We start from the raw sequence: 144,179 nt of genomic DNA, 5'->3' as shown, positions 1-144,179 counted from the left end.
GTTTGAGAAAACCTTAGTTCTCAGCTTTGGCAAATCTCTTCTACCAAGGTCAAGTCCTTGTTTGGGAAGAAGTGAAGCTTGGAATCAAGACATCTATAAGGAGTAATTCAGCTTGAAACACAGTCTTTTCTAAAGCCCTTGGCCCTGTGGAAGTGACACATTTCACCTTCTCCAATAACTGGAAGAAAATGCCTTGAAACTTATTTTGCAGGTAAGTCACAACCCACTTTTACTTTCCATCATGGCTAGCAGGTTATTAATTAAGGTCAAGTGAACATATATCCTCAAGGGGTAAATTTGATTTTGCCATGGAAGAAGGACTGTATTTCACTTAAGTTGGAAAACAGAGAAAGTACAGCCAGCGGGAGCTTCAAGTGGACACATGAGATTAACTCCTCAGGGAGCTGAGCTTGACATAGTTCTGTAGCATAAAGTGAACAGGGAATTCATTAGTATGCTATTAGAAAATAATAACCAAGCACAAATCACAAGCAACAATACTTTACTAGTAAATGTCCCTTTAAAGTGGAAAACTGAAAGGGCGGCATGAAATAGAGAAAATAGAAATGTTATCACAGAAAATAGTTAAAGGAGCAAAATGATTCTTTAAAATGTGATTATAAATAAACAATAAAAAAAGTCACCTGAAGCTCATGTTCTACAAGGAAACACCAAATATTACATTATCAATCAGTAAGGGACTTCTTAATGAACAGAATCCCACTGAGAAATTTAATGGAAGCTGCTCTTCTGCAAGCTAAGGTTGGTAGCAGAAATTTGGCATACTGATCACAATTACAGTGGGGACAAAAACATACTAATAAGAAAGAAACAATCCACTTAGAGTCAAATATCTAGAAGGACCATTATGAGCATTGTGGTAACACCGACAGCTGAAAGAGTCCATCCCAATGCAAGCTGAGGGTTCTTACTAGGGTGGGATGCACTCTTCCACACAGAATATTGTTATTTAACCAGCTAGGGTGCTTCTAAAGTGAAATAAATTAAACATATCTTAACCTGAAGTTTAGGGCATTCTCCAATAAGAAGCCATGAGTGCAGGTCCAGGACCCAGAACAGAGGCAATATTTAGAATTCAAGTACAAAAGCATCTCCACAGAGTTCCTGCTGGCAAGATCCTTGACCCCCAAATCCGGGCCTCTGTTAAGAGAGGCCTCAGCAGGAGAGTTCCAGTTTCCAATGAGATCCGACTATCCTGCAAAACCTTCCCAAGTTTCAGCTCAGCCTTTGTCCTCTTCCACCAGCTAATGGCCAGAAGTGAGTCTGGGCCCAATCGGGGCTGCCTCTCCCCTAAAACCTCTCCCCCCCCCCCCCCGCAAACTCCCTAGTTTGGCCCCTGATCCTGCTGCTCCTGTGTCCTGTCCCCATGGAAAGCACCCTTGGAGCTCTGATAAGCCCCTACCCATCCCCACCGTGAGCCTGCCCCCCTTACCCTGTGCCCTACCCTGCCCACTGTCCTGCCACTCTGGTTGAGCACTGGGAGAGAGGGTGGAGCCAACAGTCCACCCTACTTCAGAGACTCCTCGGAGCAACTCTGACCAAAGGAGACATACCTACCCACACAGGACCAGCAGTAATTTCACCTGCTTGGTCTCTGACCCCACCTCCAGTCCTCTGCTGGAGTTCCGGGCCCCTCCTAGAGATCTGCCTATCTCTGCGGGTCCACTCTAAGTTCCTGCCTGCAAGATCCTTGACCCCCAAATCAGGGCCTCTGCTAAAGAAAGAGGCCTCAGCTGGAGAGTCACAGTTTCCAGTGAGATCCTACTATCCTGGAAAACCTTCTCAAGTTTCAGCTCAGCCTTTGTCTTCTTCTGCCAGCCATTGGTTAGAGCCATTGGCTAGTGGCATCTTCTACTGGATCTGCAGCCCTGACCCCATCCTTGAGTCCCTGTCTGAGGAGAGACCTCCTATAGAGCTTGGACCACCCAGAGCTACAGATATTGAATCTCTGACCCACATAAGCCCACAGGGGAAGTACCATAGAGAAGGGGAGACCCCACCAACACCTACTGGAAGAAGCTATGGAAAGACAGCAATATAAGAAAACACCTAACAACAGAAAGACAAGCATGACACCACCAGAATCTAAGGAATCTACACCAACTAGAACAGAACACAACAAAGCAGAGGAAGCAGAAGGGAATGTCATAAAAATTACCATCATAAAAATGATAGAGGCCCTCAAAGAAGATGTGAGAAAATCCCTTAAAGAAATGGAGGAAAAAACAAACAAAAAAGTGGAAAAAATGAACAAATTCCTTAAGGAAAGTACAGAAAGCCAAGAAAAAACAATTAAGCAGGTGAAGGAAACGGTTCAAGACTTGAAAACTGAAATATAGAAAATAAAGGCAACACAAACCGAAAGAATGCTGGAAATACAAAAACTGGGCAAAAAATCGGGAACTACAGACACAAGCATAACCAACAGAATTCAAGAGATGGAAGAGAGAATCTCAGGCGCAGAAGATAAACTAGAAGAAATAGATTCATCAATCAAAGAAAATCATAAATCCAACAAATCCTTAACACAGAACATCCAGGAAATGTGGGACACCATGAAAAGGCCAAACCTAAGAATAATAGGAATAGAAGAAGGTGAGGAAGCCCAGCTCAAAGGTGGTGAAAACATATTCAACAAAATCATTGAGGAAAACTTTCTAAATCTGAAGGACATGCCCATGAAAGTACAAGAAGATCCAAATAGGCTGGACCAAAGAAAAAAGACCCCTCTACATTATAATAATCAAAACACCTAGCATACAGAATAAAGAAAGAATATAAAGAGCAGCAAAGGAAAAAGAACAGGTAACATATAAAGGCAGACCTATAAAAATTACACCTGACTTCTCCATGGAAACCCTCAAGGCCAGAAGGTCCTGGATAGATGTTCTACAAGTATAAAGAGAACATGGATGCCAGCCTAGACTATTATATCCAGCACAACTCTCAATCATTATAGATGGAGAGAACAAGATATTTAATGACAAAACCAGATTTTCCCAATATGTATCTATACATCCAGCCCTACAGAAAGTATTGGAAGGAAAAATCCAACCCAAGGAAGATAACTACACCCACAAAAATGTAGGCAAGAGATAATCCAACTACACCGGAAACCAAGGGTGAAGCAGAACAAATATATTCACAATACCACTGCCAACAACAAACCTAAATCAAACAAGCATCAACAATCAATGGTCCTTACTCACCCTTAAGATTAATGGTCTTAACTCAACTATAAAAAGACACAGGCTAACAGAATGGATACGAGGACAGAATCCATCCTTCTGCTGCATACAAGAAACACATTTAGCTTCAAAGATAGACATTACCTCAGGGTAAAGGGTTGGGAAAAGATTTTCCAATCAAATGGAAATAAGAAGCAAGCAGGCGTAGCTATCCTAATATCTAACAAGTGAGACTTCAAACCAAAATTAGTCAAAAGAGATGAAGACGGTCATTTCATATTCATCTCAGGAGAAATCCATCAACACAAAGTCTCAGTTCTGAACATCTATGCCCCTAATACAAAATCACCCACATTCGTAAAAGAAACACCACTAAAACTCAAAGCTCATATAAAACCTCACACACTTATAGTGGGAGACTTCAATACACCACTCTCAACACTAGATAGGACCACAAATCAGAAATTCAACACAGAAACAAAAGAACTAACAGAAGTTATGTCTCAACTGGGGTTAACAGACATCTATACAACATTGCATTCAAAGACAAAAGAATATAACTTCTCTGCTCCACATGGAACCTTCTCTAAAATCGACCATATACTAGATGGCATAACAAACCTCAACAGATACAAGAGCGTAGGAATAGTCCCCTGTATCTTATCGGACCACCATGCTTTAAAATTGGAATTCAACAACAACACAAAAAGCAGAAAATCTGCAAACTCATGGAAACTGAACAATGTGCAATTGCACCACTCCTAGGTCAAAGAAGAAAGAAAGAAAGAAATTAAGGACTTTCTAACATTCAATGAGAATGAGGACACATCATATCCCAACTTATGGGACACCTTGAAAGCCGTGCTACTAGGGAAGTTCATTGCACTGAGTGCCCATATGAACAAAAAAGAGGATAGTCACATAAGAGAATTAACAGCACAACTGAAAGCCTGAGAACAGAGAGAAGCAAATGCACTCTGTAGGAGTAGAGGCCAGGAAATAATCAAATTGAGAGCTGAAATAAAAAAAAATAGAAACCAGGAAAACAATACAAAAAAATCAATGCAACGAAGAGTTGGTTTTTTGAGAAAATAAACAATATAGACAAACATTTATCCAAATTAACGAAAAAGCAGAGAGAACATGCAAATTAACAAAATCAGAAACGAAATGGGGAACATAACAACAGACACAGAGGAAATCCAGACAATTTTCAGGTCATACTTTGAAAATTTGTATTCCACAAAAATTGAGAATTCAAACGAAATGGACAAATTTCTGGATAACTATAACTTACCAAAATTAAATCAGGAACAGATAAACAATTTAAATAGACCTATAACCTGCAATGAATTAGAAGCAGTCATCAAAAGCCTTCCAACCAAAAAAAGTCCAGGGCCAGATGGATTCAGTACAGAATTCTACCAGACATTCAAGGAAGAACTAATACCACTACTCCTCAAACTGTTCCACAAAATAGAAACAGAAGGTTCATATCCAAACTCTTTTTATGAGGCCACAATAACCTTGTTACCCAAGCCTCACAAAGACACAACTAAGAAAGAAAAGTACAGACCAATATCCCTGATGAACATTGATGCAAAAATACTCAATAAAATACTGGCAAACCGAATTCAAGAATACATCAGAGAAACCATCCACCATGACCAAGTAGGCTTCATACCTGGAATGCAGGGATGGTTTAACATACGAAAATCTATCAACGTGATCCACCATATAAACAAACAGAAAAAGAAAAACCATATGATTATCTCCCTAGATGCGGAAAAAGCCTTCGACAAAATTCAACACCCTTTCACGATAAAGGTATTGGAGAGGTCAGGAACATACCTAAACATAATAAGAGCAATATACAACAAACCACCTGCCAACATCAAACTGAATGGAGAGAAACTTGAGCCAATTCTTCTAAAATCAGGAACAAGACAAGGCTGTCCTCTTTCTCCATATCTTTTCAATATCATACTAGAAGTTCTACCTAATGCTATAAGACAACAAAAGGAGATCAAGTGGATCCAAATTGGAAAGGAAGAAGTCAAACTGTCTCTATTTGCAGATGATATGATAGTTTACATAAGCGACCCAATAAACTCTACCAGGGAACTCCTACAGCTGATAAACACCTTTAGCAAACTAGCAGGATACAAGATAAACACAAAAAAAATCAGTAGCCCTACTTTTTTCAGATGACAAAGAGACAGAGAATGAAATCAGAGAAACATCACCCTTTACGATAGCCACAAGCAACATAAAGTATCTTGGTGTAACGCTTACCAAACAAGTAAAAGACCTATATAATAAGAACTTTGTGGCTCTAAAGAAAGAAATTAAAGAAGATACCAGAAAATGGAAAGATGTCCCATGCTCTTGGATAGGTAGGATAAACATAGTGAAAATGGCACTCTTGCCAAAAGTAATCTACAGATTCAATGCAATCCCCATTAAAATCCTACCACAATTATTCACTGACCTTGAAAGGATAATAATCAACTTTACATGGAAAAACAAAAGACCCAGGATAGCCAAAAACAACCCTATACAATAAAAGAACCTCAGGAGGCATCACCATTCCTAACTTTAACTTCTACTATAGAGCCACAGTTATGAAAACAGCCTGGTATTGGCACAGAAATAGATAGGTAGACCAATGGAATCGAATTGAAAATTCTGATATTAACCCACACACCTATGAACACCTGATTTTCGACAAAACAGCTAAAATTATACAATGGGGAGAAGACAGCATCTTCAACAAATGATGCTAGCACAATTGGATGAGGGTGTGTAGAAGACTGCAGATAGACCCATGTCTGTCGCCATGCACAAAACTCAAGTCCAAATGGATCAAAGACCTCAACATCAATCCAGCCACATTGATCCTCTTAGAAGAGAAATTAGGAGGTACCCTTGAACAAATTGGTATAAGAGACTGTTTCCTGAACATAACTCCAGGGGAACAGACACTGAGAGAAACAATTAATAAATTGAACCTCTCCAAACTTAGAAGCTTCTGTAAGGCAAAGGACACAGTGGACAAGACCAAACAGCAGCCCACAGACTGGGAAAAGTTTTTCACCAATCCTATATCTGACAAAGAGCTGATCTCCAAAATATACAAAGAACTCAAGAGACTATTCAACAAAACACCAAATAAACCTATTTAAAAAATGGGGTACAGAACTGAAGAAAGAATTCTCAATAGAGGAAATCAAAAAGGCTGAAAGACACTTAAGAAAATGCTCTGCATCCTTAGCAATCATGGAAATGCAAATCAAAACTACTTTGAGATACTATCTTACTCCTGCCAGAATGGCTAAAATTAGAAACACCAATGATGACTGATGTTGGAGAGGATGTAGAGAAATGGGAACACTCCTCCACTGCTGGTGGGAGTGCAAACTCATACAGCCATTTTGGAGATCAGTATGGCGGTTCCTCAGGAAAATGGGAATTAGTTTACCACAGGACCTGGCAATCCCCCTCTTAGGCATATACCCAAAGGATTCACATCCATGGAACAAAGACATCTGTTCAACTATGTTCTTAGTAGCACTATTTGTAATAGCAAGAACCTGGAAGCAACCTAGATGCCCCTCAATTGAAGAATGGTTAATGAAGATGTGGCACATCTACACAATCTGCAGAAAAAAAAAAATAATGGTATCTTGTAATTCGCAAGCAAGTGGATGGCACTTAAAGAAACCATCCTGAATGAGGTAACCCAGTCACAAAAAGAGGAACACAGTATGTACTCACTCATATATGGATTTTAGACCTAGATCAAAGGATCACTAGTCTATAATTCACACCACCAGAGGAACTAGGATACAAGGTGTATTCTAAGAGATTCATATAAAGTCCCTCACAGAACTGGGAAAGGACAAGTCCCCCAGAGCTCAGGGGAAGTGGGGAGGGCAGGAAATGGAGAGAGAAATAGGAGTAAACGAGGGGGAAGAAAGGAAAACATGTGTGACCAGGAAGATTTAGCCTGGTTAGGAATAGAAGACAGGAAAGAGAGAGAGAGAGAGAGACAGAGAGACAGAGAGACAGAGAGACAGAAGGAACATAAAAGAGGGAGCCAGTATTGGTTTGAAGATAAAATTAAACATAAAGAAAGGTCTAGAGAACTACAAAACTGCGTCCAACTAACAATTTGAGCTTCCGTGGAAAGGCTACCATAAATGCCCTTCCCGGAGAGTGAGATCAACAACTAACTTATCCATGGAGCCCTCAACTAATGCCTGTGGAAACAGGAGCAAACACCCATACATAAACACTGAGTCGAAGTAGAACCCAGATGCAGATGGAGAGGACAAGACCATGCTGCAGAAACACATACAGATAGCTTACCTGAACAAGGAGAAGGTAATGAGCCACTAGACTGATAGCTGGGAAGCCAGCATGGGACTGACTCAGACCCCCCTGAATATGGGTCTCAGCCAGAAGGACTGAGCAGTCTAAGGGACCTCAGACGGTGGAGCCAGGATGTATCCCTGGTGCACAAAAAGGACTTTACAAATGCATCCCCCATGGAGGGATAACTGCCTTAATCTAGAGACAGGAGAGAAGCCCTAGTCCCTACTTCCCATGACCTGTCTGACCTACATGACCCCCAACTGGATGGCATTCCCCTATAAATGGAATTGGGGTGAGGGGAGGGTGGTTAGAGTGCATTGAGAGGGCAGAGAGGGTAAAAGGGAGGGAAAGAATGTGGGAAGGAGGGAGGGAGGGAGAGGGAACTGGGATCAACATGTAAAATAATAAATTAAATTTAAAAAAATGCTTTGACTCCAAAATTTAAGTTCAAGGACAAGTTACTGGGGAAAAGGATTTCTATTTTTGTTTCCACAGAAAATTAAAAGATGTGGATTCCTTCCAGACTAATGTGGTTTGATCAAGCCATACAGCCTGAAACAGAGTATGAAGAGATCCTACATTCAAAACAGCTAAACAAAGCAGCCTTACAGACTACAGCCAGGATTTCTGAATCTTCTTCGAATCCCCCATGATAGTGCCCCTTACCAGCAGGAAGTAGTTTGGAAAGAACAATACCCAAATTCCCAAATATTGTCTATAAATGTTTGTTTTCATTTAAATGACTTGGTTAAACGAAATAAATAATAAATAAAATCAGTATACTCATGTATAAATTCCCAAAATAGAAAAAAAAAAAAAGCATCTCAGCTTTTATTAGAAGGAAACAATCTTCAATGGTACCTTCCCACAGGCCCACAGGTCTTTTTTCATGTGATATTTTAAGTGAAAAATATCATTAAGTAAGTTTCAAGTTGAATTTGGTTCATACAGTCTGCGGTATCACCCTAACCTCAGAAATAAGATCATGCACGTTGGATAAAATAAAGTCAGACAAAGTCCCATTTAGTCCAATTCCAAGTTAATGGTGAGTTTCTCAGTTCATGTTCCACTTGCTGGACATTTCTAATACCCAGACACACAATCACATATAATGTGATTTGGCATAATTCTGAGCACAAAACAGTGTTATATACTTCACCAGTAACAGTGGCCAAATGCATGCCCCTCCATGGCAAGGGCACGGTATTAAAGACATCACAATTTGAGAACAGCTGTAGTATGACCTTGATTAGTGTTCCCCAACATACTCAAAGGTGTGGTGTAATCTTTCCACTACAAAAGTCAGAATGTGAGGAAACAATCTCAAGCTTTGCCCAGAAGTAGCCACACTTTGAACATTTTTGCAGAGCATAGCAGATATGTTACAGAGAGCAGGTCTGTCTCATGTGTGTACCATAGGAATGACAATTTGAACAATGTTCTTCATACCCATCTGAGAAAAGTTTCTTGCTCAAAAATAGACAATAGCTACAGAAATCCACAGAGACACCTGACCTGAACAAGGGGGAGCTCATGGATCCCCAGAATGATAGCTGAGAAACCAGCATTGGACCTGCTCAGAACCCCTGCACATGGGTCTCAGTTTAGAAGGCCTGGGCAGTCTTGTGACAGTGGAACCAGGATTTATCCCTGGTGCACAAAGGACTTTGGGAGCACATTCCCCAATGAGGGATACTCCCTTAGCATAGAGGCAGGAGGGAGGGCCTAGTCCCTATTCCAAATGATTTGACAGATTTTGATGATCCCTCCTGGTAGCCATCACCCTTCCTGTGGAATGGATGGGTTATGGGATGGGATGGGGTGGTCCAGGGGCCTGGGAGGGAGTGAGGGGGAGGGAACTGGGATCAATGTGTAAAATAAGAAAAATAATAATAATTTTAAAAATTAAAAAATAGACAATAGCGAATGTTTGTGGTCTTGTTTGGGTTTAATTGTTCTTCATACTCTTGTTGTTGTAAGTCCAAAGGAGCCATGGCTGTTGGGGTGCAGGGTTGAACCAATCCATTGTATCTGCAGTGTCACACTTAGCATACAGAAGAGCAAGGTGAGGGAGTTGCAGGGTTTGATGAGATGCATGCAAGAAAGCTCCAGAGGAGTAAAATTTACACACTTCCAAGAACCTTGGTGCTTGGGTGCTTTCTGTTTTATTCCCATGCATTATTGTATATTGTGATGCTACCTTAAAATAGACAAGGAAAATTATTCCACTTTATATTCCCTATTCACTAAGAAGATCAAACACAAACACTAGACTGACCTATTTTCTAGATGCATGCATGGGGCTTAATTTCCAGTTCAAACCATCTTCAGCAGAGAGTCTGAAAACATTAAAAAGTGGGGGGGGGGGAACCCAAAAAAACAAAAGTGCTATTTCTAAATTGCTACTAATAAAGCATCTGAATATAAAATGTATTAAATGGCTATGTGACTATATTGTATCAGTTTTAACAGACCAACTGAGGCGAAACTTGATGAAGCCAACAACAATGCAAGGCAAACCAAACACGTACATAGATTTAGATGAGCCATGCTAGTATCAGAGAACCCAAGTTAGATACTTATTTGGTGACCCAGGACTGTCCACTACATACTAATAGTCAATCTTAAGCTACATAAGGTGTCCCAGGTACAATAAAAGCCTAAGTCTGTTTATGGACTGATCTTTCTTGGTATATGAATGCAATCAAAAAAATCAACCACGGCTGGCCCACCATTTGTTATTATTCCTTCTTGCTATTCATTTTACATCATTTTTCTGCCAGGATATAAGCTCTGTTACACCTTTATGAGAGTTCTATTTCCATTCAACCATTCTACCACTATTTTCAATGTTTATCGCCAAAGCACCAGCCAGTAAACAGATAAATGCATGCTAAAGAACTGGAATTTTCTATCTACTGAAAGAGGAGGCTTCTCTGATGATGACTAAGCAAGGCAATGGTCTATGAGCATAACAGAATGTTCTTAGGGGTATTTTATTTCTATGTCCCTTTAGCTGAGCAATAGTATTTGCTTTTCTCCTGGGCCCATGGCCTATCTATTATAACGTTCATGGCCACCCAAGTAATATCATACATGAATTTGTATTCCTGGAGTGTGCATATATGTGGTATGTGTGTGTACGTGTTGATTGAATGTTTAATTATTCTGGTTTGTTGATTATTTTTGTTTACCTATTGCTTAAGAGAAAGAGAGAGTGTGTATTTGGGTGGGAAGGACATGGAAAGAATTATGGGTAGAGAGAGCAGATCAAAAAAATAATGTTTGAATTTTTTATTTTCAAATAAAGAAAAGATAAAAAGAATTGCATTTTCAGAGAATTTTACCTAGGATACTATTTGATTTAAGATGTACCTATTTACTCAAAATTCAAGTAAGTGAAATTTGCTTTTTCTCAGCATTGCTACTGATGCAATAACACTATTTTTTAGAACACCAAAGAATTTGAGGTTTGTTAGTATGAAATATGCCCATGGAAGAGTTCTAAAATAGGGCAAAACATTTAAGAGTGCTTGCTGATCTTTTAGAGTAACCATATTTTCTTCTTAGCACCCAAATCAGGTGGCTCACAACTGCCTGAAACGTCAGTTCCAGGTAGTGTTAACACTCTCTCCTTCAGCACTAAAGGAACTTGTGTACACGTGGTGCACCTATAGACAAGTAGACAAGACCCATACACATAAAACCAAATTAATCAGAAAAGTACAGTTGACCTGGATATAAAATCATCAACATGTTTGATCTTGTCTTTCAAAAGTAATATTGGTTTTTGCTGGCCTAATGAATTTTGTCTTATAGCATGTATATTATTTTCTAAATTAGTTCATAGAATGACCATCATGTTTCACTACATAAATTAGTTATTGAGGTGTCATCACAAATTGAGCACAATTTCAACCTATTTTCAACAGTAACTTTCTTAAACTATACACAAGCACATCTTTATGACATGTAAACTTCAGCACAAATACAGCAGTGAAATTTGGACCCATCAAAACATGTGACAGGTTACACAAAAGTACCTGGCTACATTGAAAATCATGATGCTGTTTTATTGTGAAAAAATTGTGTTTCCAAAGACCTTTTCAAATAAAGCAAGTGGCATGAAGATTTAATGACCCTTCTTCTGGGTAAAGTCAAAATGTCTTTTGTTGAAAAAATTTTCTTTTTATAATAGTTCAACATCTTGACATCTCCTGTCTGGCTCTTGAATAGATATTGCATTTCTGTCACTGATGAAAAGAAAAAAAATGCTATATTAAAATCTTATCAAAAATTTGAATATTAAATACTAAAATATAGCTTGATTAATAAAGATAACACCATTTGAAATAAATGTACAATATTAAGATTATTATTATTAATGTTGCTTCTATTAACACACATTTCAAAACTTGTTAATTTCAGTGAAAAAAATAATACACTCCATGATACCAAGTTCACCAATAATTAATCAAATAATCTCAAGTGCATGTTCATTGGATTGTGTATAATGTGTGAGGAAAGAATAAAGATGAAAGATTTAGATTAAGTTTAATTACCTTACAAAAGCATAATGTACATATATTGGTTTCTTCTTATCATTGCATTCTGCCAATGAAATTACTTCACTATTTTAGTAAGCTGCTTGGAGCCTCCTGTGCTCTCTCGAGGAACCCTACTCTCCATTGTCACTAACATCTTGATGACTCCAGTCTCTAAATCCTAAAGAGCAATCTCATTGAGAGACTAACAATGAGAATTGTGATTATGCAATATTCTGATAATCTTTTTTACATTCTAAGAGGTCATAAGCATTGTTGAAGCTCACTTAAGATTTAAGACTACCAGCCTATTATGTACTCAAACTGTTTTTAAACAAACTTGACTTTAAGAGAACATTACTTTACTTGCTTTGGCCATCCCATGAAATTAACTTTACAACCTAATCTAAGGTACAGCTGCAGTCTTCAGTTATGTACTCTGGCATGCCTCTGAGCCAGAGTAATGCATGTGTATCACTTGCTGAAAGCAGCAAACACAGAAGATGAAATCATCTTCCTAAAACCTCCCATAAAAATAGAAAGCAACCATTTATAGCTGTCCATTGATAAACAATGATATTTGTTACCTGGGTCAGTTGGGATCAGTTGGATGGCGTTAATCCCTTGTAATAAGCTGTTAAAGATTTCTGTAAAGTATCTCATTTATTATTCCATACGATATCTCCTAGGCTATTCACTAAACAGTGAAGGCTAATAATCATGCCACTCACAGATGGACAAACCACACACACACAGGATAGCCATACACAGACATAGGAGGAGCAAACAGATTCACAAAATAGCCCTTAGGCAGGCACAGATTCAGTCAGGTAACAGAGAACAAAAGACTCAGGGAGCATGAAGGAGAAATAGAAAAGTCCCTTAAATGACTTCAAGGTGAAGTGGGGTTTTTTGCTTTGTTTTGTTTTGTTTTCCTTAATGTGATACAACACATTATTTGTGACTTGGAGTTAATTACTAATGTGTTATAAAAATATAAAAAAAACACAGAGAAGAAATCCTTAAGATAATGTACATTGTACACATGGTAAGTGCACACATAATCAAACCCAAATTTTACTATAAATCATTTAAAATAATCTAACCCCAATCCACTCATTAAATTAAAACTCTTTTATTAAATGTACTCTATGAGGGTTTGGGGAGGTAGAAATGAAGATTCTGAATCCCAACTACTCAGATATGAATCCTGTTTCCACAATTGCCAGATATGACTCTTACATGTTTCCTTCTTCTGATTTTATTTATATACTTACTTACTTATTTATTTATTTATGTGCATTGGTGTTGTCTGCATGTATATCTCTATAACAGTGCCACATCCCCTGCAACTGGAGTTATAGACAGTTAGTAGCTGCCATGTGAGTTCTTGGAATTGAACCCAGGTCATCTGGGAGAGGAACTACTGTTCTTACTTACTGAGCCATCTCTCCAACACCTCTGTATAAGTTTCTTGACTTGTTATGATATCTTGAAAGCAATACTGGCAAAGCACAGTGCTTAGCTCTTATAATGACTGTGAAATTTGAATGCCTTATAAAAATTAGTTAAAATTCTAGGGATTTTTATCATTCCTGATAGAATTGAAGGAAGTTCTCTCTTCCTTTTCTCTCTAATGAATTTGGGGTGTAATACTGCATGTGAACTACTAGAATCAACAATATTTATGTAGTTACTAAGTAAGCACTGTGTGCTTTTGAGGTTGAGGTTGCTCAGTTGCCACATGAAATGATCTTTGGCATTCATTATCAGGCTTTGCTTTTATTCTTTTTCTTAAAATGAGAGCTGAACAATAGATTTTGGTAGTGAACTCAGCTGCCTGATATAATTTTGCTTCATATCATTTGGTTTTCAAGATAAAGCTCATAATCATTTCCAAAATCATGAAGTTATAGAAGGGAGACTGTGGTGAATAAGTATGTATAAGTGGGTTGTTTTCTTTTTAAAAAATAATTTTTTTAAATTAAACAATCTTATTTTACATACTAATCCAAGTTCCCTTTCCCTCCCATTCTCACATTGCCCCCATTATCTTCCCATCCCACCCCTATCCACTCCTCAGGGAGTGTAAGGCCTCCCATGGGGGATAATCAAAATCTGTCACATTAATTGGGATAGGACCTAGGTCCCACCCCTGTGTGTGTAGGCTGAGAGAGTATCCCTCTATAGATAATGGGCTCCCAAAGCCCAAACATGCACTGGGAATAAATACTGGTTCCACTATCACCATCCTCATAGACTACCCAAACCCTACAACTAGCACCCACGTTCAGGGGGGCTGGTTCAGTCTTATTCTGGTTCCTCGGCTGTCAGTCTGGAGTCCATGAGCTGAGTGAGTTGTTTTCTACCCATGGAAAATGGCATATGGAGTTGACCCTAAATAACTGAGAACCCTCAATACTGGATATAAAATGAGAAAATAAACAAAAACAAACTCAATGTAAACTTTCCTGTCAGGTTTGCATGTGTAAACACATATGAATGCACCTGCAAACATACATAAAACTAATAATTGATCTTTAATGGAGCAGTATCTCTATGTATGGAATGTGTGGTGAAGAAGGCCTTCTTGAACCTCTTGTTCCAAGTCACACAGAGTGATAAGGAAGAGATTTGGAAGGGAAGTCTTTGATGCATGATAAAGGTAATGGCATGGAACTTGGATTCTATATAACAGAAACAATTAGAAACAAAATTAACTTGAGAAATTTGCAAAAGTGGATTAGCTTTTAGCCAATAAGAAAATTAACCAAATTAATCCTCTATTTCAAATAAAAAGCATATCAAATCATTCTTAAATACAAAACTTAATAAAATGCATGAAACAAATAATTTGATGTTCATAATAACCACGGCCACCATGTATCTGTAGAATAATGGCTTACAATGATGCACTCACATGACAATTCATAAGAAGTTTGTTCATATTTTTTCACAGTTTTAAAATATGTATCTTATGTTACCTTACACATGGATATATAAGTTAAAATATAATAGTAGTTTACACATAAACACTAATGTACAATGCAAAGAGGCATCAAATTACTCCCTGGAAATGTATATATTTCATGGCAAAATGGGAAATGTGTGGAACATAACAAAAAACTAATATTTACTTGTTCAATGTCATTGAGCCTTCAGCAAAGTGTATTCATGTCACATGCTGCATGTTTTGGTCCTGGAAGTCTGACTGTGGTGAATTAGAAGTAAAGAAATGTCAGACATACAGACACATATACAGAAAAGCTGGGATCAGGTGGGCTATGTGAGCCCTGTTGGATCGACACCAATTATACAACAACATGGTGCTCTAGCACGTTTACTATGTTCACCACACAGAAGAGGTGTTAGCTAGTCTCAATAAGGATGTTTACAACAGGACCCGGCAATCCCCCTCTTAGGCATATACCCAAAGGATTCACATCCATGCAACAAAGACATCTGTTCAACTATGTCTTAGCAGCACTATTTTTAATAACAAGAACCTGGAAGCAACCTACATGCCCCTCAATTGAAGAGTGGCTAATGAAGATGTGGCACATCTACACAATGGAATACTACACTGCAGAAAAAAAATAATGTTATCTTGAAATTCGCAAGCAAGTGGATGGCACTTGAAGAAACCATCCTGAATGAGGCAATCCAGTCACAAAAAAGAGGAACACAGTATGTACTCACTCATATATGGATTTTAGACCTAGATCAAAGGATCACCAGCCTATAATTCACACCACCAGAGGAACTAGGATACAAGGTGTATTCTAAGAGATTCATATAAAGTCCCTCACAGAACTGGGAAAGGACAAGTCCCCCAGAGCTCAGGGGAAGTGGGGGGGGCAGCAAATAGAGAGAGAAGTAGGAGAAAACGAGGGGGAAGAAAGGAAAACATGTGTGACCAGGAAGATTGAGCCTGGTTAGGAATAGAAGACAGGAGAGAGAGAGAGAGAGAGAGAGAGAGAGAGACAGAGACAGAGACAGAGACAGAGAGACAGAGAGAGAGACAGAGAGAGAGTGACAAAGACAGAGACAGAGAGAGAGAACATAAAAGAGGGAGCCAATATTGGTTTGAAGATAAAATTGAACACAAAGAAAAGTCTAGAGAACTACAAGACTGCTCCCAACTAACAATTTGAGCTTCCGTGGAAAGGCTACCATAAATGCCCTTCCCGGAGAGTGAGATCAACAACTAACTTATCCATGGAGCCCTCAACTAATGCCTGTGGAAACAGGAGCAAACACCCATACATAAACACTGAGTCGAAGTAGAACCCAGATGCAGATGGAGAGGACAAGACCATGCTGCAGAAACACATACAGATAGCTTACCTGAACAAGGAGAAGGTAATGAGCCACTAGACTGATAGCTGGGAAGCCAGCATGGGACTGACTCAGACCCCCCTGAATATGGGTCTCAGCCAGAAGGACTGAGCAGTCTAAGGGACCTCAGACGGTGGAGCCAGGATGTATCCCTGGTGCACAAAAAGGACTTTGCAAATGCATCCCCCATGGAGGGATAACTGCCTTAATCTAGAGACAGGAGAGAAGCCCTAGTCCCTACTTCCCATGACCTGTCTGACCTACATGACCCCCAACTGGATGGCATTCCCCTATAAATGGAATTGGGGTGAGGGGAGGGTGGTTAGAGTGCATTGAGAGGGCAGAGAGGGTAAAAGGGAGGGAAAGAATGTGGGAAGGAGGGAGGGAGGGAGAGGGAATTGGGATCAACATGTAAAAAATAAATTAAATTTAAAAAAATGCTTTGACTCCAAAATTTAAGTTCAAGGACAAATTACTGGGGAAAAGGATTTCTATTTTTGTTTCCACAGAAAATGAAAAGATGTAGATTCCTTCCAGACTAATGTGGTTTGATCAAGCCAGACCTCCTGAAACAGAGTATGAAGAGATCCTACATTCAAAACAGCTGGACAAAGCAGCCTTACAGACTGCAGCCAGGATTTCTGAATCTTCTTCGAATCCCCCATGACAGTGCCCCTTACCAGCAGGAAGTAGTTTGGAAAGAACAACGCCCAAATTCCCAAATATTGTCTATAAATGTTTGTTTTCATTTAAATGGACTTTGTTATATAAAATAAATTTAAAAACTTTAAAGAAAAAAAAAGGATGCAGTCTCAGGTTTCAATCACCAGGCAAACTACTCTTGTAATTTGGCCAAAGGAAGGCTTTTCACATCCTGCAACTTGATGAAAGCTTTGCACATTCACTTTGGTGTGTAACACTGAGGCTCTTGACAATATTATACATTCACTTGGGACTTCATGTGTTCCTTACACATTTACTCAGGGCTTCCTTCACTCATTACATTTTTATATAACCATAATGATGTATTATACAGGACAAATATTAGCTTGCAAGATAAAGTCGTGGTTGCTTCTGAAGACAGAGAATAAAGCTTCTAGTACACATCTAAGTCATTTGAGGCATAAAGTAGTTGTTACTGTATTCTATCTTTGTCAACCCAAATTTGTGTTTGGGCACAGGTGTCAGTAACTCCTGACAGTAATGGCCACTACAGATTACAGATGAAGGAATAGAATAGGAATATATGGAATTTAAAAGCTGAAATTATGGCTCCAAAATCTTCCTTAACTCCAGTCTTTCTACACCTTCCTCATCTGAGTCAAACAATGTATATTATTTTTTCTCACTTACTGTTTCAACAAAATGTCCTCATAGCTAGCTTATCATTGGAAACATAAGGCATAAATACAGAGATACTTGGAAATAGAGTCCTCAATTCTGCTAAAAAATAATTGGTGGAAAAAATAGGTTGTACCTGAATGAACAGATTATTGTGATTAATCCCATGAACTATGATATTTACCTTCTTAAAGGCTACTAAAATATATATCCTATATAGAAGCCCCCCATTTAATCAAACACAATTTAAATGTCTACCATTTATTTAGCATGAGGCATAATAGTTTCACTGGCAACTCATATTGTCATCAATGACATGTATAATAACGCTAGCAGAGATCAATGTTTTTATATATGCTGGTAATATTTTATTAAGCACAGTAGACCTATGTACATTCAACAAAGTTTATTCAGAGGAAATGCATCCTATCCTCCTTGAAAATAGGGGTTAGCTAGTTGAGAAAGAGGTAAATGGGTCAGAAGTGACCTAAATTTTGAAAACTACATAACCAGCATATATTCAAAGATGTCCTTTACCAGAGAACAAAAACCTGACACATTGTGGCAGAATTACCAACTGTAAATGGCTCTACAGTATCAGAAATAATAGAATACATTTGGACTTTCTGTATTTAAGGACAGTGAAAATACTCTTTTCTATATCAGGTAGTGATTTGAAATGGTGGCAATATGATCTTTGCCTCAAAGCTTTATGTTCTGTAGCAAAAACCGGTATATGATTATTTCTATCATTATAAACTCATAAGGAATAAACATTGGAATGTTTTTTGCTTGTGTGGGCATGGACATGGAACAGATTCCACCAATGTTATTCATGAATAGCTTGTGTCATTATGCAATAGCAATTGATACAGGAATTGAACTAATGAAAAGAAAGAGTAAGACGAATTAGAGGTTAATTACCTAGACAGAAAAATGATTAGGATATGAAGACATTGAAGTCTAGCCACATTGAGGAGAACATAGCAGTCTGAGTGAATCTGAAAAGTAGTGAAGTCGAGACAGTGAAGTCAGGAGCATTTTGAGGATCGACCCTTTGGCCTGAGCTGAGGTAGGGGTAAGAACTAGAGGCTTGGCTGCTTTGCTTTTCTGATCTTCCACTTGAAGATCAGAAATATCTGTCTCTGGGTTTTTTACTTATCATGTTACAATTAATGGTTGATAATAGAAGTACTAGAAACTGCTTAAGTCAAGATGAGATCTGTGAAATTTGGAATATACATTTCAAGAAAAAGCACCCCCAATGTTTATGAACCATTGTGACCACAAAAAGGAAACAATGGATATTTTAAGAAGATAATATCTTACAAAGTACATGGATCTTTTAGCATAAATCAACATTCACAGTTCCCTCAATCAGTGTCTTTAACATAAGGAAAACTTGACAGTGTAAGAATCAGGGAAAAGAAATGTGTTTGATGAACAGATCAGAGACTGGTATATGTATTGTAACAGGAGTTGATGAACAGTGATATATGAGCCTGGACATCTCAGCCCCTAGCAGATAGAGTAGATGATTTCTGAGGTGCCTTTTTAAGACCCTAAGAAAGCTTTTTAAAAGATTTGTTCATTTATTTAAATGGTGTGTGTGTGTGTGTGTGTGTGTGTGTGTGTGTGTGTGTGTGTGTGTGTGTGTATGCAGGTGTCCATAAAGAGGCAAGCATCTGATTCTCTAGGGCTGGAGTCATGGGCAACTGCAAGCCAATGGTTGTGAGTATTAGGAACCAAACTTAGGTTCTCTACTAGAGCAACATACATTGTAAACTCCTCAGGCATCTCTCCAAGCATATCTGAGAGAGTTTTAAATGTAATTTTGTTTGTTTTGTTTTGTTTGTTTGTTTGCTTGCTTATGAAATATATGGAGACATCACAGTTCAAAGTGAGAAGACAGAGATGTTAGAAATTAGGGGAAATGGAAGAGGTGTGAATATCATCATTCATGGTGGGAAAGTTAATTTTGTATGTATCTATTGTTAGTGTGGATATTCTGAGCTGCTATTCATTAGTATTGTCATAACCTATAGTGAGTCCAGAATACAGACTATACTATTTTCCTAGGAAACACACTACAGCTTAATATTGCCATACAAGAGTTGATATATGGGTTTCCATCAGGATTGAAAATTTACCCTAAACAGGTTTAAACCAATTGATGAGAGAAAAAAAAAATTGATGTATTTGTGAATTGAGCCATGATGCTAGACAGTGGATCCCAAGACAGACAGAAGCAAATTTCAGCATTGGGTGAGTAATAAAAAAAGAAAATATGTGGGGTTCTGGAGCTGGCTTCATGGTAAGGGCCTGCTGTACAAGTGTTAGGACCAGGATTGCATCTCTAGCACCCAGTCAGGTGCCAGCCATAGCCATCAATGTCTATAACCCTAGACATGGGTGGGGAGCACATAGCTCACAAGAACTCCAGAATTAACTAACCAGCCAGTCTAGCCCATAAGTCTCCAACAATAAGACAAAAAGTTCTTCAGAAATTATATATATATATATATATATATATATATAATTGACCTCTGACTTTCCTATTCCCACATATACACACACACACATGATGGGAGATGCCATTATGTATATATGTTTCTCATACTGGTTAATAAATAAAGCACTATTGGCCAATAGGAAAAGAAGATAGGAGGGACTAGGAGACAAGGAGGAAAGAGGAAGTAGTATGGAGGAGTCAGAGGGAGAGACCGGGAAACCAGACGCCTGTCCCACTTGCCGGTAGGTTAAACCACGTGAAAATACATAGAAATGGGTTAATATTTAAGACAGAGCTAGCCGATAAGAAACAAATGACTGGCCAACAGCATTTATATCAAATACAGAGTCTCTGTGTATTATTTGGGGCAGGCGCGGCAGCAGGACCAGACTGGCGGTGGGAGGAAAAACCTTACTTCTTACACACAAACACACACACACACACACACACACACACACACACACAGAGAGAGAGAGAGAGAAAGAGAGAGAGAGAGAGACAGACAGACAGATACATACAAGGGTGTGATGTAGGCAGAGAGAAGAGGGAGAGAAATGCACCACACACAACAAAGAAAGAAATGAAAAAGAAGCATACTAATCAACATAAAAGAGATGGGGAAAATTGATAAATACCTGAATATTTTTAATTACATTGGAAAATAATCAGGGAGTATGCATTTTTAATCTACAGTTTGAAAGTGTTAAAATTTTCATGACATCAAAGTGTAGCCATGGAAAACATGTTTAGAATGGGAGAATAATTAAAGAGAAGGAACAAAAGAGTTAAAGGACTGACTGGTCTTGCCATAAGTTCACCATTTTTGAGAAAGTACAGTATTGTGTGAAAGATGACAGAAGACACACTGGGGAAGACTCTTTGGAGCTAGGGAGCAAAGTGTTCAATTAGTTTAGTGGTAACGTAAACAAGTGTTTGTAAAAACATATGAAGGTACCTATGTCAAAATTTAATAATTTGAACAAGGAAAGAAATGTGGACAGGAAAGGAAAAAGAATTAGAAAGCAAGTTACTATTGCCTTCAAAATCTTTGAGATATTGGGATGTGTGGGCCACTATGACTTCAGTGGCAGAGTTTCTCAAGTAAAAATAAAATAACTTTTGCATCAGTGAAAAAGGTAAAAGAAACCGTGGTGAGAGATGCACACATGCCTAGAAGAGTGAAGTATGTGCAGGCTTTCTGTACATGTATTTAACTTAGACTAGTAGAAAGAGTTAGGGATGCTGGCACTGTGGCACTGTGAATATACAAGCAGAATCCTAGAGTATGAGAAAGGCAGAAGGGAGGAATGCACGTCCAAGTGGACTTAAAGGTTGTGAAACAGCTCAGAGTTTGTAAACCATGTTTGGTGCCAAGGTAAATATGTATGATGTTTCTCCATTTTCCATCTATAAAACAGTGCAACTTCTTCATGTGATCATTCATGCTTACTTCTCTACAGTTTTCCTAGGTGTTCTACTGAACAGGAAACTTGTAGATCTCTGAAGTCCTATGGAGTTTACTGCATGCAGTATGCATCAGCATTATTCCTTCAAATAATTTGCTTGAATTTCTCCAAGCTGAATTATGGGTTTATGAATAGAGAAATCCATGTCTAATACTTTCAAATATTCTATAAAGTTACATATATAGTTAGATATTAAATAACCATCAATTGAACTAATATGATTGGTTAAAATTCTAATTACCTTGGTGTTGACATTTTTTTTTTTGTCAAAGACACTGAGGAGCCACATGTAGTTTTTTTTTAAAAAATTGACTTTTGTAGCATTGTGGTTTGAAGTCATTGTTTTAATTGTCATCTTTATCATACCTCCTCTTCCCAAGGCGAAGAGGGGTGGAAAGCTTGTAAGAGCCAGTGAATTACTACAACTCAGTGTTTATGGGATACAGGAGAACAGTTTCACATATAAAAACACAGCAATTGGAAAAGCATGCACAAGACCTGCACAAGATAAATCCTGACCATACCCTGACATGGAGAGAGAAGGTGCTTATACAGTTCCACCCCAAGCTGTGGAGCTATTGGCAATCAGTGGTTTCTAGGAGAGAGAAAGTCTGTTTTCTCTAAGGACACAGCTCTTGTGGAGGCTCATCACACTCCAGTAGATGACCCTAGCCCCCCATACATGTACAGTCATCTCTAAGTGGATTCAGTGAGGGGAAAATTACCTTAGGTTGAGAAGAAATCGTAGCAGGGGAATGGGAGGGGTGGGGTTGATAAAACCATATTGCATGATTATATAAATTTCTTAAACAATAAAAAATACAATAAAAATGACACATCCAATGAATTGAAACCCTCTAATGAGACAGTTTGACATGTGACAAGTATTCAATAAATAATTGAATTGCATACAAATGAACCAACTTCACAGTTACCCTTAACAATGACCCCACTGGAATATCTACGTAATTCAATTTCACCTAAAGAATGAAAACGGAGACTGAAAGCCATCTCAGTAGAACCACTGTCAATTTCAACTCTACAAATATATGGGCACTTCCCCTTGCCTCCTCATTGACATTACCAGCATCAAACCATTGAAAAGTGGGTGCGAACCCTATCTCCTCCAAGTTTTTCTTATACTTTGAATTGAATTGAATTAACCCTCTATTCTATTTATGAGTTCTCATTCACCATCACTTACTCACATGCACTTTTTTTGTGTCTAGATTATATGAAGTGGAAAGAATAAGCATTATGAACTCTGCTGAATGTTCTTTATTCTCTTTGTCCTTACTTTATCATTTCCAGGCAGCAAGTTTGGTCTTGAATTCGGTTGTGTGACAACACTCAGTGAATTTTCATACCTATCATAGAACATATTTGAAACATATATTTTAATCCTTAGCACAAAATATTTATTTCAGTGCTAATATGAGAAAATAGTGAATGATATAACAGTTAACTTTTATAAATAAATAGGCATATATACCTTACATAATGCTATAGCTAGACATTATTAAAAGTAGCTTGAATAACCTCACATATTATAATGCATAACTGGTTGTGTTTAAAATTAAGATAAATAGTGTATATTATTGGTATTTTATATTATCTCTTATAGAAATAAGTAATGTGTTTTGATGCTACAATAAGTGAAATTTCTGTAGAAAACTGTATTTGTTCCTATGTTCCTAGTCTTCTGCCCTTTGTTATTAAATAAAATTAGTTATAAAGTAAAATTCTCATTTCAAATATGACTTTACTCTCTGCTATAATCCCAGACCTAGAAGTATATTGTGTGGTCAACACATATTGATGAATGAGGCTACTTTAGAAACTGATGTAGAATTTAAAGGCAGTATTTAAAACTTCAAAGTATCCAACTGACATTACCTATATCTAAGTTTGAAAGACTTTGAATCACTTAAGAATCAACTTGTAGAGCCTCAAGCTTCTTTCTTTAGACATTGGATCTGCTTTACCTCAGTTCTTGTGCAGCTTCCTTTTCAGTGAGATTTGGTTGACTCTGCTGTCTGTGGCCCTGAGGAAACAGTCTTGAGCAAAAAGGAACTCTGGAAGAAAGGAACCAAATAAAGGGTGTGTCTGTGCAATAAAATTCAATGCTCTGTTTCCTTCCCCGTCTCTTACTGCTTTACTTCTCAACTTTGAGTTCTCTTCTTCTTAGATCCAATTCAGTTTACTTACTATTACTCGTATGTATAAAAGAAAAGGACAATCTACTGGAACATATGTAGCCATTCAAGGGATGCATCCCTAAAGAATAGACTCCCCCACCCTAGCACCAGCCAGCAGTCAATTGATATCTTATCAGCTCAGGACATGCCTCCCCCATTCCTGCTGAAATTCTTGCTGGCTGGATCTTGTGCAGGTCTTGTACATGCAGTCTCAGATGCTGTGAGCTCATGTGTATAATGACTATGTCATGCCTATCAAATGGCTGCTACAATCCATTCAGGTGTCTTCTTTTTTTAACCTTCTTGATAATCCTTCCTTTACCTTTGGATCATGTCACTTTGTATTTCAGATCTGTATTACATCTTTCAGGATAAGAGGCAAGATTAGAAAACACAATAGACTCACATTAAACCACTTTTACTGTTATGCTTATGAAAAGAAGAATACCTTTGGTATTTTTAGCATCTTTACATTACTTTTACTTCCATTTACTCTTCAAAGGGCCAGTGCAGTGGCACTTTCTCAATAATAGTTTCCCTGGTCATTCTCTCTGGACAAAAGTTCTGTAAGCCATAGAAAGATGCTTGTATTTCAATCACCCCACCCCTTTATCATGCTGCCTTGTGATCTATAATCTCTCTTCTCTGTGATTTGGTTGTTTTTCTTCTAAAGGATGTGTTCATGAAGAGTACACATTGCCTGTTACCATCCCTGCTTTCCTGTCAATAGCCCAACTATGAGAGATCACAAGATTATTTCAACCCTTCTCTGATTGCTCTTTGGGCTCTTTGGTCTCTTTGTCACATTTGTCTGTTCTTTGATAATCAAATATATTCAGAGATCCTGGTATTGTATGCACATGGACAGTTAAAATTCCATTTATGAACATTTTTAAAAGCTAGATTTATTCAATCAACAATTTTGGTAACAGGTATTGTCTTTTAGGCCAGAAGTTTTTCCTTAACACTCAAAGTTCACATGCAAAATAGTCATAATGATGAAGCATGAGAAACAATACAGAAATTTCCCCAAAGTCTTTGTCTCCATTTTTTATCATGTTTTTGAAGGCATACCTGATAGATTTCATTATGAGCAAATCCATAGGGAAACAACAATTGAAATCTTACTCTTTGAAGAGGCACCATGCAACTGCATATAGACACATCACAAAGAGAGCTCCTGTTAGTGTGAGGACTGCTGGAAACCAAGTGTCAGGCCCCCAATAGTATGAGATCTTCTTTATGACGGAGGTAGTAATCTGAGAATGCAATAAATACATACTAAACATTAACAGTGCTATTGACAAAAATATTAAATGCTGCATATACTGAAGGAATTTATTTATATTCATTCTCTTTATGATTATTGCTGCTAGGGGATAAACTCATATTGAACAAAAGTATATCTTCTGTATCTTTGTGAATTATACAAAGATCTTAGCAGGGCAAATTAACAAATACAGGCTAAATGACCTAAAGCATGAGTCAGGAAAATAAGCAACAGTATTATTGCCATTTGTGTCTCTTGCCAAAAATCTTAGGTTGTCCTCCCTGTATATAAAGTCCCATTACTACATAAACTGTGACCATTAGGAAACTAGTAAGTAGCAAGGTTTTCCCTGGATATGGACTATTGTCCTTGCCTGAGGAACAGTGCCATCCAGCAGATGGCAGCATAAGATAGAATAAGCTTGTAAACACAAACATTGGGTGTAACATTTAAGGTAAAGCTAGCTTCACGGAAATGGCATAGAAGTAGGAGGTGCTGGGAGAACATGCATAAAAGGATCCATCAACAGGGGTGGCAGAAGAAATCTCATTACTTGTGCAATTCATGGAAAGGAATCCTAGCTCTGTTGAATGCAGGTAGTTGTTAAGATTAAACAATATGTGACTAGTTATTCTGCTTTATAATATACAAGTGTGGACATGTCTGAACAAAGGGAGATGGGGAAATAAGCTTAAGCTTAGGAGATGCCAATGAGAATGATGTGATCTAATTTTCATGAATAAGTAATATGCTGTACCTCTAAGTAATAAACAGATTGAAAGGTTTACAATTTGTTTTCCACTTAGACATATAGCTTTATTTTCAGATCTTTAAGAAATAGGTGGTTATGGTGGCAGACCCTTGGAGTTCCAGCTACTCTGGAGACTGAGGCTGAAGGGTTACTAGAACCAAGGCATTTCAGTCTGGAATAATAATATGCTCTCAAATACAATTGCCACAATATAAGGAAATAGATTCTAACTGCACCTGTTTCTCTTTCTTCCTACTGCCATTGCTTCTCTTTCCTTCTAACAAATACTTATCAAATTTGTGTTTTGCTCTGGGAATCAACATATAAAGGTAATACGTAATTCAGGCACAGCATTTATTTAACATCCACTGAGGGCCATGATTCATCAAAGTACTTTAGTTAGTTGTTTCTCCTAATTCCCACCTCAAAGGAGAGGAGCTCACCGTGGCCAATCTGCAAGGGATGAGCTGAGACAAGTGGTAGACGGTGCCAAGTCCAAGGTGGCAGAAAAAGAGATAACTGCATGTCTCCGAAGACCATATGACAGACAGTGCCCTATGCTTCAAACCTCAAACTTAGAGAACTGTAACAATTTTAAGTTTCAAAAGTCTAATCTGTACCAAGGGACCAAAACACAATATCTCAAACAGCCATCTGTAGGAAACTAACAGTGCTGTACACTCACCTGGTGTGTGTTTAACTCATATGACAACAAGCAAAGATTTTTGAAGTGTTTGTTTTCTCATGGAGCCACATAAAATCTATCCAATGCTTTGTGTTTGTAAAAAGCCAGACTTAATTGTGAAATATATTAGGCTTCTAAGTCGAGTCTGGATAATACTGAGATGTGGTGTAAAAAGAGCAAAAATCTTTCAACAGGTATTAATACAATGATAATGGATTATATTTACATACCATGTTTATTACAAGACCTTTTGTGTCTCTTGCTTCATTTGATACTTATAAAACCTTTTGTACAGTGCACACATTATTCTAACCCATCTAGCAATCCCTGAACACTGAGTAAATACTTAAATGTGTAATATTTGTTGTCTGGAATCCCTCACAAGCTTCCCACTGTGCGATTCAAATAACTTGTAAGTACTGGGTGTGGCATTTTATATTCTCATTGCTCTGTCAGAAGGCATATTATGCTATCACTTTATGTTTTTAATGTCTTCAGGTCTGTTGGTGACCCTGGGGCACAGGAGTCACAACAGAGATCAGCACTTACCCAGACTTTTGTTGTAGCACCTGCCTTTGTTCTTTTTTCTTTTTCTTCTTTTTGCATTTTGCTGCTCTCCAAGCTTTGTCAATATGCCTCAATTCTTCACTATCCCTGCATCAAGCCAACCTCACCTTCCATCTCAGGACACATCTGATACTTCTTTTATGAATTAACCATGTGCTCTTGATTCTACCTTTTTTCCTCTATGGCTGACGCTTAATGTCTGCTCTTCTTTTTCTGTCCATCAAAACCTGCCTAAAACTCCACTATCTCTTCTGGGACTTTCTCAGATCCTTCAGGCCAGAATTTGATATGATGTCTGCCCTACATTTGTGTATAGCACTTGTCAAAGTGACTTCTAACTTAATTTACTGGAAATCAACCTTACTGGAACTTCTCAGACCTTGGATGCAAAACCCTTTTCTTTTATTTTATACCTTAGTTTTTAACTCTGTAAAGAGACAAAGCCAAATCTTTGAATTTGATTAAATCAAATCACTTATTAAATGTGAAAACTCAAATGCAGATGTATTTAGAAACATAAATCTCAATGCTAGGTAAGAAGTCTTGTTCAAATATTAGTTACACAAGGTTATCTTAAGGAAACTGACTCCAATTATTGAATCCCAAACTTCATCAAATTCATTTCAAGTTGTGCATTTATTGTTTAACAAAGTGGATACTTTTTATATTAGCTGAAATGTGGGATGAGGCGTATTCACATGCTCTCACATTTGACTCAGCAGACAACCCAACTCAGACACTGGAGTGGCACCTCCTCCCTGTGAAGAAGATGAGGAATGAGGAAATGAACTGCTCAGAACAGGCAGACCTAATATGTCATCAAACATTTATCTCACTGTTAGGTAAATCACTGATGAAAACAAAAGAATCCCATCTGTCACTCGGTCATGCTCTCAGCTTCTCACTGCTGAATGCAATTGATAGCCTTAATTACTTAACTTGCTATATCTTACAGAAAGGACAATAATAATAATCGTCCCTGTCATGGAATCTTTGCCAGTGTTCAAAATCAGAGTCACAACAGATGTTCAAGGCTGCCTGTTCTACTGTCTCATATTATTACACTTAACTCTCACCGGAGAAGACATTTTAGAAACAATGTCAATAAGAAACTTGTCATTACACTTTTATTCTCCACTATTTTATTAAAGACAGACTAGATGTCTACTGAAAATGTCAAATAACTTTTAATAGAGCTGATGATTTAAGCAGAAACAATGTTTTTTCTACTTCCTTAGAAATTTACCACAAATAGTTTATTATTAAATACTTTGTTGTTATAAAAATATGAAAAGTTTTTCCTTAGAGGAAACTATAAATGAGGAATATGTGTTCTGTGCCTAATACTTCAAAACAAGAAACAATCTATTTCTGTATGTTTTCACCTAATAACATTTATAAAGCATGCTATGTATTAATAACATCTTATATTCTGGACAATGCACTAGGAAAGTTGATGATTTCTGTTAGTAATCCATGGTGACAGACTGGAAACTGAGGCTCAGTATGGCAAACAACTCATCACAGGTTTATATAGTGATGAAGAGAAAGATCTACGAGTCAAGTCAGGACCTGTCTCATTATCAAGGCTGCACTCTGCCACTCCGTTTGTACTTAAAATTGTTTTCCGTCAGTGTAAAAACTGTATTAGCAGAATCTACATGACTGGAGATCATTACAAATTCTTTCATTTACAACTTTAATTTCTTTTAGCATGGGTTATATTATGAATGAATGGCTATGCAGAACATTTTCAAACATAAAGTTAAAGGTGTTTACTAGGAATTATTATAATTAAAGGAGATCTGCCAGATGGATTTTTACATTTGTTTGTGATAATGGTAATCTTTCAGCTTTTTATCTACCCTTATATATAGTTCCTAATTCAATTAATGCATAATGCATTCCATTAAATGAAAAAAAACACTGCATGAAAAGAAGGAACAAATGTTTTTAAGCTATAAAGACAGATACATCTTCCAGATATGTTAATAAACACCTATAATCCTAGCACTTGGGAGGCTAAAATGAATTCAAGGCAGCCCACCCCACATAGAGAGTTTGTAGCCATTTAGAACATTTGTTCTCTTACAAGACCTGGGTTCACTTCCCAGCATTCACATGTTATTTCACAATCCAATTCCAGCATATCTAATATTTTTATCTGACTCCTGTGAGTACCAAGCATTTATGTGGTCCACAAATATACATGGAGCCAAAACACCTGTCCCATAAAAAAAATGAACTCTAGAAAGAACTCTAGAAAGAAAAGAAGGAAAAAGAGAAGAAGAGGGAGAAGAAGTAGAAGGAGGAGGGGGAGGGGGAGAAGAAAAACAAGAACAAGAACTACAACAATAACCACAAAGTTTGAAGCAAGCCTGCACTACGTAGTAAGACTGTTTAAAATAAAACAAAGAAAAATGTTTAAAGCAATTAATTACCAGTCTTCTTTTTCTGAAATGAAAAAAAGGAAGACAGGAAATAATGTTTCATGACTACAATCAAAATAATGTAAAATGAATTCATTTTTTGTATTTCCTTGGCCACTGACTTGTCTCACTTTTGTTGCTGTCTTAGTTTATTGCTGTAAAGAGACACAGCCAAGGGAATTCTTATAAAGGAAACAATTAATTGGGGCTTGCTTACAGTTTCAGAGGTTTAGTCTATTATTATCACAGTGAGAAGCAAGATGGCAGGCGTTGCTATGGAATGATTGTTTTGTACAGTGAAGATGTGTCTTTGCCCAGGTACCTTCTGATTGCTTTAATAAAAGAGCCAACTTGCTGGTAGGTAGGTAGGGAGGTAGGTAGAAGGTATAAGTGGGACAGCAAGACATTGAGGACACTGGGAAGAAGAAGGGTAGAGCCCCAGGAGTTGTGAGGAGAGGCAGAGGGAAGCAAGACTAATGTGTTAAAAGAAGGTTCTGCCACATGGCAGAGAATAAATAAAAAAAAGTGAGTTAATTTAAAATGTAGCAGTTAGCCAGCAAGCAGCCTGATCATTTATAGTTAATATTAAGTCTGTGTGTTTATTGGTGAACCAGTGGTCCTGACAAAAACTCTGCCTACAAGGCATGGCAGATAGGATGCTGGTGAAAGAGTTAAGAGTTACATTCTAATCCATAGGCAGCAGGATAAAGACAGAGAGCTAAAAACAGAAACAAAGATAGAGACGTGACAGGGAGAGAGAGAGACAGAGAGGAAGTGTCATGCCCTTTTGAAACCTCAAAGCACACCTCCAGAGATACACTTCCCCTAAAAGGCCACACCTACTTCAACAATCCTTTTCAAATAGTGCCACTTTTTGATGATTAAGCATTCAAATACAGGAGCCTGTGGAGGCCGTTCTTATTCAAACCATGACAGTTACACATACAATCCTCATTAAAAATGATGTGACATTGCCCTCTGTACCTGGTACAATATTAAACACTACTAGGTTTAGTACATGTAATCAAAGACAATATTACCAGGTGAAGAGACTATTTTTTCTTGATTTTCTTCAAATTTTTTTTAATTTTTAATTACTCTTTTATATTTTGAGATTATAATATAATTATATCAATTTCTCCTTTACTTTTCTCCCACATAACCCCTACCATGTATCTCAACCTCTTCCTCAAATTCAAAACCATTCTCCAAAGCATACAAGCAAACAAATAAGAGACTAGTTCACTTTTTTTCCCAGACAAAACACTACTTTCCTTAAAAAGTAGATGGATTTTGTTTTAAATGAGAATCTTAATGAGGTTTAATATGTATTAGTAGCAATTTCTACTTTTAGGCAAAGAAGTAATCAAGTACAACTTTCACAAGTGAAATTATGTACTTCTTGTCTAGGATAAATTTCACTTATGAACAAAACAGGCAGATACATACTTGATTGTTTTTTTCCAAGGTTGCTAGTAATTTTCCAAATAGTATTTTTCATGCATGTTTCAGCTTTTTTATATTTATTTCTTATCAGAGTTAGATAAATACTGAAACCAAGAAAAGCCTGATTGAAAATTCACTACTTCTACATGCATCTTTTTTTGTCTTTGTTGCTTGTTTGGTTTTTGGTTTTGTTTTTCAAGTCAGGGTTTGTATGTGTAGCCCTGACTGTCCTATAACTCACTCTGTAGATCAGGCTGGCCTCTTAGGGGAAGACCCACTTGTCTCTGCCTCCCAAGTACTGGGATTAAAGGTGGGCACCACTACTGCTGGTGGCATCTTATTTGTTTTTTTTTTTAATTTTTAATTTTACATGTCCATCCCAGTTCCCTCTCCCTCCCTCCCTTCCTCTCTGCCTCTCACCCTCTCTGCCCCCTCACATGTACCCTAACTACCCTCCCCTCCCATCCCCCCAATCCAATTCCACATGTAGGGCAATGCCATCCAGGTGGGGCTATGTAGATCTGTCAAGTCATTTGAAGTAGGGGCTAGGAATTCTCTCCTGTCTCTAGGTTAAGGCAGTTATCCCTCCATGGGGGATGTGTTCTTTTGTGCACTAGGAATACATCCTGGTTCCACTGTCTGAGGTCCCTTAGACTTCTCAGTCTTTCTGGCTGAGATCAATATTCAGGGGGGCCTGAGGAAGTCCCATGCTGGATTCCCAGCTATCAATCTGGGGGGCCCATTAGCTCCTCCTTGTTCAGGTCAGCTGTCTCTATATGTTTCTGCAGCCTGGTCTTGTCCTCTCCATCTGCATCTGGATTCTAGTTTGACCCAGTGTTTAGGTATGGGTGTTTGCTTTTGTTTCCAACAGGTACTAGATGAAGGCTCCATAATGATGGATAAGTTAGTTGTTGATCTCACTATCCAGGAAGGACATTTATGGTAGCCTTTCCACGGTTACTCAAATTGTTAGTTAGCGGCAGTCTTGTAGGTCTCTAGACCTTTCTTTAGGTTCAGTTTTCTCTTCAAACCAATAATGGCTCCCTTTTTTATGTTCTCTCTCTCTCTCTTCCTCTCTCTCTCTCTGTCTCTCTTCTGTCTTCTATTCCTACCCTGACTCAATCTTCTGGAAGCAACCTAGATGCCCCTCAAATGCAGAATGGATAAAGAAGATATGGCACATCTACACAATGGAATACTACTCTGCAGAAAAAAATAATGGAATCTCGAAATTTGCAGGCAAGTGGATGGCACTTGAAGAACCCTCCTGAATGAGGTAACCCAAGTCACAAAAAGAGGAACATGGTATGTACTTGCTCATATATGGATTTTAGAGCTAGAGCAAATGATCACCAGCCTAAAATTCATAGCACCAGACGAACTAGGATACAAGGTGTATTTCTAAGAGATTCATATAGAGTCCCTCACAAAAGGGGGAAGGGATAAGTCCCCCATAGCACATAGGAAGTGGGGGGTAGTCAATGGTGAGTGATTTAGGAGGAAGAGAAGGGGATGAGAGGAAAGCACAGGCATCTTATTTTTTAAGGAATTATTATTGTGGCATAACACACATGGAAATAAATGCTCAGACACTTGCTTAACATCTAAATTCCCAACACAGCAGGAAATGAAAGGTTTTCAGGGTCACCAAGAGCCTTATTTACATTGCACACCTCAGAAAGAAAGATGTCTTTCTCACAGTCCCAATGTCTGTGAGTTAAGAAAAATAGAGTCCCACAAATAAAGCTTGAACACTGGAAATCTAGCTATGTAGGAAAACTTCTCAGCCCCCTATATGTTCAAGTGACCTATTATTATTAATTTATGCAGAAAGAATTCTACCACCATGCCCATTAAGCATTGTCCTGAATCCTGTCATTAAAACAGACATGATTCAGTAAAAAATACATTATTCCTATCAAAGTACTTCTCTGCAGGTCTTTGATTTCTACCTAACAATGAAAGTTTTACAGTTACTGTTATCAATTCACTGTTTCAACATTTAATTGTTTGCTTTATAAGTAATTGGGTATGGTAGGCACATGGTTGCAATTCTTCCTCCTTATTAAGAAGTTAAAATTTTTCAAGCTTCATGGTGCAGGCTTGTAGTACCAGCATCTGGAAAATCTAGACTGGAAGACCACAAGTTCAGTCCCAGTTGTAGCAACTCAGTATGACCCTACTACTAAATAGAATGTAAAAGGGAAATCTAAGAGTGCTGTTTATTTGCAGAGCAGTTGCCTTCCATGTGTGATGGCAAAGATTAAATTTCTCATGCAACAAAATAAATTATAATTTAGTATCTATACTTTAGAAAAATTTTAATCAATGTTTGGTGTCTGAAAGATGTTATTTAAGTGAGCATGAACTAATGAAGTTTTAAAAACTGAAAAGTTAACAAAAAAATACATGTAAGAACTCTTAAATGACATAGGAACTGTAGTTATATCTGTCTCTTTATTTGGGTAAATCAGTCTCTGTTTATGAAATGATAAATATTAATAGGATTGTGATGAATAGTATAAGTTCTTTACATGAGTTTGTTGCAGTTGTGGGCAATCAGTATGTGACAATTTATTACTATGGTTCTTATGTGCATAGCTCACCCTTAGATTAGGAAAATAGAAAGAGCAAGAAAATTTTAGTTTAAGATGTAGAGATGACCAGTGCCCAAACACCACCAAGAACACTACTTCCTAAACTAAGAGTGAAACTGTTAAAGGCACAAATCACAGCAAGTCATGCATTTCTCTTATCCATGTTCTTGCTTTTTAAAAGTAAAGATTAGATTTATCTTTAAGTACACACTTGTACTCCATCTTCTGGAGCAGAGACATCATCAGTGCCATTTAGTGAGACTCCGTTTCAAAATAAAAGCAAAAAAGGCAGGGTACAGTGGCTTAAGTGAGGTCTGTAATTCCAGCATTTATGAAGTAGAAGTCAAGTGGAAGGCAAGATTCAACTACATATGGAGGTCAAGGTCAAGTGAGTTTCATAGGAATCCATATTAAAAACCACATTAAACCAGATCAAAAGACATAAAATGAAAATGATTAGAGTTAGGTTACCAGTGGCTTCTATACATACACTGTCCTAAAAATTTGGCCAAAGTGAGGCATTATTATTTAAAAAAAGGACTAAAAGTATAAAAAATAATGCTCTCTTCTATTTTGGTGGCTTAATAGTACTTTGCTTATTATATGTGCATATGAATCCCACTTTCTTTGAAATGTTCTTTGTGGTTTACTTCCCTAAAGAATAAGCCAGGCAGTGGTGGTTCACATTTTTAATCCCAGCACTCGGGAGAGAAATGCATGAAGACCTCTGTGGGTTTGAGGCTAACCTAATCTACAGAACAAGGCCCAGGACAGACAGGGCCCCACAGAGAAACCCTGTCTCAAAAAAAAAAAAAAAAAAAATAGGAAAAGAATCTGATGGAGAGTATGCTGTTACAACAACTCTACAACAACTAAAAACAAACACAAAAACAAAAAACAAAATAAAGCAAAATCCCGGGATGTGGCATTTTGTCTGCAGCTAACGCTAACCCTAACCCTAACCCTAACCCTAAGCATCTCAACTATGATTAAATTTTTTTATTAATTTATTTTTTATTTTTATTTTACATATTGATCCCAGTTCCCTCTCCCTCCGTCCCTCCCTACCTCTTTCATTCTCACTTACCTGGCAGGGGAGGTACCATGATCAAGTGATTAATTTTTTAATTTCCATATACCAGAGACTCATCAGAAGGTCATTAATTGCAATTTAGTTTCTGGTGTCCATATTTATAATGTTGTTGTTGTTTTGGTGATACAAAATCAGTCTTATGCAATGAGCCCAGTAGGGAAGGAAGAATACAGCATTAGGTGTAAACACCATACCCATGCTATTCATCCTTAAAGTTCAGATTCCGTAAAGGCAATAAAGAATTGCAATTTTTGTCTCTCTGTACACTACTGTCTTTTCTGCACTGATGAGATAAAAGCCTTTTCATTATACTGATATGCACCAGGAAATATGGACATGTTTCCCAACAGAACTGATGAAAAGGCTGGACAGAGTTATTTACAGACATTCACCTTTCTATGTGCTATGTTAAAATAAGAATAAAAACCATAGTTACAAATGAGGATGATTTAAAGTTTCTACCATCATTCCTACTGTCAAAATAGACATTAGTCCTGGAATTTTTATTATGGTCTCAATTTGCTGCACAGTCTCTGGAATTTTGATTCATGATTCCTTTGGGGAATTGTATTTGCAGGAAACAGTGTCTAGCCAGTTACCTCATTGTCTCTTTAGACAACATACATTGAAGTTGAAGAATTTAATTCAGTTCTTGAAAGATGACTTAGTGTCTCACTTTTTCTCTACCTGCTCTGAGAAGGCTCTGAGTGAGGAGGTATGGGGTGAACACGAAACCCTTTACAATGGGTCTGTTTATTTTCATCAGTCCATCAGGTTTTGTCATTGGTTATTAGCCTTATAACTAAGCTATTCTGTAGTTAAAGTGATTCCATCTTGCTTCCTTCCCTTTGGGAATTGTGTTACTTATTCTAATGTCTATCTTTCCAAGTGTGACCACATTTAAGGAGTGTTTCATTGTGTTCTCAGTGACTATATAGCCTGTCTTCTTTGTTTACTTTGTATCAAGGGGCATAGATTTGTTCATTAAAACTTTTTTTTTTTTTAACAAATTCACAGTCAGTAATATACTACTGATTTTAGTCTTGGTTTTTAAATCTGGGTTCCATGAATATTATTTTTTACAAGTCTCTGAAATGAAATGTAAAATTGTGTACATGCATCATTGTTCTGCATAGAAGGAATAAAAATTTCATCAGATTCTGCAACAGTTCATGAGCCCCTACCTTTCCCTACTAAAAACTGTCACATATTTTTCTTATAAAATATGGCATTGGTCCTTTGACCATACTAGTACCATACTTGGCACTATAAAATATGCAGAAGTCTCTGTAATGTCTTCAGTACATTATAATTTCTGAGAAGCCCTATATATTTTCCCAAAAGTTACAAGAATCTTTTGTTGATATCTCGCTTCATTTGCAGTGAGTTTCAGGCTGAAGATGTACCCTACAGTATTTATAATATAATTGAATAAAATTTAATTGCTTTAAGCTTTTTATCATTAGGACTTTATTCTCTAAAACTCACAGGCAGACATTCTTAGCAATATGGTTTGAAACATGTTCTATTTTTGTAACGAGTTTTTGTAGTTGTATTTTAGAAGCAGATAAGATTTGAGCAGTATACTTTGACCACTTAAAATGTTTTGAAGTTTTCATATCTAATTCAACATACTAAGTAGAATATCTACTTTATAATAGTAATAAAGATATATCTTATAATAATAATTGCTGAGTCCCAAGAGAAATCCTCTTTCCAGTGATATACTATATTTATATTATTTGATTTGTTTATAGTAAAATGAATAAATATATTCCTGATATAGCAATTGATTTCTTCACAAAGGTCTTATCTTCCAGTCTCCTTTATCTAGATCATTACTATAAATGACTAATTGAAATTATGGGCATTTTTTCCACAACCTGCCAATATCCACTTAGTATTTTGTGTGCCTTTATTAAACACATCCAAACATGGAAACATTGTGTCTGGCACAAATACCTCATGACCCCTCTGTAGACTCTCCATAATGGAAAATAAAGTCAATATTTCTTAGGTTGTCACATGTTTCCATAAGAGTATGCTACAATTCTGAACACAACTCTCTATTATTGAAACCATTGTTAGTGAAATATTTCATTATCTATTTTTCTTTAATTTATTCAACATTGTATGCTAACAGCTAGCCCAAAATTTTCTCAAGAATAAACAGATAAAGACACACATGAATTTTATTTGATAATTTTATAATAACTTTAAATGAAATAGTAGCTAGTCAGTAATTCTCTTAACAAACCTTTATTAATACTCTATTTTTAAAAACTATTTTACAACATGGAGATGCTTTTGCGTATATGCCTACTCTCTCTGTAGCAAGCAAATTGAAGTTAGAATTGTCTAAGTAGCGGTTTTTTTTTTCCTCTATAATGAATATGTTGTACTACAGAGTTTGTTAGGCCATTTCTGGTTTTGTAACATTTTTCACAATGAGAAGTACACATATCTCCCTGAGGGTATCTATGTGTTATGTACGTACACATACAAACATTAACACTGATATGGCTTGTAGGGAAAATCACTTATTTAGTGGAATTGACTTCATAGGTCACATGGTAGTAATCATTTCCAGACAGCTTTAATTGCCCTGTCTCATTTAGAAAGGCAAATATACATTGCCAAGGGAAGTGAATGGATTATAATACCACTTAGCTTTCCTACAAAAAAAAAAAAAATCCTTGTACATTTTGGCACAGAACTTGATTGTTTTACCTATTTTACATTTTACTATAATGGCTTCTGCATTGCTACATTTTGCTTTCAGCTATTTGAATGGCAGAGATTTGGGTATAAATATAATTGTGAGGAATATATTTTCCCCCAATAACAATGTAGGCTAAAATAACCTCCCACAGAGGAGCAGGGTCCATTAGAGTAGAATGAATCAGAACAAAGTGGTGAGGTTCACATTGACCCAGGAAGGAGAAACAATTTATTTTAACTCTTTGGAATGCTACTCTATCATCTGACCACATTAACAACAGGATAGGCTTTTTGCATTGTTTACCTGACATATAAAATGACTCCATAAATGTGGATGTTCTATGAATATATATTCTGGGATGAGTGGAGAGGTTAAAAACTAATTGGTGATGTCCAGAAGAATATGTATGTTTTAAGTCATAAATGATGGATTTTGACTGAATAATGACTAGTATCCCTGAAGCAGAAGATAGATCTTCAGTCAATGAGTAAAACTGTTTTATACACAAAGACTGTATGGGAAGAAAAATACAAGCTCTTTAATACTAATATTAATGCTTTAATAAACACTTGTCATCAACGTTCCATTCCCTTTAGATTTAGAATTTTAAAATTTTGATTATTTTGTCTTTCTATAACTACCACAAACTTAACTTTAGTCAAAAATTATTTTCTGTAACTTATTCAACAAATGGCTGTTTTATCTCAAGTGTGTCTCTTTGAGTCAGTTTTGATACATAGCATCAAAGATATGTTAGTCTAGTCATAGATATGCATAGGGTCTTGGCTGCTTTAACTTGACTTAAGTCATACAAAACTCAACTCTACCACATCAATATTTTTTCTTTATTTGAATATTATTGAAGTCTACCAAACACTATGGATTTATCTTCTCTGCTTTAAATGATTGTAATTTCAGGTCTTTCCTAATCCCAACCCTCTCAGTTTCAAGACTTCCGATGTTCCATGAGTTGACATATCTACTAAGCATAATCTTCTTCTTCCTCACTAAGATACACCCTCAGCCCTTTTTGCCCTGAAAGAAAAAATAGCTCATAGTATCACTTCCTGGGATTTATTATATTCTTCCTGGAATAAATGTTCTTCTCTTTACATGAAAATATGAATAATTTTTAAAAACTACATTTTAATTTTCTTCCACAATGGAGAACTAAAGACATCCCAGGAAAACTTAACTTATGTTCAAGCTCTGCTATTGAAACAAGTGTTTCAATACTGTAGAATTTATAAAGTATACTAGCTAAATGTGTTAAGGACTAATAACTTGTTTTTCTTCAAAATGCATATGCTACAATCCTAACCCATAATCCTTCTGAAAAGAAAAAGCTGCCAAATATCTTTTCTAAGCATAAAATGACACTTTTACCATAATAAATTATTGCTGGGTATTAATTTAAACAAAATATACACTATGATAAGAGTGGACTGGGGCTGGGGCTGGAAAGATGATTCAGTTGCTCTTCCAAAGGACTTGGGTTCAATTCCCAAAAACCACATGGCAGCTGATGACTGTAACGCTAGTTCCAGGGAATCTGATACCCTCATACAGACATACATGCAAGCAAACCCCACTACACACTAAATAAATAAATTAATCTTATTTTGAAAAAGACTGAAAGGTACTACTAGGAATTCTAAGCAGCAGAGACCACAAAACTGATTATGTTTGATATATTTGTCTGACTTCTACACTGATGGTTAACAGCTACAATAGCTTTCCTTTATTGTAAGGATGAGACTTCAACTACATTAAAGTAACTGTTGCATTTCATGTCTTTTAATTCCAAAACAATAGGATATCTCCTATGAGAGTTCTCAATAACTTTCTGTGAGTATGACTAATTCCTTCAGAATTTCAGGTCATTGCTGTTACTTACTGTAGTTGAAGTTGTTTTTCTGGAAGAAGTTGGCTGTGCTGTGGTCCAGGGAAGCACATGAATTATGACTGTAGTAGTGGCTGTCAGCTGACTAGCTGCATTCTCACCCAATTCATCAGTGACTTCAATAAGTAACTGGAACGTCACTCCATCTTGAATTCCTTGAAATAGATCGTACTGGAAATGCTGCCCAGTGGCCAGAAATGGAGACTCAGCACCTTCTCTCCAAAGAGTGAACTGATTATTTGTGTTTCCTAAAATTTAGGTAATAAAACAATGGGAACTGTATCATGAATGCTTATTTCCATGCTCTCTAAGTTTTTGTTTAAAATATATCTTATGATATATTCCCAACAGTTACAAATTCTGAAGTGAGAATCACACAAAACAATGTGGAAGTAACCAACTTGAATTCACACCCTTTACCTCCTGTGATGGAATAGCTTAGATGATCCTGTGGGGAATCCTTGTCTACGCAATTGAGGCGAATTAAACGACCCCTAAAGCTGCCATACATCTGAATTTCTAAATGTGGAGGTGTACATACAGGAGGCTCATCATTCACGTTCTACAACAAAATGATACTTTATTAGGTTAAGTCATGTTTCAAAAATCTCGCCATACACAATTGGTCATTTTCTCATTTTTATTGCATATAGTGTTGGCCTAGATAATTTCCAGTAAATTACAGGAATATATCACAAACACACACACGGGGGTGGGGGGGAAGGGGCAGTGCTTAGAGTGTCTTGGATTCTATGACTGAAGAATAGAGATAGTCATTTAAATCCTCAAAGTTGATGTCCACAGCATTCCTCAGCTCAGCAATTTTTCCCAATGTGCCTCCTCACAGAAACGATTTCACCAAATATTTTCCTGACTTATTCATTCACCTTTTTCTTTTCCTTGAGTTACTAGTTGTGAAATAACACAGATTCATCAGATAGCTGATGCTACTGATTAGAGCCTGTACTTGATTCTTCATGAAAAATGCATGTTCAAGTTCCTCATGACTAAAAGCCTAGAATAGTGCTACGAGTCCCACTGTATTTATTAAGGAGGTTTATAATTTCAAGTTACAAACTGAAAACAAGAATCATCTAAATTACCAGCAGAAGAGTGAAATGGCAAGGACAAGAATCAATGAATTTATTTGAACTCACAAATTTGGAAGGAGTGAGGCTACCTTTAAACATTAATCTATATTCTTAACATAGTATAAGCAAGTATAAATATAATTAACAAGTATAAAAAATAAACATGTCATTTTAAAAAATAAAGACCCAAGCAAATATTTTACAGTAATAAATTATCTTCATGCTTTTACAATTGTTGTCATTGTCATACATGGCTCACACTCATTGGTGAACTCAAAGTGCAAGTTTAAATAACCTCTCAGGACTGTAGCTCTCCACCATCGTTTTAATATTCCCATTACATTATGAAGCTCTGGGAACATTTTGGAAGAAGGAATTCTTAATGCTCCAACATTATGGCCAGCCTTTAAGCTTGTTCTTAAATTAAGCAAAGGGGACCCTGCCAACCTTGAATCATCAGTTTCTTATTTTAAGGTGCTGTTTCTATGGCTTGGAATTTAATATATCATTCCAATCTTGCTTGCCAGAATTAATTTTGGCAAAAGACCATCATTTTCTTACACAACTGTATCTCCAATTACATTAAAACATAGTGTATTCATGTTACTAAGTTATTATTCTTTATGGAAATTTGATCAACACAAAGTATACAAGAAAGCAAAACTATGGTTTTAGTTGTTCATACCTTAAAATTTAGAATCACCATAATTCTGGAACAAAATACTCTGAAACACTGTGACATATATTTATTAACTAAATTTTAATAAATAAAAACAACTTAGCCAGTACATTTGGTAAGTGATTTAAAACCTGTTCCCAATAAAAGAGAAATAAATTGGGTTGCAATTATCTTTGAGTAATCTGGAAAGGCATTTTCAATCCCTGTGTTGTTATACGATTACCTAAAGTGGTTATTAAATAAAACATACTATTTAAATTTTTTAATTTCTAATAAATAAAATGTATTCTTAATACATAATCATAATTTAGCAATATTTATCACTTTTATTTCATTTTGGAATAGAATGTATTATCTTTATATAGAGCAGTTCTCCAAGTTTTTAACTGCAGGCATTGGAGACATGGCTCAACAGTTAAGAGCATTTACTGTTTTTCTGAGGACCCAGCTTCAGTTCCCAGCATCTGTACAGCAGATCACCACCACCTACAAATGAAGTTCCAGAATGTCAAGAAAAATCTGACCCACTGGGACACCAGGCATACATGTAGTGAATACATGTATGTTAGAAAACCCAAATAAATAAATCTTTGTATATGTTTTTAAATACAAACATGGTAAATTTGGACAATTTGGGGTTTTGTGTACCCCTTATATAATAGTATTTAGACTTTAAAGTTTAAAGTAGAACACAAAGACATAGACAAATTATAAAGTTGGGTGCATAGTTGTTCAAAACTGTGACGTCCCTTTATGGATTTTTCCCTAATGGGGTTGTTATATCCTTCTATACATCTTCTTATTAGAGTTGCTTTGAAGGTATATTTTGTCAGCCCCAGCACTGAAAGGGAGATTGAACACAAGTTTCCATCCTTAACCTAGAAACTATTAGCAACTGATACCTGCTCAGAAAGGGAGGTCAGTTTTCTTAAATGGAAGTAACTAGGTATATCAACCACACTCCAAAACAGACACTGTCCCAGGTTCTCTCTCTCTCTCTCCCTCTCTCTCTCTCTCTCTCTCTCTCTCTCTCTCTCTCTCTCTATCTATCTATCTATCTATCTCTGTCTCTGTCTGTCTTTGTCTCTGTCTCTGTCTCTCTCTCTCTCTCTCTCTCTCTCTCTCTCTCTCTCTGTGTTTTATTTTGACTTCTTTTTTTGGTCTAATTGGTCTTTTTCTAGTTCACATTGATTTTAATTTTAGTGTTTAGTGCTTTTAAGGCATTTCTTTTTCAGACAGTGAGACAGAATGAAATAAGGAGGGGGTGAGAATGGCAACTAGGATGGGGAAGAAAGTAGGGAGGAACTGGGAAGAGTTGCAGTACAAAAATATGATTAAAATTGAAATGTTTAAATATAAAATGATATAAAACAGGAAGGAGGTATAAAATTAATGCTAAAAATAGTCATGGTTGGTACAACTTTAGCATGTTGAAAAGAATTTGTACCCTTAGAGGTCTTTACTTTCTTTGTACAAATATGACCTTAAGAAAATAAAAACATAAAAGGTCTCTAATAAAAAAAAAAAGTTTTACTATTTCTCTTCCTGAGTTTTAACTACTTGAGGAGAGGAGAAACTATCACACGTAAACATCTGAAATAAGAAATGATGAACAAGCAAATTGCCATGGAAACCATAATGTGTATACTTACTTTGATGATTATTGTGAACAGTCAACTTGCTAGAAGCTAGAACCATGTAGGAAAAAAATGCCTTCAGCACATCTGTGAGAGATTCTTAGCTCTTGGTTTTTTGACATTAGATACAGTAAGACCAACTGCTGATACACCCCTCTCCCCACATTGTAGACGCTATCCACAACTATGAGCTGAAACAAAGCCTACCCCTTACGTGAAATGCCCATTTTTTAAAAAACCTTGAATAAAAAAATATAACTACATGATGTGATTAAAATGCCAAGAGTTGCAGGGCAAAGATGACACATGCCATTAATCTCTGCACTTGGGAAGCAGAGGCAGGTCATCCTCTGAGTCCAAGGCCAGCCTGGTCTACAAAGCTGCACAGAGAAAAGCCCTGTCTCAAATAAATAAATAAATAAATAAATAAATAAATAAATAAATAAATAAATAAAAATGCTAAAAGCTAAAGTATGTAGTGATAATGTGCATATTAAAGAAGCAAATGAAAATGAACTCAACTTTTATAGACTTAAATTGGTTAGGAAAAGTTCTCAGAAGTGATGCTAATGCTAATTCTTACTAAGTTTTGTAATCATTACCTCTGATTGTCTCTCGTGTTTTTTGAGGTGAGAGCTGGTAACCTCTTTCACTGATTACTCTTTGCTACCTGACATTCTTGAAGGCTTTAACAGAGAAAAGTCCTAGAGTTAAACTACCAAGCAGTACCAACAGCAAGAAACCTATTGTCCCGAGTTTTCATCCTGTGTTGACTATTATATGGTTGAGTGTTTTGGTGTGTGTGTGCGTGCATGCGTGCATGTGTGAGTGTGTGTGTGTGTGTGTGTGTGTCAGAGAGAGAGAAAGAGAGACAGAGACAGAGAGAACAGTTTAATGTATTTTTAATGTTTTTATTTTTTTGATAGATTGCAGTAACCCTACATGTGATGTTCTCTTCATTGCCAGTGAACACTCCTCAACAGGTAGCTCCCAGTGTAGTACATGTCTTAGGTGCCACCTGTGCTTGGAGCAGCTGTCTCACCAAGTTCTGCATCTGAATCTATAGACCGACTCAGCATGGTGACTTTTGCTTAATTTCCTTTGCATTCTTTATCTTTTTTCTTGTGTTTGGAACTCATGTTCTGCCTGACCCACTCTCCTGTGTGCTTGTATAGCAACTGCACTCCATGCTTTGTACTCCTGTTTGTTGTAGCAGGCTGTAGGATGGATACCAGGCACATATTCTTCCCTCTGTGGGATGTTCTCTGTCAAAGAAGGAGGCTCTGTCATCATCTCAGAGTGCTGGTGTTGTCCTCTTTCTGTGTCTGGAGGAGGCGGCCTCTTTTACCTATGCTACCTTGGAAACCATTGATGTTTCCTTTTAGTACCATTGTAGTTAACCACAATCTGCTACTTTTTACTTTTTAACCCCATACTGAATTCCATATATCCAACAGTGCTATCTCTATATTAGTTGGTGATATGGTTGCTGGTATTATGTATATATATATATATATATATATATATATATATATATATATACATATATAATATATCCATAAAATATAAAAATATTGTCATTCATATTAATTTTTTTTTATGAATGGATTTCTTGATTGATTGATTCCTGGGAAATGTTTAGCCACTGACAAAATATAACATACAACTCAAGTTGAAAAAAAAAATCAGTCAATATAAAAGGACAAAAATGTAGAAAAGAAGATATAAACACAGCTGTTAAAATGTAAAACAAGATAATGCAATTAATATGAATATAGTAGCAACCATAATGAATGTAAAGGCATTTTGGATTGCCAGTAAAATACAAATATAATACTGAATTGTGTACCATAAAATTACAAAGAAAATTATTTAAAGGTTAAAAAGTAAAAGTAAAAGAAAGAAAAATAAATAAAAGTGATAAGTCAATATTATACATAAAAGTATTTGGGTGTATTTACAGCTAGCAGCCATTTTGACATTTAAGTGGATATCACTATACACTTGACAATCATCATTACAAAGCAATGAGGAAATGCACACTATACAGTCGTTAGAATAAAATAGTGACAGCAAATAACAAAGAAATGAAATTGAATATCCTTCACTTCATGGATGGATAGAAAGTGATCAAGTTACCTTGAAAACTTGTTAAGAGTTTTCAGATACCCAGAAACACATTTCTGGGTGTGTCTGTGAAGTTCTGTGAAAAGTTTAACAGATGGATCCTAAGATTATATAATAAGAACTACCCAGCCATGAGGGTGGCCATTGTTTGATCCATTGAAGAATTAGACTAGAAAGAAAGACCCTGGCCTCCACCTCTACTTCATTTGGACTTGACAGCTCTTGGTTATTTTGCTTTGATAATTCAAAACCAATTTGAATGTCCCCATCCCCAACCTTAGTTTCTCAGGCTTTTAGACTGGGACTAAATGGGACAGTGGTACTAATCATGTAACTTTCCCTCCATGGTCTTGAGTTTTCAGGGACAAATTCAATATGAAACAGTTTCAGCAGATCTTGTTAACTTCTGCTCACAATGGCATAGTTCTTTTCCTCTCTGAGTTCAGATTTGTCTTATTCTTATAATTTGAGACTAAAAATGAGAAATATAATCTATAACACATGATAGACACAAAGTGAAGGAACAAAAATGTAGATATACAGGCATGAATTTATGATACAAATAGGTATTTTTCCATTATGATGAGGAAAACCTAAAATCAGTAAGTATAAATACATATTTGTAACCACAAATAATACTCTAAGAAATTATAGAATTACAAAAGAAGGACAATAAAAATAAATATATTTGAACTGAGTGAAGTAATATTTTAAATGTTAAAATATGAAAAATTCAATATTTAATTGAAATATAACTGGTTAATAAGTTGGAAATAAGAATAATAACTATAAGCTGCTTTTATATGTGTCTATACTACTTATAGTTTATTATTAAATTACTCATATTTAATCTTCTTTTATAATTATAAACCATGGGACCAGGGACATGGTAAGAGTACTTGCCACCTAGCCTGAATTTAACCCAAGAATCACATGGTAGGAGAGAACCAACTCCCACAAGTTGTCCTTTGATCTTCGTGCAGAAATGATGGCATGTGCTATGGTAAGACATGCAGGCATACACAAGGCAAACAAGCAAACAAACAAATGTTAGTACTGTAAGTGAATAGTTTTCCAAACAGAAACAATGCTCTCTTTGGAGTCCTATTAAGGCTATCTGCAAGTTAAGTAAGTTTGCTACCATCTAACAGCATCACTTGAATAACAAAATACAAAACTGGACTTTTATATAATACAGAAAACCAATAATATATGCCTTAGCTTTTTTCTGTCTCTGTCCTTCTCTTTGTTTCTCTGTCCCCTTCTTTCCTTCCCCCATCAAGTATTTTCTTTGCAAGTAACAAGACAATGTAGGCAGTTGTGTAATACTTGCAAAGAAAGTTAGAAAATGTCCTTGAAACACTTGTTTGATCCCCCACTTCAATTCAGTCATGTTTTCTGGAAGTTAGGATAAAAGCCTGGAATATATCCCTTAACTAGCATAGTGGGACTCAAAACTCATTCCTTTATTGTTTTTTCTTCTTAGTTTATAAGATCAATTTTCCATATGGTATTTGTAGTACTTAGAAGAAAGTTTGTATGTTGGCTTTCTCCCTTGTAAAACATATGTTCTTGAGTTCTCAGACTTTAGTGAACACCCTCAGTCTCAAAGACACCCGGGGCGATTTCCATGTTATCTCTAAGGTATAAGCACATACAGTTTCTAGCCTCAGGCTGAGATTTTACTTAGGAAGGCTTTTCAATTCTGGGTGGACACAGATTGATTTTCTCTTTGTCATTTATTTATTTATTTATTTATTTATTTACTTACTTACTTACTTACTTACTTACTTATAACTCATACTAACTGTTCCTGAGCCAAATAACAAAAATTACATTTACTATACTTCCTACCCTACTTTTCATTGTTGCTGTATGGTTCTTTGCTGGGTTGGAAAAAACGACAAGCAGTTTGAATTAAACAGTAACAATGAAAATGGAATCAAGCTCATATTCAGTGTAAAAAAAAAACTAACAAAAACAAAAATCAGCCCTCTTCAGAGCTTGTTTTTGCATTTTCCTGTCTTAGCCAAAGAAGAAAGAGAAGACTCAAGAAGAAAAAAAAAAAAAAGGTTCTCATTTGGGTAGACTATTCAATGTTGTTGTTGTCGCAGTGTTCAGAATCTCATGAGGAATCTTGGTTCCCATGGCAAGTGCAGTTAATGTCTGACATGCTGCTCTAATACAAGATGGTATGGATATTGACAGACAGCAAAATGGCACTTCAGCCAACTCAAAAGTGTTTGTTAATCATAATCTGGAACCTGCTTTGTTATGGGCTGGCAGGCGTCCAATGATCAAACTGGAGTAAAAATAGTAGCACTACTGGGGATTCTTTAGCAGTCATTTGTCCCAATATTTTCCAGGCTCCTTTGGCTTTCCAAAAGAAAGTTTCATATTTTTCCCTTCATTTTCAGAATATAGCACCATCTATTTTAATTATGTCATCCAGGGTTTTCAAGAATAAGTTCCTTAGATTTTAGCCCTTAAATTTAAATTTCAATATGTGTACTCATTACATCTTATCTAAAACATGATTTCTTGTACATCTTATCCATTCACCTACTAAAGAGCATCCCACTTGCTTCTGAATTTGAGCAGTTATAAGTAAAGATGCTATAGACGTTCAAATACAAGCTTTGGGGTAGAGATGTATTTTCAGTTAACTAAACTGAATTTTACTGAATTTTACTTCCAGATAGTGTCATTGAATGTTTTTTTAATTTTGTGAAAAAAAAAATGGTGAACTTGCCTAGAGAAGACACAATTTTTAATTCACTGCTAAGGAACATGAGTGTCTGTTGTCCCTCAGCTCTGCCAGCACTTAGGGTTGTCAGTGTTTTTACTTTCACCACGTAAATGCATTTCTATTAGACTTTCATGATAGTTTTAATATTGACGTTTGTAAGATCACACTGTTAGGCAGGTTTTTTATGCTTGTTTCCACCTAGGAAATCTTTAGTAAAATATCTGCTCAGGATTTTGTTGCTGTTGTTCATACATTGCTAAACTATCCTTTCTTACTGTTCACATTTTTTTTTCATTTTTGGAATAGTTTTAACAATGTTCTTAAAACAGGTAGATCTCTTAAAAATGTTTCATACTGTAGCTTCTCTTTAAACTTTTGGACATCATCTTTCAGAATCAAAAAAGTAATGAATTTTAGTGATGCCCAGTTGGTCAGAAATTTCATGTGTCTGTGCCCATTAGAACTTTCATGTGTCTGTACCCATGCTGTGTTTTTAAAATTGGTATTAAAAGTACCCCAGAATTGTTCTACATTTTACATTTAGGTGTAAGTTCACAATGAGTAAATTCTCCCAAGAGTGTGAAATCTTTGCCAGGCCTCACTCCAGCACCATTCAGTGGAGACACTGTCTTTTTTGAGTGGTTTTGCTTTATTCTATTGGGTTATTTCACTCTTCTTTCATTAATACGGCACTGCCTTCACTACTGTGGTTAATACTTTTTTGAGCCAGCACTTCACAAGCCAGCCCCAAAATCAGGTAAGCTTTTTATAATAGTTTAACTCCAGAGCTTAATTTATTCTTTTATGTATTCCAAATATAGAAATATCTCAAACAAAAACAATTTTATATCTTTCTTTTAAATAAATAAGCCTTCTATCATCTTTTCTTCTATTAACTAGGATTTGTGCTATAACATCCAAACTTAGAATGCATATCTTCATGTCATTAAGTAGAATATTAGTTTGAAGAATTATGTTTTTAGATATATTCTATCAAGTCAAGAAAATTCTTTATTCCTACTTTGTTTAGAATATTCACTATGCTCTAGTGTTTGATTTTATTAAATGTTATTCACCATCTGTCTTAGTTAGGGTTGCTGTGAAGAGACATCATGATCACAGCAACTCTTATAATGGAAAATATTTAATTGTGTGGCTTAAAGTTCCAGATATTTAGTTCATTATCATCCTGGTGGACCATAGCACTGTGCAGGAAGACTTGATGCTGGTGAATGAGCTAAGAGTTCTATAGCATGATCTGCAGACAGCAGGAAATAAGACTGTCATACTGGGCATAGCTTGAGCACATATGGGACTTCTAAGCCTGTCTCCAAAGTGATACACTTCCTCGAACAAGGCCTCAACTACTCTGACAAGGCCATACCTCCTAATAGTGCCACTTTCTGTGGGTCAAACATTTAAACACATGAGTTTGCAGGAGATATACCTATTCAAACCACTACACCATCTACTGGTGTAATTGTACCAATTTTCTTTTTGAACCTGGTAGAAAGGTATAATAAATAAATAATATAAAAAAAACATTCAACTATCTTTGCATACCAGGAATAACTATGTGGTCATGATATAAAAGCATCTCTGGGCATTTTAGATATGATTTTTATATATTATTGGAGAAATTTTCATTTGCAATCATGAGAAGCAGTGGCCTGTCATTTTCTTAGGATATTTTCATCTGTATCTGGCATGTAATTTTGTTACCCTGTTCAAAAAGTTCATTTTTTCTATTCATAAATAGAGCAAATAATTCCTATGAAGTACTTCTGACATTATTGTTCCAAAAATAAACAAGCATGCTGATAATACTTTCAATTACAAACAAGACAGGGGCTTCTTTATGCCCTGAGTGCAAGGAAAGCAATGGTTTTATGGATGGACAACGTTTCTGTATATCATCTTTGGAGTTGGAAACCTCTTCTCATTAGAAAAAGACATTTGGTTCAGGGCATAATACAATGAACATATGCTTTCAAGATTGCGAGATATTGATTTTTTTTTTTACTTATAAAAGAAATCTGAATTATTCATATCATCATTAGGTTAATGCTAAGTATCAAAATATTGTTTGGCGATGCTAAAAAATGAAACAAGCATTTAAATGTTGATTTTTGGTTTATTTCTTTTATTTTTTATTTCTTTTTGTAGACCTTGAGCTCACTGTGTAATGGTAGATGGTGTATAATTGATTTTCATGCCTTTGTCTATCTTAGCTGGGATTGCAAACATACTTTCCCGCACTGGGCATCTCTCTCTTTCTCTTTTTAGTTTTTTAACTTTCTACAGTATTCTTTCCTTTGTAAGTCTAAATATTAGTAATGGATAAGCAAGATTTGGTCATCCCAGTTTATAACTATTTCTTTTGTATACCACCAAGTTCTAGAGATTATTGTTTAAATAACTTTGAGCTTCAATGCATACACATTCAAAGCCTCATATTAACTTCAACACATTATCACTTTCTTTGGACACTGGCTACCTAGATATACAAGTGCTACAAATTTAACCTTTTTAAATTGTTCACAGATTTTTATGTATCACTCTAAATATTATATTAAAGTTGCATTCTAGATTAGCAGTTGACTAAGATGGCATATGTCATATGTAGGTTAAATTTTGTCCTCCAAAAGACATTTCCTTTTGCATATTTAGATTATTAAACCTGATATCATGTTGGAATAACATAGGTACTTGATCCAGCATACTATCCTTGTTAGAAAAAATTTTGCTCTTTTGTTTTCATTTTCTTTCTCCTTATTTTTGGATTTCTTTATTTTATTTTATTTTATCTTGAAAGAGAGAGGGATGGAGTGGGAAGAACATAAACAGGGTAGACAGATAGGATCCTGGAAGAGTTGGGAGTTATATGAAAAAAATTAAATATAAGAAAACACAGAGCACAAATAAAAAGAGAGACATTGGAATGATATGCCTCAAAACCCAACACTTATCTTTAGTGACTTTCAGTAGAAGTTAAAAGAAAAGCCTAGAAGACAGCATTTCCTAAAACATTCTCAGAAAGCACTGCTTGCTATCAGCTTACTTTGAAATGTCTATCCTCAAAAATAAAATACATTTCTGTTTCAATATACCTGGTTCCTGTAATTTTGTTTAGGAAGCCCTAGAAAACTAGTAAACCATCAATTAAATTCAGAATCAGTATTAATTAGTGCATGAACTCAATACAGGTGTAGCTATGCCAAGGGATTATTACTAACTAGTTAATATAAAAAGTAACCTCAATGTCTTTAATCTACCATGTAATTAAAAAAATAAAATTAGCATTTATAAAAATAATATTCTATAAATTTTATTTAGAAAACCACTATCCAAGCTGATATTTTCAAATGTGTTATGTGTATTTACATTTTGTTGATTTTGCTAAAATTTAAATTTAATAAAAAATATTGGTCTTAGAACACATCCTCTATGAAAGAAGAGGGTGGGGTAGAAAGTAAGGTGTACAGAGATGATTAGGTAAATCAGGAAGCCACAAGTGTATGTTGTATGCTCTATAGGACATCCACTTAACTCACTCCAAGGCTCAGAGATATAGTCATTGAGGTGTTACTCATGCTACAGTAGGTATATTCGTAGCCATGCCAACATGAGTAGCCCTAGTTATACCCAATGGGTCATTTTTCAAGCAAGCAAGCAAACGAACAAAAAAAAAATTAAAATCAACCAACCAAACAAAATTAACTAAACAAGATGACATTAAGATGGAAGGAAAGACTGAGTGGGTGGAAGAAGGTAGTGGAGAGGGTAAAAGACAATGGAAACAGGCATGTTATCAAAATTACATGGATTAAATTGTCAAAAATAAGCTAATTAAAAGATCCTTCATTTTATTATAATATTTTATGGTGAATCAGATTTGTGATTAATTCTCCCTCAATTTGCTGTGAATAGCACTGGGTAGAATTTTAAATGTTAGCCTGGAAATGCCATTTTATTTTCATCTTTTGTATCATGGTTTTATTTTAAGTATTCATCAGAATCTGTCCATTTTATATACACAAAGGGATATGAATGTACATGCATACATCTCTCCATAAATGGTTGTGAATTTAATTCTTGTACATAATCCAGGAAATATATTGTCTTATTTTAAGTATATATGGTAAGCTGTATTATTAAAACTTGGGCATGTCTTTCAGTAAAAATAAAAGCTGCAAATCAGAAAGTACATCTGAGGCAGTTGTTTCCTTAAATCATTAATACTGGTATAAAAATACCAACATGGAAATTCTTTAGGAGTACACAGATATTTCAGTAATATAGTTGTGAATTTCTAAAATTATTATTGTTATTAGTGTTGAACTTTTATTTTATTTCTTAAAATCATATTAAATTTTATTAGGAATATTCTTGATAGCTCAGTAATACTGGAAAGTTATTAAATAATTAGAAAAATCATATTCTCTCACCAAAAAAGGTCAGATGGTAAAAGGGGGAAACAATGGCATTTGTTTGTTTGTCTGAGAACAAGTTCTTGAAATTAATATTTTCATTTTTATGTAAGATACATAAATAAAATATGATTGTTTACTATCAAAGTAACACAATAGAAAGATAGGAATAATTTTGAAAGAATTCTAACCATTTTGAGGAAAACCAACCAAGGAAAGTCTGCAGTGTGTAAAATGGAGTACGCAATTTAATGTCACAAACAGGAATACAACATTACTGACTACATGTGGAACAAGCCTAATCTTGCCTCTGTTACTTTCAGATATGTTAGGTATTTTTGGAGGCTGCTTTCCAAGTACCAACTCAGAGATTCATATTCATTGTATCATAACTTTTTCCCTTTTTCAGGCTTTGTTTCAGAAGTTGGAAGAGTAGTTGGGTTGGAAACATGTTTGCAATGTGAACATAAAAAACAAGTTTGCTCTCCAAAGAGCCAGGTTTGTTGATTTATGTGGCTCATCCCAGCACTTGGAGGTAAAGATATCTGAGACACTGGGGCAGTCTGGTCAGGAGGTTTACCCTTGCAGGGATAATTCCATGCCAGTGAGAGACTGTCTGAACGCACAAGATAGACAGTTTCTGAGGAATGACTCCCATATTGACCTTTGGTTTTAACACATGGGTGCACATATAATTGGGTGCAATAGCACACACACATGCACACTGCACACAGTCTTTCAAAACTACTGCTAAAAGGCAAACAGGCAAAGTTTTTGGTGCTAGGTTTAGCAAAGTTCTTCATTGCATAACCTATTCTCATGGCCATAATCTTCACAATTTTTCTTAGGAGTAAACAGGGTTGTAGACTGGTTGATTATCCTTTGCTCTATGTCTAATATCCACTAATGGGTGAGTACATACAATCTACAACAGCAGAGGCTAGGAAACAAAGAGGATCCAAGAGAGACATACAGGGACCCCAGAAAAGGGGAAAGGGACAAGATTTCCTGAGTTAATTGGGAGTTTTGGGCCAGAAGGGAGGGAGGTAGGAGAAAGAGGAGGAGAGAAAAGTGGGGAGAGAGCAGAATAAGAGGGGTCAGGAAGGTCGAGTTGCGGGAAGAACAGAGTAAGCAAGGAAAGAGATATTTTGATAGAAGGAGCCATTATGAGCTAAGAATCTATGCAATAGTGGAGAGGCTACTTTAAATGCCCTTCTGCTACAATAAGATCGATGACTACTTCAAATGCCATCATAGAGTCTTCATCCAGTAGCTGATGGAAGCAGAAGCAGAGATTCATTGCTAAACACTGAGCTTAACTCCTGGAATCCAATTGTAGAGAGAGAGGAAGGGTATGCAAAGCGGTCAAGACCATACTGGGGAAACCCACAGAAACAGCTGACCTGAGCAAGTAGGAGCTCACAGAGACAATTCTGACACCCGGGGAACCTAAATAGGACTGAACCAGGCTTCATGAGCATGGGTATCCAGGCCTCATGAACATGGGTATCACATGGGGGGCTTGGGCAATCTTTGGGGCTGCTGGCAGTGGAACCAGTAATTATCCCCGGTTCATGAATGGGTTTTTGGGAGCCCATTCCCTGTGGAGGGATATTCTCTCAGCCTAGATACAGGGGGTAGGGCCTAGGTCCTGCCCCAAATGATGTGACAGACTTTGAAGTTTTCCCCATGGGAGGCCTCACCCTCTCTGAGGAGTGGATGGGTAAATGGAAGGACTGGAGGAAGAGGGAACTGGAATTGGTATATCAAATTAGATTGTTTTTAATATAAATAAAAATTAATAAAAAAAGAAGTAAACAGGAAATATTAAAAGCTTGTATATGCAGAAGATAAAATATCTTTTGAGTGGGAAATATAATAAACACTCTGAAAACCATCAAAAACTATATTGGTTTTGAGAAGAGATGAGGTGGGTCTGTTTCCCCTATGTAAATGGGAGAATAAATATGCTTCTGGTCAATCTTCTCTAGTTCTAACATTCTCCTTTGTGATAACATTTAGGGCTCAGAGCCCTTTTTTTCTACTCAAGCTTTCTTATCTCATTGCCAATATATACTATACTAAGTAAACCTTTGATTATTGGATAATGAGAAAAGATACATGAGAAAGATTTCTTCCTTCAACAACATGTGAAATTAAAAGTATTATTCTTATAATATAGAAAGTTTTAAATGACAAAATACATGTATGATGAAACTTGGGACACTGAAAATAATGATTAATATCCAGCTCAGCATCTACCAAAATGCACTTGGTATTTCTCTTGTCTCCTTTGGGTTGCATTTTTCTCCCCTCAAAATGTGATCTTGTGCAACTTATAAAAAAATCTGTAGTAGGTTAGCTCTTTATGCTATATTTTAAAATTCCCTAAACTCTGACATACTTAGTGCATGAAAGAAATTGATTTACAGTTTAAGTTTTATATTAACATAAATAATTCAAGGAACATTGTGCTTTTAAAAGTATTCAAAATGGGGAACATTTATGCTCCAGCTTTCATTCCATAATCTATAAAAACAAGAATATTTTAAACATGTTTATCAGTCATAGTTAAGTAGTTTCTAGCTTTAAAAAATATGCTCTGCCAACAGAACAGTAATGTTAATCAGGTTTTCCTTAATCTGTGTGGTGGTCCTAGTTAGTCTATGAAAGATGTGTACGGTATTCATTATGAGGCCCTGAGGGCTTTACAGACATGTTTGAAATTCAGTCACACTGCAGGATCACATGTTGTATCAGTAGAATTTTGTGATAATGAAACAATTTAAAATGTTTCAGTAACCTGTCCTGTTTCCACATTTATAAGTTAAGCCTTTGAAATCTTCACTCCTGCAGGGACAATGAGTTTAAGTGAAATTAAGTGACATATTCACACGGAACATGTGTATATAGTTCACATCGTTTGGGTTCAAGGGTTCCAAAGCTAAGAGATCCAAGTTAAAGATATTGCTATGTATTTCATAAGTCTTCACACTTCAGAAGGTCTTTTCTGTTATAAAGAAAATTTGATAAACTCCTTTCTAAAGAGACAGTTCTCTAAATTCAGACCAATTTTGTGTGGACATTGTCTGCTTTCAGACTATTAGCTTCCTACAGTAATGAATTTTGAGACAGTGACTATTCTGAAAAGCACTTTCATGGAAGGATGGGCACTCATTTTTTTTTTTTTTTGCCATTATTCAGTTATTATATGACATGTAAAGAGAATGGCAAATCTTTACATGTTACAGAAATGAAGCATGCATCTGGCATGGGAAAGCTGCTGTACTTCAGTCTGGAAACAAAGGGCATATGTTGGGTAATGATTACTTCAAAAAGAATCACAAAAAAAGACAGTAATGATTTAGAAACTGTCTCTGAGGAAATTGATCATTCTCTTTGCAGGAGACAAAACAGCCTTCATTTTTGTATGCAAATTCTTGTCAGCAAGTACATTACGGTGTAATACACAATGTATGATCATGCTATGAGATTATTTTTGCTTGGGGACTTTTTCACATTGTTTTGTTTTTATTTGAGTCAAAGCATTGTCTTTGTTTTGCTTCAGACTCTGGCATGCCCACCATTGGCGTACATATTGATTTGCTTACCTTGAGTGTTACAGATGCAAACATTTGGTGCTGGGCTGGACAGGAGCATAATGCCTTTTAGTGATTTCATTGTTCACAGGACAGGCTCCTTCTATGGTTATTGTTGTCAAAAATGAGTGGTTGAGTTATTCTATGCATTTATGTACTATTTCACTGTTTAACCTTCTTCCATTTATCTATGTACATGTTTGCTATGGATATAGATTTAATATTATATCTTTCAAGTATTTTCTTGAAGCCTCCATATGCTTCCATGACAAAATACAAGTGATTGTGTGGTTTAAATAACATAAATTGACTTTCTCACATTCTTAGACCGTGATCTCTTAAGGTTTTTGTTCCAGTGAGTGGTTGCTGCAGTCAGTTTTTCTCAAAGTGTCTACACAGTAGAGAAAATGTGCTTCCTGGTGAGTTTGTTTGTTATTCTCTGAGTATACTAATTTCAACAGACTGAGGCCCTACCTTCCTGTCTTCACTTATCAAATTACCTCCTAGCACAAATGCAAATAACTCCAAGAAAATCACCCTGGAGATGAAGACTCCACATAGACACTTGGGTGTGTCTGACCATTCAGGTCAAAAGAATACTAATTTTTCAGTTTATAAAAAGCATTTGTCATTTGGACAAAATATTGATGCATTCTTATGCTTCTGGTTTAAGTAATAGAACTATACTACATTTATCTTCATCAGGGCTTTAGTCTCTGATAAAAATGAGGTACTATTTTCAAAACCTCAACTTTTAGAAATTTGGGCTGTGAATACTTTCTGAATAAAATATTGGTAACTTTCAAACAAAGTTTTTTTCCGAAATACTTTCAGAATAAAGGGTTTGCAATTTTAAGAAATATTTAAGCTTTACCTGATCTCAAGATGCCAAGTTTTTTTTATCACTGATTGTATCTTTCTAATTAGAGAGAGAGAGAGAGAGAGAGAGAGAGATATGAATGAATGCTTCATCAATGAAGAATACAGCAAAAAGTTGTCACCCTACCTACTGGATCTCAGGCATGTCATGCAGAATGCAATGGCATTTGAAGGTTTAGAAGCCCTCACACTTAGGCCTGCTCTCAATAGAGACACTGTAGTTATGACTGTGTTAAGGTATATTGCTGGAAGCTTGAATAGTCAAGAAGTTTTCATTAGCTTATAATATCCTGAGTCATGGCAAAAACTATTGAAGTCACTTCATTAAATTTCTATCTAAAAAGATTTGGCCTGGTTTATTGCATTTTCCAGATGTAATGAGGCTGGAGAGGGGATTACAGCCCAAAGCCATGGACACCACTGAGAGGTTCAGCTCACCACAACACATGTGAAAATGCTCACCTCAGAGCATTATGCAGACACTCTACTCAATGTCTGCAGCTTTAAATCATCCTTTGTTTAGAAAGTATTGCCTTTTCTCTGGGATCAAAGGTTGAAAATATCACAGTTCTCAAGCATCAAAAAAGAATGCAATCATATGATAAAGAGAGGTTTGCTCTATCTGTAAAATATTTTTTGTGCTCATTTCCATCAATGAAAGTGATGCATTTATTTGATTATATTGATGTTAAAGCTCAAATAAGCCAGGTCAAATATTCTCACATTGAATATTTAAGAGTCTTTGTGAGTATACTTCATGCTACTACTTAAACTATGAAGGGATTTCCTCACTGAAGATAAGATAAGGAAATAACATTAAGATGAACAAATACAAAAATTAAAATGCATCAGAATAGCCTGCATGACTCAGTAACCAGAGTATTTTGCATGTACTGACAATTTTATCATTTTCATTACATTTAAAATGTAGTGAGACCACACATGTCACTGTGAACTTAGATCAACATTACAAGACTAACCATTCCCAACTATCCTATATTTTAATTTTCTGAGAGTATGTCTGTCTCTTAAATGATAAAATACCTTGAGACCTTGAGTATTGATGCATTCTTACCAGAACGTGGATGGTCACCTGTCTGAGAGTATGTCTGTCTCTTAAATGATAAAATACCTTGAGACCTTGAGTATTGATGCATTCTTACCAGAACATGGATGGTCACCTGAGAAGTAACACTTCTCTGCCTGAGAGGGTCAGGGAGAGCATCATTGGCCACATCTGTGATTCTCACAGCTATTTTATACTGAGAAACTGCTTCCCTGTCCAGTGAATTCAACAGCTTTATCATTCCTAACACAAAACAGTGAAAAAATTGTCATCTTGGTATTAAGAATTTCAATTAATATCATATAATAACCTATAGAAATGAAGTCTTTGTTACAGTAACAAGTAGATTTTACATGATATAATTAATTGTTGTTACATTTATGTATCATTGTTTCTATCATTAAATCATGCCAGATGTTAATTCATGCATTAGTCACCTACTGTATATGCTTAGGCATTTGGAAGAACATATGTGCAAAGGCTTTCTGAACTTCAATATATCAAAGATCAAAGCCTCAGTGCTCCCTCTGTTGCTGCTAAGAATTATGGATGCCGCTAACAAAGCAAGGTGAACACGATGTAGCTCAAGGGAAGGCTTCTGATGAAAAGTTTCATTCCTATGATTTCTAAACAAGCTACATTCTAGAAGAGATCCTTCTTTTTCATTTTATTTTTTGAGAATTTCATAGATGAGTACACTGTGTGATCATAATTTAAACCCTTCACTGTTCCCCATCTAACTCCTTCCATATTCCTCTTGAGCTTATAACTTCTTCTTTTTAACTATTATTATTGTACATAAATAGATGCATTTACATTGCATTTATATACACATACATTTTATATGTATACATGCACAATGCACTGAATCCAATTAGTGTTATATATATATATATATATATATATATATATATATATATATATATATACACATATATACATGCTTTTAAAGTTGACCACTTAGGATTAGAAAAAACCTACCAGGGGCTTGTCCCTGGAATAAATTAATTCTTATTAATTAATAACAGTACTTTTACATTACCTGAATCTGATTCAATGTAAAATTTGGGTGGTATTCCAAAGTTGCCTCCAACAATGGCATATTGTACATTGTTAAATGGCCAGTCTCCATCTGTATATGCAATTTTTCCAACTAGTGTATCAATTGGACTGTTTTCAAATACACTGAAGGTAAATGCTGTCATAGTTCCACTAGGATTAAGTTCATTTATACGGCTCACCCTTAATATGATTCTAATGATGGCTATGAAGAAAAAAATTCATGAGTGTAGTTAACCAATGATATCCCCTCCTCAACAATTCTTCCTTTATAACTAAAACATGCTATATTTTACATGCAGAGATTTCCCAAACATGTTTATACTGATGTTTTATTAGTAAATTATTTACTTTTAGTTATAGTACACTTGAAACTAAGTTTAGCACAAAAATAATTTATTGGCCAATTGTTAATACTATCTAAAGCAGGATAAACTGGTTTCTTGTTTAATATTTTAACATGAAAATAGTACAGAAAGATTATGTTAAATTGTCTTCAAGTAACTGCAAATTTCTGAATTCAACATTTGAGAAGCACTATTTCAACCTATTACTAGTTTTATGTTGGCTTTCAGTTTTTAAATATTAATATATAGACTAAATAAGTAAATTTAATTATAACTATTTAATACATTATAATAACTTATGATTGGAACATTTTTAACTATGACAGAATCTAAGAACCAATATTTAAGATAATGTGTATCTTATTTAATTTAAGACAATAAAGTTACAACTTCTTACTTGAGAGTACAGGAATTCCTTCATCAGAGACTCTTACAAACAATGCATATTTAAAGTCCATTCCTGAAAAAACACTGTTATCATAATCTAGATGCATAGGTCCAATCTGTAAATGAAATATAATATTAGTTTCATTTTGATTACATGCCTATTTTGCCTATTATGGATCCAAGGTGAAGATAGTAAGCCAATAAATAAAAATGTCACTTTACAATATTACTGTCTAGTAGTATTTTATATCCTATGAGCCACAAGCACAACCCATATATGTAATTTTAGTTTAAAGAGTAACCATACTAAAAATTAAAAACATATGCAATTAATTTAAATAAATTTATTTTTATCCTATTAGGCAATACTTTATTTTATGCAAATACCTTATTCAGGCAAACATATTTTAAATTCAGGCAAAAATATTTTAAATGATATTATTTCACAAAGTAACAAGAAGGGAAAATAATAAAGACACAGACACTTATTTGTTAATAATCTGGATGAGATCACCATTTACTTCACAGTTGTAGTACAACCCAGAAAAATTGTATTTCTGGTGTTCAAAGGTCTGCTTAGCCACTGGCTTCCATCGGACAGTTTGAACTCTTTCTGATTAGCTCTGTCTATGAAACTACACAGTGATGTGTGTATGCCCAGTCTTCCACCAGCCATCACATCATGAGAAAAATTGTCTACATTTCTGCACCACACCATGCTGCTACAATATGATGATCCACAAGTGATGGTAAATGGATTCTCAATTAATGAAATGTTCAATTAAGAATGGTTTAGTTGGACCATAATGTTGAGGGACATATGAAATTACTGTTTTGTATTTAAGAATTTTTCAATAACATTATAATAAACTTACTTCATTTTTTCCCCAAAAATAACATAATCTGTCTTAGAATTAATAAAAATAATTTCTCAAGAAAAAGACTAAACTTCAAGCTTCAAAATCAGGTAAATACAAGACTTGAGGTCAACTCTACAGAGGTGTTTAAGCACCTCATAATTTTATCTTTAATTTTACTCTCCTAGATGGATGTACAGGGCAGACATGATGTCATTAGGATATTTAATAGCACTAAATCTGCAGGCAAAGCAATCTAAGAGTCTTCTGTCCACATCTCTTTCATAATCATGCAATCCTCACAACACTCATAGTCTAGATTTCATCTGAGATCTTCCAACAGTTTACAGAGAGCATTTGATTGCTGTTGGCTTTTCCAACTTATCTGAGGTCCATTCCATGCCATAATGTCCACATTAGGTATTTTCCCTAACAGTCAACATTTATTATTCAGGGAAATTTTGTGTAACAATCAAGTGATTAGTTGGCACAGAAATATGTTGCTTTTTAAGGATTCTATAGTTTTCTGAGACTCACAGAAATGAAAGTCTACGGAAATTAACCAACTGGCAGAGAGGTAGTTTCTTTAGGAATTAATGAAGATATTAGGTGGTATCTGAATTTAGGTCATGGTTAAAATTCTATGCTCTTCCTCTAAGTAGATAAAATGAGGTGAAATAAGTAATATCAATATCACTAACATCAATAACTCAGTTAATTCATAATGATGGTGCTTTACTAAAATTACTGCCTATGCTAAACCTATTTGAGTTTGAGTATAAAAGTAAAAATAAATCTAACATTGAAAGGAATTATAGGTACTGTAAGAAAATAATCAAGGCTGGTACAAACATTATAGAAATACTGTGAATGACAGCAATAGCATGGAAGGCAGTTGTAAAATCATGACTCTCAGATTCATGGTTCGAGATTTTGATATTCTAATGACAAGAAATAAAGAAGAGAAGTTTTATTTTCCTTCAAACTACAAAATCAATTTCTTTATATTTTGAAAAATATAATATTGAATGACAAATTGCTTCCTATGCCAATGTATTCAAGGCAATTTCCCACTTTCTCTTCCATCAGGTTCACTGGATTTGGACTTAGGTTGACATCTTTGATGCACTTGGACTTGAGCTTGTGCATGGTGACAGATATGGATCTACTTGCATTCCTCTTCATGCCAAATCCAGTTAGAACAGCATCAGTTGTTGAAAAATGCTTTCTTTGTTCCATTGTATAATTTTGGCTTCTTTGTGGGAAATCAGGTGTTCCTAGGGGTGTGGATTTACGTCTGCATTTTCAATCTGAATCCATTGATTAATGTGTCTGTTTTCATGCAAATACCATGTGGGTTTTTTTTTTCTGAACAGCTTCCTGAACAGGACACAGAATCAACTAATCTAGGCTCATAGGGTCTCAAAGAGACTGAACCGAAACCAGGGAGCCTGCATGGGAGTAGTCTAGGCATCAGCATACATGTAATAGTTGTGCACTTGGTCTTCTTGTGGAACTCTTAACAGTGTTAGCAGGAACTGTCTCCTACTTTTAAAATGTATGAATTTAGCCTGACTTTGATTTTATATGTATTGGAAATGAAATTATATATATATATATATATATATATATATATATTCTATATATATCATCTATCTAACTAGTTATGTATCTACATACATACATATATACTCACACACACACACAAACACATACATACATATATACTCACACATACACACATACGTCTAATTGATGAAAATATTTGAGCTGATGCATATTAGTAGATACTATAATAAACTATGCATGCTTGTTTTAGTTATATTCCTTGTTAAAACACATTTAACATAATTATCAAAGGTATTTCAACACATTCCAATTGAATACACAATAGTTTATCCTAAAACTGTTGTTCTAAGAAATTCATAACCTTCTGAGTTCCGTTCTGATGATGAAAATTGCATTCCAATATTCATCCTGAAACAAGCTAGGGTTTCAGCAATTTAAGGTTCAGTTGAAAATACAGGAACAAATTCTGCCAACAGCTATTTGAACTACTGCAGTTCATTAACAATTTTATAATAACAAAAATAAAAATGTTTTCTTCTAGCTCAGGTTAATCACAGGGCCACAGTCAGAGAGTGACTTTATGATACTTACTTTCAGTTCACTGTTTTTCAGAGTAAAGGTTTTATTTGAAAAGGTGTCTTTAATCAAATGATAAGTTATATTGTTGTTGGGAATAGTTCCATCCCGATCTGTACAAGTGAGGGACACTAAAGTGGTGTCAACTGGGATGTTCTCGGGAAGTTCAATTCTGTAATGAGAAAAACGTGTTATATATTGAACTTGATTTAGGCAGATGATTAAATTTAATATATCATGGGAAATGATGTACACATAATTTAAATAACCCTTTTGACAGTAAGATTTTTATAGTATCTAGAAAAAAATGCCTAAGACTTGATTTAACATTTGTGATGAGGACCAAGGGAAATGACAGTGCTCTTATGCTAGATTTCTGAACAGCAAATTTAGCAAGACAAAAATATGTCTCGACAAATGATAATTTGTTTTATTCTCAGGTTGATAACTCTATATTTGCAAATCATAAAGTACTATGTGAGCTTATGAAATGGCCATTCTGGTTCCTTCAAACTGGTACTATAACATTCTCCCCACTTTAGAAAAACAATCATTAGAAATATTGACTACTTAGGTTTGCTTAGTTGAGAGCTGGAACTGTTGATTCTATTTGTGATGACAAAACAAAACAAAACAAAAAAAAAAACTTGTTAAGAAGAAACATGGGAGAGAGGGTTTATTTATTTATTTATTTATTTATTTATTTATTACTTTTTCTAAAGTTCAAGGAGATCGAGCCCATTATGACATAGAAGTCATGGGAGCACGAATGTGATATATCTGGCCATATTTAGTTTGTGTGAGACAGAGAGAGCCATGAGTGCTGGTTGCTAGTGTTCAGCAATTTTCTCTTTCCTTTAAAGTCCATAACCTAATCTTTTACCTTTTATGGAAGCAGAGGAAGCAGACATGTCCACATCAGTTATTCTATGATAGAAGCTCCTTGTCAGACACACCCAGTACTGTCTCCAAGGTGATTCTCGATCCAGTAAAACTGACAGCCATTGTTAACTATTCCACTTACCAACTTTCACATTTTCCTGTGTATATACCAGTGTTCCTAAAACCTCTGCACATGGCTTGTGGGAGGTCTACTGGTAGATGGAATGAGAACTGATATTTAAATTGAAATTCCTGATAGGATGACTTGAATGTGGAGTGTCATCTACATTTGTATCTACCTTCTCTCCTGTGTTTAAAAGCAGAACATAACAAGATCCCAGACACCTAACCGAATATGCAAGAATCCCTGTGCCAATGCATGGATCACAATAGGTCCACCAGATTTAATGGTAGTTTTCATCAATGCAAAGAAAGGCTCATTGGGTTGAAGTTACATTGCTCACAGTAATTCAGTGTTATTAGGCTAATGCAAACAACTGCAATAGAGTTACTCATCAGTTTTGGGAGGATGTTTCTAACTTAATATTAGATTACATTTTAGCATGAAACTCAAATTGACAACAAGTTGACAAGGAGAAAAGGCTGTGAGGCCTCAACTCTACACATACACACACACACACACACACACACACACACACACACACACAAATAAATAAATAAATAAATAAATAAAAATAAACTACAGGTAACTAAGGAACATGGAGAATGGGTGAAATAGTTTGTCCTAGCAAATCAATTAATAATGTCCCTGAGACATTATTCATACACACCGAGAATATTGTATTTATACATGTGTATATATACATGCAGATGATAACAATGAAAAATAAGGTCATGATTTGAAAAAGAACAAGGAATGGTGTTTTGGAGGGTTAGTTGGAATGAAATGAAAGGGGAAATGTTGTAATTATAATTCCTCTAATTAAAGAAAAGTAAAATAATCACTTTAGATAAAGTGCTAAGATAATATTCCACAAAGTTGTGTTTTCATCAGGTCTAACATATCTGCTTTCTTAAACAATTATAATTTATTTAAAGTGAAGACTTTTGAGTTGCATAATTTAAGTTGTGACAAAACACAGTGCAATATGGTTATCTGTAGTCACCCTACTACATATTAGCACCTCAGAATCTCTGCTCTCCTCTGGCCCCCACCATTCTCCAAGACCTCCAGCAACAATCAGCGACTGGTATCTGTCAGTTCACAAACACTGAATTTTAAAACTCAACAAACGAAACCTATTCCTTTTATATGGAGGCTGGTACTATGTCCTATTATTCTTAAGTGATCAAGACATGCCTACATTATTTATATCCAATGTCCTCTTTAAGGGAGAGACAAATTACTCAATGGAAGACTACCCTAAACCCGTTTCAAGTTATGAAAACATTATTTGTGTGATCAAAGTAAAAATTTCCAGTGGTCTGGAGTGTTCATTGTTCAGCCTACAAGACAATTTGTATCACACTGTAAATAGCTGCCATCATTCTCCCTACTTGATGTTTAGATGCTGGGAATACACATTTCTAACTTCCCCCTGCAAACAGATGGAATATTCCTTATCTGGAATCATGTTGACTTTCGAGAAATTCTAGACTTTAGAGAATCTCGGTATTGATTTTTACCTTTTGTGACAACAAATGAAACAAGGTGACGTGTCCAGTCAGTTGAAAGCAGAGGTTGTGTCATGTGCAAGGACAAAGAGAAAAGTCAAAGCTCTTGTTTATCCTAGGATACCTGATGCCCTCTCATGCATTTGTGTTTTTTTTTCTCTATACAAATGTCCAAAGTAAGATGCAAAAATCACTAACTTGACTTACACATAAATAGTCTGTGAGCATCGTGGAGGGTTGTCATTTACATCCAGTAGAATCACTGTCAGTGTCCCAGTTGTTGAATGTGTTCGCTCATTATCATAAACTCTGACATATAATACCCAAGACTTTGGGGTTGTTTCATCTTCGTAGTCTAAAGGATAGGCAACAGTGACATCTCCCAAGTCTGCAAGGCAGGCAAATTAAGATGTGTTTGCCATCCACAAGATAAAAACGTGACATGAACAGAGTACTCTTCGGGATAAAATATGGGTAAGTTGTTGACTTAGTGAAGTTGTAATCATGTACATATAAGATATAGGGGCTGAATGTGTGACAAAAAACAGAAACCACCTGTATTACACAGGGCCTTTCACAGGAAACTAATGGCAACTACAATGTAAAACACACAGTTAAGCTTAGACTTAACTAATGCAACACAGGGCAGGCAGGCTTCTGAACAACTGATACTATCATTCTTCCCACCAGTTTAGTCCCTGAGCTGCATCAGCCCCAAATAAACACACAACACTTATATTAATTATAATACTATTTGCTGTTGGCTTGGGCTTCTTATTGGCTAACTCTGTCTTAATTCTTAACCCATCACTATTAATCTAATATTTCCATGCTGTCTTATCTTACTGGAGAGATGTCTCACTCGTGTCCTTTCTTCCCTGGGCTCACATGACGACTCCTCTCTGCCTACACTTCCCAGGATCCTCCTTGTCTCCTCGTCCCACCTGTCATTCTGCTTCATTGGCCACAGTGCTTTATTCTTCAACCAATAAGAGAAACGTATGTACAGAAAATGTCCCCATCAGAGAAAACTGGGGGTCCTGGAGAAGAGTGGTGTTTGGGATAGCATATAGCAAAACAAAACAAAAAGTAAAAAAGATACTTCTGGTAGGAATTAACTTCCTACATATTTGTATTATATATGTACTAGCAGAACATGAGAGAGCTTCAGAGGTATATACTACTTTACAAACTATGGTATGTAATTAACTTTTGTATACTATAAAGTATACTGCTTCCTTACCACATCTCTCTTGTCTGTTCTCCTTCTCTAGGGAATCATTATTTTTCCAGGTACAAACTTTGTTAATGATTTATTTGTTTGTTTGTAATTATGCAAAGTTCTAGGGAAGGGAGGTAGGAGTGAAGTGCATGCAAGTGCAAGTGTCTCAGAAGACCAGTGGAGGACATGGAGTTCCCTGGAGCTGCAGTTATAGGTGGCTGTTAGACAAGCAGTGTGAGTGCTGGAATGGATCCTGGATCCTCTTAAAGAGTAGCATATACTCTAAACCATTAAGTTCTCTTCAGATACCACATAGGAGCTTTTAAATTTACATTTAGTGTTTTCAATTTTCCTAAATATGCTATATTTTATTTTGCATAAATATCAGATATTTTGCATAAATAACAGATATTTTGAAGGAATATCTGTTTAGAATCTAACTAACACTCTTACAGTAAAAAAGACTTTTTTTCCTTTTTTTTTAATTTAAATTTGAAACAAGGTTGTTTTGCATGTCAATCCCAGTTCCCTTACCCTCCTATCCTCCCTCTATCACCCCCACCAAACCCCATCCCATCTCTTTTCTGCTCCCCAGGGAGGGTGAGGCCTTCCATGAGGAGCCTTCAAAGTCTGTCATATCATTTGGAGCAGGGCCTAGGCCTTCCCCCCATGTGTCTAGGATGAGAGAGTATTCCTGTAAGTGGGATAGACTCCCAGAGTCCATTCATATACTAGGGATAAATACTGATAAGACAGAAACAACTATATTTAAAAACTTTGTAATAGTTTACTAAAACATCTGCACTGATTTTCACTGGGACCTTACTTTGGAAAAAACCTAACTGCTTGTGTTTTATTTTAGGCCTATTTTCTTGAAGAAGTGTTGAGTATTAGTCGTATTTTTGTTTCTAATTGACATCTCCAGGAATTTTGCTATATAATCCAAGTACCTTTTATTCCTTTCTTTGATAACCATTATCCCTTTCTCCTTAATGGAAAGCATAGTTTTAAATATTCAAAGTTCGTATAAATGTTTTTTTTCTGGAAAAATAAGAGATTAAGTACATGATCTCATTGTTTCCCAACCCAAGGTATACATCAGCTCAGCAACAAATCAAGTTTCAACATCCTAAAGTGAAAATCCTGGTACCAAAAGTCTTATTCAAATTGCACTGGTTGTGTCAATACTTTTTATAAAAAGTTATTAAGTACTCCTTGTCATGTCTCTTTAGTCTCCCTGGATCTGAAAAAAAAAATCCATTTATTCATTGAGATTCCTATATATGTGTATTAAAAACTTAAGTTTATTTTGATACTAGCAATTTTACATCATTGCTGTATGTTTTACCCAAATTTCCTACTTCCCACTTTTATGAGGCACACCTCAGGTAGAAGAGACCAGCCTTGGTTCATCATCGCTCTCTCTTTGTAAGCTCTGCCTTGCCATGCTTGCATTCCCCCTATGGGGCTATCCTCTATCCATCCTTAACTCCACACATGGGAATCTTTACATTGAGTTGATGAAAGTACACATTGAATTGTATTCTATTCGTTAATGCCTTCAAACTAGGAGAAATATCTCTTTACTCTGTCTTCTCACTTCATGCCTAAATTGCCAGAGACACAGTCAGCTTCTCAATCTCCGAGCATCTGAGATGCACTTGAAATAAGAAGTGTTGCACTCAAAAGGACTGAACTCAAGTTTACCTATGTCACAGAATTCAAATGTATGTGTGTAAGTTTTAAGGCCCTACCTCTGTTCCCTTTCATAGTGGTGGGAGAAGGAAACAAAACTCCTCCCCAGCACTACATTCAGCTGGAGATTGGTTCAGTAAAATCTCAGCTTTTATGTTTGTAATAAAAGAAATATGACATAAAATAAGCATTCTGTTTATGATAACTAATGTTCTGTTTTCCATGGGAAACTGATTTTTCAGAGAAAGGTCATAAAATAAGTTTGCAGTCCAAACTTATATATCTGGATTGTGAAAAATTCTGCCAGAGTAGTTGGACATAGAGAACACTTCCATACTTTTAACAAGGAAGGAAGGATTACTACTTCCTTTATAAAACTATGCTAAGTGCTCTCATACATATTTTAAATATCATTTCACTCAGATATAATGACTTCAGAGCTTAATTTAATGAATGAAATACTTTATAGTATGCTTTCTGAAATGGTTAACCACAAAATTATTATACCTTCATTTATTGCAAACTCTTTCTGTGTACCTATAATTTCATAATGTACAGCATCCTCTATATCTCTATCTGTTGCTGTGAATTTGGCCAACTTTGTTCCCACAGGCAGATTTTCATTGATATTTATTGGTGAATCAGGTCTGTATCTAGAGGGCAAAGGAGAAATTTTTAGTACTCAGTGAAAACAAATGACTCTTTCCATTAATGTCACTTAGAAAATATATGAAATTTCACGAAGTATATATCTTTTGTTACAATTTACAGCCTCTGAATTCAAATAACTTGAAAATTGGAATGTATAAATTAGACACTATTGATGTATTTCGAAAATGAGCTTAAACAATATTTTATCCATTCTGTTCCTTTAGTTCTTCACCTTACTGAGAAATTATAAATTATAACAGATGAGAAAATACCATGAATTCTTCAGCAATAACTTTTCCTTTTACATATGTTTGGATGTATATCCATGTCAAAACTATTTACTGCCCCAATTCTCTTGAGTGGTTACATTGATCTCACAGTATAAATATACCAATGTTCATTTCTATATTACTTTTCTTTTTCATTATAAATAGCAAAGACATAGGAAATTTGAATTCTATTCCATGGAAAAATGATCTTTTTCTGTAGTTTCAAGAGAAAACATGAATGAGGTTAATTTTGTTTACTGCGCATGAGAAAAGGCAAAGAGCAATGCTATCAAGCTCATAGAAATTTGCTTTCAACGTCACATTGATATTACAAGAAATTTTGCAATGAAAAGAAAAAACACTGATCTTTATCTTTCAATAAAACAGTTTAAATGGTTAATTTGAACACTTAAATATTTAGATTAAACATTGCTTACATCAGAACTGGACTCTCATCATTAACATTTTGGATGTTTATAGTGATGGTGCCGACGCATGACTCCAGAGACAGGTTGTCTCTATTTCTCACAGCGATTACTAACTGGAAAAACTAAGAGCAAAAGACAAAATGTTTTAGTTTTTCACTTTGAATGCATAACACATGTTATAAAGAAATGTTTTAAAAGTAAAATGAAAGAAGCCAGGAAACAGAAACTTACATCATTCCTAATTTTCTTAACATTTGTTGAAAGGGTTATCTCCTATTTTTATGTATGTATTTCTGCAACAAATTCTACCTACTAATTACCATAGATTTTAGACTATATTTTTATACATCACTTTACTATATTGCAGGAAATGTGTGTTAAATTTATTGAAGTACTAAAATAACATGTTAAGTCTCATTGTTTAGAAAAATATGAAGCATATTGTACTTTTAGAAAATATTGATAAGTCATGAATTTTCATCAATTTGAAATATGTAAAAATTTCTTTAATGTAAGATTTCTAGAACAACTAAACAATTGTAAAATATAGTCTTACAAGATAATAAGGCTAATAAATTTTGATTTTAGTTTTTATTTATTAAAGTTAATTCTATAATCATTAAGCATATTAAATGTAAATGCAAAAATCTTATCAAATCCAGTGACATCTTCCCTTATTGAAACTTCTTTTCAGGAATATTTCAAATGAGTGAGCATAAATTAAATTAAATTCTCATTTGATTATTTCCCTCGTTGTCTTCCATATCTCCTTCTTTGAAAGTTAAACGGATTGAGGAATAGATGGCAGAATAGTGAAAAAAATATAAAAGTGAACTAAAGGCCTTCCACAACAGTCATATGGACAGCTACTAAAGACTATCCTATTGGATATATTGGCACAAGCTTTCAGTTCCATCACTAGAGAGACAGAGGCAGGTAGATCTCTTTGAGTTCCAGGAAATCCTGGTCTACATAATGAGTTCTAAGACACCCAGGGATACACAGAGAGACTGTGTATTAAAAGAACAGCAAAACGAAGCTTTTAAAATAAATGTATGTACATATATATAAAATAGTTTAAGTACCTTAACTAGACGACATATGCTAATAAATAATTTAAAAAAAAACTGTATCAGGAATGGCTTACCACTTTTTAAGTCAAGTAGGGCCCTTCACATTTTCAAACATTATAGAATTTTGCCATTTCATATTTCATTTGATTCACTGACAGAATTTGATACTAAAACCCTATTACTGAAGACATCACATATTTGAGTTATTAAAATCTGTATAATTTAAGCAAGCCCTGATATGGAACTGCTAATCTTATTGGCTGTTTTTCATGGGGTTACAAATTGTTCTGTGTGCTGCTGCTAGAGGAGAAAAGAAATCACCAGTCTCACCCAGCTCTATGTGTGTGTGTGTGTGTGTGTGTGTGTGTGTGTGTGTGTGTGTGTGCCCGCACATGTGTGTGTGCATGTGTGTATGTGTATATGTGTATATATGTATGTTGTGTATAAGCGAGTGTGGGTGCGTGAGGGTATGTGTTCATGTGTGTATGAGTGAATTTGTGGTGTGTGTACACAAGCAGGTGGGTGTGTATGTGTGTGCATGTGGGTTGTATGCATACATGTGTGTTTGTGCATGTGTGTGTGAGAATTACAGAGAAAGGGTTCATGAATTTGAATGGGTGCAGGTGAATAGGACATGGAAGAAGTTAAAGGGAGGGCTGGAAAAATAATGTAAATACATAATCACCTATGGAATTCTCAAAACATAAAAAATTAAAAGCATAAGAAAGTGTATTTGAAACAAAGAAACCTATTGCTTCTTTATATTTTGCATACTAAGAAAGCATTCACTATGATAGGCATCATATCCTCATGAGAAACACAGTCATACAAATCAAAGAATGATGAAATTTTATCTAATGGTGGTTTGACTGTTAGATTATATATTTATACAGAGCAAAATAATAGATAAGTGACAAGCAGGGAAGATGTAACGCTTATATTAAACATTTGGTCTGAAAAATCTGCAATATGTTCCTTTCAAGACATGATTCAGTAACACTGCCCAAATAGATTTTGTAAATGGCTATCCTTTCTCAAGATTAACTCCTGTTTAAGAAACAGACAAATGAATGTAGAAATGACCAAGAGCTTTGACTAGCCAACCATAAAAGAATATAATCAGGATTAAAATATGGAAATAAATTAAAATATTAGTGAGTTTAATTTTGCAAGCTATATTGTAAATTGTCTCATATGGGGTTGACTATCAATCAGAAAACAAGGATAGCACAATAACAGGAAAAAAAAGTTGTACAGACTATTAATAAATAAAGAAAAAAAGGAAGTCAAATGTTATCTGAAAAATGGAGGAAAAACTATATCAAATCAAATTCAAGTGAAAATCTTGACAAACTGATCAGAACAGATATTATATTTGATCTTAACCAAAGGCCTAAGAAATTCGACCCATGTTATTTCAGCAATATTACTTGCTGCCTAAACACAACCTGAAAAAGAACACCACCAGCAGATATGTCAACATGAGAAGGAAAATCTCACAGGGCCCTACTTATAGATCAGTGGTTCTCAACCTTCCTAATGCTGCCGCTCTTTAATACAGTTCCTGATATTCTATTGACCGCCAACCATAAAATTATTTCTGTGGTCACTTAATAACTGTAATTTTACTACTGTTTTGAATCATAATGCAAATATATTTGGAGAGTGAGTTTCGCCAAAGAGATCACTACCCACAAGTTAAGAACCACTGCCATAGACAAAGTACTGCAGGAAACTAAGGAATGTAGCAGACTGCAGTAGTCTATCCCCAGGGAGAAGTCCCCTAATTAATTATTCAAATCTTGGTATATATCAAAGTAGGTATTTTCAAGATAAAAATCATTTGTCCTGTATAACCACGGGGCCAAACAACAAATGAATACATAGGAATAAAAATCAAGGTACCTATGAATGTTATACAAATATTGTGAAAGGTATTTAGGGATGATACAGGTCACCTAGGGAAAAATGACAGTGGGACCTAGGACAGCGTCCACTCAGCTCGCTGATTGTACAGAGGTAGAGTTGGTGCCTCGTGGAACCTAGTCTCTTTGGCACCGGGGAAGCACTCTGCAGGGTCCTGAAAGAGAAACCTGTACAATAACTCTTGACCTACAATCTATCTTTCTGCAGATTGTGGTGGGGCAATGGTGACTCAGAACATGTGTGAGTGGCCCACCAACTGCTTTCTTTAACTTGAGGTCTATGCCAAGAGTGGGAGCTGATGTCCTATACAGCCTGGATACTAGGAACAGGAGACTGGATAGCCTAGACTCTTAAGCCAGAACCAAACATGACTGGCAAAAGGAAAAGAAAAGGAGGATGGGGGTAAGGAAGACGCAGATGACGAAGAAGAAGATGAAGAAGGAGGAGGAGAAATGATATGATGTTCTATGATATTCTGCTTTACTCATAGACAGGTGCCTTGTCCAGTCCTCATCAGAAAGGCTTTCTCTAGCACAGATAGGAGTAGATATAGAAATCTGCAGACACACATTAAGCGAAGTGAGAGTCTAAACTGGAGGTCTCTGTCAAGTCCCTCCCATGAGAGCTCGGGAACTTCTGGGAAGATGACAAAAGACTAGGAGTCAAAGGGGATAGAAGACACTAGGAGAACATTCCCCCTCCCCCCCAATCAACTATGCAGAGTTCACAGAGACAAAAAGGCAAGCATGGGGTCTGCATGGGTTTATACCAGAACCTTTGTGTGCATTGTGGCTGTTAGCTTGGTGTTTTTGTGAGACTCCTAACAATGGAAGTCGGGTTGTCTCTGACTCATTTATGTGTTCTTCTTCTTGGCTTGCCTTCTTCAGCCTCCAGGTACAAGGGGTTTTTCCTTGTCTTATTGTATCTTGTTTTGTCGTGGTTGGTTGTTTTCTTTTGGAGCCCTATTGCTTTCTAAAGGGAAATGGAGAGACAATGGAGGTCTAGGATAGAGGATAGTTGGGGAGGCTGGGAGGAAAGGACAGAAGGGAAACTGGTCAACATGTATTATATAAGAATCTACTTTGAATATTTTTTAAAAGAAAAATAAATAAATGTGAATAATTCTTAATTTAATTTAAAACGTAATGCAGCTGGAATTAAAATATCAATGTGAAGGAGTATTAGGGAAATCCAGGATATCCCTGGGCAGGACCAGAGATGGTGACAGGAAAGAGTCCTGAAAGGGGAAGGCCCAGGGATCCTGTAGAAGGCAGACCCAGAGACTCCCTACAGACTATGGGCTATGCGTACCCTACAGTCCTCATGGGAGTTGTCTGTCTACTCTAAGGAGATTGTGTTTCCTTCTCCTTTCTCCTTTAGAGCTGTTGTTTTTCACTACCAACTCTTAAGGTCATCTAGCTGCACCTGCCATCTTCACTTTCCTGGTACCTGCAGGAACCCCTTGTTTCTGTCATTTTCACTTTCTCTTCATTGGTCTTCTCTCTGTCTTTGTTCATCTTACAGAATGTACTGGATGCTACCGCTAGATGCCCATGCCTCATCCCAAGACCTCTGTAGCAAATGCATCAAATGTGCTTCTCAATATGCTTTTAAGTGACTTTCTATTGGACTAGATGAATTGAGTGACTTTTTATGCTTTGTTTCATTTCAAGTGAATTTCAAACACTTTAATTAGAAGGCAAATAAAGCATTTGTTATTTTAAAATACCAGTTGTTCTCACCTTAGGATCTGTTTCATAATCCAAAAGAGGTTCCAAAGTTTTAGAAATGACACCACTATGTGGATCCAAAGCAAAGTAAGCAGTGGCATTGGTTGAAGAATTTAATATTAAAAACTAGGAACAAAAACCACAAACATTACCGATATATTATTGTAAAAGCATGAATTTTGAACTGACATTTTTGATGCAATTATTTGGCAAAAGCTACACTCAGCTTCATTTTGTGAAGACAGTGCCCATAAATAAAATCTGAACTTGTCTTTGTATCCAGACTTCAAAAACAATGCAAACATTCCTTCACGTTTTTAGCTGTACTCTTTCCATATTTTGTTTTGTACTTAAGAACTAGGGCATTTTTGGTTAATAACTGTCACTGGTTTCACAATTAGTTTACATTCTAGTATTACATTGACAGCTTTTTTCAATATAAAACCCCATTCCCTCTTGTACATTGAAAAAGTGTATCTAAAGAGGTACACATAACAGCATTCAGTCTTATCCCAGTATTGACTTTACACATGAAAAAATAAAATCAAATAATACTTTAAACAAATGGGTTGTTTTCATAGTCTTCTCCATTGTTATTATAACACTTATAACAGGATAATGTGCCCCAGATTTAACAAAAATATTATATGATGCAAAAAAAATTATTTAGATGCTGAACTATACAAAGACAGAAAATTACATCCTGATTTTGGTTCAAAGAAACAATAAAACCTGGGAGGTGCAATGATTAATGCTACAAAAGAGAAAGGAGAACCATGTTGATGGACACAATGAGTTACTTTGTTGATGAACAACACATGGAGTTACTTTGTTGATGGATAGGCTATGGTAAGGCCATTTCTGAACAACTAAAGTCAACTTATGTTGGATGAGAATACACTAAACATTTTTATGAAAAAACCTTTTATTTCTTCTATTATGATGATTTAGGGTTTTCTAAAAATAATTACCTTCTAAATCTTTGTGTTTTTATCATTTTAATGACTCATAACTCAAACATTATAATAATGTTATTTACAGAAAATAAATATGTTTACATATACATGCACATATCCATGCATACAGAAATGGATATCCCACAGCTTTAAGCACGCAAAACTGTTCTTACATTCTCTCCTCCAACACAATATACTTTCATACATGAGACCTTTGAGTCCAACAAGAAATAATTATATTTTCTTATGTGCCTTTCTGTCTAAACACTTGATAAGGAAAAATCAGTATACAATGATTCATAATCAAATCAGAATAAAAATTCCATTAAGTTTTCTGAGAGCTGTGCTCTCAAACTTCAGCTTAGCCACATTCCCAAGTTTGCTTATAAGTCAGTTGTTACCAGCATGAACAAATAGAAAATTCTTGCCCATTCTATCAAGACATTGACTAAACCACTAAAATTAGGGAAGAATATCCCAATATATTAATATGATTTAATATACTACCAAGAGACTAAATTTGTTTCTTAGAAATATAATTAGGTTATGGGTTATATTACATCATAAAATTTTTGAGTAAACACAATGATAAATTTATTTCTTCCCCCACGAAACAGTAACTATTTCATCATCTATTATTCATTAATTCTTATTTACAAATTATAGCTGAAACCAAAATAATATGAAAATCTAAATACCGTTTATGAAAATTGTGAGCCAAATAAAGAAAATAAAAAGAAGAGACTATTCTAGAGTACATAAGCATCATCAATGTCGATAATAGTACTCTTCACTTACAGTGTTTTCATACCATTTTAGGTCTATGGATTCTATTTTCTGTCTTAAATTCTCTCATTTCAGTAAGCATCATAAGATATAAAGCCTAGTTTAATTAAAGTCTGCGGAAACAAGCTTTTCTCATTGAAATATTAAGTAATGCTTTCAGATTTTTACATTTTGGGAAAAATATAAGTGACAATAAAAAACTTACTTCAACTTCTTGTCCCAGATCTGGATCTCTTGAAAGAACTGCATATATAAAAGCAGAGGCAGGGATATTTTCAGCAACAGACACTGAAACACCTACACAATCACATGAGTAATCGACAGTTAGTAAATGGCACATGCCTCTGTCCTGTCTTGCTTCACATGGCTGCTGTAAGTCATCAGGCTTGTAAAAAATCTCCATTGAGTAATTCTTTAAGGATACTTTCTCTAGAAAGCACTACAAATTTTTATTTATGTGAACGTCAACATTGATCTTTTTCTTTTATTTTATTTATGTCTTGGGGGTGGGGTCATATGCATGTTTACTGACATAACCGCCCACACAGACACATTGAAGACAAGAAATTGAGGTTCGTGTGTTTTTCAATCATTGCTTTACCATATTTTTTTGAGACAAGTTTTCTCACTTAACTGGGTCTCTCTTTGTCAGCTGTGTTCTCTGGCCAGTGTGCCCCTGAGATTTCTTTTCAGTGGGTTTATTGACCAGCATCAGCACACCCAACTTTTATGTATGTGCTGGTGAAATAACCTTAGGTCTTCATGCTTACAGACTCAGCACTGAAGCACTGAGCCATGCCTCCCCCAGTCTCATTCCATACACAGACACGAAGTTTCTCTAAGCTGTCCAGGCTAGTCTCCAATGCCTGTGAAGAGGTAAACCTCCTTCCTTCACTTCCTGACTATCTGGACTCTAACCTGAGAACACCCAGCCTAGAGAACTGCTTTTAAATTTTTATATTTAAAAAGTCAGCATAATTCAAGTTTTTATTCTTAAATTTAAGTATTTGGTTGATGTGAGGAATGAGATGTAACTGATCAGAGTCTGAAACAATATTTACAGAAATAGTGCCACTTACATTCACAGATATTAGAATATGGAATTTTTTACTTTTTCCCCAGTAGTGCATAAAAATAGATGCAAATGGTGAAGCAAGTAAAATATATGTTTTAATTTATGCTGCATCCCTAACATGTACACACCAGAGATAGAGTACATTTTCAACTTTTTGGTGATTCGGAGAGTTAAGTATACTGTTTACATGTCTCACACATTTCAACAAATGATGCTATCTCCAAAAACTGCTCTTTATCTTGGTTCTAATATAATGAAGTGTGATTGCATCTCATCTAAAAATAAAGTAAAAGAGATGCATACATGAGCATGTAAAGTATTGGAAATTTCTTTATAGGATGAAAAACTGATCCACCTTTAAAAACGTGATATATAAATGCATACACATAGTCACACCATATGCATAAATATAAAAAGAAGGCACAAAAAGGAAACACATGGGGAAAAAAAGAATGCAAAGAAAAGTAAAAAGATATAATTGCTGAAATCCAATTGATCCAGACAGAATTAAATGAGTTAGCCTATGTTGCTTAGGGCTAATTATGTGGAAGGTCTTAATACATTCAAATATTTTGTAGCATCTTCTACTTGCGGATTCTTTACTGTGTGCATCATTTTAACACCAAGTCTGTTGGATTTTTTTGAAATATTTATTTATTTTTATTTTATATGTAAGTGCTCAAATACATGTTTATGCACAAATGTATGCCTGGACTGGAGAATGTCCAAAGAAGGGTTAGAGCCTCTGAAACTGAATTTCCAGGTTGTTGTGCTTCATTATGTAGCTTCTAGAAACCAAAATCTGAGCTCCCTGCAAGAGCAAGCAGTCTCTCAGGTTCTGTGGCTATTGTTTATAATCATCATTTTTTTTTTGCTATTTTTAGGAATAATAACAGAACAACTTTTGGATGAACTAGTACCTTTGTTTGAATTTTTGTTCTACACCAAAGTATGGGAACAGATGTACTGAGTTAGTAATTCACTCTGCAAAGCTGTCACCTCTACACAACTAGAAGCAGTAAGTAAATTGATTATACAGTATGTCAAATCAGCAGCATAATAACAGGGTCAATGTCTTTTGGGGTATATTCACAAAAGTTTACATTTGTTTAATTCAAAGTGAGTTCTTCATGTTGGCCTCAGTTGCAAGGACACCACTGATATAATGAGGCAAAGTCTTCCAGATCTCAAGTGTGTCTTAGCAGTTCAGCCAAGTCTACAGTGGAAATCAGGTCATAATGACCTTGAGATTCATGTGCATCTTTTAAGAATTTCCTATAATATGGAGACACTAAAATGAAATTACCAAGAATATCATCAAATCGTTTCATAGTCATCCAAAAGATAATATCTTCACACACACTAAAAGAGAAGGCTATTCTACACTCAGATCCATGTAGGATTTTCTCTGTATTTAACTGTTTTCTAAAATTGAGATTATACTTTAATAACATCATTTTGCTTCTTACATTTCCTCCTTTCAACTACTACCATATCCCTACCCCCTTTGTTTTCTATCAAATTTGTGGTCTCTTTTTTATTAATTGTGTGTGTGTGTGTGTGTGTGTGTGTGGTGTGTATGTTTGTGTGTATGTGTATGTGTGTTATTAAATATGTAAATACATTCTTCAAAGTCTGTATAATGTTATTTGTATGTTTGGTTTTGGGGTTTTTTTTTGTTTGTTTGTTTGTTTGCAGTGATAATTACGTAGTATTGGGTAAACAATTTGTGTGCTTTTTCCTTGGGAAAGATCATTTCTTCTTCTCTCAGTATTCCTTAGCTGCCATTCATTCTTTGTCTAAGTTTGACTGTGGCAATTGCCTAGGCTGACTAGCCAAGGTACTCCAGAGATCCACCTATCTGCTGCACCAGAAACATTACCAGCACATAACCCCAGCTGGTGTTTTGTTTACTTGTTTTGTTTTGTTTTCCATGGGCTCTGGGGGATTTAACATAGGTTCTCACTCTTGCAAAACTCACTTACTGATTTCATTACTTTCTCAGATATTTAAATCATATCTTACTGTTTGAATTTTTATACACTTGACAACTTGTGAAGGACATATTAACCCCATATGTCACAGATTTGTTCAGAATATACTTCCATTACTGTTCTTCATGTACCACACAAATTAATAACTATAATTGGAATTTGAACCACACAGATGCTATTTTATTTTTATCTTCTTAATTTTTAGCCCATCACTCCTTCTTTCCAGCTTTTGTTTCGTTTTTTAAAAAGTATTCCCTTTCTTCTCTTCAGACCCTCCCATATACCTATCCTTATTCACCTTCAAATTCAAAACCACTTTTTTCAATGATTACTGTTAATAAATCTTTCCAAGCTTGTAGCACACAATGAAAGAGTGACCCTGTAACACACAGTGGGAGAGAGACACAGTAACACAGTAGCATCACAAATTCAAGTCTAGCTTGAGTTATGAAATGAGCCTTTGCTTAAAATAACCTGAGAACTGTAACTATAGCTCAATTACCCAACATGCCACAACATTCATAAGATCATGGGTTTAATCTTTAGCACCCTTCACACTAAATCACATCACCAAGCAAACTCAACTATGTTTTCATAGTACTTCTTATAGGACAGTGTTTCTTGAATCTTTGAAATGAAATGTATTTATAAAATACCTGCACCTGTTGTAAATTTGAGATCACAGGAAATAGGATCATCAACATTCTCCACAAAAACTGTGAACATATATGAGCTGGTGTTATTGCCATTATCCCTCGCCTCAATTTCCAAAGTGTAGGATCTGGAGTTACTTGGGTTGTCAAGATTCAAAGACTGAAGAACAGTGATTGTACCTGTGACTAAAGAAGGAAATCAACTATTAGACCCACATATGAATTCCTTTGTTAGTTAATATTATGTTTAAAGATGTAGTTTTCACTCATAAGAAAGTTGATATTTATCAAGAATATAACCATTGCACATATTTAAAGTTTTTTGTACCAGGCTTTTTCTTTTAGGGACAAACAAGCTCCCAAATCATCACATGGATACTTACCATTTTTTATGAATTTTCAGCCTAGTGTAGGCTCATTTTTGACTAGCTCTTTTAAGTTAAAATAACCTGCTTCTCTTTATCTACTTTTACCTCTGGACTCTTGCTTCTCTTTCTTTCTGTGTATGTTACTTTTACTGCTTCTTGTGTTTGTTTGACTGGTGTCTGACTGGTTTCTTATGCCAGGTGTGTCCATCTCTTTTTCATTCTCTTCCCCTTCCTCTCTTTTTCTTCTCAAACCTAGATTTCTCTTTTTATTTATTCTCCTTACCTGCCAGTACTGCTTATCCATCTATCTGTCTACCTATTGGCCATTCAGCTCTTTATTAGAGCAATCAGATACCTTAGGCAGGCAAGGTGAAACAAATGCAACATATCCATACAAAATTAAACAAATGTAGCATAAACAAAAGTAACACACATTTACACATTTAAAGTTATTCTGCAGCATAAGCAAATGTAACAAATGTTTACATAATTTCAATTATATTCTACAACAGATTTTTCTTTTACTACATGCTTATTTTAAAATTATATATTAAAGCTTATTTCCTAATATTTCTTCTAAATATCTAAATTATGATATATTTGTTTACCAAATAAATTAAGTAGCATTCCTTCTCTAAATTTCCAAATATGAGAGGTCACATTTGATATTTGTCATAGCATATTGTAGTAGTGAGTATGAAAATTCATCCCAACCATTAACTGCTTCTGATAATAAACTTTGGTCATTTTGTTACCCACAAAAGTTGAAGGAGAATGAGCTCAAGTGTCAACCTAAGTCTGCTGAAATGTGGTGCCACCACCTTCTTTCCCTCTGAGACTTTCTTTTTGCTTTGAATGATCGACTTCGACCTTATCCTAAATATCTTCCCCACACTCACAAGGCTTTGGGATTCTACTAAAATTGCCTTTCTTTTTTTTTTTCCTCCGACATCTGAATTTGAAGATTTGTGAACAAATTGGAAACTATGGATTGAAATAAATCTCCTCAGATAATAGTTGATCGATGTACTATGGCTTTGTAATGTGCCAACTGATTAGTCTGTTCTCATGTGCTTCTCATTTTTGTGGCTCACAGGGAGATAATTGTTCAACTTAAAGGTTGTAAAGGAAACAGCAGGGTTTAAAAAGGTAGTTTACCTTTTTACATGAATATTGGCTGATCTACTGTATTGCTACTGAAATTGCATCTGTACAATTGCATCTTTAACTACCTTATCTTCCCCTCAGCCTTTAAAAACTTTGGACATTGTTGCAACACACTGTATTCTACAGCATTGATGCTCAAGAATGGTGCAGTTGAGTTATGTATTGAAACACACACACACACACAATCACAATCCCATAATGTTTTAAGTAGGCTTATAATTTTTATTGCTGCATTTATAACTATATTCAGTTTCAGATTGAATACATCTGGGATATCTTTCAGGTCTCTGACTTCTAGAATAGGCATGTATACTAAGTTCTGAGATGAAAGGACCCAGCTTCTGCAGAACACCAAAGCCATCAAAGTCAGATGCAAGAACTTTCACAGACAAAGTCATGTTGATGGAATCATTCTCATCCTTTTGATTCTAATCTACCTTTTTCCACTTTATGTTCATCTTCCTTCCCTGACATCAAACTCTAGAATTGGTGACTACACACTATCTAAAACTACAGTCAGCTTCTACAACATATTCTTTGTGCTTGTTTTGTTGTTCAATTATCAAATTTGATAGTGCCATGTATATCAAACCCCACAAGAATAACTATGCTGTTCACATAGACAAAAATCTATCAATAATCTTATATTCAACATTAAATTGCCTGCTAAAAGTCCCAATTTTTACAAATATCTCCAATATGAGTTCCACAGATGTCTTTTAATAAGTAGAAAAGTTGTAAGTAAAATGTCACATGTGTCTACTATGTTTCCTACTTGGTGTTCGCTTTTAGAAGAGTAATTTTACCACACCAAACTCTCAAGGGCATGTAGATATAACTGTATGTTCAGCTAAAGTGATCTAGAAGTATTTATCTAAAACTTACAAGGATCTAAACCAAACATTTCCTGCTGGGTTTTAAAGGAGTATATGATGCTGTTGTCTTCATCACGGTCTGTTGCTTTTACTCTTGCTACAATATCTCCAATGGGTTTCTTTTCAGTCACATTAATTGAATCCATAGGAAATGGTCTAGGGATAAAATTGTGAAGAAAAACTTTAGTAACAACCCTTATTATGTAATTGCTGAATTATAACTAAGAAACTTCCTGGATTTATGAAACCGTTATCTTTTGTCAAGAACTTCAAAGCTCCTAATGTAGTCAAATGTTAAGAAAATTTCTTTTTGGCATAAAGTTACACAGATTTTTAAATATGATTTTATATAGTTTCTGCTATTAGGCCAGATTATCAAGAATACCATAAAATAAGAGAGATGGGAAACAGAATAAAATAATGCCTCTCCATTGTTTCAGATAGTCAATATATGGAATAATTGGCAAATGAACATAAGACACTGAATACACTCACTCATCTTGTAAACACTAGGATGAGGGGCTGCCCAAAGCACTAACTTAGAGCAAGGTATTAAGTCAACTTCTATAAAGTTATCCTGTCAGAGTCTCGCACTGTCTCTGATCACATCCAGAATATTTATGAAATCTAATTCTCTTTTTTTCTTTTGGCATTTAAGGCATCATATCTAACCGATAACTTGTGTGTCATGTGAGGTCCAAGTACAAGAGAGTTGAGTGTGTAGTGCTGTATCCAAGCAGCATTCTTGATAATATCTCACTTGGCTCCTATTTTACATCTAATATAATATATACAATGTCCCCTTTAATAATTATATTCTAGAACATTGTAAATCACTTCATTTTTTGTTTCCCTATTACTTAGTATTCTTTGTCTCTTCTGATATGAAAAAATATTTAGAGAACATATAATAATTTTGCCATGGCTCATACATACTTAGTAATAAATTCTGTTAAGCAGGCAATAAATGTGTTTATTAAATGATGAGAGCAGCAGAATATTATTCTTAAATCATGATGGTACTTTTACTACAAATATAGGTAGACGTGCAGATTGATTATTTTCAGAAATAAGGGATTATTGAACCTCTAACTTGGCTTTAGTTTCTCATGTCCAGCCAGCCTAATTCAAGAACTCAATAAATTCCTCCCTATAGTTATCTGTAGAGACACAACTTAGTAACACAAAGAAAGTGACTATAACACTATTATTTCTTTCTCATTACAAATATAAGTGTTTGTTTACTTTCTTTTTATAGTATTACTACATTTTGAAGTATGGAAAATTTGTATTCACAATGTTCAAATAGTTCCTGTTACATTGTCCTTGGGAATATGATAATAAAATACTTAACTATTTAAAACATTTTAAGGTCAGTGTAGTTATAAAAAATCAGCATAATAGCTTTGAAAGTCTTGGGAATGGAAGCAAAAACACAGCCAAATGTTTCCATCATATTACAGATTGGTCACTTCTAATCTCATCTCATTTTAGGCATTTTCTCACACATTGCATATTGTGTCATATATGCATCAGTTGTGTGTATATACCAATATGTTTTTGAGAGAACATCGTATGGTGTTCCATTTATTGCCATTTTTAATATCTGCAAAAGGTAATCTTTAACCATTCACCTATACCTATGTTTACATTTTAAAATGAATGTGCTTACTCAAACTGAGGCATCTCATCATTTATGTTTCGAATATTGATAATTATTGTTCCTTGACAGAACAAACTTGCTGAATCTGTTGCTCTCACTGAAAGTTGGAAAGTCTGGAAAAGAGGTTTTGAAAAATTATACCATTTGATGGGTTGTACAACTATATAGTTTTACATTTCCTGCTACACACATAATACAATTGTATATATATGAAGAAAAATACTATTCAGAAATATATATATATATATATATATATATATAATCTGAGAGAGAGAGATGTCTTTATAAGTACACATATTTGAATAGTCAGGATAAACATAAATATCCCTTAACTATACCCACAGTAAGTTTCAGAAAAGGATTGTTTTCTACCCTATAAAGTTTTACTGAGAGGTTTTTGTAGCTTGGCTGTTGACCTAAATATAGAGGCAATTACAACAAAAACATGAATGAATTCTATATTTTACCATAAACCCAAAATATAATGTGTTGAAGCTCTTATCAAAGCCAACTGCTTGGGACTGATTCTGAGACACAGGACTTCAAGCTATTTAGGATAAGAGCAATGTGCAGTGTTTGAAGGGCTGAGGATTGCACCAGACTTGAGTATGTTCCTAGTAAGCCTTTCCCTGCTCTCATCCTTTAAATATCATGCATTCCTGTCACCAAGGGTCACTTTCGTAACACAATCAAATCACTACTCATAAGAGTAAAAGGCCTTTAAGAAATTGAACAAACATTCATAAATGCCTTCAATGTACAAGTCTTCATGTTAAAAGAAAGACTGGTGCTTTGTGTTAAGTACCTATATGTGCAATTTCACAAAATTAGTTAATGAAGTGTATAGTGAGGATAAAGGCAGAAGGAGTCTTAGAAGTCTGCCTATGTTGGGTAGAGTGTATGTATACAGAGAAGAGAGGCAGTCGAGCACCGGAATATTAGACCTGAATTGGTTGCATGCACATCAAAGAAGTATTGCTAATGTTCACCTCTTTTCCACCAAATTTTAATCTCACACAGAACACGTAAAATCTGTCATTGCTTATGCTACCATTCTGCAACACTTACCACTTCCAAACTGAAGTTTAAGTAAGATTAGTTGACATTCCTCATGCTTTTACTTTTTCTTCAGATTAGAAGATGGAAGTCACCATTGAGAATTCTTTCTTCAGTTCTGTACCCCATTTTTTAATAGGGTTATTTGAGATACCATCTTACCCCTGCCAGAATGGCTAAAATTAGAAACACCAGTGATGACTTATGTTGTAGAGGAAGTGGAGAAAGTGGAACACTCCTCCACTGCTGGTGGGAGTGCAAACTCATACAGCCATTTTGGAGATCAGTATGGCGGTTCCTCAGGAAAATGGGAATTAGTTTACCACAGGACCCGGCAATCCCCCTCTTAGGCATATACCCAAAGGATTCACATCAATGCAACAAAGACATCTGTTCAACTATGTTCATAGCAGCACTATTTGTAATAGCAAGAACCTGGAAGCAACCTAGATGCCCTTCAATTGAAGAATGGTTAATGAAGATGTGGCACATCTACACAATGGAATACTACTCTGCAGAAAAAAATAATGGTATCTTGAAATTCGCAGGCAAGTGGATGGCACTTGAAGAAACCATCCTGAATGAGGTAACCCAGTCACAAAAAGAAAAACACAGTATGTACTCACTCATATATGGATTTTAGAACTAGATCAAATGATCACCAGCCTATAATTCACATCACCAGAGGAACTAGGATACAAGTTGTATTCTAAGAGATTCATATAAAGTCCCTCACAGAACTGGGAAGGGACAAGTCCCCCAGACCTCAGGTAAAGTGGGGGGAGGACAGCTAATGGAGAGAGAAGTAGGAGAAAATGAGAGGGAGGAGAGGAAGGCATGTGCAACCAGGAGGATTGAGCCTGGTTAGGAATGGAAAATAGGAAAGAGAGAGAGAGAGAGACAGAGAGAGAGAACATAAAAGAGGGAGCCAATATTGGTTTGACGATAAAGTTGAACACAAAGAAAGGTCGAGGGAACTACAAGACTGCACCCAACTAACAATCTCAGCTTCCGTGGAAAGGCTATCATAAATGCCCTTCCCGGAGAGTGAGATCAACAACTAACTTCTCCATGAGAGTCCTCAACTAATGCCTGTTGAAAACAGGAGCAAACATCCATACATAAACACTGAGTCGAACTAGAACCCAGAAGCAGGTGGAGAGGACAAAACCATGCGGTAGAAGTACATAGAGACAGCTTACCTGAACAAGGAGGAGCTAAGGGCCACTAGACTGATAGCTGGGAAGCCAACAGGGGACTGACTCGGGCCCCTCTGAATATGGGTCTCAGCCAGAAGGTCTGAGCAGTCTAAGAGACCTCAGACAGTGGAGCCAGGATGTATCCCTGGTGCACAAAAGGACTTTGCAAACATATCCCCCATGGAGAGATAACTGCCTTATTCTAGAGATAGGAGAGAAGCCCTAGTCCCTACTTCACAGGACCTGTCAGATCTACATGACCCCAACTGGATGGCATTCCCCTACATACGGTATTGTGGTGGGGGTTTGGGAGGGGAGGGTGTTTAAAGTGCATGGGAGAGGGTAGAGAGGGCAAAAGGGAGGGACGGAGGGAGGGAGGGCTGGAGGGGAGGGAGGGAGAGGGAACTGGGATCAACATGTAAAATAATAAATTAAAAAAAAAAAAAAAAAAAAAAAAACGCTTTGACTCCAAAATTTAAGTTGAAGAACAAGTTACTGGGGAAAAGTATTTCTATTTTTGTTTCCACAGAAAATGAAAAGATGTGGATTCCTTCCAGACTAATGTGGTTTGATCACACCAGACCGCCTGAAACAGAGTACAAGCTGATCCTACATTCCAAACAGCTGGACAAAACAGCCCTACAGACTACAGCTAGGATATCTGAATCTTCTTCGAATCCCCCAAGACAGCGCCCCTTACCAGCAGGAAGTAGTTTGGAAAGAACGACGCCCAAATTCCCAAATATTGTGTATAAATGTTTGTTTTCATTTAATTGGACTTCGTTATATAAAATTAAATAAAAAAATAAAAAAAAAGAAGATGGAAGTCAACTTCAGCTACTAAATTTGCCTCCTAAATATCATCAGCAATTTCTTTGTTTTTGCTCAAACAGTGATTCTTAACCTGTGGGTCATGATCCTTGCTGTTGCATAGGATTCATCATTGCATCAAAGTTACAGTTATGAAGTAGCAACAAAATAATAACATGATTGGGGAGCACCACAACATGAAGAACTCTATTAAAAGGTCATAGAATAAGGAATGTTGAGAACCACTGTTCTAGAGTCTTGATTTTCTTACTCAGTATTTTTTCAACTGCTTGATGAATTAATATATATACAATCATCTCTAAAACAGTAACATTTTTAGATAGTAGTAATAACAGTAATAACTTGATCCACTTACCCTTCACACTCAATAATCCAAATTATCATTTACCTGGAATACCTATGGTCATTTTGTCTTAAATTTCTTTAGAAATTTCTATAAAATTACAGTCCCTACACTTTGGTTTGGGTCTAGACATTTGATTAGCTACACACATTTTTGCAAATGAATCTTGTGAAATATTATCCTTTCTATAATGTCACAATATCTCAAATTTTCATAAACAGTTCAAAGATATTTTTAATTCTCATCTATTCTTAATAGATAAATAAATTAATTACATGATATCCAGCATCAAAGTCCAAGATATCTTCACCTCTTAAGCTAACAATACCATTAACAGGATCTACTCCAAAGCAGTTTGCTCCCCTCTTTGGTCCAGATAATTCTGTCTCAATGCTGTACTGGAAAAAAAAATAAATATATGTTACTCACTCTAAAATGAATCAAAAGACACAGAAAAATTATTACTGTACAGTAATGGTACTTTAGTATATACAATTCCTTATTTTTCATAATTACCACTCTTATGGACTATCTGCTATAAAATCACAGTATATTGTCACTTGCAGTATAAGAAAATCAATTCACATGTTTACTATATTATATGGTCCCTTTGCTAATGTTTAATAGACATACACAACATTTTCCTACAAGAACTTGAAAATGCCTATTTCTGATTCTACTAATGATTTTATATATGAGAGGATATTCATACAGAATAAATTTATTGCCACTTTTTAAATTTCAAACAATACCAAGATTTATACACACATTTTAAATTTTCAAATATTAATACTGCCCTATATGTAGGTTTTAAAGCTTTATGGAAAGTTCTTCAGTGATTTGAAGAGAAGTTAAATTAAATAGATCTGTTGTAAAAGTCCCTGAAAATAAAGTGAAAGAAGGTAATAATTTATCAGAAAAATATCCAGTTACTGTTGCGAATTTATTTTTGAATTTATATGAATCCTATACTCTAGCAATATAATTAGTTCTCAAAACACTATGTTTTAAAATGCTTGCCCAGTGGTTCCTCTCATGTTTCTACAAATGGCTGACTGACAATATTATTTTCAGCTGTATCAAGGTTATTTTTCTTTAATCTACTAAAAATACATTATCTAATGGGAAATATCTCAGATTTCTTAACAATTTCATATTGGCTTGTCTATAACAATGTAATGTTGACTATTATACATGGAATTTTAATACTTTGACTGAAAACTATAGATATACCACTGAGGGGTAGAGAAAGAAAAAGAAATATCTTCTAATTGTGGAAATCAAGGACAGCAGATATTATGTGACTGTCCCAATATTACTGCACTTGTCTGGAATAAATTCAGAACAGGCCAGGTCAATTGACAGCCTAGCAGCCTTGCTGGTCCATTACTTCACAATGAGAGTTACTGAATTGGTAGTAAGGGATATCAGTATGTGTTCAAAAGAAACAGGTGCCAGAAAATCATATGGGCTCTCAGAGTTTGAATGCAAGCACACTGTACAGATAGCACTTTAGAAGGTTTATATTTCTTGCCAAGTCTATGAGAAATTGTATATCCATGAATCAACTGAGAAAACAAATCACTTTAAGTTAGATAGCTATGATTTAGGAAGGCAAAGCATCAAAATCACACACACAAACTGGTTTATAGTTGTGTGTGTATGTGTGTGTGTGTATAATATTACATTAAAATAATCTTCTAAAGTATTTTTCAGCTTTAACATAAATATTTCACTGAGTTCATTAAATTACATTTTCTATTCTTCCAAATAGTCTCATACACTTTGCCCTGTGTGCCAACTTTAGAAATATATGCATTTCACACAATAATGGCTACCTACTTTCAGCCTGTCACCATGTGCAATGTCTTCATCTGATACGGTCACTTTATAAATGGATTTAAAGAGTGGATAATCCTCAGCTATTTCAAATGTAGCTGCAAAGCAAAAATTTTAAAAATTATATCAAAAATAAAATATTAGTTGTGTTAATTTGAATTTTGGATTATTGTGGGGCCACTGTTCAAACAATTTAAGACAACTAGTCATTTTTCCTCTATTTTGTTGTTTCTTCTTTGGCTTCTTTGTCATCTTTCCTGTCCCACAGAGTGCTTTTCCTCACACCATGGAGTTATTGGCAGTCACTATAGTTTAGTAAGCAAGACCATGACATGAGGTTCTAGTAGGGTACCACAAAGTATTTATACATCTGCTAGGGACTGTTACTTATAGAAGTAGGTGGCTACTCTCATAAACTTTATAGTATCACTTTGAAACACAGGTCTTAAAAATGCATAAATCTTGTACAAAATATGGCATGGATGGGTGGAATGGAAAACACAAGTTAAATTAATTTTTCCTTGATTTCCAAAATAAGTACACCTATGCATACATGTATGTCTGTGTGTGTGTGTGTGTTTGTGTTTGTGTTTGTGTGTGTGTGTGTTTGTGTGTGTGTATTGTTCCATTATACCTTATTGAAACTTGAACTCAAAATAAGTGACAAGGCATTTTTAAATTTCTTAATTCTTATATTAGTAGGCTATATTAAAATTATAATAAAATCAAACTTTACCAACCTGCCCAACTAAATTTAAATGTTGTAATGTTTAAAGTAAATTACTATGAGACTTTGACCTAGCTGAGGGCACATCTCCAGAACCAATACAAGAAGAAGGAGGAGGAGAAAGAAGAGGTAGAATAAATATCAGTAAAGAAAAGTGCACTTTAGTGTAATTTAAAGACCTATCCTCACCCAATTCCAAGACAATTTAGGTGGATTAATAACATGAAGAATAAAATATTAGTTAAATCGGGAATTAGTGTCTTAAGTTTTCATGTCACTATGATGCAATATGCTAAGCAAAAAATAACACAGCAAAGCTGTTAATAAGAAAAAAAAAAGCTAACACCAGGTTTAATTATGATGTGAAACTGTTACCAGAAAAATTAAATCAAGACTTGCTGCAGCAGAAGGATGGATTCTATAGACAGATTTTGATGATCCCTCCTGGAAGTCCTCACCCTCCCAGTAGAGTAGGTGGGGAATGGTATGGAAAGGAGGGTCGAGACATTGGAGGATGGAAGGGAGATGTATCTGGGATCCATATGTAAGAAAATAATAATAATAAAGAAAAATTAAATATATTGAAAGGGCAAACCAAAAAACTCTATTCAAAGCATTCTGAGTGTACAGTAGTGTAGAGAGGTATAGAAAGACTTACAAACATCTGAAAACTTATTTTTTTTTCCTTAAAGTCAAATAAAATACAGCAAATTTACTTCTGGATAGTAATTGAGATTTTAAGTAGATGAATGAAGTTAAGCATAACTAGACAGATGCAGGCATCTAGAACTCATGTGAGTCAAGTGATCATAGCACTGGACTTACTGTCCTATTGGATTGTTCAACTGTTGGCCAACTGTCAAAAGAAAAATGAGTCTTTATGAGCCCTAGCTATTATTGGCAAGGAACTGTGAAAGGTTTAACTCTACTGGACCTTCAATGTTCCAAAACAATTCTTCATTAGTGTTTTTTACATTATTTCAAACGTCTTTTTCTCTAAACCCTTAACTCCATTTCATCTATCTTGAAGTCCAGAGATCGGCTATCAAGCTATTACAAAGTAAACAACCAGTTAGGCCAGTATGAGCAGAACTTCCTTCAGAGGCTCTGTTCTGCACAACCACTTACAGATGTGCATTCTGTCCCTGGACAGGAAATGAAGGCACTTCTCCACAAGGAGCAAACCTGATCACTGTCCGCTCTTTCATTGTTCTGACTTTAACCCTCATTTTCAGCCATGCTGTCACTTCTGTCTACTTCTCTTTAGCACGTAAATATAAGCATTTCTGTAAAACATCACAATGAGCAAGCATTGCCTATGTGGCCCCAACTCTTTTTTTACCTTTCAATTGTCAGAGTTTATATTATCTTTTCACCTCCTACTCAATCTTATGTCCATTCTACAGCAGAAATAGTTTCCTAAAACTTACTTGTACATCCATGCTTGCCTGACAAATAGACCAAACTTACTCTCTGTGTTACAGATTTCTCATCAACATTTCCACAAGTGATTCTTCTTTCATCCCTTGGCCGACAAAAGAGCACCACTAGGAAAGAGTTGCTCCAAACTCAAGCATCTATGTAAAACAACTCTTAGGAAAATCAAAGTTGGCAATCTCTTGACTAGCTATTAATTTCTTTGATAAGGCAAAGTGCTGGTGCAGTTTTTCAAATTCTGTCCAACAGTGTCTTAACAACACACAGTTTCCAGTAACTATCTCCTTAATCTGCCATCATTGAGCACACACTTGTTATCCCCTCCCAGGCAGGAAGTTAATCCAAAGTAAGAAGTGTTTAGTTATCAAACTCAGCAGTCTTAAGAGCTTGAGATGTAGAAAGGGTCAAAGAACTCAGGGTAGATCAAGAGGGATAATCTGATACCTAATTCTTGACTACAAGAGGAAGGAAAAATTAAACATGAAAAGAATGTATTTGTTTAGTTAAGCATACAGCCAACACCACTGAAAATGTGTATGCATGTGTTTGTTCCTATTCAAAACAAAACAAACTGCATGTGATTGTCAGGGAACATTTTTCATGACAGTAAAAAGACATAAAGGATACTTTTGCATCAACTTTATGGAATACACATTACATTTCTAGATGCAGCTAGTTGAGGACAATATAATAGACATACTTCCATATACAGAAATTCTAATTTATTTTAAATTTTAAAAATTTAATATGACTCATTTAGTATATTGACACTTGATTTTGCTTTGCACATTTCAAATTTTAAAATGGTATATTAAAAATTACTTCATGTTTCCAAAAGAAATGTATGGTTCAAATTTATTATCTTCAAAATTGAGTTGCAATAAATCATTTTTATGGACTGACACTTTTAATTGCAGTGATAAAGATGTCTTTTAAGGAGATACACAAGCTGACACACTCGGGTCATTAATATGTTCTCAGAATGTATAATACAAGTATATTTTGAAAGGAGAAAAATATAAAATTGCAAGGCATTTTTTAATTTGATAAACAGAAAATAAATTAAAATGTTAAATAAAGACATTACTGTTCAAAAGAGAGATGCAAACCGTGATAGATGTTTCATTAATCCCAGCTGTGCCTTGTATCCCATCCATTCGTACTTCCCCTTGTGCATGCTCAACATCCCATTGAATCTTCTGTTTGTTTGTGACATTACCCCCAATGTCCTCTTTTAAAAAGAAGTAAACTAGACAGAAGTCTTGCATTTCCAGATAACCAGCCAATGCCTTCTCTCCAAGTTTATACTGAGGTGTCTAAAAAAATGTTGTCTTTTCTCTGACTCACTTAACCAAACCAACCTGCAACACTCTGACTTCTACACATGACATGGTAAAATAGCTTCTAGATTCATTAGTTATGTTTCTTTATTTTGTTTGTTGAAAAGCAATGAGTATTGCAATTCCCCATTTGAGTTAATTGTAGAATACAATTCTACTAAGCATGCACCTGGCATTCTCCTGGAATGTTCTTTTCCCTATTGTTCATGGCATAACTCTTTCTTTGTCTACCAGCACTTCTTTTCTTTCCTTGGCAAGCTAACTTTTTTCCCCATGTCATTATATGTTCTTCAAGATTTGGCTCTCTGCCTTCCTTTACTCTAATTCCCTATTGTGATTGAGTAGTTTCATCCAAATCCATGGTTTCAATTACAAACATTCATAGCCCTATACAAGACCTCTGAGCTCAACTGCTAACTAAAATCCCTACTTTGATATATGTAACAGAGGCATAACAAATATGATATGTTGTGCTGGGGTGCCATTTATGGAAGATTGCTTGCCTGTTATGCTTAGGGTCCTCATTTATTGCCTAATCCTCAAACAAACACTCAAATTGTTCAAAGTAAGCTCACAATTCTCTTCAAATGGTGCCTGTTCGTCAGTTTCCCTTTTATGCTTGAGGATCCCAGTTGTACAAATCAGAAACCTAAGTTCTTTCTTTTTTTTTACTTAGTTTGTCATCATGCTCATCTAGTGTTTAAACATATCAAAACAATACTTTCCATTTATGTCTACCACATTCCTAGCCAAAATGTACCATACCCTTTCTGGATTAATGAAACAAACTGTTGGCTGGCCTTCCTCTGTCTGTTCTCTATATCTTTAAAGATATTCACATAACTTACATCTATAATTCTGTTGGTGTTTCTATGACCTATGAATTAAAATAAAACTAAAAATTTCCATAAAATAAATTTATTTAAATATACAAAGCAGACTTATTTTGTGACACACACAAAAAAAGGGTGTTTGAAACTGATGTTCCAGCCAGACGGTTGTGGTGCACGCCTTTAATCCCAGCACTTAGGAGGCAGAGGCAGGCAGATCTCTGTGAGTTCGAGACCAGCCTGTTCTACAAGAGCTAGTTCCAAGACAGCCACTAAAGCCACAGAGAAACCCTGTCTCGAAAAACCAAAAAGAAAGAGTGAAAAAATAAAAAAGAAAGAAACTGATGTTCCACTGCTGGTAAATAACAATAATACACCTGCTTGCTTTCAGGTATGCATTGTTGCATTTCTGCTACAGGCATAGAGTTGAATGAGAATGAACTCATCAGTTCAAATCTTGAGTCCCAGGCATTCAGTTGTCAATAACTTATTCTTCGCTCCCACATCTCTTCCATATTCACAAAATAAGTAGAATGAGTGACTCACTTTGAAGTAATTGAACTATTTTGTTGTTTAAATTTTTTGAAAAAAATATTTGTTACACAGTATTTCTATACTTAAAAGAATATGATGCATGACAGAGAACACAGGCTAAGCACTGCTCAAAATGATTTAATTGGAAAATCATTGTCAGAAAAAGTAGAACACGTTTGATGAAATATTTCATGATGACAGATTTTAATCATAAAAAGAAATAAAAATGAGAATATAAGCAAAACAGGATTTCTGAAAGACTCACTTGTTAACCAAGAAGGAAGAGTCATTCATTCATTTACTTACTTATAACTTCATCCTATCTTACTTTTTAAATAAATGTCCTTAAGAATTATTTTCCTAATTTAATGTGGTTTTTTTCTAACCTCACAAATGTAAGTAAAATTTTTAACCTAGCCAACATATTTTCAATCTATTCTATGTGTACACTGGCATATTTTTGTATATTTGTATATACTACATTCTTTGTCTAATTATATTACTAAATATTTCCATATTGAATAATATGTCTTATCTCTTTTGCTGGAGATTTCTATTGAAACTAAATAATAGGAAAAAAATAAGACTCATACCTGAACCTGAAGAAAAGAGGGGGTCAGCAGTACAGTCTGGAGGTTCTGGAACATCAATTATATTAATGGTCAAAACATGTCTCATGACCCCTCCAGTATCAACTATAAGTAGAAACCTGGTTGGATCAGTCTCATAATTGAAGATTTTTGTAGCTGTGATGACACCAGAATCTAACAAAGAGATAATTAAAATCAGAAATACTGTCTATCAGTATACATACTACGATACCTGTCTTTCTATCTATAAAAATATATCTGAAGTATCTAGAAATGTGTTAAATTAGAAATTATAAATGTTATATAAATGAATTAAATTTGAAATGAAATGATCTATCCAAAGTTGCACAATTAATTTATGAATCTTTCATGAAGGATATAAAAGAAAATAGGTATGAAAGTAGATTACCTACAAAGAAGAAAAATATAAATATATAAATTTTGACACATTTTGTTCTAATAAACTTTTTTTTCTAAAACATTTTATTGAAAATTATTTATGAAATCATAGAGATATCATTGCCTTCATTGTAACTTGACAAAAACAAAGAAAAATGAGATTGTTTATTTATATTGAGCCTCACTAGTTAAAGTAAGTTCACCCTAAATTCATGACATGAGGTTGATAATGTGTGTGGGAGCAATGGCATATACATGTTTGTTGGAGTATGTTACATGGGGTTAATGTTGATGTCTTCCTTGATCACTTAACACCTTTTATTGGGCCAGGATCTCTCACTATTTCAGTTAACTGCCTGGATACCCTGGTTGGCCAGCAAGCACCATGGATCTTTACCTCTTCCAACATGCGCTGGATTGCAAAAAACCATTGCCATGCCCAGGTTTTACATGGGTGCTAAGGATTTGATCTCAAAATATTCATGTTTATATGGCAAGTGCTATATCTACAGAGCCATCTCTCCAGCCCCTGTCCTCTGTGTTTTGCAGCCTTTTGATCTGAAAGTAAGATAAAGTTTGTTACCAAGAATTTTATGTTGTGGAAGGAGGCATACTGTTACTGCAAGACTAACCTAATTCTCAGCTTTGAAATGATCAGTTAAATTGAGACAAGCAGAGATAATAGATGAAATAAAGAAATTTATAGACAGGCAAACTTTTTTTTATTATTAGGCATATAAGTTTTATTAAGCCCACATATTTTAAAAGAAACTAGAGATACTTTTCAACTAATAAGATGCTTGAAAATAAACATAATATCATCTTTTAAAGAAATTTACTGAGTAGAGAGAAAACGTACTTTAAATTCTGAGAAATTCACTATTATCAACAAACTATCTTTTAAAACATATATACTTACTGATACTATCTTATGGATTCAAAAAGCACAAATAGTAAGTTTTCCTGAAACAAACTTCCTATTAGTTCTTAGAGATTTCCTTTTCAATTTAATGGAATGTTAAGTGCTAATAAACTCAAGTAGTAGCAAGAGACAAACATAACCTTACTTGAATATCACTCACACTAAAATGGAGCTTGTTACTGTTCCCAAATATTCAAGAAATATTTTCAAAGTGTGGTGCTAGATGCAACCTGGAATCAATGACAGGATTTATTTATTCTAGTGTCTCCTAACAGGTCTCATCTTGTTAGAATGAATAAACTAAATTTGAGTTAATGACTCTATGAGTCTTCTCTAACTCCCTATAAAGATTTTGTGTTAAGAATATAATGCAAGATTGTATCTGTGCAGATAAATTGTAAGATAGGAGTGCATCTGGGGTTTAAATGCCCAACTACCAAAGAAGTAGATTCATGATGGCTTGTACTTTGGTACCAGTGTAGTCCTAAATTTTAGTTGATGAGTTACAAGGAGTAGCTTTAGCAAATGATCAACTTTTGAATCTAGAATGTGCTATACAGTTTTATGGGTTAACAGCTAAGTTCCATTTTGTTGATATCAGGATGTGACAAATTATTCATAAGTTGGGGACGGGTGACAGCTCCTCATGTTATTAGGGAGTATCCCTAATATCTTTCATGTCTCCTCTTTCCTCTCACTCACTACCTTCCTCTTTTTCTCTCTGCCCATGAGGTAAGCTGCATTTTTCTTGTCATGCATCACTACCATGTCTCAGAGCCTTGCAGGTTTAGTAGCAATAGAACCAACTAATCATGAATTATATACTTCCAAATCCTGAGCATGTTAGAGAAAATAAAGAATGTGCAATGGCTTGAGTAGGAATGGTCCCCACAGGCTTTTAGATTTGAATGCTTGGTAACTAGGGAATGGCACTATTAGGAGATGTAGATGTATTGGAGCACATGCAGTTTTGTTAGAGGGAGTGTGTCACTGGGGATGGGTGGGCTTTGATGTTTCAAATGCTCAAGCACAGCCCAGTGCCTCTCTTTCTTTCTTCTGCTTACTTATCATGATGTAGACCTCTCAGCTCCTACTGTAGCACCATGTCTTCCTGTGTGCTGTCATGCTTCTTACCATGACAATAATGAACTATACCTCTAAACATGTAATCCAACCCCACTTAAATGTTTTCCTTTGTAAGAGTTGTCAAGGGCATGGTATTTCTTCACAGAAAATGAACTCTGACTAAGAATGTTTAGATAATATTGATAAATTAGTTTCAGGGATTGGTCAAACTCTTTCTTTGAGACAGATTTGAAAACCTTTTCAAAATTCATAACCCATAAAGGAACAGAGGTATATTAGAAAAGTCACTTAGCCAACTCTAAGACCTGTAAGAAATGAAACAGTACGGTCCCAGACAACTATTTTGAAGTGATTTTTTTGTATGGCACAACAAAATAGAAAAAACATGTAGATCGGAAAAGTTGGGTAAAGGAGATGAGAGTGAGTTCTAAAATGATGCTCTTTTCTTATTTCTCAACTGTCAAATCAAAGATGTGAAGGAACTATTTAGGAGAAGAATAAAGACAAATGGCATGCTATGTTCAAAACCCAGCAAAAGAAGTCTATGCAGAGATTTTGGTTAATACATAAAACATGTATCAAACATGTCATCTTTTGGAAATAAAACTAAAAAATGAGTCACATTTTAAAGAGATTTCTGAAATGTTTTAAGGAGTTTTTCTTTTTATCTTGGGAAAATAGGAACCAATCAAATAATTATGTGGCATAACAGATATATATATATATATATATATATATATATATGTGTGTGTGTGTGTGTGTGTGTGTGTGTATGTATGTATGTATGTATGTATCAAAGTATTGCACTAAATGACCATATTTTCTTTTTAATAAAAGGTCTGTCAATAAAGAGAAGGGACCTCTGACAGTGGAATTAGGATGTATCGCTGGTGCACAAAAGACTTTGGGAGCACATTCCCTATGGAGGGATACTCCCTTAGCCTAGAGGCAGTTGGGAGGGCCTAGTCCCTACTCCAAATGACTTGACAGATTTAGATGATAACTCCTGGAAGGCAACACCCTACATGTGGAGTTGGGTGGGGAGGGTGGTTGTGGGTCATGGGAGGAAGGGAGGGTGATAAAAAGGGAATGAGGGAGAGGTAACTGGGATTGATATGTAAAATAAGAAAAAAAAAAACAAACAAGAGAGAGGGAGAGAGAGAGAGAGAAGCTAATGGAAGTAGTCTGGAATCAAGAAAGTTGTTGTGGAGACCAGTATAAAACATTACATGAGATCTGATGGGAAATGGCTTGAAACAGTGATGTTAAAGATAAAGATTATATACCAAATAATTAGAATCCAAACAATTTGGGATGAATTCAATCAAACAAAAGCTGTGAGGGAAGTGTGCAATCCACCTTTGTCACACATTTTCTAAAGGGCACGCAGTGTGTGATGTTCTGCAAACTAGCAGATGATGCAGGTCATAGGGTACTTCAAGGTTATATTTTCTTGCACACTGTTTATTGCCTCAAAAGAGTGATGTATTATATATAGAATTCCCACAAAGGTTAGAGTTGAAGTAGGTTTTAGGAAAAACAAGTCAAGCAATATTTAAATAATTAACTTTAAGGGGTTTCTGAGTATCTCTTTGTAGTTAAATATATTGATCTAGAGTGCACTGATAATGTTCGATAATATTTGGGCTCTGTGTATATTCAATGATCATCCAAATATATTTTGTAGCTGTAGTAAAGTGATAGATTGGTGAGGTTTTAGTCAAGAGATAAACACAGGGTTGAATAAGCAGACAGAAATCAATATAAAACAGAATAACACAATATAGAGAATAAGCAAAGAAAATGTACAGATTAAGAACATGTGGAGAAAAAGTATAGTTGGTGGAATTCAGTAAACTACAGTGTCATAGGAAAGTTGAATGTGGTAGCTGGAGATGTGACTCTGTGGTTAACAGTACTGATTATTAATCCAGAAGACCAGAAGACCCAAGATCTATTGCCAGCATCCATGTCATAGTAAAAAAAAAAAAAAAAAAAAAAAAAAAAAAAAAACTTCAACTCCAGGTCAAGAGGATCCAACAACAACTTTTTATGGATTCTAGAAGCAACAAATACATATGGTGCATAGACATACATGTAGGCAAAATACCCATACAGATAAATAAAAATAAATGCAGCTTTTAAAAAAGCGATTTTAAAAAACAAACGGTAACTTCTTACAACAACAAAAATAAGATTTTGTGAGGCCACAACCAAACTATATCCTTGAATATCATTAAAGTAGAATGATATGATTTTGTGGAACCACACTTTTTACTGAAACTTATTCAAGAATACACAACAAAGGCAAAATTAAAAACAATGCTAAAGAGAATTCATTACAGACCTTGAGCAACATGATAAGAACTGAGATGTTTTGTGGAGACATGTGACTTTTAATAAGAATGTCTTAAATGATGACTGAAACTTATCAAAGTAAAGAAGCACAAAACATAAGGAAAGATTAATACTAAATCAGTTCAAGATGATCACTGAGAAGAGGATAAAATACGAGGGGAACTCATAATAATATGGAAGGACGAAAATAGATCCCAAGAAAGCACACCTCGATCTCTGGTCCTCTGCAGGAGTTCCAGGCCCTGTCCAGAGATCTGCCTATTCCCATGAGACCATCCTAAATCCCTGCTTGCCAGATTTTTGACACCCATCGCTGGGCCTCAGCTGGAGGCCCATGCCTGAGGAGAGACCTCCTAGAGAGCTTGAACCACCCAGAGCTACAGACATCGAACGTCTGACCCACCTAAGACCACTGGGAGAGTAGCATAAAGAGACAGAGACCCCCCACTGCACCCACTGGAAGAAGGGATGGGAAGACGGCAATAAATGAAAACAACTATCGATAGAAAGACAAGCATGACACCACCAGAATCTAGGGACTCTACACCAACTAGACCTGAACACAGCAAAGCAGATAAAGCAGAAGAGAACGACTTAAAAAGATCTTCAAAAAAATGATAGAGGCTTTCAAAGATGAAGTGAGAAATCCCTTTAGAAGTGGAAGAGAAAAACAAACAAAAAATTGGAATAAATGAATAAATCTCTTAAAGAATGTAAGGAAAGCCAAGAAAAAACAATTGAATAGGTGAAACACTTCAAGACTTGAAAACGGAGGGAGAGACAATAAAGAAAACACAAACTGAGGGAATGCTGGAAGTAGGAAAATGATTGGGAACTACAGACACAAGCATAACCAACAGAATACAAGAGATTGAAGAAAGAATCTCAGGCCCTGAAGATAAACTGGAGGAAATAGATTCATCAACCAAAGAAAAATTTAAATCTAATAAATCCTTAACACAAAACATCCAGGAAATGTGGGACACTGTAAAAAGACCAAGCTTAAGAATAATAGGCATAAAGAAAGGTAAGGAAGCCCGGCTCAAAGGTGCAGATTCAACAAAATCATTGAAGGAAACTTTCCCAATTGGAAGAAGGACATGGCCATTAAAGTGCAAGAAGCATACCAAACACCAAATAGACTACATCAAAGAATAAAGACCCCTCAACACATAATAATCAAAACAACTAACATACAGAATAAAGAAAAAATATTAAGAGCAGCGAAGGAAAAAGGCCAGGTAACATATAAAGGAAGACCCATCAAAATCACACCTAATATCTCTATGGAAACTCTCAAAGCCAGAAGGTCCTAGATAGATGTTCTACAAGTACTAAGAGTCTACTGATGCCAGCCCAGGTTACTATATCTTGCAAAACTCTCAAACACTATAGACGGAGAACACAAATTATTTAATTATTTAACAATAAGGTGAGATTTTTCTCAATAAGTATCTACAAAACCAGCCCTACAGAAAGTTCTAGAAGGAAAACTCCACCCAAGAAAGTTAACTATACTCCTAAAGACATAGGCAATACATAATCCCACTTCACCATAACCCAAGGGTAAGGCAGGACAAATATATTCACAATACCAACAACAACAACAAATCTAAAACAAACAAGCATTAATAATCAATGGCCCTTACCCTCAACATTAATGGTCTTGCCTATAAAAAGAACCAGGCTAACAGAATGGTTAAGATGGCAGAATCCATTCTTCTGCTGCATATAACAAACACATCTAAGCTTCAAAGACAGATATTACCTCAGGGTAAAGGGTAGGGAAAATATCTTCCAATCAAATTGACCCAAAAAGCAAGCAGGTGTGACTATCCTAATATCTAATGAGTTTGACTTCAAACCAAAATCAATCAAAAGGATGAAGACAGACATTTCCTATTCTTCACAGGAGAAATCCATCAGCACAAAGTCTCAATTCTGACCATCTACGCCCCAAATACATAGGCACCCACATTTGTAAAAGTAACACACCTAAAACTCAAACCTCACATAAAACCTTACACACTTATAGTAGGAGACTTCAACACCCCACTCACTGCTAGACAGGACCACCAGTCAGAAACTTAACAAAGAAACAAAAGAACTAACAGAAGTTATGTCATATTTGGGGTTTAACAGACATCTATAGAACATTCCACCCAAACACAAAAGAATATACCTTCTTCTCTGTTCCACATGGAACATACTGACCACATACTAGGCCACATAACAAAAGTCAACAGATACAAAGAATTGGAATAGTCCCCTGTATTTTATCAGACCACCATGCTTTAAAGTTGGAATTCAACAAGAACACAAATCGCAAAAACCTTACAAACTCATGGAAGCTGAACAATGCACAATTGCAGCATACCAGGGTCAAAGAAGAAATAAAGAAAGAAATTAAGGACCTCCTAAAATTCATCAAGAATGAGAACACAACATACCCAAATTTATGGGACACCTTGAAAGCAGTGTTACAAGGGAAGTTCATTGCACTAAGTGCCCATATGAAGAAAACAGAGGATAGTCACATTAGAGAATTAACAGCACAACTGAAAGCCTTAGAACAAAAAGAAGCAAACTCACCCCAAAGGAGCAGACACCAGGAAATAATCAATTGAGGGCTGAAATCAATAAAATAGAAACCAGGAAAACAATACAAAACATCAATGCAACAAAGAATTGTTTTTTAAGAAAATCAACAAGATGGACAAACCTTTATCCAAACTAACACAAAAGCAGAGAGAAAGCATGCAAATTAACAAAATCAGAAAAGGAGAACATAACAACAGGCACTGAGGAAATCAAGACAATTTTCATGTCATGCTTTGAAAATCTGTACTCCACAAAATTTGAAAATTCAAAAGAAATGGACAAATTTCTGGATAACTATCACTTACCAAAATTAAATCAAGAATGTAATTGACCTATAACCCATAATGAAATAGAAGCAGTCATCAAAAACCTTCTAACCAAAAAAAGCCCAAGACCAGATGGCTTCAGTGCAGAATTTTGTCAGACATTCAAGCAAGAGCTAATACCAATACTCCTCAAAATGTTCCACACAATAGAAACAGACAGAAGGTTCATTAACAAACTCTTTTTATGAGGTCACAATCATCTTGGTACCCAAGCCACACAAAGACACAATTCAGAAAGAAAACTACAGACCAATATCCCTCATGAATATTGATGGAAAAATACTCAATAAAATACTAGCAAACCGAATCCAAGATACATCAAAGAAATCATCCAACATGACCAAGTAGGTGTTGGGAACCAGCAGTCTGCTGACCCTGCCTCCTGATGATGGGTGGGATGCTCATTGCCATGTCTTATCTACTTCATGGCTTACCTGGCTGCTCAAGATTTACCTGGCTGCTAGGGGACTCAGTTAAAAATGTGAAAGTTTCCTGTGTAAGTTTCCCTTATAAAGCAAGCATGCCAAGTGTGCCTCTCTTGCTCCTCTCTCTCTCTCTCTCTCTCTCTCTCTCTCTCTCTCTCTCTCTCTCTCTCTCTGTCTCTCTCTCTCTGTCTCTCTCTTGCTGTTGCTCTCTTGCTCTCTCTCTCTCTCTCCCCCCTTACTCTCCTCTCTCTTACTCTCCCCTGCTTTCCATTGGCCACCAGCTACCCCCCTTTCTCTCCCCTCTATTAATAAACTCCATGTGGGTGCTGAGTCTCATGTTTGTGTTTCTTAGGCAAGAATTATAGCAAAAGAACAACATTGGTGCCTGGAACTTGGTCAGGCTCTCCTCGAGGACTCGTCAGCTGTCTGTTGGTGGATGGCAAGCCATAAACACTCTGGGACCCGATTCCAAACCAGCAGTCCACTTATATCCACCCATTTGCTGGAAATACTATCACACACCAGCTTCAATTAGGTAAGGTACCCTTTTTTTTTTTTTTTTTAATTGTGACCTGTTTTCTTAGGGTTGGGTACATTCCTCATGGGTGAATGACATACTGCCCTCCCTGGGCAGGATCTCTGTTCCCAGCTTCAAGCCTCTCTGTTCTCGAACTGCTGAGTCCTCTGGCCTCTGTTTGCCCTGGTAACATTTTCAGGCCGATGAGTTTTGAATAACACTCTGCCATTCTCGCTTATCATGTGGCCACACTCTTGAGCTGACGAGTTCCAAGACTGATTGGTCACTTCTCACTTCACCCATAGGGAATAAGCCAACCAAGGAAATATCCTCCTCCACTCCACTGGATGCCTAATAGAAAATTTAAAACCCTTTCACCCTTTCACTTAATTCCACTTGTTAAGGCACCCAACTTATTTACCTTTGGGCTGACAAGTGGTCTAGATGTCCCCTAGAAATAAGTCAAATTGGCCAAAATTACTGCCAGCGAACAGGTAGATGAGAGGAGGTTTTTTTTTTTTTTTTTTTTTTTTTTTTTTCCGTACCTCTCTGCTAAACAATCTCTCTCCCTAAACTTGTTTCTATTCTCTTCCAGCCACACTAAAACTCTCTTGCCACCGCAGCTGCAGCCTATCTCAGGGTGGGAACCTCCCTCCACCTAAAAGTTTCTGTTCTGCTAGGCATCTTATACTCCTGTTCAAATGTCTCACTGTCCTTTGTTCTCTCTGTTGCTCTTCTACTTTGTTTTTTCTCTGTGCAGATGCCAGTGACCTATAGTGAACTGGGCTAGGGCAACATCTGCTTAAGCTGCCAGTTGTTGGAGATATGTTTATGGCAGCCACCATCTTGACCATGTGGCCTAGCCTCACACCCCATGGTCCTTCCCTTTGCTACACCAGCCTCCTTCCTAAGCAGAGTGAGTCTAGCCAGCTTCTGCCACCAACAGAACCTGTAATTCATTTACCGTTTGCCTTTTATTCTTTGTCTCTAATTTCTTTTTTCACTGACTCTGTTACACATAGCATCACACTCTGGTTCTTCTCATTTTTACCCAGTGCTGTTTAATACATCTGTACATGTGATTTAAACTTAATTTTATATGTACATGTTAGCTAACTCTATACAACTTAAATTCAACTGTACTAAGTCTCCCAATCCTTCCTGTAAGCTGTTTATAAAGGTTAAGCTTCCATTATCAAAGGGAGGTTTTCTCTACCTCTTTGTCCTTTACAGGTGTAAGTATAACCTACTAAGTTAAAACCAGTTACAGTCAGGCTGGAGGGCTCTGAGTAAAACATCCCTCCACAGCCTCTCAGCTTGGGTCCAGTTAATTACAGGGATAAACCCTCAACTAGCCACCTATGTGCTTAAGGCAAGGCAAATAACTGAAGACAAATTTTGTATACTAAGGTATACTGAACAGTCAGACAGCCCTCAAATGCTCAGTGATCTAGAGAATATGGCATTTTAAAAAAATGTTTCACTAAAAAGCTTTTATAACAAAAAGACAGGCTAGCAGCTGGCACCACCCATTTCCTCCAAGAAGACTGGTGGGCACTGAAGAAACTCCACCCACAAAAGTGGCAGCATTAGCCACTGAGCAATCCTGCCTTTCATCTCAACTTCTGCAAAGGGCTCTAAGGACTGTGGGCAAAAGGGCAGTGGAATCAACTTTCTCCACGTTGCTTGGACCAATGGTAGGTAAGTCTTCCAAAAGCTCTTAATCCACAGGTCTTGTGCCATCACCACAAGGCAGACATCCTTAAAGCCTCAACAACTGGAGGACCTGAGGGAGCTGTCCATGCTGCCAGCTAGTGAGTCTCTGTTACTCTCTAATCATTCAGGTAAAATTTTATCCTTCTCAAGAACTATGACGCTTTTGACAAGTGGTAGTTTTGTAAGCTTAAAGCAGCAGCCAAGGCTCCAACTATTACAAAACATATTTCACAAACAAGTATTTTAAGGTTGCTACTGTTCATGTTCTTAACATTAATCATAAAGTTTTAATGAGCTACTAATCAATTCTGACAGTACTAAACACCATGCTATGCTACTATACGATCATAACTGTAACTATAAGCTCAAAATTAATGTGCTTTTCATTGTGCTAAAAATCTGCCAGTTGTATGTGTTAATTCTTTCAGCCAAATCATTTCTAACATGAGTATGCTACTAATGTGTCTTAATATTTATGTTTCACAAATTCAAAGGATTCTTGTAAGTTCCAGGGAACCAAATTGGACCCATCCAAACAGGTCAGATTCACTCCAATAAATATTCAACCTCTCCCTGGTCCTAGGGCTCCCTTCCTCGCCTTGGGAACCCCTCCCTCATCTTACAATTCTCCCCAGTACCAGGACCTAGTAAAAAAATCTTTGTTTTCTAAACTTAACCTTGTCCTCTGTTCTGCTAATATCTTGCCAGGTTTCAAAAAGATGCCAGAGTTCCATACAGTCAGGAATGCGATGACACAACCAGCTACCAGGAGGACATGGCATCACTACCCCCCCCCCTCCAGCTTTCTCATTCTCCCAAAGACAATCACTGCCCCAAGTCAGCAGGAAGCAGTCTTGAGAACTCAAATTCCTTATTCCCTAACCTGCCACACCCATCCCCCACCTTTTTAACAACAGTAAGATGTGGGAATGTTGGGAAAGAGCAGTCTGCTGACCTGATGATGGGCGGATGCTCATGGCCATGTTTTATCTACTTCATGATTTACCTAGCTGCTCAAGCTTTACCTGGCTGCCAGGGGACTCAGTTATCCATGCCCAAGTATCACTTTTAAAGCAAGTGTGCCAAGTGTGCTTCTCTCTCACTCTTTCTCTCTCTCTCTTGCTCTCTCTCTCTCTCTCTTGCTCTTTCTCTTTCTCTCTTTCACTTCTCTTTCTCTCTCTCCCTTGCTCTCTTTCCCCCTTTTCTCTTTCTCTTTTCTCTCTCTTCCCTGCTTTTATTTGGCCACCAGCTACCCCCAGGAACATACCTAAACATAATAAAAGCAATATACTGTAAACCAACATCCAATATCAAAATGAATGGAGACAAGCTTAAAGCAATGCCTCTACAATCAGGGACAAGACATTGCTGCCCTCTCTCTGCATATCTCGGCAATATTGTATTTGAATTTCTAGCTAAAGCAATAAAACATCAAAAGGGGATCAAGAGAATACAAATTGGAAAGGAACAAGTCAAACTTTCACTATCTGCAGATGATATGAAAGTTTACATAAGCGACCCAAAAACTCTACCAGGGAACTCCTACAGCTGATAAACACCATCAACCACCTAGCAGGATACAAGATAAACTCAAAAAAAAACAAAAAAAAAAAAAACAAAAAAAAAAAAACCAGTAGCCCTACTATATACAAAAGACAAAGGGGCTGAGAAAGAAATCAGAAACATCACCCTTTACAATAGCCACAAACAACATCAAGTGTCTTGGGGTAACGTTTACCAAACAAGTGAAAGACCTATATAATAAGAACTTTGTGTCTTTAAAGAAAGAAACTAAAGAAGATACCAGAAAATAGAAAGATACCCCACGCTCTTGGATAGATAGGAAACACATAGTAAAAATGGCAATCTTGCCAAAAGCAATCTACTGATACAATGCAATCCCCATTAAAATCCCAGCACAATTCTTCACTGACCTTGAAAGGATAATACTCACATTTATATGGAAAAACAAAAGACCGAGGATAACCAAAAACAACCATGTAGAATAAAGGAACTTCAGGAGGCATCACCATCCCCAACATTAAGCTCTACTACAGAGCTATAGTCCTGAAAATAGCTTGGTATGAGCACAAAAATAGACAGGTAAACAAATGGAATCAAATTAAAAATCCTGATATTAATCCACACACCTACAAACACCTGATTTTTGACAAAACAGCTAAAAGTATACAATGGGAGGAAGAAAGATCTTCAGCAAATGGTGCTGGCACAACTGCGTGATGGTGTGTAGAAGACTGCAGGTAGACCCATGTCTATCGCCACACACTAAACTCAAGTCCAAATGGATCAAAGACCTCAACATAAGTCCAGCCACACTTAACCTCTTAGAAGAGATAGTGGGGGGTACCCTTGAACAAATTGGTACAGGAGACTGCTTCCTGAACATAACAGATACTGAGATTGACAATTAATAAATGGGACCTCCTCAAACTGAGAAGCTTCTGTAAGGCAGAGGACACACTTAAGAAGACCAAACAGCAGCCCACAGCCTGGGAAAAGATCTTCATCAATCCTACATCTGACAGAGGGCTGATATCCAAAATATACAAAGAATCAAGAAACTAGTCAACAAAACACCAAATAACCCTATTAAAAAATGGAGTATAGAACTAAATAGGGAAGTCTCAATAGAGGAATTCAAAAAGGCTGAAAGACACTTAAATAAGTGCTCAACATCCTTAGCTATCAGGGAAATGCAAATCAAAACAACTTTGAGATACCATGTTACTCCTGCCAGAATGGCTTAAATTAGTAACACCAATGAAAACTTATGCTGGAGAGGATGTGGAGAAAGGGGAACACTCCTCCCCTGCTGGTGGGAGTACAAACTTGTACAGCCATTTTGGAGATCAATATGGTGCTTCCTCAGGAAAATGGGAATCAGTCTACCATAGGACCTGACAATCCCCCTCTTAGGCATATACCCAAATAATCCACATCCATGCAACAAAGACATCTATTCACCTATTTCTTAACAGCATTATTTGTAATAGCAAGAAACTGGAAGCAACCTGGATACCCCTTAACTGAAGAATGGATAAAGAAGATGTGGCACATTTACACAATGGAATACAATTCTGTGTGGGGGGGGAGCAAAGGAATCTTGAAATTCACAGGCAAGTGGATGGAACTTGAAGAAATCATCCTGAATGAGGTAACCCAGTCGCAAAAAGAGGAACATGATATGTACTCACTCATATATGGATTTTAGACATATACCAAAGGATCACCAGCCTATAATTCAAACTGCTAGAGAAACTGGGATACAAGGAGGATTCTAAGAGATTCATATAAGGTCCCTCACAAAAGAGGAAAGGGACAAGATCTCCTGAGCATATGGGGAGTGGAGGGGCAGTGAGTGGAGAGGGAATTAGGAAACAGTGAAGGGGAAGAGAGAAAGCATATGGGACTAGTAAGATTGAATCAGTTCAAGGAATAGAGGCAAGAAGAAAGTGAGAGAGAGAGAGAGAGAGAGCATAAAAGAGGGAAAGTTTTGAATAAACACTGAACCTAGAGAAATGTCCAGAGACCTACAACACTGACCCTAACTAACAATTTAAGCAACAGTGGAAAGGCTACCATAAATGCCCTTCCCTGATAATGAGATCAACAATTAACTTATCCATGATTATAGAGCCCTCATCTAGTGGCTGATGGAAACAGAAGCAAACACAACTAAACACTGAACTGAACTGGAATCCAGATGCAGAGGGAGAGGACAAGACCAGGTTGCAGAAACACATAGAGACAGCTGACCTGAAAAAGGAGGAACTAATAGGCCCCAAACACTGACAGCTGGGAATCAAGCATGAGACTGATTCAAACCCCCTGAAAATGGGCCTCAGCTAGAGGGCCTGGGTAGTCTAAGGGACCTCGGACAGTGGAAACAGGATGTATCCCTGATGCACAAAAGGACTTTGGGAGCACATCTCCCATGGAGGTATACTCCCTTATTCTAGAGACAGGAGAGAAGGCCTAGTCCCTACTCCAAATGACTTGACAGATTTATAGGTCCCCTCCTGGAAGGCATCACCCTACATGTGGAGTGGGGGGTGGGATGGAAGGGATGGGTGGTTGAGGGACATGAGAGGGTAGAAGAGAGGGAAAGTGGGAGGGAGGGATGGATGGGAGGGATGGATGGAGGAAGGGAGGGAGGAAGGGAGGGAGGGAGAGGGAACTGGGATCTATATGTAAAATAAAAATAAGAAATAAAAAAAGTAAAATAAAGAAAGCATACCTCTTGTGACAAGAGCACAGGAAGGGATAGATTACAAACCAATTTTCTTTAAAGAACCCAAGTAAGTATACAAATCGCTTATATTCTTTCCCTATATGTGATATGATCCAGTTGACAATAAAAAAAAAAATTAGGTGTTTCAGAGTTCTGAAATTTGAGAAAGGAACATGTTAGCCAATGAAGATATATCCGACTATAGGTATTGTGAAGGACTACTCAAATACTTTTTTTGCTGAGGACAATTTATGATTGATATGATGGTTCATGTTAAGTTTTCCCAATACTCATTGGCCCAGGAAAAGCAGAGCAACAACAAATGTGCAGTCAAATGAGTTCTTTCAAGTAAGATTTTGAGGAACTTGTAGTGGGATATTCACTTTGTCTCCTTCTGTGGCACTGGCCACGCCCATTGGGGGTGGAGCCAGGGGCAGAAGTGACCTGTGGAAGGAGATCTGAGGAGGAGCCTGGAATGCTCTCTTGCTGGCAGGTTGCAGAGAGGAGAGCATCCGGTGGAACTTGCTGGTGTTCATCTGTCTAGGTTGTCATGAAGGAATGGATAGAGAATTTGTAATGGTAGAAAGTGAAGAGGTAATTTACAGAAAGAAAGCAGAAATCAGTGGATCTTGGCGTTAGTGATTAGTAATTTTGTTTAAGCTGTTTGAAAAATAAATTGAGTTTGAGATTCTGAGGTTAAGAGGGAAAGAAAAGGGACTTGGAAATTGCTCAATGGTTGAATAACTTGTTCAAGCTCAAAGATCAGAGTTCAGATCCCAGCACTCACATAAAATCTAGGCAGACATAGCTTTCCTGTATTGCCAGTCTTGAAAGGGATTCCTGGAAGACACTGCTTAGCTTGAGATGCAAGACTTGTTAGCTATAAATTAAAGTGAAGGTCCTGCCTCAACACATAAGTCCAAAGCAGTGACAGTACACAGTGTCCACCTTTGGCCCCCACCAACACATGTGCATGAGCACCTGTTCATAAATATGCAGCTATAAACACATTAAAAACTCATATTCCCAGAAACAATCTAGTTCTGGGGTATAGACAATGTTCTGGCTACAATGCAGGGACGTGTGAATAGCAATTTAGTTTAAAGTTAAAGAAATTTGAATACAAGGCTCACAGAAGGGATTGAGCATTTTTTACACTGGATAGGATATAGTGTGAAAGTCAAAGAAACAGAAAGATCATTGTGGCAGAAGTAAAAAAGAAACAGTATGAGTGATAACCGAAGTCCCCAGAGAAATGACTACTCATGTGTGGGAAGAAGTAAAGTATCTGGAGCTGATATAAGCAGAGGAAATTCCAAAGAGGACCACAGCCACACTCAAGAATCAGTTTTAGAGATGAGAAGCTTTCTTACTCTCCACTTCCTGATCCAGAGATAGGAGATATATGGGAGTATGAAAAATATCAGCAGGAGACATGCTACAATTGTGCCTGAAGATGAACATTTTTGGTTAGGCCAACAGGTAGAAAAATGTCACAAGATAGCTTAAGAAAAAAAGGATATTTTTTTTTAAAAAATTGGCTTCTTCCTAAGTGATGAATATTGGAGACAGAACTGAAATATCTATGTATAAAAGACTACATGGGATTAGCATATTGGACAAACTGAGTAGGATGTTGATGAGCACGACGCAGAGGGTAAACACTTGTTTGGAGGAGTTTCCATTTTAGGCAGTAGCAATGGCCACAGAAGACAAGAGACTAAGTGTTCCTGTGCCTATGTTTTCCACAATTAGATTCAGATATATTCACATTATAAACAAGAAGTAAGCAAGAAATACAGAGTGCTCATCATGGATGCAAGCCAAGATTTACACTGTCACTTTAGCAGAGGTCATATAGGAAAAAGTAGTGTCTTGCGGAAAATGTCAGAAGTCAAATAAAAAGGAGTAGTATGCTCTAGGAGGCTTAGGAGAAGGTTTTACTGCACTACAACTGAGAAAAAATCAGAGACCATCTGGGAAAATGCTGCCATAGACAAAGTGCTCCCTACACAAGCATGAGGGTCTGCATTCAGATGAGCATAAAAGGTGAACACACCCAGCCTGGTGTCCTGTAATCCCAAAGCAAGAGGGACAGAGACAGGACGATTCCTGGAGCTTTCTGGCCATCTGGCTAGCCAAATGATGGCCTCCATACTTGGTGAGAGAGCCTACCTCAAAAAGGAAGGCAGAGAGCAACCAAAAAAGATTCCAGATGTCAATCTCTGGCTTACAAATGAACATTTACCAACACCAAGTAAGTAAATCAGTAAATCAGAAGTGTCACAGAATTATTTCTAGTATCACACAGTAGTCAAAGGAAATTAATTCCAAATTTGAGGTTTAATGTATAGTCTTAGAAACTGAGTGGAAAGAGAGGGTCTGGTGAACAGAAGTTGGAAATGGAAATGACTTTCATGGAAATAGGGCTGTTTTAGAGTGTAGAACATGCTACATTCTCAGTAGATCACTCCTAAGAAGACAAATGGCCTGCAACTAAGACATAAAGCCATTTCTATTTTTAAAACCTTCTTCTTAAATTTATAAAAGTGATATGAGGCAATGCTTTGACATTTTTTGAGTACAATGTACAAATAAATGTATATATGCATTTTAATAGTTGTCTGAAATATAAATAACATCTGTGGGAGGACACAACTCAGTTTACAATTGATGCTAAGTTAAATTCATATATAATTAGAAAACTGTATAATTATGAAAAATCACAGTTTGAACAAAAAGTATCATGGATAAAAACAAGCTCGTGATCTTTCGATCCTTCAACAATCTCTAAAATTATCACCTGTATTTTGAAGAGGGCCTGGATCACATGCTAATTGCAGGAAGGAGTGATTTTTGCTTGCTCTTCATTGCTTTAACTAAGAGCCTGTTCCTGTTTTGTCAAGTTATCAAGCACAGATTCTACCTGGCTGGGTGCTGCCGGAAATGTGGGAAGCAACATGTTCTCCCTGCATAATCCTCAAGAAGATGCTTTTACCTTGTTGGTCAAAATAATTTCAAAGTGTTTTCCTTGAATTTGGCTATATGTACTCAAATTATCTTTTATTCAAGGGCTACTTTTTGCTCTGAAAAGGAAGAAGGAAAAGCAACTCTCAACCTAATTAATGGACTCAGGAAAGAACATTTGGGGTGATGTCAGGCTTGTTCTAAAAGTGGAACAAAAAGGGGTTGGGGGAGGGAAATAAGAGACTTTAATTATCTGAAGCAAAGTTTGAGCAAACATTCTAACATACCACTGGAATATAACTAAATCATCTTAAGAGTCTTTATTGTAACAGTTATAAAATAAATAAATATATAAATGCTAAAATTAATTTACTTGCATCGATGACAAAATCTTTAGTTTTATTCAAAAAGCGGTAGGCATTTGGTTTTCCAGCCACATCTTTGTCATAAGCACGGCTTAGTTCTGTTCCAGGAAACTTATTTTCAAGCAAATTCACAGGGTTGATTAATATCTGAATTTCTGCCACAATATTGGAAAACACTAAAGCTGTAACACAGAAAAACTTAAGTAGAACCAAGAACAATGAAATATTTTACCAACAGTCATTCCATAGGTTTGTGCTCATTAGTGAGTGCAGTTGATGAAAAGGCTGCAACTAAAACAAAACTAGAATTTATTTTTCCCTTTAAATGACATTTAGTATATTTTTTTCTGTTGGGCCTTGCATAATGAGTTTTGACCAAAGACCAAGTTATTCTATCTTTAATTTATTTCTTCTTTCAATCAGGCTGTTGAACTATTACCAAGTACAATGATTATTCCTGTCCAAAGGAAATTTCACCAATTTCCTCCTTGTTATTGATCATTTAGTGAAGGAATTTTATGTGTTGACTTAAACTACATTTTAATAGAAGGTTTATTACATTTTTATTTGAAACAACTCTTCAGTGCAATGTCTTTTCTCATTTTATTTGCTTTATTAATTTCATCATCATGGAAAAAAAGACTCTGGCTTTAGATGTGACTCATTATAGATTCAGAACTCCATACCTCCTCAGCAAAAAGCAGGAATAAAATAGTGTTAATGTCACTCCCATACTGTGAAATACTACGCAAAGGATAATATATGCGCATATACAGGATCCAAAGGAATAACCTAGTGTGGGAATTAGTCACAAACATAAGAAATGCATTATATGATAGCTACATAGTAGACAAAATGTGGAAAGCAAATAGTGCTACAAAAAGAGGATGTTAAAAAATACTAAGTGGAGACCTGCTTAAAAGAACCTAGGGCAAATTAGTTTTTTTCTCCTTGCTCATACATTTGTCCGTGTATACAAGAATAAGGAAGGAGTCAAGGATTATTAACTGAAACTAAAAGGATCCCAGTACAGACCCATTCTTCAATACCCACAGTCTCCTAAAGGCAAAAGATCAGCAAATGTAAACTCACCTCCACATATTAAGAAAATCTTGAGGATATTCATACTCAGGATAGCCTCTCCAACTTACTGACAAATGTACAACTTCACCTATTTATACAAATTCAGTCTTTATACAAGTTAAGCCAGCAGGTCAATAAGCTGTTACTCAACCATGATGACAGTAGATTTACTCTGCTTATCCGAGTGACTATGTGCAGAGTTAATACTTCAGCTCTTGTGTTTGTTCCCAAACAAATCTGCTAAGATTATCTACAAAGGCAGGATCATTACATGCCACCCATTTAATTTATACTTTTCTAGTTGATGGGTGGTTTCCTATGGAGAATTTTTGGCAAGAAGACAGGTGATCTCTTCTTTAATCCTTCTTGATCTAGAAACCCCATGCATTCTTTTGAACACTGCAGCTGACATTAGCTGTACAATCCCTCTATACCTATAGCTGCTGAGTAGTTGCAAGAAGCAATAAGACCCACCCTTAGGGAGCCTATAACCCAACCAACATAAAAAATAGATAAGAGTAACTGTACTTCCCAGAGGGAATGTACAGGGTCAATAAAAATGCATGAAAGTTCACATCAGAAGCAAACACTTTTAAAAAGAAAAATCCTCAGAGATAGCACATTTTTTTACAGCAAAATCTCCTGACATCTTATTACAAAAGGGATTTCTTATCCTTCCCAGTATTCATGTGCTTATGTACTTTTAATTATTTATATGCAGTTTGACATAATTTGGAATTATCTACATGATCTAGAATAAATGTAAAAGAATTATATTACTTAAGTATTATATTACATTGTCACACATTTATGATCATAAACAAATTAAAAATTATGTAAATATGGCACATTAAAATGTTTTCTGTCTCTCAACTATTGTAAATGATATATTTTTAATGTGAATTACTATTATTTTGTGATATTAATGAGATTAAAAAGTGAAATAAATAAAAAGCAAATAGTCTTTGTGTAAAAATTCATTTCTGTTTTATCCATTACCTATTCAAAGAGAATTTTACTTACTAAATATTTTATTAGGTACACATATTCATGTCATATAGAATACAAAGATAATACAGCTTACTATATGCATTAAAATACTTACATGAAAATTAACAAACATTCCAATTAAAGGTATGATTTTATGTTTAATATATCTTTTCTTTTTAACAATTTGCTACATGTAAACAATTTACCTTGACTATATGAACCCTGAGATCTCTACTCCCCACTTTGGCTTGCACTAAACACCTCCTGTAGATCCCCTTCACCCCATGATCTCTATTTTGTCTTCATAACTTGCTGAGTTCAATTAATGCTGCCCGTTGGGATGCTGACTGCTCTTGGTGGCTTGCTTTTGTGCAGGTAACCATAGCTTCAAGTTCCTGAGTGCAGTGGCCATGTCCAGAAGACAGTATGCTGTGGTGCTCTTCCCTGTCAGCCACTTCTCAACATTGTCACTCATTCTCATTCTTTCGTAATTCTCTCTGAGACAGTGTTAGGGTGGGGATGATGACACAAATGATTCATTTGGGGCTGATTGCAAAATAGCCACTTATTTTCTGCATAAGTGATTGCTATTTTCATTTCTTAATGGTTTTATATGTTCATATATGTGGTCAAAGTTCATATACCTGAGCTAGAGAGATGGCTTGGTGGTTAAGAATGCTCACTGTGCAACAATGAATACTAGACCTTGGATACCTGGCAAGCCAGGTTCTGCACCTTGATAACTTCAACTCCAAGCAGAGTACAGACATTGTGTGATAGTGGGAATTTCCAGGCTTTCAGGCAAGCCTAACAAAGGAGAGCCCTGGGTGAGGCAGGGTATGATAAAAGAGCCATGTAATGTTCTTCTGGCTACCATTGGCAGACACAGATGTGTACACACGTATGTACATTCACACAGATATTAAGTAATATTTAAAATTTTTATTTTGTGTATATTTGCAAGTTACTACAGTTGGAAAGGGTGCCAAACATATCTCAGAAATACAGACATAATGGAATAAGTGGAGTGTTTGGCAAATAGTAAACAAATACTCAACGGTATTGAATAGCACTGAACAGCAACAGTTGTAAAACAGTGAAAGGTTTAAAATTTACTGACATATTCCATTCAAAATCCCCCTCCTCATGTATGAGAGCTTGTCTAGTGTTCAAATTAGCTATGATAAACAAGGGAAGATGGGTTTAAAATTCTCCCCCTAGTCGAGAAGCTTTCTACAATTAATGTCTGAAGAAAGAAAAATGAGTTTTCTCTAATAGTGCCATTGGGTACATCATACTCACTACAGGGCAAACTGTGCGACCATGAAGCAGTCATTCAACACAAAACAGAATACATGGTTGTTTTTGGCATGCTTTGGTTTTGTATCTCATGAATAATTGCTTTTGTTTCTTTTGTCCATTTTTGTTATATTTTTTTATGAGGGATAGAAAGAGTGGGAGCATGAAATCGGGTGGGTAGGGAGGTCAGGAGCACCTGGGAAGATTTGGGAGAGGGGAGAAATATGCCCCAAATACATTGCATGTAAAAAAATTTTTTAAAAAATTAAAAATAAAAGGATACATATATATATTTCAAATATGACTTTCTGTAATATGAGTTTCTTTATAAAAAAAAATAAGTTGCTTTCTTATTCCTCCTTAAATGACACATATATGTTTAAAGGACTTATATAGACATAAGGTGCTTGTACATTATGGAAAATAATAAAAGATGCTTTAAATTCATATATAAGGATTGTTGCTTAATAATAAAGACTTGACATTGTATTGGCATTGAAAAATTAGCTATTTATTCTAATCTTCTTTTACTGTGGTGGTTTGTTTATGTGTATGTTTCTGCCTTACTTGACACAAATTCTAAGCATGTTTCTAATTTCTCTGAGTGTTTACTGACTTCCTTTGCTTTGGCACTGGTTCTGGATTCAGATTTGCTAGATGTAATCTGTAGGTGCATTATCACTGTTTCAGAACTAGGGGGCAATCCAAGTCCAAGTTTCTCACCTCTGCACTATTGGTGCTTATTCATGAACAAACTAAGAAAGTGCCTAGAGAGATTGTTCTCTTCTCACAAGCCTCATCTTGAGGAAAGAGTAATACAGATACATCATGCATTTATGGGTTTATGGTCACAGTATAAGTTTCTCCCTGCCTTTGGGCAATGATAAACTAACTCCAGACTCCAGTATCATAACTGTGGTTACCAGAATCCTTCTGCTGTGTCTTACTATGTGCCAAATACCTATAAAGATGAGCATGGCACTAGAGTCACATTAAAACTTTCCCACTGAAGTTGACTTTTTTTTCCCCAGACTATTGTCCCCTGGCACAAGTTTCTTGGCAGGGGTAGAAATTCCATTAGTGGAGGCTATATGCCTTGCACAGGTACCTGAGATGTTCTAGAGTCCCTGTGCTCAGGCTGCCTCAAAGGGGTCACTGTCCGGATCTGCACAGGGTAAGGTTCTATTTACTTCATTAGCACCACAGTCCAGCTTCAAGTCTTGTGTTTAACAATTTGTCCTACCCACTGTGAATGGGCTCTAGTATGCTATTATGCTGCCAGAGGTTTAGGTAGTATTGATTAAGACTGTCTGTTCCCACACAGACTTTTATTATCCTGATTCTTATATGCGAAAAGAAAGGCATGTTTTCAATGCTGTGTAAAACCCACACTAATTTAAATAGCAGATCAAAACAAATCCATCCAACTGGGCCACCGATCTCTCTGACTGTTGCTTGGGCAGTTTTAGAGCTCGTCTACATGCACTGGCATTATGGCAGCTATACTGTTCAAGGATGGAGGAAAGAAATGGAAACAGCCCTTGGTCACTGTAATGAACTCTCACCTAGATCAAGCATGATCCCTAGAGTCGCTAGGAACTGCCCATTCTTCAGAGGGGGACAGATGTGTCACAAGCCTACTCCAAAAAAACAACTCAACTAAAACTGGAATAATTTTATCAATGTACAGGTTTCCAAATGAAGTTTTAGTAGCTCTAAAAATTGTCATTTATGGATTCTAGTTTTCTTATGAGGGATTTCTCTTTCTATTGGATGTTGGATCTTTTTGTGACAGCCTTGATTAGGAGCCTATATCCTATTCCTTATCAAGGGGAAATTTCCTCCTACTTTGAGACTCCAGACTGAAATACCACTTAAGGTTACCAACATTGAGCTGTAATCATTTCTTGAGTTATTGAATAATTTAATACAGATGGCATTTCCAGTTTTTTATTCAAGACCCTCAGAACTTCAGAATGAGCAGGATGGTTCTTTGATAGTTTAATCAATTTGAAAATTCAGGCTTCCACTGACAACTAAGAAGGGTATAGGTAACTCAGCTTGTCCTAGGGCTATATATACGTTGAAACATAGCTATACTTCTACCAGGATATAACAATTTCTATTGTAAAATAAAATTCATTAATAAATGTAACAAAACTATGCAAGAATAAGCTCGCAACAAACTTGCATATGGCACTAACAGTGAGCTACCAGAAAATGAAAAGATCTCCCATGCTCTTGGATAGGTAGGATAAACTAGTAAAAATGGCAATCTTGCCAAAAGCAATCTATAGAGTCAATGCAATCCCCATTAAAATCCCAGCAGTTATTCACTGACCTTGAAAGGATAATAATCAACTTTTATGGAAAAACAAAAGACCCAGAATAGCTAAAACAACCCTGTACAATAAAGGAACTTCAGGAGGTATCACTATTCCCAACTTTAACTCTACTACAGAGCTATAGTCCTGAAAACAGCCTGGTATTGGCACAAAAATAGACAAGTAGACCAATGGAATCAAATCGAAAATCCTGATATTAACCCACACAGTAAATATGTAAGTCACCGAGTCTATGACACTGTTTCATATATGAGCTTATTGCTTCATCTTCCTTGACATCAATTTTTTTCATTATAATATATGGTAAGCTAAAACCATGACCATAGAACTCTTCTGAAGAAAATATGAAGTCATACATAAAATAAGTTAGCACAGTACAGGATATGCAAGAATTATTCCACAAACATTTGCTGTTATTTTGGAGTTACTTAGGATATCTCATTAAATAAGTCAAGTTCTATATAAGTATTTTGTATTCCTTCATACTGAATACCCCATGAGATCATGATTTAAATATTTTTGGAAGTAACCTACCCTATTCTAAGCTCTGTTCTATATCAATGATAATAGTGAGATTTCTGTGTAATTTTACAAAGATTCCATAAAGAATGAACAGCTTTTTATACATGTGTCTGCAGGGACCTCATGGATAACTGATAACTCTAGATGGTTGCCTGCATGGTGCAATCCACCTTCTATACCCACCATCAAACAGTTCTAATTTGAAAACCAGATTATGTCACTTTTCCATTAAAATGTTCTTCCTACAAAACTCTCAAATAACTTAGAATATAGACTTCTGCTCTTCACTATTTTCTCTTTCCAGGCACAGTGTATCCAGTAAAATCTGGGCTTTTCGTGTGTGTGTGTGTGTGTGTGTGTGTGTGTGTGTGTGTGTGTGTGTGTGTGTGTGTGCTCAATCACAGATACAGTTCATTTCACAGAAATTCTACTCTTCTCTTTGCTTACTTTCCTGTGAAATTTACTCATCTTTTCAGGAACAAAATCAAACATCATTTTATCTATGAAGCTGGTTTTGATTTCTACAGTTGCAACAATGTCTTCTTCCTATCATTCATGATAGCACATATAGGAAGTGTGTCATAAGTAGCATACATGAGACTTTATTGTCTATCATATTTTTCTCCTAGTTTCAGTAAAGAGACAGGTTTACTTTCTATTTTCTTTGTCTTTAATGAACAACAGTACCATGATACTGTCAGTTAAATTCTACCACTATAAATTTCTCACTATGGGTTATAAATAAGTAAAGTCTTATAGATTCTTATATTGAATTCTCTAACTGCATGGAAATTACATCAAACAAATTATTGCCACAGTGTTTTGAAAGTGAACATTTTCTCTTCATGGAACGTTTTCATCTTGGATATCCCTGAGTCTTAATTCCTGAACTCTTTCATGTTTGACTCATATTTTCTTATTTTAAGGTTACCTAAGTCATATGATTCCTTCTCCTTGTTTTTCTCTCACTGTCTGATATTTTTTCATAGTACTCACTGTCCTTTAACATATTATGTAATTGATGATTGTTGAAAGTATGGCATCTGTGGTCTCTTAGTAATTGGTATTAGGTAAGCCATTCTAAAGAAAGGATATTTTTTTTTCTTCTCTTCAAGAAGGTCTCTTTATGAACTGGAAGAAGCCTAGGCTTGTCATTAAAATAATTACTTGGGGAAAAGCTATAGAAAAGATTTTGACACCCTTTTGAATTCAGTTTCATATATTAAAAATGTATTCAAGAAATTGGTAAGATATTTATTTATGATATTGGAATGTATTCAGCATGCCCTGCACCTAGTTAGATGATAGTTACTAGACAAAGTAGATATATAGGATGACAATAGTCTTATACTATGGATTTTTAATCTTTATATTATATTAATATACAGAGACACTTTGTATCACTGTGAACAAAACACTCAGGACAACTTCAAAGGAACACATTCATCTATGTCCCAGTCTCAGATCATGTGGCCCCATGCACTCATGAGGAACATCATGGCCAAGAGAGTATGTGACAGATCAAAGCTCTCAAAGCAAACAAGAAGACACTGTAGGATGAAAAGAGCCAAGGAAAAATATCCCGATTCTGAATTGACCTCAGGATCAGGGCTTGAAATCACACTAATCCCTGAGCTTGCCCCTGAGTCAGGCTGCAGAATCACATCAGTCCCTAAAGTCTCTGAGCACAGAGTACCACCACTACATAAGCATGAAATCCCATGAATCTCTGAGCTTCCCCCACAATCAGACCATTAAAATCTACCAATCACAAGCCACCCTTGAAAATTATCTTCCCCCAAGAAACCCTATATAATGTCAGTACCCTGTTCAGTTTGCTGCTGTATTTGTTTTTTTTTTTTTTTTTTTTTTTTTTTTTACTTGAAGCAGCCACCCTCATGGAGACTTCCTTCATAATAAATCCCTTGAGTGAGGTTTGTTGTGCAATGTGACATTTTCAAAGTAGAGCCCAACTTTCACTAGAGCCAGAGCACAGCAGAACTCTAACACTTTTGCTGGAGAAACTTTCCCTGTGTGGAACAGACCTGTAACACTTGATCTGAGCAGAGCTGTAACACTTCTCCAGAGCATGGCTAAATCGGAGCAGAGATGTTACACTTCTCCAGGGCACAGAGGAACAGAGCTGTACCAAATTCACTGGTAAACCCTCTCCTGATGGAGCAGAGTTGTTATACTTGCATTGGATAAACATTTCCCTGGAGCAGAGCTATAAGCTACTACACTTACTTTGTGGTATTCCTTGGGTCTGGCCTTCCAGAATAACTCCCATCCAGGCTTACATATAACAAGACACAGGTTGTTCTCAAGTTTCTCATACCATGGTTCACTTGCAGTAGATAGGAACCTACCTCCTAAAATTTCCAAAACTTCACAAAATAGTGCTACCAGCTGGAGATGAAGAATTCAACACATGAGCCTAAGAGAGAACTTTCATCCTCAAATGGTAAGACACACATTGTGTTTATTTATGTGGGTTTCTGAAAAGCACTCAACAAACATATGTTATAGCATAAAAGTTTCTTAGGATACATCCTTCAATAACACAGAGATCTAAACTGGAGTTTTATGGATCTTCTACTTGTACACCCCCATGAAATGCTTGATTAAATTTTTTTTGGAAAAAAAACGTGTATTTCTGAGCATATGAACCAAGTACAAAAGTATATGAACTCCTTAACATTTTAAATGTGAAGTACTAGTAAGTAAATAAATTATGCCCATGGCCCTACTTAAACCAGAGTCTGTGTTCATGTCTCTAGTTACCAATGATAGCCAGATATACACCCAAGGTCTGGGCTACCAACCACAAAGGGCCATGTTTGTGTCCAAGGACCAGGCTGCCTATGAGGCCATACGGATCTGAGTGGTCTGTGCTGCCACCTCAGGCAATGATGACATCCAGGCCCATCTGCTGCTGAAGAACATGCCTGGATCTGTGGCCATACTGAAACCAGGATCAGTGTGTATGTCCAATGCCTATGTTGCCTTCAAAGGCCACATGGAAACCCAGAGTTTCAGATGCTTCCTGGGGCCTTGTGGATGTCCAAGGGCCATGCTGCTCCCAAAGACATGCTTATCTAAGTGGCCTGTCCTGCCACCCAGGGCCATGGTGTCATCCAGGACTGAGCTACTGCTGGGGGCCACATCTGAGTCCATGGTGTGCTGAAGCTAGGGTCTATATTGATGCCTGTGTCCTATATTACCACCGGGAGCCAATGCAACCATGCATGATAAAATCATAGGGTTGGATCAGTTTCTTTGAGTCCTTACAAGTCCAGATTAGTTGATTCTGTAAGTCACCTTGTAATGTCCTAGACACCTATGACTCCTACACTCTTCTCTCCCCCCCCCATCATCTGCAGGAATCCCTGAGCTCTAGCTAATGTCTGGCTGTGGGTCTGCTTCTCTTTCCAACAGTTACTGGATGATACCTCTCTGATGACAATTGGGCTTGGCACCAATCTATAGTACAGCAGAATATTATTAGGCATCATTCTATTATCATTTTTATTCTTCTAGTTATGTTTGATTCTATCTTGGATAACAGTCACAGAACTCTGTATATATGTTGGTTAGCTTGGTCCTCTTGTGTGACTCCTAACAGTGGGAACAGGGGCTATCTCCAACTCTTTTACTGGCTTTTGGAACCCTACTCCTCATAGTGGGTCACTTTGCCCAGCCTTAATACATGGAGAGGTGCTTAGTCTTACTGCAACTTGATATGCCATGTTTGTTGATATTCATGGGAGACCTGTCCTTTCCTAAACAGAAACAGAGGAGAAGAGGATTAGGGGATTGAAAGAGACTTGGGCAGGAATTAGGAGGAGAAAAGGAATGGCAAATCACATTTGGGATGTAAAATAAATTGTAATAAGATTCTTTGTCCTGACTGGTCCTGACACCCTTCAGCCCCAAAAGAACATACTGATGTTATAAAACTGTTGGCTGGTGGCTTGGCTAGCTCCATCTTAATTATTAACCCATTTCTATTAATCCTTGTATTTACAGGTGGTCTTGCTTACTGGAGAATACCTGGTACATCCTCTTCCTGGGCTTTACATGACGACTCCGTCAGCCTCTATTTTCCAGAATTCTCCTCATAACCTAGCCCTGCCTGGCCAATCAGTGTTTAATTCATCAACCAATAAGGGAAACATATACACAGAAGGACATCTACCCTCAATAAATAAATAAACTCATTTTATAAAAGAAGAAAAGAAAGAAAAAAATCATAAGTCCATGCTGAGCCAGCTCCACCTTTCACTGACCCTGGGAAAGTTAGTCCTGCCCTTTGCTGGACACTGCTTCAAGAGAGCTTGCCAAGACTGTCATGGGAAACCTGTCCCCACCCATGCTCTTAGAATGATGGCCCCACTCCTCACCACTTGGGGAGAACTGGCACTGATGGCATGGGCATATGAGAGTTGGCTGGTTCACCCAGGCCCACACTGAAGTCTTGGGTTGGCTCACCCTAACATCTACCACATCTGATCTGCTGGAGCATGGGAAAGAACTGGTCCTGTGGAACTATATTTAAAGAATCTCCATGACTAGGGGCAGCCATGGGATGTCTGGGAGGAATTTTGGTGAGGGTCCAGTACTGATGGTGTGCTAGAGGCCAGAAGCCTTGAACCAGACCAATGACTCATTGCAATAAACATTTTCAAATAAAGATCTTGGTTCTCAATGCCATTAGATGAATGAAGAGGTGTTGGAGAGATGAGAAAAACAAATGAAAGAGGTTTTATTTTGTTGTTTGGTTTTAATTTTGATTTGATTAAATTTTTAAAATTTTCTTTTTGGGGACACTGCAAGGGTGAAAGAAGGGACTGAGAAATGAGGGGAATTGGGGTTCATGATGTGAAATTCCCAAAGATTCATTAAAAAATTTTGTTTAAAATACATTAATTATGACATCAGCACAAATAAATACCTTTTCTCCTCTCAATATCTGTTAGTTCCTTTGGAATATAATATTTGTAAATTATCTTTAAAAGTCAAAAATTGAGATAAGCAACAGAATGTATGTTACAAGTAGCCAATTAGTTTGTGCTCTGGAGAAGCTGAGATGAGCAGGGGAATGGATACTGGGAAGGGAAAGAGAGTCAACTCTGCTGTCCATTCTGAGACACTGGTGCCTGAAAAAATGCCTGAAAAAAAATATAGAGCTAGGTAAAGAACACAAGCCCTTTGAACCAATGGCTTTAGTAACCCCTGGAGGAAAAAGCAGTTTATAATTAGTTTTTGAATTATTATTTAATATCACAACTGAGACAAATTCCCATCTATCATATGAATCCTTTCATATGAGATATCAGACTACATGTTTATTTAGGGCCACACAATTTACTTGAGCAGGATTAGGAGACCTTTCATTTATTTACTCACTATTTAGTTTTTCAGTGTATTTTTAATTACCTTTTTTTTCCTGAGATGTACAAAAATACTGTAAAAAAAAAAAACCTTGCTAATTTAGCTCTCATAGAAGGAGAATACAGTCTAGGGACACTCTGTGGTCTTATCTTTCCTTAATATTGTTCATGTTGGCAAGTATGAATTAGGAGGGAAAACAAAGGCCGATAATTTTTTTTTCTTTTCTGCTTTTCTTACATACTCTTTTCAAACTCTTGTCATTAAGATCTTGAATTCCTCATGCTAGAAATTACTATATGGATTATATCTAATTAATGTGTCCCAGAAAAAAGGAAGGTTTGGTGGAATTCAATTGACACAGACATTGATGAATCAATGCAAAGTCAGTCTTACTTGTCCTCAGCTCTCTGCCGAGTCTCATTTCAATGCATTCCATTCTTTTGGGAGTTTGAAAAGGAACATACCTCACCTTTCAATTTACCTCAGTTTGGTATTTTATATGACTAGTCTGATATATTTATCAAAAATGTGATTGCATATTGATACTTTTATCTCCTGTCTCAAATTACAAATGCCTTAAATTCAGAATAATTTTAGCTTCACTTTCTATCATTTGTACCTTGTATATAATTTGCAGTTTAGTGGATAATAGAACAATGACTGCATATATAAAGTATATGAATGAATGAGTGACTGAAGGAAAATATGACTAAACTATTAAATAATGGTTTTAGATCTTATTATGACCAGCCATGAATTCAGCAACCCTCAATTTCTTTACCATCAAGTAATTAAAGGGTAAAGGGGATAACACTGAAGCATTACTGAGGCAAAACCCATTTTCTGAAAGAAAACTGAGTTGACTGATGATAATGAATTGCACATACCAATATAAAACCATGCCTCCCTTGTTAAATTCAAAGATTCAACAATGCAGTTGTCATCCCCACAGGACAGTCATCAGCTCAGGCTAGTGGCATTTTCTAGTCAAGACATGACAGCTTCCACTTTGTTTTCTAACACATACAATACAACATTCATTTTCAGTGTGTGAAGTTGAACCTCAATTCAGTAAGTTTTATGAGAGTCCACCCTGCTACTGTGCTAAAAGTCTCAGTGAATGAAGTAGTAGACATTTCAATATAGAGGGAAGGAATGGGGTTATGTAAAAATAAGACATATATAGTTTAAGAGTGAGAATATGGTTGTTCTTATCTAGAAGGTAAAGAAGTTCTGCAATAAATTAAGTCTACATAGGAACTCTGGATTCAGAACTCTGAGGCAGAATCTCACTAGAGTCTAGAAGCTGCTAAAACTAGAGAAACAGGGACAATAACAATTATAATAATATGGATCCAACTCTCGTATGTATTGTAATGATTATGTACAATCTATATTGAGGCTCAGTGGAATAAAAAGAATTAAGAGATGTCTATACATACATAGGCAGTTTTAATAGACTATGACAAGTTCCCAGAAACTACTGAAAGAATGGGGCATGTTGGCAGAGGGTGATGAATATTTGAGAAAATCTGAGACACAAAGGAGCACAAGAGTAGGATTCCCTATATCCAACTCTCAGGGGCATGTCCTGGTTGGGTAGAACTGCTTAGCATGAAATTAGGCATCTCAAATGTATGTCCTTTTTGCCTTCAAATGTGCATAGTACATTGCACCTGATCCCAAAAGCTGTAAGAGTAGACATGGGAGGGAGTGGTCTATAGTAAAGGGAGATACTGGTCCAATACAATTGCTTAGGACACAAAAGTTAATATAACTATAAAAGCTATGTATGTAAGTGCCCATAAGACACTTTGAAAAGGATACTTGGAGATTACTATACAGGTAACTTTGTGATATTGACTAGGAGTGTGTCACATAAGATAATTGTGATTATGCTGTATGTGTGCACACATGCACAAAACAATCATCTGATATCCATGTAAGGAGTAAAGATTTCCTCCTGCCGCCAGTCTAGTCCCGCCGCCGCGCCAGCCCCAATTAACACACAGAGACTCTGTATTTGACATGATGCTGTTGGCCAGGTACTAGTTTCTTATCAGCTAGCTCTGCCTTAATTATTAACCCATTTCTGTTGATCTATGTATTTCCATGTGGCCTCATTTTACCAGGGAATACAGCAGGCATCTCATCTCCCCAGTCTCTCCATCTTGACTCCTCCTTCCTCCTTCCTCTTTCCTCCTTGTCTCCTAGTCCCTCCTCTCTTGTTTTCCTATTATTGGCCAACAGTGCTTTATTCATTAACCAGTATGAGAAACATATATACAAATGCATCTCCCATCATATCCACACATGTATGTATGCAATATAAGCATATATGTCAATGTTTTCTATTTGAAGATCTCTACTCTCCTGACTTTTCTTATTAGAACAAGAGGAACATTATATTCACCAATACCAACTTCCCCTTTTCCTTCCTATACTAGAAGCCATCTTTGGCCTTTCTGTTTTGTTAGAGGTTTTTATCCTTTTTTTTTTCACTAGGTGTGGCCAATGAGATATAGAAGAAATTACTATATGAAATTCCCAACTTAGTACATAAAAAAATTTCCACATGAGCCTACAAATTTTCTGATGATCAAATATAGAGGAACCTTCAGAGAATTCAGAGGGTCCTAGACTGATACAGTCACAGGACCTTACAAACCTGGATCCCTGGGTAATAATATGAAAAGTTGCCCACCAAACAGAAATGCCTACTCTAAATGTGAGTGAAATAAAATGAATGTCACATCATAGGTATTTGAGGATTACTTACACAACCAAATATTTTGAAATGTCATCTGCTCACACCTTTTCAACAGATTATATCTCTCTTGGTGTATGAAAGTAAGAGGGAGAGGGAAAAAGAAAGCAACAGTCTAGTTGTCTTGCTGAAACCAGACACCACAGCAGACTTTGTTCACAAGTAAGTAGTTACTTGAGCTGTTTCACAACAGTCATTACTTGAGCCTTTGCACTGTCTACCTGAGAAATAGCTAGGGCTCTGTCTTTGTCTGCTCTCCATCTGTGAGAAAGTTGACCTGCTCTCACTCATATTCCAGCAATACTGTTAAAAAATCACTACACACTCACCAGTCTGTACTTTTCTTCCTAAAACAGGGTGCTGACCTAAAAGGAAAACAGGTTTAGGCTACATCTACACGGGTGACCATGTGTGGCATAAAATAGACTTTCCAGCATGCGTTTATTTGGCAATGACTTAAAAGTACAACCAGATGTTTTCATGGAGAACGGTTCTTTTAGCCACAAGTGTTTCCAATTTAAATACATTTGTTTTGACTCTGTTTTGCTACAGATGGAAAACATCCATTTTCTTTCTTTCCAGTGGGGATAGACAGTGAACGTTGGCAAGTCTCATAGAGAATGATTACCAGCATAGACAAAACTTCAGTGAAAGCTCTATTTCCATAAGGAGATTTTTTTTTTAAAGACAACTTTGCATGTTAAATAGGTTGACTCTTTTAAAACAGTTTCATCCCTTTAACTCATACCGTAAGTCTTACACATCTGTATGTGTTCCATCTCAAGGACCTATCTCACTCTTCAGTGATAAGTCTAATGGATCTATTTGGAATGGCAGCATAGCTTCTGGGCAGGACATCAATAGCTACTGCAAACAGATACTTAAGATTTTATTGAGAGTATATTATATGGAGTGTTTTATAAAATTTACTCAAAAATGGCAAGATGAAAGTAACAAGAATTTTAAAGAACATTTTGAAAATACCAGAAAAAAAATGTTTTCATTCTTTGGGAACAAACCAATGTGTACATGGCAAAATCTAGCAGGATCTTGGCAAGAGTTTACATTTTTCTTTTAAAAACCTAGGAGTTATATTTTAACTCATAAAACACATAGTTTTCTTCAATCAAATTTTCTTTGATTTTCATTTAAAATCTGTTATTTGTGAGACAATTCTAAAAGAAATATTTAAAATTTTCATTCTTTCAGTCTAAGGATATTAAAATGAATAAAAAGTCCAAGAACTCTACTGATGGCAAAATTGTCATGATTATTTTCCCTCAGTCTGGTGTATAATGCTTCCATGATCAGGGATACACAGTAATTAGTTTTAAACTGCAAAGTCTATAAAAGGAACTATAGATACTATACTGTTTATTAATTTTGTTAATAGATTGAAGTAAGAAACATTCTATTTTCCTACTAAAAGTGCTTCAGGTAAGATGTCATTCTATGTGGAAAGTATTCATAGTAACGGCTTTCAGTTTTCCTTTCAATACAGCATTAATCTTTATCAGATATCTTTTAATTATTCTCTTCTGTAATGCGTTTTCCAATGCATTCTTGGTAATTAAAACAAAAGTCCAGCTTCTAAAATCCATTATAATATACTCTTGATCTTGGTTAGCTACTTAGCTATTACCATCCAAATCTTTTTACGTTTTTAAAGATATTTATTCATGTAACTGGACTTGCCATAGATACCCGCTGGAAGAAACTTAGGCTTCTCTTAGATCCAGTTACAATGAACACTGTGAGACCCTGGCCCCAGGGCAGTGTCTCCAGTGGCTCTCCCAGCTTAATACCACCATCAAAAGACTGGTTCTTGCCAGACCACAGAGTTGGACAACATTATCCCTGTGTAGTGTAGTCATACACTGTTTAGATGACCCATTAGAACCAGCTGTTGGCTCAGAGAAAAATGAATTAAGGGGCATTTTGTAGAACATTGTGAAATGGTCTTTGCCATTTTCTCTGCTAATATTTGGGAAAGACAAAAGCAGTGTTTCTCCATTTAGATTTTCCCTAGATTTGTGTTCCATTTAATTTGTGAATGATAGTGAAAAGTTAAGATATTCTTTATTTACTACTACTTGATTTTAATGTAGTATGCATTCTTGGAGTTTCCAATGAGAGAATAAAACTCTTCCACTTCAGCTAAAGAATAATTTATGTTACATTTAGTTTAAAAATCTCAAAGACCCTATTTTTCTATAAAGTTTACCATATTAAAGTTACTGTCAAGTGCTATCATTATCAGAAGGTATCATTTTTCCTTTTAAAAAATCTGTCAATTGTTATTGAAATATCTGTCTTAAGTTAAAGTATAGTCTTTATGGTGTTGCATATTTGAAATACTACCACAGTATGTTTTCTAGTACATAAAATTCAAATATATCTCCTATATAACAGCTTTCAACCACACTTTTTACATTTTAAATGTGGGGAAAAAATGTCAATAAGATCCTAAAACAATCACTAAGTAATTTTGTTTGATCATTGTTTCAAAATATGTCAAATTTCTAAAACTATTAATAAACAAGCACTCACAACCATTTTTCCAAGTAAAGATTAAAATTTTAAATTAGAGAATGCAATTGTCTTGTTTTCTGGCTTTGCTCATGTCTGTATTTCCAGAGCAGCATGACTTCATTCCAATAACTCCTCTTTTCTGGCATCATTACTTTATCCTGGATATTTGCTTTGTATCCTTTGGTTTAAGTGCTTCAGATAAGTGTTTAAAAGTGAAATATTCATAAAGTCACTAGCATATCAGTAACTTTTTCTTCTGAAGTGGGTGTTGAACTTTCCATATTTACCGGCAAAGAACTAACCTGCTTTCATAAGTACACTTGGACCCTTAAAACTTGAAATTCACAACCATTCAGTTGATATCAACTCTACGTGTATCTGAAGCACAGATGTGAAAATCAAGGTGCTATGCTCTGATAGAAGGGGAGGGGATCCTGAGCTTTAACTTTTAACTAAGAGCATTTTGGTGATGTCATTTTTCTTATATTGAATTTAGAAAACTGTTGCTGAAATACAGGGTGCAAAAAGACTGAACTGGTGAATGTAACAAACAAGAATTTTCTTGCATATATGACATCATGGACTGATGGGAATCCTTTGGCTCAGCATCTGGTATATGGTGATTAATCATGAACAATCAAATTGGAAGATCTTGATTAGGTAAAACTGAATAACTACAGAAAGTTAAAACATCCTAGAATAATGACATGTTAAATGAATGAAAGTCATGGTTTTAAAATCCAGAATATTTGTCCTTGAAATCCATTAATAAACTACAGAGAAATAAAGTTTTGTCATTTTCACAATAAAGAATAATTTAAAATTTAATATGTAAATATGTATGAGCCAAAAAGTACAAAATGAGATCTGAACAAAGATTCAAGAGAATAAATGAAGAGTGGAAACTTAAGATAGCAATTAATTGCTTTATGACTAATATTTCAGTTACTTATAGCATTGTTGATATAAATTTAATTTTGGAGAAAATGGGAAAAATTAATAATACAGTGAGGTATCCAGAAGTAAATATGCCTTAAGATTTTCATTACAATTGAGTTCTACTGCACCCTCTCCATCCAATGGAACCCTTAGGAGTTGAACTTGAAATTTTATCAATATTTTTAAAGCCAATTTTCTTTATTCTTATTTCATTTGCACTGGGAGATTCTAAACTTGGTGAATAATAATTCAATCATGAATCTATATTAATTGTTAACTTGAGAATTACTAGATTGAAGACAAAGATGGTACTAGTTAATAATTACAAATGCTTTTGAAGCAAATGCTAACATCTTTGCTTAAGATCTGAAAGTTAGATCTGGGGCCTGCCCTCACCTAATCTTTGCCCCCCCCCACTGCCTTCTGCCTGAGGTAACTATAGGACCAGTACAGGCCTAATATCCCCACATCCCTTCCTTGGAACTCCCTTGGGTCAGCTCTGCATCTTGACACCCCTATGATTTTGGCCTGAATGATCCTGTTCTGGCATGCTGGACCATCCAGAGCCTGACTTGCCCTCGTCCTTGGCCCTACTGGGACCACAGCATAGGGGAAGTGTTTGGCCTCATATGTCATTTGGGTCCCTTCACCTCCCTTCTGCCTAAGATCATCTGGAGCCTACCTTCCCTACGTCATTGCTATGCTAAGGTCTTTGCTTGAGAAACCTCCAAGAGAGCTCAGATCATGCAGAGGTAATGACATCAAACACCTGACCCACTTACAACCATCAGGAGAGGAAGGTAGAGAGAGTGAGAGAACCCCATCTGTACCAACTGGAAGAAGCAATGGAAAGATAGTACAAGAAAGAAAACACCCACCAATAGAAAAACCAGTATGACAGCACCAGAATCTAGGGACTCTCCATCAGTTAGAATTGAACACACCAAAGCAGATGAAGCAAAAGGAAATAACCTAAAAAAAAATAGCTTCATGAAAATTATAGAGGCCCTCAAAGATGATATGAGAAAATCCCTTAAAGAAATGTAAGAAAAAGGACCAAAAAACTGGAAGAAATAGAAGAAATAGGATACAAGGTGTATTCTAAGAGATTCATATAAAGTTCCTCACAGAAGGGGAAAGGGACAAGTCCCCCAGAGCACAGGGGAAGTGGGAGGGCGAATGGAGAGAGAAGCAGGAGAAAACGAGGGGGAGGAGAGGAACGTATGAGTGACTAGGAACATTGAGTCAAGGTAGGAATAGAAGGCAGAAGAGAGGTAGACAGAGAGAGAGAGAGAGAGAGAGAGAGAGAGAGAGAGACATAAAAGAGGGAGCCATTATTGGTTTGAAGAGAAAACTGAACCTAAAGAAAGGTCTAGAGACCTACAAGACTGCCGCCAACTAACAATTTGAGCATCCGTGGAAAGGCTACCATGAATGCCCTTCCAGAATAGTGAGATCAACAACTGACTTATCCATGGAGCCCTCATCTAATACCTGTTGGAAACAGAAGGAAACACCCATACCTAAACACTGAGTCGAACTGGAATCCAGATGCAGACAGAGAGGACAAAACCAGGTTGCAGAAACACATAGAGACAGCTGACCTGAACAAGAAGGAGCTAACGGGCCCCCAGACTGATAGCTGGGAATTCAGCATGGGACTGACTCAGGCCCCGCTGAATATGGGTCTCAGCCAGAAGGACTGGGCAGTCTAAGGGATCACAGACAGTGGAAACCAGGATGTATCCTTGGTACACAAAAGGACCTTGTGAACACATCCCCCATGGAGAGATACTGCCTTAACCTAGAGACAGGAGAGAAGTCCTAGGCCCTACTTCAAATGACTTGTCAGATCTTCATGACCCCACCTAGATGGCATTGCCCTTCATATGGAATTGGGGTGGGGGGATAGGAGGGGAGGGTGGTCAAGGTGCATGTGAGGGGGCAGAGAGGGTAAAAGGGAGAGAGGGAGAGAGAGGGAGGGAGAGGGAACTGGGATCGACATGTAGAATAATAAATTAAATTTAAAAAATTAAATTAAAACAAAACAAACAAAAAAAGAAATGAAAGGGGGAACATAACAACAATTTTCAGATCATACTTGGAAAACATGTACTCCACAAAATTTTAAAAACTCAAAGGAAATTGACAAAATTCTGAATAGCTATCACTTACCAAAATTAAATCAAGAACAGATAAGCAATTTAAATAGATGTATAACTTTTAATGAAATAGAAGCAGTACTCAAAGGCCTCTCAAACAAAAAAGCACAGGGCAAGATGGGATCAGTGCAGATTTCTACCAAAAATTTGAAAAGAGCTAACACCAATACTCCTCAAATGGTTCCACACAACAGAAGCAGAAGGTGCATTACCAAACTTTTTTAATGAGGCACAATTACTGTAGTATACAAGCCCCACAAAGACACAACTAAGAAAGAGAACTGCACACCAATATCCCTCATGAACATTAATGAAAAAATACTTATTAAACTACTGGTAAGTCAAAGCCAAGAACACATCAGAGAAATCATGCACCATGACCAAGTAGGCTTCATCCTGGGGATGCAGGCATGGTTCAACATTCAAAAATCCCTCAGCATAAGCCACTATATGAACAAACTGAAAAAGAAAAACCCCCATGATCATCTCACATAATGCTGAAAAATCCTGTGACAAAATCCAACACCCTTTCATGATATAGGTCTTGCAAAGACCAGGGATAACGGTAACATACCTAAACATAATAGAAGTAACATACAACAAACCAACAGCCTACATAAAATATCTCTTCAAGTACTTGAAGTTCTAGCTAGAGCAATAAGAAAACAAAAGGAGATCAAGGGGTTAGAAATTGGAAAGGAAGAAGTCAAACTTTCACTATTTGCAGATGATATGATAGCTTACATAATAACATAAATAAATAACTAAATAAACTCTACCAGGAAATTCCTACAGCTGAGGAACACCTTCAGCAAAGTGTCAGGATACAATATTAACTCAAAAAAAAAAAAAAAATCAGTAGCCCTACTATATACAGATGACAAAGGGGCTGAGAAAGAAATCAGAGAAACATCACCTTTTACAATAGTCATAAACAACATAAAATATCTTGGGGTAACAACAACCAAACAAGCAAAAAACCTATATAGCAAGAACTTTGTTTCTTTAAAGAAAAAAATTAAAGAAAGTACCAGAAAATGAACAGATCTCCCATGCTCTTGGATAGCTAGGTAAGTATAGTAAAAATCTTACCAAAAGCAATCTTCAGAGTCAATGCAATCTCCATCAAAATCCCAGCATAATTCTTCACTGACCTTGAAAGGTTAATACTCAACTTTATGTGGAAAAACAAAAGACCCAGGATAGCCAAAACAACCCTGTACAACAACGGAACTTTGGAGGCATCACCATCCCTGACTTCAAACTCTACTATAGAGCTATAGTCCTGAAAACAGCTTGGCATTGGCATAAAAACAAGCAGGTAGACCAAGGGAATCAAACAAAAATCCTGATATTAACCCACACACCTATGAACACCTTATTTTTGATAAAATGGCAAAAATTGTAAAATGGAATGAGGAAAGCATCTTCCACAAATGGTGATGGCATAACTGGAAACTGGTGTGTAGAAGACAGCAGATAGATCAATGTCTATTGCCAGGCACAAAATGTAAATCCAAATGGATCAAAAACCTCAACATAAATCCAGGCACATTGAACATCTTAGAAGAGAAAGTGGGAGGTACCCTTGAACAAATTGTTAAAAGAGACCACTTCCTGAACATAACTCCAGTAGCACAGACACTGAGATCAACAATTAATAAATGGGACCTCCTCAAACTGGGAAGCTTCTGTAAATCAAAGGACACACTCAACAACGCAAGTCAGCAGCCCACATAATGGGGAAAGGTCTTCATCAACCCCACATGTGACAGAGGGCTGTTCTCCAAAATATATATATATATTTTAAAAAATCTCAAGAAACTAGTCAACAAAACACCAAATAACACAATTAAATAGTCGGGTACAGAAATGAATAGAAATTACTCAATAGAGGAATCTAAAATGGCTGAAAGACACTTAAGAGAGTGTTCAACATCGGTGGCCTTCCAGGAAATGCAATCCAGGCAATTCTGAGACACCATCTTACTCCTGTCAGAATGGCTAAAATCAGATACACCAATGACAGCTTATGCTGGAGAGCATGTGGACAGAAGGGAACACTCCTCCACTGCTTGATATCAGTATGAGAGTTCCTCAGTAAAATGGGAATCAGTCTACCACAGGTACTGGCAATTCCACTCTTAGGCATATACCCAAAATATGCACATCCATGCAACAAAGACATCTGTGTTCATGTATGTTCATAGCAGCATTATTTGTAATAGCAAGAACCTGGAAGCAACCTAGATGCCCTACAACTGAAGAATGAATTTTTAAAAATGTGGCATATTTACACAATGGAGTACTACTCAAAGGAAAAAAAAATCAATTGAATCTTAAATTTGCAGGCAGATGGGTGGAACTAGAAGAAACCATCCTGAGTGAGGTAACCCAGTCACAAAAAATATGAATATGGTATGTACTCACTCATATATGTTTTGTAGACATAGAGCGAAGGATCACCAGCCTATAATTCACACTTCCAGAGAAGCTAGGATACAAGGAAGACCCTAAGGATGTCATACAATGTCCCTCACAGAAGGGGAAAGGGACAAGATCTCCTGAGAATTTTGGGAGCGGGTTGGGGCATCAGGGAGATGAGTAGGAGTTAGGAGAAAGATTAGGGCAGATGAAGAGGGGAGAGGAAACGTGAAGGACCAGGAAGATTGGGTCAGGGGATGAATAAACAAGAGCAAGAAAAGAGGTGTGTCATAATAGAGTGAGCCATTATAGGTTTGAGGAGAAAACTGGCACTAGAGAAATATCCAGAGACCTACAAGGATAACTCCAACTAACAGCATGAACAGTAGTGGAGAGGCTACCTTAAATGTTCTTCCCTGATAATGAGATTGGTAACTAGCTTATATGCCATCCTAGAACCCTCATCTATTAGATGATGGAAACAGAAGCAGACCCTCCCAGCTAAATGAGCCAAATTCCTGGAATAGAGTTGCAGAGAGGGAAGAGTGATGAGCAAAGGGGTAATGACCAGGCTAAAGAAACACACATAGACAGCTGACCTGAGCAAGTGGGAGTTCATGGACCCCTGACTGATAACTGAGAAACCAGCATAAGACCAACCCTGATCCCCTAATGTGGGTCTCATTTAGAAGGCTTGGGAAGTCTATGGGACCTCTGACAGTGGAAACAGGATGTATCCCTGGTGCATGAAAGGACTTCAAGAGCACATTCCCCAAGGAGGGATGCTCCCTTAGCCTAGAGACAGGAGGGAGGGCCTACCCCAAATGACTTGACAGATTTTGATGATCCCTCCTGTAAGGCCTCATCCTCCCTGTGGAGTGGATGGGTAATGCAATGGGAGGAGGTTTTGGGGGGGGGCATGGGAGGATGGGAGGTAGAAGAAACTGGGATCAATATTTAAAATAAGAAAAAAATTAATAAAATTCTAAAAAAAAAATTGAAAGTTAACCTAAATTTAATGTACAGTTTACATAAATGACAATATTGCATCCTTAAAATCATTGAAACTGGTGAGAAAGAAAAATGTAATGACAAACTGCAGAGGTGTGGCTTAAAATCTGACAGAATATATCATAGTTTCTATGTTTAGGGTAAATTATTTGAATTATGTAAGCCTTAGTCTCTTCTTCTATAGCAGCGCTGGTAAATATTATATGACATTAGGGTGAGAATTTATGCAAAGTTCTCACAGTAGAGCTAGGGACATATTAAACATTTAACAAAGGCTAAATCATCTCACAACTATACAAAAAAAACTTTTTTCAATTTTTGAGCACATATTTGTACTAAGCAATACTGCCACAAAAATATAGAACACCCAGATGCAGTAACTGTCCTTCCTTCTGGATTAACACCATACTTTCTAAGCCCATAGAATGTGGCTTGTCATCTAAGCACTTCAGCCATACTCATTAATTTTGTGGGTGCTGAATGACCAGTTGCAAGGACTATTAACACAAATTTGTTTCTATGTTTACATGTGGCTTCATAATCTTGTTAGTACTCTGTTAGAAATGGAACACAGCACTCAATATGGTAATAAGCTTGAAAACAATTATCCCACACAGTATTAAACTCACATGTGTTTCTCTAAATATAAAAAAAGAAAAACTTTTTTCTCAGTAAAGAGAATTATGGTTTAAAAGCTGTTAATTTGGTGTTGTGAGGATTATAATATGGCAGTACCATTCACAATGAGAAAAAAAAGGAAGGCACAACCCACAACCAGAGTAGATTAATGAAAGAAACTACCTCACCTATTTCCCTACATGTGGCAATACCATTAAAGAAAATAAAAATTGCTGCAAATCATCACAAAGTTATTTTAAAAACTCATATTTTGATTATTGATTTTTTGAAGAAGCCTATGGACTTAAACTAGATGCCATTTGAATTCCTTTATTTTGGGTTGTAAATAGGTTTTAAATTTATGTTTTAAAAGTTATGTTTTGCTCAAAACAATACAAGTTTGTGAGTATAAGACAATTCTACTTTAGTAATTAACTTCAAATCAATCTAAATTCAGTGGTATTTCAATTTTTCCCATGTGTCCAGCGGTACTGAAATTCAAATAGGTTCCCATCAAAATCCCTCCATCTCAGTACAATTGAGAAGACCCAAAATGCTACAAGGGACTTTTCCATGTTTATAGCTAGGAGAATCTGCAAGTTCCTTTACTCACATTTCCAAGGATATGCATAATCTAAGAATGGTTCATCTGCAACTATCAACCAAAGTGCTTCAGGTGTCCTCTTAATATGGCTTGGGTATTCTTAGATATATGCATAAACATGATACAGTGTGACCTAGGAATCTGTAATCCAGTGACAATTTCTCTATGAGGGTCTTAGAAATAGTATAGCCTTATTTCTGCCATATTATATTAGTCAAAGCATTCTAATACACTCAGATAAATAGAAAGAGGACCAAACAACAGCTTCTTAGAAACTATCAATACATTGACAACACATTTTTAACTTTGTGACTATGCCTCCTAGCCACACATATTTTATATTCATCATCAACAAAATAGCTCATTTCTCCGAGGGCTGCACAATGACAGCATTAAGGTCAAGTACACCGTAGTAAAGTATAAAATTATTTAAACAGATACCAATGAAGCTCCCTAGAATACCTTTGTCCTCCATCATCCCTCATCTCACACTCAGTAGTGAGATGTGAACAATCATGGGCTCCTAAAATAATTCTATAACCACTCAGTTCACAGCCAATTAATTGTTGTTCTTAATTCCTATAATATAGGGGTCTTATTCAGAAAGTCCTTTCCTGGGCCAATGAATTCACTTATCCCTTATTTTCTACCCCACCAGCTTCAGAGTATTTGGATTAACGTTGAGATGCTTGATGCATTTGGAGTGCAGTTTTCTGCAGGCTGGGAGATAAGTATCTGATTACATTTTTTACATGTAGCTATCCAGTTTTACTAACATCTGTTGAAGATGCTGTAATTTCTTCAATGTGTAATGTTGGCCACTTTGTAAAAATCAGGTGGATATAGGGTTATGAGCTTACATGTTGGTCCTCAGTTTTATTCTGTCAATCATCTGTGCTTATGACAGCATGACAGCCCCTTGTTTTTTTTTTTTTTATTTCTTCTTCCTCCTCTTCTTCTTCTTCTTCTTCTTCTTCTTCTTCTTCTTCTTCTTCTTCTTCTTCTTCTTCTTCTTCTTCTTTTCTATAGCTCTGTAGCATAATTTTAAATCTGGGATAGGGATACGTTCCTCATATTTTTGTTAAAGATTAGTTTAGCTCTTGTGGATCCTTCCTGTTTCCATATGAAATTTAAGGTTACTTTTTCAGTTTCTGTGAACAGAAATTTTGTGATGGAATTTTGATTGGGATTGTGTTGGATCTGTACACGGCTTTTGGGAGGAATGGCCATATTCACAATATTCATCCTACCAACCCATGAATATGAGAGGCTTTTCCATATTCTGGCATCTTCTTCAATTTATTTTTTTCAATATCTTAAATTTTTATTATACAAATCCTTCACCTTCCTGGTTGGATATATTCCTAGATACTTTGGAGCATGATCTACTGTGAAACATATTTCTTCATGATTTTGTCCTCAGTATCTTTGTTGTTCATTTATACTAAGTCTACTGATTTCCTCATGTTAATTTTATTTCCTGGCAATTGAACACATGTTTATTAGTTCAACAATTTTCTTGTGCATTTTTTGGACTTTTAAGCACAGAATTATACTGTCTATAAATAAGGACATGTTGACTACTTACTCTCTTATTTGTGTCCTATTTAATGTTCATCACCTCTATTACTTTTCTAGCTGATATTACAAATACTATACTGAGAAGTGTGACTGTCTTTGTTTTGGTGCCAATTACTTAATTACTGATAATATAGCATCTGCACTATGAACACAAATGTCTATTATTGAAAAGGCAAATAATAACTCAGAATCATGAAAAACTTTTATTTCAAATCCTTTAAAGGACTCTTAAGCACCTCAAATGTTCCATAGATCACATTTTATAATCCATTGATAATCATTATGTGTAACCCATCAACCACTTGCTAGAGAAAGAATAAGCAATCAACACAAAGTAAAGGTTAGGTGCTAAATAAACATTTTACTACAAAAGAAAAAAAATACTGTTGTTTGGGTAACACATTATGAAAATTCCTTAATGTCATTAGGCTACATGCATTTGTAAATTAAAATTGCAGCAAAATTCTATTTTGCCACATCTAGAGATTAAAAATTAAATCTGATATTAAAATTATTGAAAATATATAAAACAACTTGTATTTTGAAAAATTTAATTGGATTTTGTATAAAGTCAAAGATGCATTTACATGTATACCAACAATTCATTTCTAGATTCATTACTTGTACAAATTTCTATACTGAAATGCCCTTGCTTTCTTTTTCAGCATATGAATAAACTGACAACCCAAATATCTGCTAACAGAAAGTTGATATGTTATAATAAATCAATTTAAAGAAACAACATTAAGCAATTAAAAGAAATATTGTGTTTTTATTACATGTCATGCACACTCACTCTTCATGAAAAATGTCCTCCATATGTATGTGAATACATGGTCCCCCAGTTGTTGGTGATATGTAGGATGATTATAAGATCTTCATGTGGTCAAACCTTGTAGAAGGAAGTGCATCACTGAGGAAAGCTTTGATAGTTTTATGCTTTTTCAACTTCCAGTTGTTTCTCTCTGTTTCCTGTGTTTGGTTGAGATATGCTGTCAGCTTTCCACTCTTGGGGTCACGACTTCCCCAACATGAACTCTTTTGAAACTGAAATCAAAAATAATCTCTTCTGTCTTAAGTTGCTATCAGTCATAGTGTTCATCACAACAACAAACAGCAAATTAGAACACTCACTAATAAATGAAAATTAATTTTAAAGTTAATTGTGATATACACACACATATATATGTACATATGCAAAGCTAGAGATGTATATTATTATTTGTATGTATGTTTTCAGGGTGGACCACTTGATATTGGATAATCAACTAGTGCGTTCTTCCTTGGGGAAAAGTATTTCTTCTTATCTCAGCATTCCTTGGTTCCCTGTAGCAACAACTAGTAATAATTTAAAAGAGAGCAAGGGAAGATATATGGAAGGGTTTGGAGGGAGGACAGGGGAAAATGATGTAATTATGTTTTAAGCTCAAAATACACAAGCAATAATTTTTATGTTAATTGCAGTCCTCTAAATTAGCATAGTTGTAAACTGAAAGTTTTAAGTAGTCCTGGTAAGTTCTGTCTCAAAGCCATGAAATGAGGAAAGACTCCAGCACTTAAAAGGCAAAACAAAGAAACCAACAAATCCTCACACAGACACTGAAAGTTCTAAAACTTTCATTAAAATGCAAACTATAGGAAAAGCAAAGACAATATTTAGGGACAAGAATTGTGGGAATGATATAGGAACTAGGAATAGAAGCATGGAGAACAGTGGGGGAAAGATGGCCTTTTCAATGGCTAACCTGAAAGTGCAATAATGAGATCAGGTACATTCATATAATGAGATGAAATGGAATATAAGCCACTCAGTGTTCAGATCTTACAACATCAATAGTAGTTTCCATTTCATACTGCGACTCAAGACAACCACTCCATTTCCTAGTGTAAAATATTTTCTGTATCAAATAATTGCCTAAATACAGTTACCAAACAATGTCCCTTTTCAAGTACCTACCTACATAGCACATTTACTTTAAATTATTCTACTATTTACTTTAAATTATTCTATTAACTTATAGCCACAGTTCAAGGGTAAAAACAGATTTAAAAAGCACCCTTTGATATTAAAAACAGATGTAGTGAAGTTTAGCAAAAGTTCTGTTGTTTTAGAAAACATCTCATAAAAATCATTTGTAATAGCAAAATGAAATTATACTATGTTAAAATGAACCAACAAGAAGGCCTGGTGGGTAAAAGTATTTGTTACCCCATCTAACCACATGAATGAAAATGCTTAGGACCTATAGGATGGAAGGAGAGGAAAACTCCTGCAAGTTGTCCTCTTTGATTAAACACATAAAAATAAGCAAGTAAATGTTTTTAAAATTTTGTAAATATTTTAAAAATTTTGTAAAAATCAATTCTTTAAGTAAAGGATAGACTATGTTCATTTAGTAGTAATATGTTGCTTTATACACAAAGGTACATTTTATACATATATATTTAATATTTTATCAAGGTATGAAAAATGATCTCCATGATTTCACACACTTGGAGGATATTTTACAACTGTTTTCATGAGTGTATCAACCATTTTTCAAGTACAATTTTTTTTTATTTTATTTTATGGATCTTTTCCTCCTCCCTCCTTTTAATTTAAATTTGAAACAAGGTTGTTTTACATGTCAATACCAGTTCCCTCACCCTCCCATCCTCCACTATCATCCCCATCAAAGCTTAGCCCATCCACTTTCTGCTCCACAGGGAGGGTTAGACCTTCCATGTCTTCAAAATCTGTCATATCTTTTGGGGCAGGGCCTAAGTCCTCTCCCATGTGTCTACGTTGAGAAAGTATCCCTCTCTGTGGGATGGGCTCCCAAAGTCCATTCATATATGAGGGATAAATACTTATTACTAGAGACCCCATAGATTGCCCAGTCCTCCTAACACCCATGTTCACAGAGTCCGGGTTGGCACTATGCTGGTTTCCCAGGAATCAGACTGGGGTGCATATGCTCCCCCTTATTCAGGTCAGCTGATTGTGTGGGTTTCTCCAGCCTGGTCTTGACCACTTTGCTCATCATTCCTTCCTCTCTCCAACTGGATTCCAGGTTGTGGGTGTCTGCTTCTGCTTCCCTCAGCTACTAGATGAAGGCTCTAAGGAAGGACATTGAAGGTAACCTCTCCATATTGTTTAGATTGTTAGTTGAGTTCATCCCTGTAGATCACTGGGAATTTTCCTAGTGCCAGATTTCTCCTTTAATCTATAATGGCTACCTCTATTATAGTATTTCTTTTCTTGTTTTCCTCTAATCTTTCCCTGTCTCCACCTTCCTGTTCCCTCATGCCAGCCTCTCCCCTCCTATTCTTCCCTCCTCTTTCTACTAAATCCCTCTCCCCTCTCTCCATGCTTCCAATTTGTTCAGGAGATTTTGTCCCTTTCCTCATCTCTGGGAGACCATGTCTCTCTTAGATTCCTCCTTGTTTCCTAGCTTTTCTGGCAGTGTAAATTGTAGGCTGGTAATCCTTTGCTCCATGTCTAAAATCCACATATGAGAGAGTCCATACCGTGTTTGTCTTTTTGTGACTGGGTTACCTCACTCAAGATAATTTCTTCTAGTTCTATCCATTTCTCTGCAAATTTCAGGATTCCATTTTGTTTTTCCACTGAGTAGTATTCCATTGTGTAAATACGCCACCTCTTCTTTATCCAATCTTCAGTTGAGGGGCATCTCTAGGTTGCTTCCAGGTTCTGGCTATTACAAACAATGCTGCTATGAACATAGTTGAACAGATGTCCTTGTTGTAAGAACATGCATCCTTTGAATATATGCCTAAGAGTGAAATTATTGGTTTTATAGGTAGACTAATTCCAATTTTCCTGAGGAACCACCATACTATTTGCAAAGTGGCTGTACAAGTTTGGGTTCCCACCAGCAGTGGAGGAGTGTGCCCCTTTCTCCACATACTGTCCAGCATAAATTGTCTTTGGTGTTTTTGATTTTAATCATTCTGATAGGAGTAAGATGGTATCTCAGAGTTGTTTTGATTTGCATTTCCCTGATGGGTAAGGATGCTGAGCACTTTCTTAAGTGTCTTTCAGCCATTTTGGATTCCTTCATTGAGAATTATACATTTAGTTCTGTACCGTTTTTAATGGGTTATTTGGTGTTTTGGTAGCTAGCTTCTTGAGTTCTTTATGTATTTTGGAAGTCAGCCCTCTGTCAGATGTGGGGTTGGTGAATATCTTTTCCCATTCTGTGGGCTGCCATTTTGTCTTGTTGCCTGTGTCCTTTGGCTTACAGAATCTTCTCAGATTCAGGAGGTCCCATTTATTAATTGTTGATCTCAATATCTGTGCTACTGATGTTATGTTTAGGAAGTGGTCTCCTGTACCAATTCCTTCAAGGGTACCTCCCACTTTCTTTTCTAAGAGGTTCAGTGTGGCTAGGTTTATGTTGAGGTCTTTGATCTATTTGCACTTAAGTTTTGTGCATGGTGATAAATATGGTTCTATCTGCAGTCTTCTACATACCAGCATCCAGTTATTCCTGCACAATTTGTTGAGGATGCTTTCTTATATAATATATATATATATATATTATGTATATAATATATATATATATTATATATAACCAAGTCCATTTAAATGAAAACAAACATTTATAGACAATATTTGGGAATTTGGGCATTGTTCTTTCCAAACTACTTCCTGCTGGTAAGGGGCGCTGCCATGGGGGATTCTAAGAAGATGCAGAAATCCTGGCTGTAGTCTGTAAGGCTGCTTTGTTCAGCTGTTTTGAATGTAGGATCACCTGGTACTCTGTTTCAGGCAGTCTGGCTTGATCAAACCACATTAGTCTGGAAGGAATCCACAGCTTTTCATTTTCTGTGAAAACAAAAATAGAAATCCTTTTCCCCAGTAATTTGTCCTTGAACTTAAATTTTGGAGTCAAAGCATTTTTTTAAATTTAATTTATTTTTTACATGTTGATCCCAATTCCCTCTCCCTCCCTCCCTCCCTCCTTCCCTTCTTACCTCTCTTTTACCCTCTCTTCCCTCTCACCTGCACTCTAACCACCCTCCCCTCCCATCCCCCCACCCCAATTCCATATGTAGGGAAATGCCATCCAGTTGGGGTCAGGTAGATCTGACAGGTCATGTGAAGTAGGGACTAGAGCTTTTCTCCTGTCTCTAGGTTAAGGCAGTTATCCCTCCATGGGGGATGTGTTCGCAAGGACCTTTTGTGCACCAGGGATACATCCTGGCTCCATTGTCTGAGGTCCCTTAGACAGCTCAGTCCTTCTGGCTGAGGCCCATATTCAGGGGGACCTGAGTCAGTCCCATGCTGGCTTCCCAGCTATCAGTCTGGTGGCTCATTAGCTCCTTATTGTTCAGGTAAGCTGTCTCTATGTGTTTCTGCCGCCTGGCCTTGATGCTTTCTTTCTTCCACTGTATAAGTTTAACTTCTTTGTCAAAAATCAGGTGTTCTTGGGTGTGTGGGTTAATATCAGGGTGAGTTTGCTTCTTTTTGTTCTAGTGCTTTCAATTATGCTGTGTATTCTCAAGTGTGACTATCCCCCAGTTTCTTCATGTGGGCTTTTAGGGCTATGAACTTTTCCCTTAGCACCACTTTCAAAGTGTCACATAAGTTTGGGTGTCTTGTGTCTTCATTGTAATTGATGCTAGGACGTTTTTAATTTCTTTATTCCTTCTTTGACCCAGGAATGATGCATTGCACATTGTTCAATTTCCACA

At 36.1% G+C, this 144,179-nt stretch overlaps 1 protein-coding gene across 1 annotated transcript; it reads right to left on the bottom strand.

The window, feature by feature from the left end:
* Positions 1-23,768: 23,768 nt before the first annotated feature.
* On the bottom strand, positions 23,769-113,334 carry LOC127214538 (cadherin-related family member 3). The gene is made up of 20 exons (XM_051174919.1): positions 113,301-113,334; positions 112,217-112,384; positions 94,278-94,448; positions 88,820-88,914; positions 87,253-87,375; positions 83,558-83,661; positions 81,896-82,041; positions 79,479-79,661; positions 75,959-76,050; positions 69,292-69,404; positions 68,442-68,587; positions 65,225-65,405; positions 62,516-62,672; positions 59,509-59,614; positions 58,748-58,969; positions 57,803-57,948; positions 39,869-40,010; positions 39,443-39,696; positions 25,114-25,244; positions 23,769-23,862 (listed from the first exon to the last, which is right to left on the bottom strand). The coding sequence occupies exons 1-20, from the start codon at positions 113,332-113,334 to the stop codon at positions 23,769-23,771; spliced, it is 2,808 nt and encodes a 935-aa protein (XP_051030876.1).
* Between the last annotated feature and the right edge of the window lie 30,845 nt (positions 113,335-144,179).

The sequence above is a fragment of the Phodopus roborovskii genome, unplaced genomic scaffold, assembly GCF_943737965.1.
Source record: "Phodopus roborovskii unplaced genomic scaffold, PHOROB, whole genome shotgun sequence".
Taxonomy (NCBI): Eukaryota; Metazoa; Chordata; class Mammalia; order Rodentia; family Cricetidae; genus Phodopus; species Phodopus roborovskii.
Note: the sequence above shows the minus strand (reverse complement) of the source record. Positions and strands in the feature narration are given on the sequence as shown.

What these genes read in the sequence shown, in the direction of transcription:
- LOC127214538 (XM_051174919.1), bottom strand. Translation starts at nt 113,334, where the DNA reads ATGAATATCCTCAAGATTTTCTTAATATGTGGAG. An exon ending in GATGAGAGTCCAGTTCTGAT is followed by an intron (nt 68,588 to 69,291) that starts GTAAGCAATGTT and finishes TTTGCCCTCTAG; the next exon opens with ATACAGACCTGATTCACCAA. An exon ending in TGCTCACAGACTATTTATGT is followed by an intron (nt 62,673 to 65,224) that starts GTAAGTCAAGTT and finishes TTCTCATTACAG; the next exon opens with AATTGAACTTCCCGAGAACA.